Source organism: Pelecanus crispus, chromosome 4 (genome assembly GCF_030463565.1).
Source record: "Pelecanus crispus isolate bPelCri1 chromosome 4, bPelCri1.pri, whole genome shotgun sequence".
In the NCBI taxonomy this organism is placed as follows: Eukaryota; Metazoa; Chordata; class Aves; order Pelecaniformes; family Pelecanidae; genus Pelecanus; species Pelecanus crispus.
Window position 1 is genome coordinate 965,727 of NC_134646.1, and position 118,209 is coordinate 1,083,935.

General features: G+C 46.8%; 2 protein-coding genes and 1 long non-coding RNA gene across 8 annotated transcripts; 1 reads left to right on the forward strand and 2 right to left on the reverse strand.

Moving 5' to 3' along the window:
* Positions 1-32,589: 32,589 nt before the first annotated feature.
* On the reverse strand, positions 32,590-34,686 carry LOC142593455 (uncharacterized). The gene is made up of 3 exons (XR_012831022.1): positions 34,604-34,686; positions 33,113-33,389; positions 32,590-32,918 (listed from the first exon to the last, which is right to left on the reverse strand). It is a non-coding gene; the product is annotated as an uncharacterized LOC142593455 (long non-coding RNA).
* Positions 34,687-40,062: 5,376 nt separating this feature from the next.
* On the reverse strand, positions 40,063-70,837 carry G3BP2 (G3BP stress granule assembly factor 2). 2 transcript variants are annotated; one of them, XM_075708725.1, is made up of 12 exons: positions 70,795-70,837; positions 61,493-61,611; positions 56,079-56,160; positions 54,855-55,028; positions 53,862-53,952; positions 52,794-52,896; positions 51,138-51,318; positions 50,065-50,163; positions 45,476-45,578; positions 43,563-43,691; positions 43,254-43,372; positions 40,063-42,479 (listed from the first exon to the last, which is right to left on the reverse strand). In XM_075708725.1, the coding sequence occupies exons 2-12, from the start codon at positions 61,585-61,587 to the stop codon at positions 42,207-42,209; spliced, it is 1,449 nt and encodes a 482-aa protein (XP_075564840.1). In that variant the 5' UTR covers positions 61,588-61,611; positions 70,795-70,837; the 3' UTR covers positions 40,063-42,206. The 2 variants fall into 2 exon arrangements, with proteins under 2 accessions (XP_075564840.1, XP_075564841.1); XM_075708726.1 differs by lacking the exon at positions 50,065-50,163.
* A 2,681-nt stretch (positions 70,838-73,518) lies between these two features.
* On the forward strand, positions 73,519-110,568 carry USO1 (USO1 vesicle transport factor). 5 transcript variants are annotated; one of them, XM_075709844.1, is made up of 26 exons: positions 73,519-73,584; positions 73,927-74,013; positions 74,141-74,205; positions 80,263-80,342; positions 82,600-82,611; positions 86,105-86,205; positions 88,026-88,128; positions 88,285-88,340; positions 88,978-89,098; positions 90,851-91,029; positions 91,816-91,956; positions 92,789-92,877; positions 93,630-93,784; positions 94,037-94,248; positions 95,094-95,114; positions 99,190-99,300; positions 99,978-100,096; positions 100,479-100,660; positions 101,626-101,747; positions 102,772-102,910; positions 104,194-104,357; positions 104,896-104,985; positions 105,772-105,858; positions 107,492-107,590; positions 108,064-108,279; positions 110,123-110,568. In XM_075709844.1, the coding sequence occupies exons 1-26, from the start codon at positions 73,519-73,521 to the stop codon at positions 110,198-110,200; spliced, it is 2,895 nt and encodes a 964-aa protein (XP_075565959.1). In that variant the 3' UTR covers positions 110,201-110,568. The 5 variants fall into 5 exon arrangements, with proteins under 5 accessions (XP_075565959.1, XP_075565958.1, XP_075565961.1 ...); XM_075709843.1 differs by lacking the exon at positions 82,600-82,611 and having other exon boundaries at positions 94,043-94,248; XM_075709846.1 differs by lacking the exons at positions 82,600-82,611; positions 95,094-95,114.
* Positions 110,569-118,209: the final 7,641 nt, after the last annotated feature.

Below are 118,209 nucleotides of genomic sequence, written 5' to 3' on the forward strand. Positions count from 1 at the left end.
TAAAGCACAGCTGTGGTCCGAAATGCACCGAGCAACACACCTCTTCCTGTTGCCTACCATGGGGCTTGGGCCCTGTAATTGTAGCAAAAAAAAAAGTATTGGGAAAAATGCGAGGACATGGAACGCCACTAGAGACAATAATTTCTTTCTGTATGGGAGGTGGAGACTTAAGAGTGCAGGACTGGCAATTGGTTCCAGCTATCTGGGTCACCAAAGGCAGATCCGGGGCCCTAAGGGTTCAGACAGCCCATGCCACTACCAGAGCACAGCAACTCTAAAATCCATTTTCCAAGTAATCTTACTTATGTTATATAGCATTTTGAAACTGTTTTCCTTTTCAGTTTTTTCCCTTATGTAATTAAAAGCCAACGTTCTTTACCTAGTGCTGAAATGCCTCCAGATAGCCACAAACACACAGGGAAGTCTTTCAGAGCATAATTCAAAGCTGAACTTGTACCATCATCCAGAACCCTGACCTTCGACTCCTGACCAAACAGTAGGACTGGAAGCTAAGTGCACAGTTCATGTACATACAATTTGTGCTTATATATGTGGTTAAAGCAGTACGTTTTGAGGACTATAAAACATGTCACAAAATCCAAATATAACAAGGAGAACGTGAGCCCCAAAATTCTTCATTTATTAACCGCACCATCAGTATCCAAACTAAGTCTGAGACAGCAGTGTTAGCATTTCTACTGCATTGCATTTAACGCGCCGCTTTAAACTTTTTTGCGTGACAACCTCATGTGCGATAACTCGGAGCTGGGTGACCAGACATCAATTTCCCCTTTGATTGGGGGGGCGGAAATTGTTCTTGTGGGCAATGGTGAGGGAAGGCATGCCTCAGTTTTGTGAGGCTAGCTCATACCAGTAGATCTAATGACTGGTCCTCTTGCTTGTTCCTCCAATTACTAAGAATTCTATAGATAAACTTCACGTTATCTGAAGGGAGGAAGTTAACCGCCGGATGCCGAGAGTCAGGAAGGACAGCCGCCTGTTGCACAGAGCAATAGCTTTAGAGGAACAGTCATTTTCCTATACAGATGGGAAAGTAAGACTGTTAACCACTCGAGTGCCTTGCCACCAATTCAGCCTGTACTGGGATCACCGCTTCAGCAAGCTGGAATGGAAGGCCTTTTCCCTTACAATTGAAAGGGAGAAGAGTAAACTACTGAAGTTCTTTGACAGTCCGAGCTGACAGAAATTAGAAGCCTTAAAATCAGAGGCTCTCAGGCAGGGATTCTTTACCTTGCGCTGTAGCAGGTATCAAGCCTTTCTTTGTGCTCTCGACTCCCCGTATAGCCTTGGCTTTTTGGGCTTAGTGATTAGCCAAGAACACAATGCCCAGGAGAACTGATAGCTGACAGTCTGGTTCAGCTGTCAAAGGTCAAGGCAGCTAGAAAAAGCTCTGTATGCTCAAGAGTCGATCACACAATTGTTTCAAGAGTCACTTGGGCTATCTTTGGAGGGCGCTTGAAAAATTAAGCTGATCTGAAAGAACATAGATAACCAGGACATTCTCTTTGCAGAAGTGCTCTGCTCAGTCATCCTTTTTTGCTCAAGTAGGAGGTCTGAGGGCAAGTGATAGCACCTCCCACATCAGGCTGCCAAGCCCTGAATGGTATTTGTCAGAATTACACTTCTGACAGATGGCTACGCTTCTGTGGCAATAAAGCACACAATGCCCATCCCTATGCTCAGAGTCACCTGCTCAGAAGGTAGCTTCAGATATATGCCATATCTCTTCCTGGGAAATGTCTTAACCTAGATGAAGCATCTTTTTGTGGGCTTTTCCCTTTTTGAAGGAAAAAAGGACAACTTTACGTATTTCTCTATTTGAGAATTAGGCTTGAGCATGTAAGTTGAGTAAACTTAATTTCAATAATACATTACTTTTCCTTGATCATAAAGAAAAGATCCCACTACTATTCCTCCAGAAAATAATTTCAATAGAGAACTAGTAGGATATCTCCCCTTCCTTGGTTGACTGTCACTCCCAAAGTTTCTGTTGATACTATAGTACAAGTTTGACATTAGAATATTGATCACCTACAGATGACGAAACAACAGACCTGTGACAAGCATAATGAGACAACAGTCTCTGAAAAACCGTCATTTCCTTTCTGGTAGAAAGCAGTGCCTGCTGAGCTTAGCTACTGAAGATTCTGCTCACCCAGAGCCTATAGCAAGTAAAGTGAAAAGACAGATAAAAAATTGCTGCTGTAAAGAGATGCTAGCACAGAGCAGGGCGAGAGCCAGTGGTCCCTGTCACTTCCCACTACCCTTCGCACAGCATTTCCAGACTCTCTGGTCAGAGCATTAGTGCCAGACAGGCTGCTTGACCTCTGCAAACTGCTGCACAGAGGTTCAGCCTTGCAACAGACCTACTCTGCACGTGCCCGGGGCATCTAAGCAGACGCTAGGCATTGGTGCGCAGCATGCCTAGCGGCACTTGCGTATCAGAAGCACTGCAGAGGATTTAACAAGCCAAAGAATAGGAGACCTGTTTTCTCAGAGGAAATGTTCTCTTCCTGACATCGTGGCAAGAAACCGCGGCAATCTTAGGACACTTAAAGACGACCACTGTAAGACATGTCTACAAGTGATGCTGCTCCAAGGCCCGTTTTGTCTCCCAGAAAAAACAGCCATCCCCAGGGGTGGCACAGATATAGCCTGTACCATATTAAGGGTGGCAACATCACAAAGCCACAAAGGTAGACACAATCTCCTCGGTTCAGCTGCTAAACAGATAACATAGGAAAAAAAAAAAAAGGGAAGAAAAGAGTAAAAACCGTCAAGCCTTCCAGCTGTTATCCCCCCATTAACCACTTCTCCATTAACAGCTTCTCCTCCGGAGGGTTGAAACAAGCAAACAGATTCAAGGGCAAGTGTCTCACGAAGCCTAAAGACAAGCCTCCCTGTTGTGAAAATTAAAGCGTGGTTCGCTCTATTCCAGCATAGTATAATCCAGGCTTTTGGCTGGCAGGCAGCCACAGAGCTGGCTCTTCTGTAACAGCTGAAGCAAGTGGATCAGGATCTTGTTTGGCAAGAGCAGCCACCTGAGTTTGGAGGTGGTGACCTCGAACCTCAGAAGCTGGGAGGACCTGAAATATCCCCGAGGGTGCAAGATGCTGCATGTATCCCAGCCCAAGCCTTTCCCCATCTACTTACGCCTGCTGCTTTATGCAGGAGAGTTAGAGTTCATAGTTTGCAATGTCATTTTATTTTTTTTTAATGCTCTAGGATTAAAGTCCTCCAGGACTTGCCACCTTAAGGAACCAAGGCACATCGACTCGACTCAGTCTTTACACAACCAACAACTTGCCACTTGGCCAGCTTCTACAGAGGCCTTATATCTGCATGTCCTGATAAGATAAGGATACATCAAAGGTGTGACTAACTCCCTGCCTCTCTGAGCTCCTTTAGCTTTTTCCCTGCGGCAATGTTACTTTGAAGTACGCGTCACTTGCTCCCTACTTACTTAAGTCCTTCAGGGAAACCTCTACCTTGTGTTAAGTGCAGTCTAGCTGTCCCTCTGCCAGACATAAGTTAACAGCACAAGCCCTACCTGGAGTGCTGGAGGGAACAGCGTGCCATAATCGCTTATCAGCATTAACAGCCACCCTGCTCTGAGGCACAAGTCACCCCATGGCTTGGGTGTCAACCTCACTTATCTCTTGATGCAACCCTCCCCCCATAGAGTGACTGTCTAATTCAGGGCCGTAGTGAAGCCCAAGCCAATGTCTGTGTTAGTACACATGTTCTCTAGGGTTTTCTATTTATTAGTTTATTTTATTACCTCTGCTGAAGGCCACTTTCCTCATCCCTTCATGAAAAACAGAACACTGTACACAAACAACCTTCCCCTGCCAAGTCCAGCAGTTCCCAAGCACTTAGTACAGGTCAGTTAAGCAAAACCTCTCCAGTTCAGGGATAAACACGGATGCCTCCTGCAGGCTCTGCCGAAGGGATAGCTGGCACCAGCTACCAGCAGTAGTGCATTACCAGTGCATTACTGCATTACCAGCAGGAATGAAACCAGTAGCCCTAATTGGATTTGCCCCTGAAATGGACGCAGGATCCTTAGGATGATGGTACTGAGGCACTCTTGCTTACACAATTTAAGGTTTCAATGGAGCAATTTTCAGTTACAAATATAACCCAAATACAGGCCGGCGAACATACTGGTTCAGAACCAGCTGCAATAAGCATCAGCACAGAGGCATAGTCTGAAGGCATTGCACAAGCTTCCATCTATATACAACAAAAAATTACACAGATACCTTACAGGAGAAGAGAATAAAGGCATGAACAGGCATTATCTCCCATGAGCAGACTCACCACAAAGTAAAGAGCAAGAAAGCTGCTCACTTTCCTTTGCCCTTTACATTGTTCATGGGTCAGATCCAGGGTCCTGACTGATCCCTGCTCTGGAGGAAGACAGGCATTTAAAGAGGCACTCACGCAATTCTACTGGGAGTTGCAGTAATATTGACCGCTTGTTTAGCATGCCAGGTGAAAAGGAGCAGAAACCCTTACACATCCCATTTGGACGCTAAAACCAAATAGTGCTGTTACCATAACCTGTTCCTCACAGACTCCATCTCTGGTGAAAAGCATTTTTTAATAATTTAAAACAGATCTGAAGTGAATCACATCGCTGAGCCCCCCTAGTGCAGCATACCTATAGCTGGTAGTCCCAGCTTCTCTTGTTCCTGAAGCTCTTGGCTCTTAGCACAAAATCACTTTCTTTCATCCCTTCATATCAGCTTGTCGGATGTCCCATGTGCGATTTTGTAAGGGTTACAAAGTCTTTGGCAGGGTGCTTGGGCTCAAGCACAGGCAGCTGTAGGCAAAGTTAAGCGATTCCTCCCCAGAGTTGGGGCTCCATCCCGAAGGCAGCCACCACTCCTGAGCCATAGAGTCAATCAGAGCAGCGGAGTCACTTTGTGACTATGACATAATCTTCTCTTCTAAGGTCTTGATATGCTTTCTGGACAGGACATGGCTAAACAAAGTGACCTGCACAACCTCAGATGGCAGAGCTGGCGGCAGTCTCCTGGTCGCACAGGTTAGCATGTTGTGTGTCAGCTGGTAGTGTGTAAACTTTATTATTCTAAAAGCAAAGTTACCCAATTAAGAGCAATGCCTTAAGCAAGGGTGAAGGATGTTTCGTGCTTTCTGAACTCAAAGTCTCTCTTTAAACCTGTACCCAAGTGACACAAACTCCTGCTAGTCCCAGCGATTCCTCTTTATAACAATACGTTTCCCTTATCGAATGAAATGGAAAAAATGGCTAGGCAATGTGATAAAATTTACTGGAAGCTACAGAAAATTTTTATTTTTATTTTCATCCTTAGAAACCACCTTGATATTCAACCGTGCAGAGAATCCAGTGTTTGAGAGGGTTATTTTTTGGGTGACGGAGAGGGAGTTGGAATTCTCTTCACGCACTGAGCACATTGACACTAGAGGAGCAAAAAGCAAAAGCCATTCCAGGCACGGAAGGGAAAGGAGGGGGCAGTGCAAAGCATGGAGACAGACCGCGTAGGCAAAACAGGAAGCTCTGGCTGAAGAGGAAATGCTTCAGTGCTATCTTAGAAACATTTTTCTATGAAACTCCAGGCAGCTAAAGAGAGGTGAAAGAAAAACAGCTTTCTGCTGATTCAGTGACCTAAAGCTCATGTTCTGCAGCGTATGGACTGTTGTGCCTTTCCTCGAAGAGCGGGCCGCAGCTTACAGCAGCTTGTGCACCGCTGTACAAGCAGCTGGAGCGAGGAACCAGCCTCTTGACAACAAGCCCCGGCCACATACGCTTTCATTTCACGTGCACAGTCTGCATGTGTCATTTCAGGAGGTTTGTAGAAGTAGATGGGGCACGGTCATAATCCTTCAGTGGCATATGCTTTCCCGTGTATTTAGAAGCAGCTTGTCCAGCGATGAGATCGGCTACATCATGCAGCATCATTTCCAGTCTCTGGCTGTTAGGATCCTACGCAGGGGGATGCTGCACAGCAGCAGCCTCGAAAGCCTCAGCTGACACTTCACCAGCAGATTGGTTTCACCAGGACACTCAGAAAGAGTCTTCTGACTTAAAGGTGCTAAGATAAAATGGATTAATTGGATTACAATGAACCAGTGTGGACAATCCCATTTAGAACTGGAGTACCATTCATTTGTCTTACCTTATTTTAGTGCCCGTGTAAGTAGAGAGGAAGCAGACTCCTTTTTTAAGGGTTAGGAGACCAAAAGTGTGCGCAATAAGGAAAGGTTGGAAGTGGCAAGTGTTTAGAGATAAGAGCAATCCTTGTATATCAGGTTGTGATGTCAGATGAGATAAGTCACAGATATCACTAACGCCTTGGCATGGTCACAGCCACACAGCTCCTTCCTTCTGTGAATTAAAATCATTACAGACATTTAGCCTTTCAGACACAGCCTTTCTCCAAGCATTCATGGGTACTTCCCGTGAATGAATGACAGGATGAGAATCATAAGTACTGTTCTTCCTAACTCAGACATCTCAAGAAGTAATTGAAACTTCATGGACCTCATTTGCAACTGTCCATTTAGTTTGTTAAATGTCGGGAGATCTTTTGTGCAAAAGCAAGTCAGCTTCTTAAAGACCATTTAGATAATCCCATGATCCCTGGAACAACAAACAGGCAGAATTTCCAAGTACAAAGATGGCCCGTAGTCAACATCTCTGAAGTTGAAAGACTCTTTGTTTCATGCAATCAGCGTCATCTCCAAGTTTTCTCAGCAGCCAATGCATAGAGGACCTCACTCCAACCTCCATTTTATAGAGGGTAAACCTTTTTGCCTAACGTGCAGGGCTCCTCCAACACAGAGGGGGTAGTTGTTGTGAGACACATGCAAACCCAAACACACACACGTGCACATGTGCACACACATGCACGCATGCGTGATCTACCCAACCTGCTGTTGTTGCTGTGGGAGTTCAGCAAAGTCCGGTGTCCATTTTGCTGAGTATTTTCTTTTCCCTGCTAATGGTGAAAGGCAGTTTTCAGTTCACCATTAATGGTGATCTCAAACTGACAGGCCAGCGAAACATTGCATAAACTGCAAAAGAGTTTGCTTTCCTTGGCAGCACGCCCAATTCTGTCATATTAATGCTTTGCCAACAGCTATTGTCCTTGACAAGTGACTCTGCACCGGCAGAACAGGATCCACTGCAAAAAAATTCTTCCCATGTGCTACATTGCTAACATCTTCTGAGCCTTTAGGAAGGCTAAAATATCTGCCCATGCTGGAAAATTCACATCCTCTAGACAACAGAGCTAGTTTACAAAGCTCAGGGGCAGTGATTTGGCATTGGAAGAAAGAAACACCGTCCAGGAGAAATTAGCCACAAACCAGCACAAAACGCAAACAGAAGAGACCTAGGCAGACTCCACAGAGCCAAGCAAGACACAGTAAATTGGTGAACGAAACTGTATTGCATTTGTGCTCCCTGCGGTTTTCTGTTTGCTTGTTTCCCCGTAAAAATACATTTCGGAGAAGAGGAAGTGATACATACAGATCCAGGGACTTGTGTCCTCGTTTAAAGCAATTAAGCATGCAGCCAAGTGACTGCGTGCACGTCTTTAACTTTTGTCTATTGCTTGGAGGAGAGCACAGAGATAATGAGGAAATGGTATTCACCCTGTGCAAGGATAGGCAGTCAATTTAGCAGCCCAGTTAGCACACGACTGGCTTCTTTAGAGGCTGGCTTAGGGCACGAGGTAAAAAGCACTTTGGGGACCACTAAAACACCGTGTTCTGCTAACATGGAAATATCCTGTCCAGGTTCTATTTTGTTCTTAACCTCTCATTTGTGATGAAACAAAGCGCAGAAGTGTTCCCAAATATGAGATCGAAACATTTTTTCAGCGAAGAGCAAATTCTTCCTCACATCACAGAAACCCTCCAGCGGAAAATATTCATTCTATTTAGCTGCATTTCCCAATGAATAAAATGCTTTGTTGTGAAGTTGTCGGCCCGCCTGAGCGAAGCAGGACACTAGGAAACGGCTTAAATACTGACAGTAAGAATTTTCCTTTTAAAAAAAGGAAACGAAAGAACATTGTATGAGTCACAGAAAACTTCCCCCATGTAAAAACAGTGCTGAAGGGGGATTTCTGGGAGCCAGTGAGACCAGAAAGTACAGAACTGGCATGTTGATCCGTTCATTGGCGGCGGCACAGGGCACTTAACCTTTGGATAGCTATTAGCTTCTGTAGAGGGACTGCGGCTCAACGAGGCCTTGAGGAAGGCTGTAAGTAGTCATTTTCGCCAAGGAACAGAATTACCTGAGCCTGCCCAGCTTGTGTTTGAAAAGATGACTTTCCACAGCAAGAACAACCTTGGTTACAGCTGCTGCTTGTCAACACGCTATAAACTGCTGAACCAAAAAAAGAGGTGCCCCCAGCCGGCTCAGTGCCCCAGTGCAAAACACCCCGCTCCACCTCAGGGGGACCCTGTGGGCAGCTGCTTGAGCTCTCTGAAAGGTTTTCCCATGCTCAAGGAGACTTTCATGTTCCGTACTAATAAGTCAGAATGTGTTAAGCATGAGGTCATGATCTGTGTTAGAGGCAGAATAACCTAGGAGTAAAAAGGACACCCATCCATCCTATGCCAGCTGCTTCTCAGGGGAGAGATCTCACAGCGTGAAACGTCAAATAGTTCAAATCTCCATTCATTCACCTTTCGGCTAGACAAACTTTCTGGCAGTTTGTCTCATCTATAGAGGAATCTCGCCCCCCATCACGTTTGCTCTGCTTTTAAGACAGCAGAGGCAAGGACACCTGTTCCTTTCAAAGCACCTGTAAATCTTGGAACAGAACATCGTGTGTCTGTTTTATTTAATTGTTGATGTTATTATCCCATTCTTGCTTTGGCATATTAGGCAAACCTTCCTTTCTCTGATGAAAGAGCTAAAACACCCTCTGCACGTCTAAAGCAAGAAGATAAAAGAAGCTCCATAAATGATTTTGTTCTGTTGTTGTGACAAAATCTCTGCGCCAGAGGAGGATGTTTGTGAGCAAGATGTGAGTTTTGTGAAATGCGTTACACTTGTGGACATTAAACAGAAATCCGTAGTCGCGGTGCACTGACACTTGTAGCTTTTGCTAGTCTTTACATAGACCTTTTCTCTTTTCATACTTAACACAAGGTTGTGCTTCCTCTCCCACCCCAGGGGATTGCCTGTGAGTTTTGAATAGAGTCACTTCTTTTCCTAAATTGAGAAAGTGTTACCATTTCTGCAGCTGAGAGTCACCTATGCATGAACAAAGCTTTAAAGACACAATTTCAAACGTGGCTGGGGATTTGACTACTCAATTAAACCATGAGAAATTGAATGTCCCAATCCTCTGAGGTGCTTTGGAAAAATCTCTCGCTAAATGTAGCAGCTTAATGAAGATCTAAAGATACATAAAGACATCTTCATCTTTTTTTCTGATAAATCAAGGGTTACTTCCAGACAGTGGAAACTTAACAGGCATTAAAGAATTTCGCTAATTCCCACAGAGGCAAATCTTATTCCATTCTTCTGGACTACAGTCCAGTTAGTGGCCCTGTTGTTCCTTTCCTGACGTATGGCTATAGTATACAGCGAGGGCAGCGTATCTGCTGCATTCTGGGGCTGCCTTTCCACATGCAACATAGAGAATGGCACATCAGCAGTCTGCAACATACCGTTTAGATCACGGTGACTGCAGATACAGGAGGTATTCATACAGGTCAAGTGGCTTGGATCAAGCTCACACGTCTGTATTTCCATTCCTGTACATAAGAAGAATTTGCACTGGAGAACTGACATGAAAGCTGGCAGAGCGCTGGGGGCACCAGCTGGCCCTAGTTGCCCTGACCAGCTACAGCTGCTGCCTCCACCACACCCCGCCTGCCCGTTGGCCCAGCAGCCTTATTTAAGCTTGGGCTCAGGCAGGTGCCTCTTCTTTGGTGTGATGCTGTTCCTTTGTTTTGTTTTTTAGCCTGTGTCTTGCTGGCCTGCTGCTTTGAATATATTTCAGGGTTGTCTTATTGCTGTGGGGTGGTCTCTTAAAGTTTAGTTTGTGGGTTGCTGTAGTTGCCTTCATTAGACCTGTGGTGCCTGCTTTGTTTAAGTAGCGTGGGACTGTGCCCCATGGTGCTGAGGGCACAGCCCTGCCTGCTGACAGTTCACCAGAGATCCTGGCTTGCCTTCTTTCAGGTAGCATGCATTTGCTGCTTCCTAGTATAGGCGTGCTAGGCTTGACCCTATCACCCGTTGCTGGCAGTGGTAACAAAAAGAGGGCTTCAATAAAACACCTGAGAACCAGATCTCTGCTTGCTACAAAGTGTAAGGTATGACTGTACTTATAAAGATACTTTAAGCTTAAGTGCACCTGTAAGTGAGGATTTGATGGCTCTGTAAATACTCATCACATTCTGTTGGCTGGTATATCCAGCAGGAGGAGTCTATAATCACTTTACAGAGCTTTGCTATCCAATTACTGTTTAAATGTTGAAAGCTTTTTAATAGACAGTTTTGTTTGGTACAATAAAATATTTTTTCAGTTTGTCCCTTGGTTTATTTCATTTTAGAGCTGTATAAATGAGCTAAATGAGTCATCTGGTTGAGAAACATAGTGACAATCAGAGAAATGAGATATGTGCTGATGGGTTGTTCTCCTTACTGATAGGCTACATTTTCCTTAGCAGGAGGTATAAGCAACAGATGACTTGGTGAAAGTTAATTTGTGAAAGATTGTCTATATATATGTAAAGGTTGTCTGTGACATTTAGAAAAAAATATTTGCACAAATTCTGAAGCTCGCACAATAGTTGAGGATTGCAAAACATATCAGTCTGGTAACTCCTTGATGTTTTCCTAGGCAGAACCTGTGAAGTGGTTTGGCTTAAGGGATAACTCAGTCCAGATGTTGGCCTACAAAGAGGGAAAGCATTTACTAGGCAGAATAATCCCCTGGTTTTCTCAATGATAAATTCACCAGATCCCCATCTTGTGAGAAAGGAATGCACTACTCACAGCAGTAGCAACTTTGCAGGAAGCTCTACATCTTATCAAATGGCTCACTTAAACAAGTTGCTGACACCCACCCAATAATGACATCAAGCTTTGTTTTTGCCAAGTATTCATGGTGTGGGAAGGGGGGAATTGGGACTCATTTTACCTTACAGACTAAAGTTTCCTGCAATCTGGTGTGTTCGCTAGGCAGGATGCAAGTTGAGGTGACTTACTATGAAAGGTCATGCAGTCTGTTAGCACTCAATTGTGTAAAGGGTCTGGGGGGAGCTTAGGGATTTATTTACTTGGACAGTATCAAATCTAACTGTTAAGGAAAAGTCCTTTCTCCCAAAAGTTTGCTAGCTAGCATCATTTTGCACCTGTAAGTTCTGTACAGAAATCTGTTGTTGCTCTGGGTCATTCCCTGGGTGCACTCTGGTGATGTTTACAGAGTTGTCAAATGCTGTAAACACCTAATAAGTCAAATCTGGAATGAAACTGGGAGCTGTTGCCTTGATAATTCGGGTCACTGCTTCCTTGATATTGCTTTGCAACTGGTGGAAAGTGGAGTTTGCTGTAGAAAATACACAAGTATAGCTACCATGGTTGCTGTTGCTGAAAAACACTGCTAAACGTGTTAATGAACATGCGGGGGGATAGGAGATAAAGAAGCAGGAGTGGAAGATTTTTGAAGTTCTCTGAAACTTGCTGTAGAGTTTTTTTTTCAAGAGACCTCTTGTTTTCTGGGCAGCTTAGTGCAAAGCTCCCCTTCCTGGCTCTTTTCTGAACATAATTATCTTGTCTTTGGTTCTGCAAGCTGAAGTTAATTGACAAATCTGGTAGCCAAAGCTGTTGCCCCAATGTGGAGTGTGTGTAGGGAGAAATAGAAATCACACTCAAGTCATAGGCAGGATATTTCTGCTGAAGTACCACCCTTAAGTTGCAGCAGGTGAATGCAGGTGGAGTGTTAACCTATCTTCCCCACCTGCTGTCTAGAGACTTCAGCCAATTTCTAGCCAGTTGTTTCTTTTAATATATTTCCTGCCTGGAAGGATTTGTGTAAGGTGGAAGCCAGACCTGTGAAGAAAAACCTGTCACTGATTTTTCAAGTGGTTTATTTTATTAAATCTTGTACTGAATTAAATACAGCAGCCCTCGGTACAAGGGAAGGTAATTGTTTTACAAAGCTGGTCTGTAGGGAACTTAGTGGAGATGGCTCTTATTAAAAAGCACCTGTGACGATTCCATGATTTAATTCAAAGGCCACCACACTGAGCAAGACACATGCTAAAACAGGAGGGTGTGGGTTAAGCCCTGCTCCTTCAAGTATGGCCCTGAACATGTTGCCCCTCTAAGGCAATTTTCTGGCACCAAAGCAGTTAAGTAATTCAAAACGGGTACCTGCACCAGCAAGTCTTTCAGTTCTCCTGCTGAGAATATTTTCTTGAATGCTGTGAGGGGCTTCCAGGCCGGGTGCCTGCAGGCGGGCCTGCCCATGTAAGTGCTGCCTGGCACTCCAACATGTCCAAAACTAGATGAGACATATGGCTGGGTGGTGCCGTGCGGTAATCTCCTATGTTCAAGAGGTGCTTACGGGAGCTGGCACCGGTACCCTGTGGACACGTCAGGGGCGTGCTTTGCAGCAGGCTGCGCACGATGCCGGACCGAGTAATCCGCCTCTGCTGCCAAACCATGGGAACCAGGAAAAGCTGTACTGCTGAAGTGGAGCCGGGGAGATGCTTGGCTGCCCTCAGGGGGCCTGGCAGGCTGCTTCACCAGAGCTCTGCCGCTGGTATAGCTGCTGAGCGAGGGTACGGAAAAGCCTGGACTGACTTGCTGCACGTGGGCAGCTCAGCAGCATAGTCAGTGTTAGCAAAGCACGTTACTGGGTACAAACTTGTGCAATGTGATGCATTCTGCACGTCACCGTGGACTAGTTGGAGAGGTAGGAAATAATTCCCTGGCTTCCTGAGAAAGTTTCTTGGGGCAACAAGCTGTTCTTCCACATAAATGTTAAGGAAGTAGCAAAGGCAGAGGTGAGCTGGACTGCCGTGGTTTGGTTCCTCCTGTTACGGAAATAAGTTTCATAGTTGATTTGGTTCTCATTTTAAAATTAAGTATTAGTTGAGAAGACAGAAGTTCCTTAAGCAGTCTTTTGTCGAGATAATGGCAAGATAAGCTTCTCCTGCCATGGTTTCTAAGTAACTGCTTTGTTTTTATGACAGTTCAGGAGTCACAACAGTGCTGATCCCTTTACTTGCTGACGTGTGACATGCACGAGCTCTGGAACTGGCTTGCTAGGATCAAGGATGGGCACATGTGCTTGGTAGCAGCTCTCCTAGGAGAAAAATTGGAGCTTGGATCTAGGAGCATTGTGGAGCTTGCCAGATGGTTGTTTCACCCAGTTTGATGCATTGTGTTACATTCCATTTCCAGCATGTTTCTTCTAGGGAGGTGACACCACCTGCTGCCAGCCTGCAAAGCTGCCTCTTCCTCTCCCTGGCTGCTACAGCCACCTGCCAAAAGTCCGTGCTGATAGTGTGCTAAAGCGCAGGCAGGGAAATTCAGACAAGGCATCGTGGACTTAGTTTTCTCTTAAATGTGTTCCCACGTCTTGGTGGCGAGGTTGTACACAGGGTATAGATTCAAATAGATGTGCTGAATGCTTTCATGAAATCTCAGCCGGATTTGGCGATTGGGAGATGAAAGAGCAAGTACTAATCTTGTCTGCTCCTGCTCTAGTATTTTGTAGAAGGTCATAAGATCACCAGCAAATAGGAGATGTTCTGTCTCCAAACCCTCCTGCAGAGACTAAAATAATGTCAATCCAGGGAGAAAGCACAAAGGTGTGGAAGCTTTCATGACATTTTAGTGTAGCTGAGATAGTAATTAAAAACAAAAAAAACCCCGACCAGCATGACATTTCCCACCACAGTAACAGGTATTTCCCTTCTGCAATAGGCTGTTAGATTTAAGGGGCTTCTAGAACAGACTGTGGAAAACAGCTCCTTTACAGCCTACACCCTTAACTGCCCAAGATAATGATCAGATTAGCAGCAACTGAAATAACAGAGAGGCATAAGATCTGAAACAGACACTCATGCCAGAAAAACAAACAACAAAGAAGCTCCCAGAAAGCATTATTATTTCCGGAGAATTTCTGTGAGCAGTAATACCCAAGCCGAAGTGGAAGTGGCCATGCACAAATTGCAGCCTTAAGAAGACTGGTCTTGCAACTTGGCCTGCGTGTGAGAAAGAAAAAACACCTGCCTCGTCAGCTAACTGCTGAGAAGCTGCTCTGTGTTGCAGGGGCAGAATTGCAGTCCAATTTGTACTTAATCTCCATATTCTTTGATTTATGCTGGCCAGTGTAATACACTGCTGTGTGCTTGCCAGTTTGTTGGCACTTCTACCTTCAGTTTCAAAATGACAGCCAAAATCCGTTTGTAGGAATCGGCATCTCTTTTTGCTGTGATAATAGATATGGGGACAATCCTGAAGCTTGTCTTTAAATCTTCTAACTGCTTCCTCCAGGACTGGTGAAATCTGTGACTGGCACTTAGCAGCGTGAAGGGGGTATCGAACTCAGAACGTCATGCTCAAATTTTAGTGGATTTATTGGAAAAGAATCCAGGGTTTAGGCAGCCAGCTGACAAAACATGGCTAGAAGATGGGGATTGGAGGCAGTTTTACTGTTTCCCCTGCTCCAAAGTTACATCACATTTTCTGACTGCTGTACAGCTGCTGAAGGGCTGTGAGTACTTCCAAACACGCTTTTACCTTGCAGGCAGCCACGGTCTTTGTGTTTGGCAGAATCGGCCTCTGATAATTTTTAAGCACACTTTAGCCAGACCGCAGCATGTGGCAAGATAACTATCAGCAAGTGCCTGAAGAAGCATCTGTTTATTCTGATGCTTAATGAGAAAGCAGTTAGTGTGTTGTAATTTTACACTTACTTAAACATTTAAGAGCTTTGCGAAGTAAATGGCAGTAAACAGGAGAAATGTAATAGTATTGTGTTCCTTTAGGGTTTGTAACTGAAGGTTACATCCTCTACAGATTGTCAGCAGTGGGCCTATGTAGACCTCAGCAGCGTGAGACTGCCCGAGGGAAAAAACAAGCTGAACTGCAAGACAGTAACACGTGTGGGGAATTTGTCTGGTAGTGGAAAACCAGCTGTTTTTCTAAAAATCAGTCTCTGCTGTCATTAGCCTGTGTTCGCTTGCTGCTTGGATTTTTGACCTAAATGCTGATGTGCAGGGGTATAGATATTTGATTCTCCTTTAAATATCAACTGCTAAGTTCTTGGGTTTGGGGGGCAGGGGTTAGGTAGAAGATGGTTGTAAGTATTTCAATGGAATTCACAACTCAACAATGAAAAATGGTGCTCTAAAGAAATAAAACCGGTCAGACTCGCCTATTGGAAGTTTTCTTTTTTTTTTCTCCCCAATTTACTAAAGGACCATGTTTTTTAGAAAGCTTGCTAGAGTTAGTTGCTTGTTAGAAATGGAAGGTTGGTGGCCCCTGTTATGATTTGACTGGCAGTGGTTTAAACAGATCCTATCAAAATGAAGCGGTGCTTTAATTGTAGCTGTTGCTTTTAAGTTTAAATGAAGGCTTTGTTTCTTAAGTTCATTAAGATATCCAACTACAGTCTCTTTTCTAAGGAATTCAGGTCCAGGGATTTTAGATTTTTTTTTTTTTTTAGATTTTTTAATTTTAGATTACCTTAAAAAGATTCTTATTTAAACTACAGAAATGAAAACAAGTAGGAGCAGAAGGGTTTGCCCTAGGTCACCTGCATTTAGCTTCATTATTTTAGCAGAGCCAACTTCCTTAAGAAAATCTGAGGTTACGATGGAGAGTTCCACTGGAGAATACATATAGGTAACATAAAAGCTGTGTATAGGTATAGATAAATGTATATGTAGAATTTCCAAATAAATCCTGGGGTGACAGTACAGCAGATGGATTAAATGCAATGATGCCAAACTCTTGAGGGGGGAAGGGGACTTGGAAGATCCCAAAGGGTACTTTGTCAGTCGCTGAAGAGGGTCTGCGGCATCTGCGCATACTTGATGTTCCTCAAGAACTGAGTCGCTCTGTCACTGATTACACCAGGCAGTGAGCCAAGACTAGAAGCCTGTGCCATCCTGCACGGTTAACATCAAATGTGAACACAAAAGGGAGTGAGATGTAGGGCATGGCAAAGAATTGCCATGGGACGCCTGTCGAACGCTGTTTTGGAGTGGCGGACCGCGAGAGCTCCCTGATCTTGCTGTTTCTTGAAAGCTTCAAGTTAGCATCACTTGAGAGAACACAGGTAGTGAGTTAGCTGTAACCATGACAGCCAGCAATAGCACCTGAGTCCTTCTGAAGGGAAAAGTTTTATCCAGTGAAGGTTTTGCAATTACAGGCATCTTTTGGAGAGAGAGCGTGTTTTGAGCAGTATGTTCCATGAGCCGTGGTGGTGCCCAGCACAAATGCAGTCATCTAGCTAGAGTTTTGGCCGGTATCTGGACTGTATGCTGTAGCTGTGTTGACACTGTTGTGTTAGAACTGTGCCATGATCCAGGCTGTCTTTGAGAGAACAGGGAAAGCAGCAGGTGCTGCAGGATTTAAGACCAGGCATCCTGTCTTTTCCGAGCGAAGTTGGAGAAGAGACTTGCTCGGTTCTATGGGGGCATATTGATTCTGAATTCAGGAGTACTCAGCTAGGGCAAGCAGTGCTTTAGAGCAATTGTTTCAGTCTGCAGTCTGATTAAAGGCTTTCTTAAACGAATTGATACGGTGTGGTCCATCTTCATAAGTAATGTTAGAAATTTTAAGGACTTAATACTGAGGGGTTTGAAATCTTCAAAAGCTAAGACAGCGATGACAGAACAGTGTTACTGCCTTTATCAGCTCATCTCTAAATTCAACATGTCACAAGATGGTCTGCAGAAATAATCATCTCAATGAAAATCTCACAGACCTGTGTCAATCAAATTGCGTGCTTCATTTCACTTGAGCTTTGCTCCTAAAGTGCAGAACTGTGGTGAGTGTACTCTTACTTGTAACCCACTTGTCAGCATTGTAGAGAATCTTTCAAAGGGAAAAAAAGGAACAAGAACATTGTCACTGCATCATACCCTCTGTTGCCCCGCTCCAAAGTTAGATCTGGTCTACCACAAACCAGCCTCCAATTCTCTCTCTTCTGAAGGCTGGCAGAATAATCCCCTATACAGGGATTTCTATAGCTGTGCATTGTTGTTGCTTCTTTAGTAGTTGAATTTCAAGCTGTGCATTTTTTTCATTGTGCTGGTTTTGGCTGGGATAGAGTTAATTTTCTTGCCAGTAGCTAGTATGGGGCTGTGTTTTGGGTTTGTCCTGCAAACAGCCTTGATAACACAGGGCTGTTTTCTTTACGGCTGAGCAGCGCTCACACAGAGCCAAGGGCTTTGCTGCTGCTCACCCAGCCCAGCAGCGAGCAGGCTGGAGGGCACGAGAAGCTGGGGGGGACACGGCCGGGACAGCTGACCCCGACTGACCCCAGGGATATCCCACACCGTATGGCGTCAGGCTCAGCAATGTGAAGCTGGGGCCAGGAGGAGAAAGGGGGGGACATTTGGAGTGATGGCATTTGTGTTCCCAAGTCACCGTTACGCGTGATGGAGCCCTGCTTTCCTGGGGATGGCCGAGCACCTGCCTGCCCATGGGAGTCAGGGAATCAATTCCTGGTTTTGTTTTGCTTGCGTGCACGGCTTTTGCTTTACCTATTAAACTGTCTTTATTTCAACCCACGAGTTTTCTCATTTATACTCTTTGGATTCTCTCCCCCATCCCACTAGGGGAGAGTGAGTGAGTGGCTGTGTGGGGCATAGTTGCTGGCTGGGGTTAAACCACGACATTCATCCTGGTATGAGTCATTACAAAATGCAGAATTAATCTTCATTTAGGGGTTTGATGAGATCTAAACTATTATGAAGAACAAGATTAACGGATTTATACTTTCTGGTATCATGAGGAAAATTTTCCCCTTCCGTGACTATGAACTTAGTGTAAATATTGGTGTTATAAAAGATGCAATTTTACATTTGAGGCAAATATTTGAATTAATTCCACTAGAACAAATAGAAGCAGTGGTTTTGGTACTAGTACATCACTTGTTTAGGAAAGGGAATGGTTGCCAATGCCCCACCCCAGTCATTTCTGTGGGAAAGCCTTCAGGGTCCCTCTTATCTCCCTAGATACGGCCTTCAGAAAAGTCATCCTGCCAATAAAGCTAAGGGAAGCCGATTGCAGCATCTTGTGGGGACTGGCAACACTATTGAAGAAGTGGCCTCACAATTAGATATTGAGAAGGTGCTAAGATGCTTCACACTGATGATCCATGTTAGCTCAAAGTCCTCAAACCCAAACTTGAATTTTCATACGTGAATAGCATCACTGCAGTGTTTTGCTGAGGGAAGGTGCGGTATAATTACCTCGACTTTAGCAAAGCTTTTGACACCGTCTCGCATAATATCCTCCTCGGGAAGCTGGCAGCTCACGGCTTAGACAGGCATACTCTTCGCTGGGTAAAGAACTGGTTGGGTGGCCGAGCCCAGAGAGTAGTGATAAATGGTGTTAAGTCCAGTTGGCGGCCGGTCACGAGCGGTGTTCCCCAGGGCTCTGTTTTAGAGCCAGTCTTGTTCAATATCTTTATCAATGATCTGGATGAGGGGATCGAGTGCACCCTCAGTAAGTTTGCAGACGACACCAAATTGGGTGGGAGTGTCGATCTGCTCGAGGGTAGGATGGCCCTGCAGAGGGACCTGGACAGACTGGATCGATGGGCCGTGGCCAACTGTATGAGGTTCAGCAAGGCCAAGTGCCGGGTCCTGCACTTCGGTCACAACAACCCCATGCAACGCTACAGGCTTGGGGAGGAGTGGCTGGAAAGCTGCCTGGCCGAAAAGGACCTGGGGGTGTTAGTAGATAGCCGGCTGAACATGAGCCAGCAGTGTGCCCAGGTGGCCAAGAAGGCCAACAGCATCCTGGCTTGTATCAGGAATAGTGTGGCCAGCAGGAGCAGGGAGGTGATTGTCCCCCTGTACTCGGCGCTGGTGAGGCCGCACCTGGAATACTGTGTCCAGTTTTGGGCCCCTCACTACAAGAAAGACATTGAGGTGCTGGAGCGTGTTCAGAGGCGGGCAACGAAGCTGGTGAAGGGTCTGGAGCACAGGCCTTATGAGGAGCGGCTGAGGGAACTGGGGTTGTTTAGCCTGGAAAAGAGGAGGCTGAGGGGAGACCTTATCGCTCTCTACAACTACCTGAAAGGAGGTTGTAGTGAGGTGGGTGTTGGTCTCTTCTCCCAAGTAGCTAGCGATAGGACAAGAGGAAATGGGCTTAAGCTGCGCCAGGGGAGGTTTAGACTGGAAATTAGGAAAAATTTCTTTACGGAAAGGGTGGTCAGGCATTGGAACAGGCTGCCCAGAGAGGTGGTGGAGTCACCATCCCTGGAGGCGTTTAAAAAACGGGTAGATGTGGCACTTCGGGATATGGTTTAGTCTGGTCTACCCTTGATTAGTCTAGAGTGGGCTTGGTAGTGTAGGTTAATGGTTGGACTGGATGATCTTAAAGGTCTTTTCCAACCTAGATGATTCTATGATTCTATGATTCTATGATTCTATAATGACAGCTTTCCTCTCAGGCATTTAAAAATATTAATTTCCGCTACTGTCTTCAGACTTGCAAAAGTACTGTCCTGGTTTTGGCTGGGACAGAGTTAATTTTCTTCCTAGTAGCAGGCACAGTGCTGTTTTGGATTTACTATGAGAATAATGCTGATCACACGCTGATGGTTTAGTTGTTGCTCAGCACTGCTTATGCCAGGCAAGGACTTTTCAGCTTCCCATGCTCTGCCAGGGGCACAAGAAGCTGGGAGGGGGCACAGCCAGGAGAGTTGATCCCAACTGCCCCAAGGGCCATTCCATACCATACGGCATCATGGGCAGTATAGAAACTGGGGGGGTTGGCCGGGCAGCAGCGATCACTGCTCGGGAACTGGCTGGGCATCGGTCGGCAGGTGGTGAGCAATTGCATTTGGCATCACTTGCTTTGGATATTATTATTATTATTATTATTATTATTATTATTATTATTATTATGTTGTTGTTGTTGTTGTTGTTATTATCATTACTATTTTACTTTATTTCAATGATTAAACTGTTCTTATCTCACCCCAGGAGTGTTTCTCACTCTCACTCCTCCGATTCTCTCCCCCATCCCACTGGGGCAGGGGCAGTGAGCAATGGCTGCGTGGTGCTGAGCTGCTGGCCGGGGCTAAACCACGACAAGTACATGAGTCTTATAGGGAGTGGAACTCATGGAGTAAAAGTACTGCCACATTTATTTTGAGAAAGCAATAATGTGAGCTTATAGTCTCTTTTTTCTGACATTTATTTTACTATCTTCTAGCAATACGGAAAAAAAATCCTCTGGTTCTATACTCTTGCTCAGCTTCACGACAAAGCTGCTCAAATGTAAAATTTTATCACATAGGGCCTGTTTCCAAAGATAAGTCTTTGTATCTCACAACAAAAGTTCTTCCTGCTAAGGCACTGTTTCATTTAACTGTACTCGTGCGTCTTCCTTTGTGAGGTGTTCATATGCTTTTAGACTTTCATCTGTTCTGCCATGCAGTGTGGATAACAGAAGTGCTTAAAATGAGTAGAATGGCCTCTAAAAAACCAGGTGTTTTTTTTACAGGTGCAAGCAATACCTTTAGCAGCATTTCACACATACACACAAACACAAGATCAATGAGCGTGGAAAGCCGGGTACAAGCATATAAGGCTGGACGTCCCCAGTTCCCCGACTTCACATTTCTGCCTGGCTATAGGAGAGGCTTTTTTTATTTTTGTGGAAACTGAGGCAAGAATGAATTACCAAACCAACCTCAATCAACACAGCAAAGTTAATCATTTCCCAAACCACTTTACCCACCCTTGGGTCTTTCTGATTGAAGTATGATGACATAGGAGTTCTTATAATGAGCTTTTGTAAGAAAATATTTGTATTATCATATGCATCGGCAGTGGTGGTACCAAACTATCCCCTGGGGGCCAGGAGGTATTTGGTTTTTACAGGCTTTGGACTTTTTTAAAAAAATCCTCATCCTGTGCTAAATACGGGGAAGTGGCATTCACTTTTCTTTATTAAGGTTTGTCTTGGACTACTATGTTTTCTTTTAGACTGAAGGAAAACTATTGTGGTTTGGTCCTGACATAGAGGGAAAAGATCACTGTAGGAAGGTTGGTGCTGTGAAAACTGAAATAAACCTTCAGGTTTGTCCCTGGAACAGGCTGCCCAGGGAAGCGGTTGAGTCCCCATCCCTGGAGGTATTTAAAAGACGTGTAGACGTTGCACTTAGGGACATGGTTCAGTGGTGGACTTGGCGGTGCTAGGTTAGTGGTTGGACTCGATGACCTTAAAAGTCTTTTCCAACCTAAGTGATTCTATGATTCTTGGGTCTTATTTAGCCTCAATGAAGATTCAGTGCGTAGCTGGCATACAAAATTTCACAGGACTAAGAGATCAGTTGTCAGTAATGGAGAAAGGTTTCATCCTAGCTGTAACTTAACTGATCTCATAGGTCAGTGGTCTGGAGGGGAGGGTGAATGGGTATCTGAAAGCAAGCACAGTGGCATGCAGGGGGTAAAAAGGAAAAACAATTTGATATAGCAGTGGTTAGGGAACACAATTTGGGGTCGTGTGAATCTAATGCTGAATATCAAGGTTATAAGAAAAAAGTTTCTATGCTGTTGGGTCAAGTTCAAACACTTCTTATATAGAGAGGGAACTAGAGTGAGTTGCCTTGCTAGACAAAAATCATACGGGTGATTATTAATGGAAAGATTCGTGGCAAAAAGGATGTGAGCCGATACAGGTATCACCAGGATCAACTACAGAAACAAGTGTGGCATCTACTTGTGGCTGTATCCGCGTTTTGGGCAGCCTGCATAGGTTGTCGCAGGCTGGATGTTTTAAAGCCATTGTCAGCAGCTGTAAGTTCCAGACAGTGGGAACCGCAGCTGCTCTTAGCTCTCTGAGCAGCCAATCCTGCCAGTATCCATTTGTGCCTGACTGGGACCCCAGGGAGAAGGGCTGGCGGGGCGGTGGCATGAGCGGAAGGGTGCATCTGCTTGCCCTGCCCACGCTGCGAGTGCCCCCTGCAGCACCCCGGTCCCGGCAGGGCCACGGGGACGCTGGTGCCACGGGTCTGTCGGAGCGCGGGGCACCGAGCCCTTTGCTCTTCCCGAAAGGTCTGTCCTTCTGGCTGGTTTTTCTGGATGATCAAATGCCGCTGTCTGCTGGGCGTAGGTACAGATTTGAAGACAAGAAAAGTCAGCGTTAATTTGGAATCAAGATCCGAAGGTGCTCGAAAGCTAAAGCCGCAAGTTTCCATGCCGGTATTTGGCATGTCACGAGCACGGCTTGGCAGCCGGTCGTGCTGTAATATCACTGCATAAGCACCACTCTGCTCGCTCTCCACGGCGTGTTTAACAGAAGCTAACGTGCTCCTTTTAGGAACACGCTGATACCTGCTCACGAGGAAGTTGATACCTTTAAGTTACTGCCTGAGGTCAAAAATGCTATCCAGAGTAATTACCTCAACAAAAGGTATCAGTACGAAATACATACTTAGAAATAATAATTGCAATGCCAAGATTTCATTATTTTAAATATTCTCTGTCTTTTCCTCCAGCGTCCTCCTAGGTATGTAGGCCAAGCAAGACACTGCAGTGGTTGTGTTTAATAGTAGCATAAGGATAGCTGAAAGTCCCTGTTCCCTCCTACGTTATTCAGTATAGCAACATACCGAAATTGAGCTCGTAACATATATATTCACAGAATAATTTTTGTATCGCATTAACAAGCTTTGACACTAATGCTAATTCTTCATTAGAAGAAACATGACAAGTAGGCTGATTTAATGTGCATTTAGCACTGAAAGATTTCTAGCACATGCAGTGAGGCTTTTATTACTGTTTGACAGCTTTGGATGTCTAAATGCTCTGCGTAGTCACAGAGGAGGTGCAGCCAGCAGCACAGTTCCCCCTCCTTTGTCTAAACCGTGGTCCTGACGCAGAGACCATTTCATTGTGTAAAGGCACAGACTTTTAATCTTCATGCCTGTTTTATTTGAGGTCTGTCGCTGCAGCCATTGCAGAGGAGCGGGGTGGACAGGAGCGCAGAAATGGGAGAACGTGTATGTGCTGGGTTGTTAAACTGAGCAACCAAGTCAACAGTCCTGACAGACGTCGCAAAGGTTGCAAAGAATTTGGAGGGGAGGAGGTTGTTGCCATCTAATGAGTGACAGCCTGACCTTAATCAACAAAACTTAACATCGCAAAGATGAAGTGGCAACAAAACCTGCTTTAGTAACGGGAAAACCCAACCAAGAAAGGGCCAATTTGCACAGTTTGGGGAAAAGGGGATGAGAGCGCCCCAAAACCATTCCCTGCAGCACGAAGGGCCGGTTGGCCCGGCCTGTTGCTTCTCCCGAGGCCGAGCCCGTAACAGGAGCGGGGCAGGTTTTTGGGCGCTGTGCTTGCTCGGGAGACGACCAGCCGGGTTAGCTCAGTTGGTTAGAGCATGGTGCTAATAACACCCAGTTCACAGGTTCAATCCCTGCTCACTGCAGGGGGGTTGGGCTCAATGACCTCTCAAGGTCCCTTCCAACCCAAAGCATTCTATGATTCTGTGATCTCAGGAAGGCGCGGTCTCCGGTGCGGTTCGGAACTGGAAGGCAGTTTGGGCAGGTGGACGCTAGAGGGGGTGCCGAGTCTGTCTGTCTGTCTGTCCGGGAGCTGCAGCCTGAGCAACCAAGCCATCTGTCTGTCTGTCCGGGAGCTGCAGCCTGAGCAACCAAGCGGTCTGTCTGTCTGTCCGGGAGCTGCAGCCTGAGCAACCAAGCGGTCCCTCTGTCGCTCCTGCCCTGGGCCGCCCGTTTCTTCTGTTCCTGCAACAGCCCCTTCCCCGCACAACCCAGGTGTTTGCACAACGCAGCCGAGGAGTAACCCAGCATGGGAAGGCTGGAAGGGAGCAAGAAGCAAGCGCTGGCAAGGTGGCAGACCCGTGTCCTCCAGCGGCAAAGCAAGGCCTGCGGAAATGGCACCGCGCTCTTGCCCACACGCTTGCCAGTTTGGCTGGGGAGATGGGGGTGCTTGGGAGAGGGACTGCCTAGCTGCGGCGTGCGCAGCGCTTCGCATGACTGAGTCGCGCTGCCAGCCAGCAGCTGAGTCCTGCTCTACTACACGTACCGGAATAAAGACCTGGAACATGTCGGTCAAGGAGCTCTCAGTTACAGGCACCGTATTTTCAAAGCTTGGAGGAGCTGACGCAGATCTGGCTGACAAGTTACATCATGCCCTGACAGACAGATGACGCTGTTCAGCTCTTCAGCACGCTGGGCGGGAGGTAGACACGTATAGGGATTCATGGGCTAGAATGAGGATACTCAACACAATTCCGATGCTCATCAAAATAGCAGATATTTACCTGACAAGTCTCTCAGATGAACCTGTGGCAAGAAGTAGAAGGTGGATTGGGTACCTGAGTTACTTTTCATTCACTCACAATCATTGGTCTGCAAGAAAGAAGGGGTTTCCTTCCTCTTACCCATCTCTCTGTCCCATACACCGGGAAAGGACTGCAGTTCTCACCGGGCTTTGCTGTAAAGCAATGTTAGTGGACAATCAGGAGGAAACCCAGACACTTACTGACAGCTGTACTTGGGGGGGGAAAAGAGAGAAACCCATATGTATGGTCTTACCTCATTTTCTCCTGCTAGCATTCAGACAACGGAAACAGAAAACCAGAGAGATGCCCAGGGGTGGAGAAGCAAATCCCAGACAGGGCAGGAGCTCAGTCTGTCAGGAATGTTGCCTTAGATGCTCAATTTAACTATCCAGCAAATATGCGTTCGTCCATTTCTGTGCTCCTGTCCGCTCTGCTCCTCTTCACGGGTTTGGTGTGGGGGAACTGGAAGAAGCAATGACAGCCACTCCTGGAAAGCACATTCCCAGGAGTTTTTCCCACCGCCTCTGCCCTGCTGGGGCACTGTCCAGCCGTCGGCAGAGGACCTGCCTGTTTCTAGCTTTGGTGCACAGGCACTTCATTCAAACCACCCTTTGCCGGTCCCGCTGAAGTGCAGCAGGGGCAGGTAGAAAGCAGAGCCAATGGCAAGAACTTGAACTTGGCCTTCAGGCAAGCGTAACTTTGGCCCCAACGAGACCTCGGTCTGCACACCAAATGAGATCAGCATTGCTTCTTTTTCTTGTCCCCTCTGCTCTGCAGGGCAATGCAACGTGTCATGCAGAAGTACTTGAGATCGTTCTTGCTTTGGGCCCAAATGTTTCCCAAGGCTGTGAAGCTGAGATAGCAAGTTTTTTCAATACTCAAATGGCAAAGAGCAGTCTCAAGAAGATCAAAGCACATCTACCACAAACCCAGTTAGCCCGGGTCCACTAGTGCTGAACATGTGGCATTTGAGTTCCTTGAACCAGCCAGATATCCCTTCCCCAGCCTGCTGTTCCTCGTCTTGCCCCAGCACCTGCATTGGTGCAGCGTGTGGTGATGCCCCTGGGAAAACAGAGTCCGCACAGAGCTAGATTGGCAAAGGGGAACGAGCTGGGTCCTTTGTAAGACAAGTCAGCTCCCTAACCCAGTTCTCTGTCACGACGCACAAATGCTTTTGTTGCTTGTGCTGAGTAGGAACGAGCGAGGAGGCAGGGAGAAAGAGAAAGCGGGCTTGGCTGTGCTTTCTCTCAGCGGGAGCACTCAGCGAGTGCCGGCTTATGGCTTTTGCTGCACGGCAGAAGTTTCCTTGCTCCCACACCAGTACCAGTGTGTTCCCAGGCTCATGGTGGCGATCGAGGCACTCGGTGAGGCTGTGGGGAAAAGGCAATGAGAGAAAGGCAGCCCAGCTTGTGGTGCTTGGCCCTCCCATTCTTCAGCTGCTTTCCAGCTTGAAAGCGTGGTTGTGGGTACCTCAGAGGTACTCACAGCCGGTCAGCTGCGCCATTTACCGAAGCACGTGGCGGTGTGGGGGTGAGGGGGCAGCTCATAAAATCCAGGAGCCCACTAAGTGAGCTCCCGAGGCATCCGTACTGACCCCTGCTGCAGGGTGTCTTTGGGCTGCTCGTGAGTTACACGACAGCGAGTTGCTGCTCCTGCCAGCCGAGCCCTTGCAGCCGACCGCATACAAGGGGAAAGTGTTTTATCAGGAGGACGGTCTGTCACTGGAATGGGTTGCCTGGGGAGGTTGTGGCATTGCCATCCTTGGAGGTTTTCACAACCTGACTGGATGCATTCCTGAGCGGCCCAGTGTGATCCCATAGCTGGCCCTGGTCTGAGCAGGAGCTTGGACTAGGGACTTCCCACTGTCTCTTCCGACCAGAATTATCCTACAATCCTGTGGCAGTTCTGGCTTCTTATGGTACCTGAGACCTGTTTGTTACACGGTCTGCAGAAAATCTGTTTTGGGCAGCAGGCAGTCACTGAAAGACCATGTGTAAGCGTCAGAGATCCCCAAAGCTGCCATGTGCCCCCGATGTCCCTGATCCCCAGCGTTTGCCTTGGCACTGAAACGCTGCCGGGGCCTGGCCCTGCTGCGCAGCTCCCCGGGGCCACGAGGGACGGGCGTCAGGCACCGTGCACAGCCACCGGGCCCTGGCAGCTCCCTCCCAGCCTCTGGTTTCTGATGCTCAGGGAGCTTTCCTCAGCCTCCGAGACTGTGCTAGCTTTCTGCTAGCATTTTTTTCTTTCCCTGGTGTTTTCCTACAGACCCTTGTCTTGTGAACTTTCCACCGTGGAAGCTCATCCACTGAGATCCATGAGATAGAGGGGAAATTGAGTGAACAGTTTAGAGCTGTTCCTCTGCTTTATGCCATCACACAACATTGCGGATGAGTTAGATGGTGTCTTGTTGTAAATGGGAACAGGGAAAGCTTCAAGCTTGGCAGTAGCGAGGTCAGAGATTTTGGGGGCCTCCTGTCTCAGAGGATGGTCAGAGCAACACAGATTTCCTGTGGCTGGGTGCAACACACCACCTTGGTGTGACAATAAAATCCCCCTGCTTTCAGGTCACCGTGTCCAATTTCATATCCATGTTTTTTCACATCAACAGCAGCTTCTTGTCAACAAGCTCCTGATATCCCTAAGCACCACATCCATCAGTCCAAGCTTCTCTACAGCTGCAGCTGTCAGCAAAGGGGCAGATTTCAACTTTGTATTGCCAAGTGACGAGCGGTGAGGAGGCTGATGCGTCAGCGCATGCCAAGGCACAGCCCTCATTAACACTAATTGGGCCTGTGGCTGGGATGTGGCCGGTCCTTGCTACTGTGGCCCTGCTTGCAGTGGGGCCTGGGGCTGAGCCGGGGAGACACATCCAGATCTCTCAGGTACGCAGAATACCAAAAGCTCTATATGAACAGCTGGGCGTTGCACCTGACAGGACTAACTGGCTGCCCCACTAACCATGTGCCTGAGTTTCCTGTCTTTTTCGCAGAGCCAGAATTGTGATATGGTCTCTCCTGTTTCTGATTTCTCTCCAGACTGTGGAGGTGCAAATACATTCCCTCAGCAGAGACTATGCTGACTTCATTTCTGCTGTGCTGGATGGGATGCTCCGGCAGCTGGTGAGTGGCTGGTGACCTTCCTGGAGAAATGCAGGGAGGACAATTATTCACAGAGGTAAACCAGACAGTTTTTCCCTTTGGCTCTGAGCTTCCCACCTCAGCTGTTGCAGCGCACCGCGGGCAGTTGGTGTGGGCTAAAGAAGGACACGTGGTGTGGACAGCCAAGGGCTTTGTCCGATCCCAGTGCAGGCAGCCACATTCCGGACTTCTTCTCAGTCTGGTGACACTAACGCTCCCAGGCTGAACCCAGCTCGTTCCCGTCACCAAGGCAGCTACGGCTGAGATGCCCAAACTTCCCAGTTGCTCCCCATTTCCCAGGTGGGTGCTCAGCCCTCCTTGTGCCTGGGCCTTACAGGCGACAGCACCGTCTTCTGCAACAAGAAGGTGGGGGGGCTGTAGTGAGTTGTTGGCACCCTGAGTCATTCCCAAGGAGGAATATGATGTTGACACTGGGGGTTTCATCCTCCTCACTCCTGGCACTGCTGAGGGTTTTTTTTACACATTTTTCTAACACAGCCCCCTTATTTGCTCTTTCTTTGTTGGTCCCTAGTTCCATGAACTTCCTGAGTTTTACTCTGTATTTGCTGCACATTGTATACCTGCTCTTTGTTCTCCTTGGCTTCCCTGAGCCTGGCTGTTCTTAGTGATCCCATGTCTCCTGGGCTGCGTGGCCATCACCCACAGTGACAAGAGAGACCAGCCGGTGCCTGTGTCACTGTCTGGGGGCCAGCCACATCAGGAGAAGCTGTGCTGCCATGGGACAGTGATCCCCATCGTTTGGCTGTCCCGATCCCAGACAGGGTTTCCAGCTTCGAAGGCTCAGGGCAGCGTCCTCTGCTGTGGGGAAGGGGGTGGGCGTGGGGGAAAGGAGGAGGCTGGAGGGAAGAAAAGGGTCCCCAGAGAGCTGGGTTTGTCTGGAAGGGAGGGCAAGTACCTCGTGCGGGGGATCAGACTGATGCAGCTGGGTCGGTGGGAAAGGCGGGTGTGCTCTCTGTGTGCACAAGGGCTTCACTGCAAACTGCTGGGCTGACGTTTAGGGCTGCACCTTGAGAAGCTGTCAGGGGAACTGACTGCTCAGCAGCAGCACTGTCGTGTCTGGGCTCTGCGGAACGACGGGGAAAGGATGAACAGAACAGCTCTTTTTGTCTTGTTCAGCCAGGTGCCAGAAATCCTCAGCATTATTTACATCCAGACGCTGATCATGTAGCACGACACCCTCCGACACTTCTTTGTCGAGACAGTGGCTGTGCTCGTCCTCTCTCACCCTGTGGCCATCAGCAATAGCCTCCTGCGGACACGGCTGCCCCCGGACAGGTGCGTGTCCCGCCCCAGCCCCTGCGGGCAGCCAAGGACTGGCCACCTGATGGCTGAGGAGGCACTGGCAAAGCGCTGGCCTCCTCCCCTGGGGAGAGAACGCTGAGTGTGGCCGGATTCAGCGCCAGAGCCCAGCCCCCGAGAGCCCTTTTGGGCCAGGGAGAGCGCTTGGCTGTGTCGAGAGCATCGCAGGTACCAGAGCCCACGGGCTGACAGGTGAACTTCTGCTCCCTTGCAGTGACGTGATGGAGCTGTGGAGGATCCTGGGGAGTAAAATGCTTCATCCTAAAGGTTTTGATGGAAAACTTAAAGAACTCGGGCAAGGACACAGCTGGGACCAACTCTGCTGATCTGCGGCCACTCTGCAGCTATGTGGTGTGTTTCTAGCATATACATTTCTGCAGCTCCTTGCCTGCTTTTCTGACTACCTCTGCATCCTGAGGGCTTCATGGAAGCCCCCGGGGCGCTGTGTCAGCCCCGTGCAGTGCCAGCGGTGAGCAAGCCGAGGCAGTTTGCGGCTCCCAGCCTGTGGGGCTGTTGCAGAAGGCCGAAGGGCAGACAGCAAAAGCCCCACAGGCAGGCGTGGGCTGGGGGGAAGAGGCCTTGGTTTCACTGGCAGTTTCCATTGAATGGCTCTGCAGATCACCCATGCTACCCTGGAGCATGTGTCTGTGCAGCAGAGCCTGGAGGCTGTCAAGGATTGAGCAGGTCCCCGTCCTCCTGCAGCCCGTCAGTGCCAGCCTGGGAAGGGAGACGCCTTTTTACCCCCACCCCCAGGGCGGGACCAGCACCTGGGCTGGGCTTCACTGCCCGGGACCAGCTCACGTTTGCTCGTGGCACTGAGGCAGCACTTCAGCCTCCTCATCTCCTGGAGGGACACATTGCTCTGGTTGGTTTTACTTCCATTTGTTTTCACGGAGAAACGTCGATCCTCTGGGAGGAAGGTGTTGCCCAGCTTGTAATCGTTGCCTGCTGGGGCCTTGCCTCCCATTTCTCCTCGCTGCCAGGTGCCCTCCCTTCCCTCCCTCCTCGTCCCCGCTGCAGAAGCCCCTTGCAGGTGGCCCTGCCGCGCTGCCCTGGGCACAGAGGCAGCCGTGGGCTGCCTGTGGGGCTGGGATAACCGGTGCAGCCCGGGGCGCTTCCATGGGGCCAAAACCTGACTTGTTTGTTTGGTCTGTGCCTTCCCGGGAGGTTAGTTTTTTCCTCTAGCCTTTATTTATTTTGGTTTGGGTTTGTCTGTTTGGTTGTATTTCTTGTTTTGTTAGTGTTAGCTTGATGATTGCTTTGGTTTCTGTTGCAGTTTCCACACTGCGGGTCTCTAGGGCATCCCTGTTTCAGGACTTAAGGGGCCGAGGAGCATCCCTGTGTGTCCCAACCTGCCGTGGTCCAGCTCCCTCGCCCCGGGCAGCGACGGGGAGACTTTGCCCAGGTAATTCCTGGCCGCACAGGGGGTGTGTGCCAGTCTTGCTCGTGCGTGAGCCAGGTGCGCGACACCCGCAGTGGTGGTGTGAGCACGGTGTGGGGGTTCCTGCCCCAGCAGCCTATGTCCAGCTCGGGGGACACCTCCTTGCGTGGCTTTCTGCAAGGCTTGTGCCCTGCTGATGCGCCATTGCCCAGGCGGGGAAGAGGACGGACGATGCCTCTCACCGCGTGTACCACAGTGCTGCTGCGAAGAGCTGTAGCTCTGCAGCCTCTGAGCTGCCGGTGCTGAGGCTGGGCTTGCTGGTGTGCCCAGCGAGCGTGGGGCTTCCAAACGGGTGGGAAGAGTGGTTTTCCCCTCGCTCCGCGGGCACCAGGGCTGGGATGCATCATTTCAGAGGGACTTGGCTCCTCCCTGGGTGAGATTAAGCAGGAATGAGCCAACATCCCTGCAAGCAGCTGTGCTTTCTCAGCTTTACCCAAGACACATCTTCCTCTAATTAATTAATGGATTAATGACTTCTTGTGCTTTGTGGGGTTTTTTTTTTTTTTTTTTCCACCCCAGAATTTCCACGGAGGCATTGGAGGTGGTGCTGTGCCCACGCATGGTGGGCAGCGGCTGCCGAGGACACAGGAGCCGGGGCTGCCCCGGGACCCCCGGCACCTCCGGAGCAGGTCAGAGCCCTCGGGGGGCGGGCGGCTGCGCCCCGGGCAGGGCTGGCGGGACCCTTCCCCGGGCCGGGGGTCTCCGGAGGGGTCCGCAGTGACGGCCCAGCCGCACTCGGGGTCCCCGGGGCGGTGAGCGGCGGGAGCGCAGCCCCCAAACCCTTCCCGGGGGGCCGGGCTTCCCTTGCAGCGCCCCGGGCGCTGGGGCCACCGCAGCCCTGCCCGGGGGCTCCCGGGGGGCGGGTACCGGGGCGGGGGGGAGCGGGGCTCCCCGGTACCGGGGCGGGGGGGGGGAGCGGGGGGCTCCCCGGGGGGCGAGGGGGCCGGGGCCGGGGCGGGTACCGGGGCGGGGGGGGAGCGGGGGGCTCCCGGGGGGCGGGGGGCTGGGGCGGGCGGGAGCGGGGGGGTCCCCGGTACCGGGGCGGGGCGAGCACCGGGTCCGGGGCCGGCACCGGGGCGGGGCGGGGGGGGAGCGGGGGCTCCCCGGTACCGGGGCGGGGCGAGCACCGGGGCCGGTACCGGGGCGGGGCGGGGGCGCCTGCGCGGGGCCAGAAAAGCAGCGGCGGCGGCGGCGGCCGCTTTCCCGTTTTTCGGTGCTGCGCTGCGCTCCGTTCCATGCCGGGCCCGGCCGGGAGGCAGCGGGGTCCCCCCGGAGCAGGTGAGGGGCGGCGGGGCCGGGCGCGTTACCGGGCCGTGCTCCGCGCTCCCCGGCGGAGGGGCAGGAGCTGCCCCGGGGCAGGCGGGGAGGGCCGGGAGCGGGGGCAGCCCCATCCCACCCCGGCGGCCTCTGCCGCTCCCGGCGCGGCTCGGGCGGCGGCACCGGGGGGTCCCGCACGGGCGGGGAAGGGCCCGGCCGCGCTGTGCTCCCCGGGTGCGGCTCCCCGCGGGGGGCTGCAGCGGCTGTGCCCCGGGGGGGGGTGGGCAAGAAGCCAAGTCCTGTGGGTTTTGGGACTAAAAATGGAGACTAAGTCTTAATGTTTTCCTCTTTTGAAAACAGAGGCTAAGTGCTGCATTTTTGGGCCCTGAAAACAAGTTTGGGAGCTGGTTTTGTGTCTCAGAAGCAGAGGAGAAGCCCTGAAGAAAATCCAGACCCTGAAGTACTTTTTTTTTTTTTTTCAGGGCTTCCGAGCAGAGGGTGAGAGCTGGTTTCTGTAACTCAGAAAAAGACTAAGTCATGCGTTTTCAGTGCTTGAAAATGCAGGTTAAGTCCTGCGTTTCTGAGACTCAGAAAAAAACCTAAGTGCTGCGTTTTGGGGACTTGGACACAGAAGCTCAGTCAGCTGTTTTCAGCCCCCAAAACAGAGGCCTGGGGGGAACTTGGGGTGGGTGGGAGATGGGGGGCCAGTGGAGTCTGGGGGTGGGGTGGGCAGGGTGCATAGGCCCCCACCGGAGGTGGGGGCCTGGTCACGTTGGTCCCTGAAGTTAGGGACACTGGCATGCACCAGGCCGAATTAAACGTCTGAGTCTCTGGGGCAAAAGGCACTTTTTACCCTATTTTGGTGTGTCCAACTCTTTATTCAAGGTACATACAACCACTGGAATAGTTATTAGTCCATTTTTAGACCATGTACACTTATGACAGTTCATATTCATATACAAAGTATGACAGTGATTGATTTACGACCTTGCCAAAAGCCCACAATGCTTTAATTGGCTTGTAACATGAAGGAGCATTTATTAAGCCAGAGCTGGTAACAAGCAGCAGCATCGCATCCATCAGCCAGAGCTCGATGAAGCAGGAACATCTCGTAGCCAGTGCTGACACAAACTGGCACGTCTATCAGCCGGAGCCTCTCATAGCCAAAGCTGGAGCTTCAACAAGCTGGAACTGAAATTACCTGAAACCGAAACAAGCAGCAGAAATTGAAATAACCTGGGGCTTCAAATACCCTGAGCTGTAAGAAGCAGGAACATCCATTCACCAGAGCTGCCATACAGCAGAAGTGTCCATGAATTAGAGCTGTGCTCCTACCACTGTTGAACAGGAGAGCGTCCGTTCTCCATAGCCTCTATTAGAGAGGGCCGAGCTTACCTGCAGCTGTAACAGGAAGGAGCGTTTATGAGCAGGAACGTCTCGTGGCTGGAGCTGTAAGAAGCCGGGGTGTCCATCAGCTGGATCTGTACTCCGAGGCAGGGCTGTCCCCAGCAAGGAGCCTGGCGTCTTCCACTGGGGATTAAATCCACGCACAGCACCTCTCTCTGCATGGAGGGGCTCTCCCAGTCCTGTTCCTGAGGGCAGAAGCGAGGTGGGGGTCCCCCCAGATCTCCTGGCGTGGGTGGGCAAGGCAGCGTCGGTGTCTCCTCTGTACCTGTGAAAGGGGAGCAAAACAGGTCAGTCAGAGCTCCTGCGGTGCACAGCACGGCCCCACGTAACCCGCGGGAGAGGCCCGTGCCCCTCGCTTTCGGCAGAGGCTGACCCGCACCACACACAGGCAACAGGGAGGGGAGGGAGGATCATCAAATCATTTAAGTTGGAAAAGACCTTTAAGATCATCCAGTCCAACCATTAACCTAACACTGCCAAGTCCACCACTAAACCAATTAAGGGTAGAGTAATAAAAAAAACCAATTAAGAGTAATATCATGTTTCCTGGCTTGGTGGCTGGATTATTTTTTAATGAAAGTAAAAACTAGGAATCATTAAGGTTGGAAAGGACCTCTAACATCATCAGTCCACCTGTCAACCCAACACCCCCATGCCCACTAAACCATGTCCCAAGAAACGATAATGGGAGAGCTTGGGGCTCAGCCTGAAAAAACCCATTCCTCTCCCAAAGAGCACACAAGAACGCACACCTTGCTGAGACCCCTGTGCTCCGTGAGGAGCGTTTCAGGCACAAAACACCACCGAGCAATACTGGGGCCGACCATGGGCTGTTCCCGCACAGCGCTTGCCATCGCCCTGCCCCTGCGCAGGACCATCGGAGCTGCAGGCTGCGCTTTGCATCCTGCTCAACATCATTGCCCAGCCCGGTGCTGAACGTCAGCCAAAGCTGAACCAACCCGAGCACTAAACATCAGCTACAGCTGAGCCAAGCCCAATGCTAAACATCAGCTAAAGCTGAACCAAACCAGGGGGGGTTTCAGGAGGGGCCCAGAACAACCAGGAGCCCCACAGGGGAACAGGACAGGGCTGTCCCCAGCCCAGCCATGGCTGAGAGTCACACCAGGGGCAGCGCTGGCTGGGTGCAGGCTCTGGTACCGGAGCTTCCCTCAGGAACTGGTCTCAAAACCATGGGGCACAGCCCCGATCCCTGGCCTGGCCCCACTGCAGCCACAGGACACATAACACAACCAGAAGCGACAAGCAAAAGCATTTTCTTCCCAGGCACAGCCACAACCCTGACCAGAGCGGTGCCGGCCCCAAACCGCCCCGCAACAGGACCAGCGCTGGAAGCCACAAGCACAGCGTGTTTTCCTCCTCAGCCACAGCCAGGCAGGGCTTCTTCAGCTCACGTCTCTTTGCACTGTTCCCGCGTGCCCGACCCTGTCAGATGCCCCGGAGCACGTCACGGACACCCACCTGCTTCAGAGCACTCACTGACATTTCCTCCCACGTTGGTGTCCCCTGGTGCTGCCTGTGCCCGGGCTGTGCTCCTCGCTCAGGCTCATCCTCCTGCGTTGGGGCCATGCTCCTCGCCCAGGCTCATCCTCCCGCGTCGGGGCCATGCTCCTCACCCAGGCTCATCCTCCCGCGTTGGCGTCCCCTGGCACTGCCAGTGTTGGGGCCGTGCTCCTCGCCCAGGCTGAGCCTTTCTGCCGCTCGGCTGCTCCCCTGCGCTGTTCCCTGTACTGAAAAAACTCCTCGTGAGGAAGCGGCCACAGCACCGTAGCTGGGAGGACAAAACTCTTGCTCGAGCGAGAGTTCTCAGCCCACACTACAGGAAACCAAAAGGCGAGATTTGCCCTGGCTCCCGGGGGAGCCTGGTGCGAGTGCCCGTCCCCGGGACACCGTGGCTGCTGGAGGAGCCCGGCCGGGCCACCCCGACTCTGCTCCCCCGGCCATCCCCAACCTCGGCTGCACAGAGGCTGCGGGCAGCTGGGCCTCCCGTGCTCCCCCCACGTTAGCTCCCTGCGGGCAGCAAAGCCCACCGGTGAATGCAAACCCTGCTTTTCAGAGGTTTAAGGACCCCGTCGGTCACCGCTTGCCGCGTGCTCCCCTCCTTTTCTCTGCCCACGGCAGGGGCCAGCTCTGCCCTCCTGGGCACCCCAGCAACCAGGAGACCCCCGCGCCTCCTCGGGAGGCTGCTCCGGGGCAGCCGGGCCCATGGCGAGAGCAGAGGCTTTGCCCCCTGCCCCTGCCCTGCCCCGGCTGCAGGCCCCCGCCCGCTCCCTGCGGCCCCCGCAGCCCCTGCCCGGCGCTCGGCCGCCCTCCCGGTGCCCCCGCAGCGGCTCTGCCGCCGCCCTGCGCGCCCGGGCCGGGATCCCAGCTCTGCCCAGCCGGGCTGCCCAGGCGGGACACGGCGGTAGCGAGCCCCGCGCTGCCCGCAGGTGCTGCCCATGAGCAAGGCTCCCCCAGCTCTTCCCAATTTTGCGGGCGCAGCTGGGGGGGCTGCGACCGGGGAGCCCCGGCCCCGGCGCGGGGTTTCTCAGGGGCCGGGGCACCGCCTGGTCCCTCCCTCCCCCGGGCGACAGGCGTTTGCCCGCGTAGAGCCACCAGCCTCCAGTGGCCAGCGCGGCTGCGGCGGGACCCGCGGCTAGCAGCCCGCTTCCTCACCTCGCCCGCATGCCGAGAGCCCTGCGCGGGGCGCGCCCCTCCTCGCCGCAGGCCTCGGCCGGGCCCCGCAGGCGGCCTCTGCGCACGCGCGGTGCTGCCGCGCAGGAAGAAACGGCCCCGGCCCCGGCCCCGGCCCGCTCAGCGCCGCGGCTGCGCCCGCCCCGCCCCGCCCCGCCCCTGCCCGGCCCGGCCCGCGGGAAAGCGGCGCCCCCTGCCGGTTGATCTCTCGCTGAGCGCGGCACTGCAGGTAGCGGCCCCGTCCCCTCCCCGTGGCGGCGCCCCCTGGCGGTCACGGAGCCACGCTGCAGTGGCGGGGGAACACCGGCGGCCCCTGGCGGTCAGAGCGCGGCTCTGGATGGCGCGGCGCGCCCGCGCCGCTCTGGCGCCCCCTGCTGGCTGCGGGAGGCGCTGCAGCGTGCCGTGCCCGCCGCCGCGCCCCCCCGCCCCGTCCCCCGCCGGTGCCGCGCCCACGGCCCCCGGTACCGGCCGCGCGTGGGGCATCGCCCTGGGACAAGGCCGAACCCCGCCGGCACGGGGCGCCCGTGCCCCCCCCGTCCCGGGGCCGCGGCCACCGCGCGCACACGTCCCCCCCAGCGGCACCCGGGCTTGGTCCTGGTCCGGCCGGGGGACAAGTGCCCCCCCGGGGGGCCCGGCCGGGAGAGGGCGCGCCGAGCGCCGTGGCGGGCGAGCCCCCGGTGCTGCACGGAGCCCTCGCATTTAGCTTTAGCACGGAGGAACCTCAGCCCAGACACATTTTACATTCAGAACTCTCATTTATTTCTTCTGTCGCACGAGCAACTCGATGGATTCAGAGCACGGCCGCAGCATCGTGTGGCCGAGCCCACCGTGCACACCGCATCCCTCCTCCGCCCCGCTCCCCGCTGAGCTATTTTTCTTCCCGCAAGACAGAAGACTCTGTTCTTTATGCCACCTCTTGGGCCACGCTCTGGAGCCCAGACACCTTCACGTCAGGCAAAGGGAACGCACGGCTTCACCCGCCCCAGCACAGCGCTGCCTGCGTGCAGCCCCCCAGGAGCAGATCAGCAGAGGCCGACACGTCAAGGAAAAACCAATCCCTCCTCGCTTCTTGGGGAAACGCCAGCAGCTCCCGCTGCACCTGCCCGCAGGGAAAAGCCGCACGCGTCAGCCCAGTGCAGCAGTACCACTCCGGGAGAGGCTACGGCAGAGCCATCGCGCTCCCCGCAGGGGCTTCCCAGATTCTCGTTTCTTCTCTTTGCAGAGGAGGGGAGCCGAGCTGCACGGCGTCCCGGTCATCCAAATGATCACCTCATCCGTATCCCAAACGGACACCCAAATGCCCCTCACCTCCTCCCTCCTGCGCGCTGCCGGCAGGGCACACCCGCTCCCTACCTGCTGCGGGCAGGTCACAGCGGCCAGGAGCTGCCACAACAGCTCCTGCAAGCTTGTGTACTTGGTCCATCAGGACAGACACGGTGACAACACGTGGCCCAGAGCAGCATTTCGGTAGCTGCACCTGGGGACCCGCTCACTGCGAATGCTGCAGGGCCCAAGAGGGCTCGTAAGGTCTCAATGGGGGCACGAAACCCACCGGTACTTGATGCCTTGTTTTACCAACTCTGGGTTTAGTTCCCGTACCTTACCTCTCAGGGGACTCGGGGATTTCAAGGTTATGGAAAGCTCTGCAATTAAAATAAGGCAGCCTAGAAGAGCATCGTGTCAGCATCTGCGAAAGCTGTTCTCAACTAACTCATACACATGAAAAATACACACAGACAGACAGACAGACACAGTACTTCACGCTGTTCCCCCTTGTCAGCGGGAACAGCAAGTGCTGCAGACAGCGTCAGAAGCACCATCACCGAGATGGCACATTTCAGCTCAGGCCCAGGAGACACCAGTCAGAACACGAGCGAAAGGTACACTGACACCCCAAGCTGGTTTTCTTCCCCTTGCAGGAAGCCGAACTTAAACCACGGACACCGAGAGGAACTTTCCCAGAGATTACCAGGCAGCCTGCTGTCTTCTTCCATCACATTGAATATTTATCCGAATATTAATTCGAATTTATCCACTTTTCCAAGCTGTTATTTCTCCACTTGAAATGCAAAACCCCAGCAATCGCTGTGACTGCAAAAGCCTTTCTAAAATCACGTGCGCAAAAATGCGTAACGGTGCCTTAGCGCGGGCGCTGTCCGCACGCGGTCACCGCCGAGGGAACAGGTGAGGCCGCCGCAGCAGCGAACGTGTCCCTTCAGCTGCCCCCTGGCATTACCTCACTTTTTTGTCTCCACCAAAACCCCCCAGCTATCACTATTGTATGCCTATGACTGACTTTTACCTTGTTCCGTTTCAACCACATAAAAAGGAAAAAAAAAAATAGTACAGGCTGATGATTACACCCAGTCATTCACAAAGCCTGAACAGCAGCTCGGGTGCTGATAAAACGTGCTCTTGAAAACTCTGAATACGTTGAGACTTCAGGGCACAAGTAAAACCAGGTCGTGGCCGACCTTGTTTGGTTTGGGATACCATTATCTCCGCCACCTCCTCCCCAGCCCCCGATAAACGCGCGTTTGCAGGCCTCCACAATGTACCTCATGGAGCAGCATGAAGGTCTGAACGCTGCGGGCCCTCAGGAGACGGCACCGAGGGGATGACACTCCTGTGGGGACCGCTGGCGCCAGCAGATCTCGTAGCTGTTGGGGCTGCTCTTCAGAGGTTTTGGTGACTTGGGCTTTGGGGGTCCTCTACAGGGTCTCATTTTTTCATTCCAGCATTTCAACTCACACAACCGCGCAACTTCTCGGACACTTCCTAACTGCCATTTAGCAGAAACTATTACAGCCAAGACACGCGCTCGGCAGAGGACTTCAGGACACAGCAGACAGCAGCTACCGGGAACCTCACCCAGAGCAGACCAGCTCGGCATAGATTCCACGACTCAGACCCAACTTATCTCCAAGCAGTGTAAGAATAACCCTTTTACCAACCTCTTTGGGTAAACGCTGGCACTGGCAATGCCACCAAACGCTAGAAGGGAAAAAACAGGGATTATCTTGCAGCACGACAATCAGTTCCACAGCATCAAGATTAAGCGACGCTAAACTTGAGAGCAAGCAACTCCAGATTTGTTTAAGACAACGCAGCTCATGTTCCTCCCAGCACCATCGCAGCGTCCGCTCAAGCCGCAGCCCCGAAGCCGGACGCCGCAGCCCCCCCAGCCCGGCGGGGCGTGGAGGAATCCCAGCTGGGACGCGCCTGAGAGGAGCTCGCGTCCTCCCCGGACCGTGTGCGCCCCGAGGCGAGAGGAGCCGCCGGATCGAGGGGACCGCCCTGTGCCGAGGGCAACGCCGCGCCGGCCACCCGTGACGGGAACAAACGGTGTCCGACCTCCTCACCTGCCTTTCAGTTCTGGAGCCCCAGCGACCCAAGCCAGGACCCCTGACGAGCCAGGAGGGGACCGGGCACGGTTTCTCAGTGGCACTGGCAGGCTTGCCGACCCTTGTGTCTTCTTAAGCCAGCGTCCCAGGAAAGGGGTTTATACAGCCACGGCAAACCAGAGCTTACCGACTCGAGTCGGACGCTTCGACTGCAGTACGCGACACCGCGCTACTACGGCTTCCCACCGCCATCTGACAAGGCAGCAGCCATGTTCTTAAAAAAGCATTTTCTGTATAGCAAGGGGTGAAACGGTGCTCTACAGCGACCTGCATTCAAGAGAATTAGGGACATGGATAAATGCTGCAGACATCAGTAGTTTATTGGTATGTTTAGTCAAAACACATTCAGAATGGAAACTTAAAAGTAAAAATACTTTCCACCTGCAACAATTAAACTAGAATCTACTAGCATATAATGCCTGACACGTTACAGCAATAAAGATGGTAATCCACTGTCTTGTATACCTACTAAAGCCAAGATGGTCAGCCAAGTTTGTTGAAATAGAACCGTAATGACAAAATACTCCCACCATCCACAAATCAGCAACTAACAGTAATGGTCAGTGAATCCCTTCCTTTGCTCTAAGAGGTACATTTACTATCGAGAGGGTCGAGAACATGTAAGAGTCCACAGTACAGCAGGTGAGCTATCACCATGTAAACTTCTCTGGATGACGTTCCAATGGTTGTTCGTGTCACTTAAACAAGAAGCAAGCCAGAAAGCGGAATGGCTCAGTAGCTCTTTTTAATACTCCGTTTTTTTGTTGTTGAGATTATTCCCAGTGCCATTTGCCATACAAATGATTTAAGTGGCAGCAAAACACCACAGCACTACAAAGGGGGGTGGGGGGAAGAAAAAAAGGCTACACAAAACACACCGGTGGCAAACTGCTAACTGATGACAGCAATTTGTCCGAAGGCTTCAAACCTAAGTAGTGGTGTTGTGTGGCGGGCAGTTCAAGTACTACAGATTTCCAGGTAACAGCTGAAAATGCAAGACCTTCAATGAAAAACTAAAATCGGAAAATGAAAACTGGAAGAAATGTGCCCCGGAAAAAATTGCGTATGAAAATAGTGCAAGACTTACCATCGAACACAGAAGACCTCGAGCCTGGGAGAAAACAGACAGATGCCACTTCACTTTGCCTAACGTATCAGAAAAATATGTGCAAAATCTTCCAACTTACTCGAAAACAGCAAATGATTGCATATTCCAGAGACAGATTGCTATGATGCCCTATCTGCTTTTGCTCGAAATTGCCATTATTTTATCTGAGGTCTTCCACGCTTAGAAGCAGCTTTAAGTGGTCACACTTTCACACAGACGCACACACAAACACACTCCCCTCTTTTACTGACGCCTCGGAGCCGGGCGCTTGCTGCACGCCCCGGCATCCAGCCGGACGGTACTGTCTGCTGCAGCTGCAGTTTACGGGAATGTGCTCCAGAACGTCATCCGGAAACAGACCTCTCCACTGGGAAAACCCACCAGTCAGACTGCAGAAGAGGATGTCTCCTTTCTATCCTTCAGTCCAGAGCCACGTAAGCGTCAACTTCAGCTGAGAGTTATGTGCAAAATAAGTAAGAGTTTTTAAAAAAGCGCAACTGGAAAATGCAAATCCTTAAGAGCTGCTGTTTTGTTCTCTGAAAATTGCAGTATCCTCATTTGATAAGCTCACCCTCACAAAGGATGCTCAGTTCTACCGATTACGAGCTGGCCAAAAGCGTTCACCGTTCGTGACTGACTTCACGCCCAAGAGAGATTTCAACTCCGTTTTCTTTAACTTTGACATTGATTAAAGAGAAGAGACAACCTGGAGACTACTTGGATGCCTTCTTCCTCCCTTCCCCCCCTCTGCAAAAAAACAGGCGAACTTGTTAATTCAAGAGCGAGGTGGATGATAATTTTAGCAACATTTACTGATTGAAAGATACTGCAATTTTTTTTAATACAATTTTTCAATGATTTCCTTTAAATGCTTTGCAGCCGATTGGCTTTGCAGCACAGTAATTCATACACTATACTGTACAAAATCACCAGCAAGACTGGAGTGATGTATTCACAGAAGGCACCATCATGCTTGTTACATTACCGGAGAACTCAAATACAGTCAAGACAAATTTCACTGTACAATGCTTATCGAAGGGGAAAGGGGAAGGAGGAGTGTGTTGAGCAGCCATCCCTGTACTGAAGAGGGGCAGATAGAAAAATCTGACGTGAGCTATCAAATTCGTTGCGTACTCAAGAGCTACGACTTTGAAACTCTGGGTTCTGTTTAGTTTACAGCTAAATGGATTCCTTCTGGAATAAACTTGTAGTCTTATTAAGGTTTGTGTGTGTACATATGTTGGTCACAGCAAGCAGATCAGATGCCCGCATCGTTTCACAAGCTATTCTGTCTGAATAAGAGGATGAAGGTTTTTTTTTTCCTCCGATGCCTCCTGCAGATGTCAATATAAATGAGTTCAGAGTACCCATTAGTGCATTTTGATGAGTGCGTAAACACGAGTTTGTTTGGAGCCGAGTGTTCTAAGAAGGAAAAAAAAAAAAAAAAAGGCAAGCTTCTCCAATTGCACAAATTGCACTATTTGTGTTTCCAACAGTAATAGGCAGAAACAGTAACACTTACACAAAATGTGCAGCAGAGGGTTTTTGACTGAAAGGACCTGAATTCTACTGGGCATGTCCTTTAGTTCACTTTTGTTGCAGATAGTTAACCGGTCTTTTTTTTTTTTTTTTTTTTTTTTTTTCTTTTCAGTCCTCAATTCTCCAAGTCTACATTTATAAATTAACAGTGTGACTCCTGTTGTGAAACTGGGGAAAGAACGTCCACCTCAATTTAAACTGGAAACCAAAGGATGCTTTCACATCAAAGAAATGATCAGAAGGGCTGTGTCACATTCCAAAGCCAAAAAAAATTAACAAGAATGCAAACACGATGGAGACAATGTACCACTGCCAAGACTGTCTGCCCACAGTGGAGATGTCAGCGACGCTGTCCAGTGAAACGGCCTTCCATTTGCCCGGTTCCTCGTCCAGAGCCAAGCTTCTGCGCCATGCCACCTCTCGGAGGGGGTCCTCTTCCGTCACGGTCTCGCATCATGCCACCACCCACTATTCCACGGGGACCCCCAGGGCCTCTATCATTGCGACGAATATCCCTACGATCATCGCCTCCGCCTCGGGTCTCTCTTTCACGAGCAGCTCTTGTTTTTTTCTCTTCTACGTTCAAGCGCACCTCACCCCGGAACATAATAGGCTTACAGGGAAAAGCGTTCAAGGCACACGTTAGTCACCATTTCACAAAGTCCATTTATACAAGGCACATGAAAACACCGCATTCGCTGCATGCCTCAGCCTACCTTCGCTTACATGCAAAAGACAAAAAATAACCGTTAACAGTTCTCTGCAGCACACAACCTTAGCCCTAGAGGTCCACGGTAAATGGAACAGCATTTTAAAATTCATTTGGTATGCAAGGAATTAGTATGTCTTTCTCAAGTTAAAGCGGCATTGTCTTTAGCCTCTTCACTGCTGGCTTTAGCCTCTTCACTTCAGGGCTTAAGTTCCTGACGAACTGCTCTATCAGGCCTCACTATCACATGCTAGACATGAAAACTGCTGCTTTCTCCTCTCAAATTCCTCAAGTGACAACCGCAAGTAACCTTGCTCACTTCTCTCAGCCCCAGGACACAGCATTCAGAGATCCATGCGATGCCCTTCAGAAGGTTACGTACTCAACTTTCAGCTTAAAAGGATCTCTAAAAGTAAGCGTTGGGCTCCACGTGGCATCTACGTGCAGAGGTAAAAAAAACTGACTTTGGTACGATGCAGTTTGAGGAACGCTGGCACAGCTTTCATAAGCTACAGAACGCTCCTGAGAGAATGAGTGTGCCAAAACTATGTTTTTCTACAACTGTTGTTTACGAATGAATGCTAGAAACAACAGCAACGCAAACTGGGGTGGGCCACACTACCCGGGGCTTAGGGCATTCAATCCATCCTCTGAAGGCTACTCAATGCCAATACTTACTTTTGCAACTAAAATTCGCTGGACCGGTTCAGAATCGTCAAATACCACGAAACCAAAATTAGGCAGTTTTCCTCCCACTCCTTTAGTATTTATGCGAAGTTCTACCACGTTTCCGAAGCCTGGGAAAACACAAGGGAAAAGGCACGTTATCAAAAACCACAGTGCCAGCTCTACCACCCCTCCGCTTGTTCCAGACAACACCGGCAGCATTACATCATGTAAAAGTTCTCTTGTGTGGCCCTAAGTGAACGTTACGTGACTTGTCAACAGTTTTTCTTCTTAGTCTCCGCAGCTGAAATTGCTACTTACTCATGAAGAACTCCTTCAGTTCACTCTCATCGATATCATGCGGCAAGTTCCCAACAAAGAGCTGGTGGCTGTCTGGATAGCGAATTATTCGACGATTATCCGACTCATTCTGTTCCATGTCCCCTCTCCCTGTCATCAACAGAAAGAAGGCAGAGCTACTGAGGCTAGCAGATATGTGTAGATTCAGAAGAACACATCTACGAACAGCACCAAGCACGCTCACTCAAACAATTCTGTACCTTCAGCTCCTGAGTGGGTGACACAGCGAGGAGGATACTATCTTCCTCTTTACATGTTTGCCAGTCACCTCTTCTGGCTTTCATCTTCCACCATTTTGTCCCAAATACAAGCGAGAGCAACTCACGTTCGCTCCAGCTCAACCAAAGTATTAGATGCTTAGCAGCATGCAAGATAAAATCTTTCCTGATATCTCCCTACTAAACCATTACCTGCCTCGCAGTGTGACAGCAGCACACTGTCATCCCTTTTGTACCTGAAGTATTACAGTGCAGGTATGTACCCCCTCCTCTCCTCAGCTTCCCCTACGAGCCCATTTACAGCAAGCTTGCTAGCTCGTTTGAAAGGTTTCCTTAAGTAGATAAAACGTCTCGCTGACTTCCTTTGAAAATAAGACCTGGTAGGGCTGAAGCTCTACCATTTGGTCAACTGAGATTTCAGCTTTTTCTCCCCTGCCTCTGTTACCCCCACTCTAAGATCAGAATTAAAAGAGCTGGGCTCTGTTAGACGTCTTCTCTATGACTTGTATTTCATCCAAGAGTAGTAGAAATGCAGAGTTGCAACTTGATTTAGCCACAAGTTGCAGCTTTTGCTCCCTGCTGCAGATGACATGTTAAAAACCGAAGAAATGTTAACCTGTAACAGATGTCACGGTTCTTTCTCGGTGCCTTAAATCCTTTCAGTTCCAGTGTTGTCCCCGAGTGAAGAAATACTTGCATTTATCAAAGCCAAAAGCACTTTTAAGCCCAATCTGTACCAGGGTTTGGTACGCACTTACCGAAAACCTTCACTAGAACCAATTTTAGCTAGAGTTGGTGGAGACGCTTACAGTCGCTGAGACTTAACCACTTTTGCAGGCAGCGCTCTGCCAGCTTTACACTACCACTTCAGGATAATCGCCAATGCCACCCCCCGGCTCTTAGAACTCGTGACTCAGGGGAGACGATGAACCCATCAACATCCTGTAACTCTGGGCCTTTGACCAGATAGCTTTTGCCCAGCGCTGTGCAGAGTTTGCCAAGCAGCCAGGCTGGACTGATGAATGCAACTCGGAAGGCTTTCGCCTCTCCAGCACCACTTCTGACAACTGTCGAGTCACATGCACGACCATCCTACGGATTTGGATACTCTGTACGAGTAAGAAAATGCAGAGAGCTGCCGGCTCATAAACTAAGACAAACATGAGGCAGCCAAACCAAGAATGGTGTTTTCGACAATTACACAAGGTGGAAAAATATGTATAAAATTATTAACTGACTGAGGCTGACACGGTGGAAAGGTTTTCTTCCAAAACTAAGAGCAACAACAGGTATTTAAGAGCTCTCATTTCCAAGGCTCAGCACAATTCTAGGACACCGAAAAAAACCATCAGATTTCTGTACCAGCTTTTCAGAACTGCATCGAGCCACATGAAAAGTACTCAAGCATATAAGTGAGTGGCATGACTATTAAAAAACATTTCAACAAAACAGAAGCTTGGAAAGAATACCTGATCTTTGCAATAACTCATCACCAGCTTGGACTCCTCCAAATCATATTCCCCCATTTCTAGTCAAAGGCAGTAGGAACAGACAGTTCATTATCAGCCAAATACAATACCGGCACAGACAAGGCCCGTCAAGGAGACACCTCTCATTAACTAGTCCCAAGCAGACACACAGGTTGATCCGCGTTACCTGGTCGAGGTCCTCGGGGTGGAAAACCCGGTCGTTCCCTGGGACGCTGTTCACGTACACGAGGAGGTTGAGACTGAGCTTCAGGTTTACTTTCAACTCTTGGCTAAAACAGGAGGAGAACATACATTATTTAAACACCAGCTCAGTACAAAAAAAACCCCAAAACCCCAAAACTCACCAAAACAAAAAAAACTACCCCACAACGCAAGACATAGATAAGTGGCATGCACAAAAGGAACTCCAGAAGATATACATCCATGTCAATGTGTTTGGGAATACATTTTTTTCACCTCTATAAATTCCTCTGTACCAATCCAGGACTGCAGTGTTCAGTTATCTCTGCTAAAGGGTGCAAAGCAAGCATCTCTCAATCAGAGCGTCTCCCCAAAACATGCCTAAGGTGAATTTTCCATGTTTGACCAGGCATTGAGACCCCAACGCTCCGTTACTCAAGAATCCCTTGAGCTGACTAAAAACCCCAAAGAGATCAAAGAAAGCTTCGTCATGCCAAGCTCAGACATCATGGATTAGGAGGTAGTCGGAGATGAACACGAAGAGATGGGCAAATCACATGTTCTGTCTGAGTTGCTGAGGGATTCTTTTCCTCGAGTGCTGAACAACTACAAGAAAACTACCAAAAAGAAAGAAGAGAACCAAACAAAAGCCCTCAGAAGCATAATAAATACTTCTCATACAATAAAGCCACCTGAAATGACAATTTGTACAGACTACCTGCTGAGGATATTCTTCAACTTTCCTGATGTCAAGACCATGATGCTCAAAGTACACTATTCTCAGGAACTAGAACACCTAGTCCATTTTTTGCAAGCAAAAAATGCTTTTAAAGATAATTTGAGAAAAAGAGACAGAAAAATAAAAAAAATATTTCAATGCAGCCTGTCAGTTACTGAAGCAATTTCCAACATTTTTTAAATTCCGTTTTCTGTACAACAGTCCAGCAGCTGCTGCTGTGCTGGGTTCTTATCTTAGAAAAACAGAATTATCCTTAGCAGCATAAAAGAAGAACGCTAGCTTCTGAGGAATATTAAACGCAAGGACAATGGCTATAGGCCCAGACTGCTATAGAGAAGAAGTTTATGTTAAACACCTCCCCTACTTTCCTTTGAGGACTCAAGACAGCTGACGTTTCCAGCCAGAGAGTACCCCACAGAGGTTAAAAGGCTGCATTTTACATGAAACACGCAGCTATTCCGCACCAAATAAATGTTTCTGCCCTCCTATCGCTCGTGCTCTACCCAGCTAGATATTAGCTTGTCCTTCTAACACTCCTAGGATCATTTTTTAAATTCCAAGAATAAGCTAGGAAAATCAGCCTTCCTGTGAAATGTCTTTTCATTATACCTCCTCACAGATCACTGGAGGTCCCGGGCCATCTTTTACTCAAACACCTTTACTGCATTATAAATTATACCTCAAAAGCGAAACTCTATACGCTCAGACCCCCATTTCTTAGACACTTAGGGCTACCAGGCTTAAACACTCAGTCCTTCTGTCAACCACAGCAAAGGCTTGCTAAGTCACTGATGTCCTCCTATTAAACTCCAAATAACAGTTCACTTTTACCGGCTTGCTTTGCATTTCACTGAACTTCTCATCTATCACACAAATTCTGTCTACTCAAACAGCTAATCTCATTAGTTGCTTTCTCATCAGGACCATCCCTTTTTACAGAGGAAGACTGGCTCAGCGCTCTCTGGGCTGTCTGAAGAGGAAATCACTTGCGCAAAACCCTGCTCCCCCAAAACACTGTAATTATTAGCAGCATCGCAAGATGCCTATTAAGGGCTGCCATTTACAGCCCAAGCAGCAGCTACTTGCAACTCCCGTTTCACAGAGAGCACACAAAGTGGACTGAAAGGCACAGAATAAGGATTTCAACAGACAAGGACTAAAGGAGTGCTCAAGCCCAGGAGTCAAGTATGCCACAGACCTCAGCCTAAGGGAGCTTTGAGAACAATTAAGGAAAAGGTGACATTGTCTCTTCTCTTCAGGAGCTCACGTGGGGAGGGAAAGGGACCTCTTTCTGCGAGGGCAATGCTACCGGCAATGACAGCAAAACCAGCCACAAGTCAGCCCTTACTCACCAACTTTGGAACTGAATACCCCCCTGAAACAGAGGAGGATGGGACAGAAAGAGCAAGGGAAGAGGAGGTTCCAAAAGGCTCGTACAATTCTGCTTTTGAAATCTTATGAGGCTTAGAAGTTTCTCTAGAGTGAGATGCCTGCCACCATCAAAACGCATGCATGCAAAGAACCGAGCAGCCAAGCAAACAGACAAGAAACCACACTTCACGTGAAACAAAAGAAAAAAAACCCCACATCATCTCACCTGAATTCCAGTAGCTAGGTTAGATGCATACCTCAGATAGCTACCACACTGTCTCGGAGGTAAATGCGGACCACAGAACTTACTAACGGCACTCATCGGTCACTTCCACAAAGGCGCTATAGATTACAGAAGAGCCTACCCAGGGTCCGAACAGATTTAAGGCGTTGAGAGAATGCAGCCTCCGTAAGTGGCTCTTTCCCTGAACTCAGCACTTCCAAGCCAGAAGCCGAGAGTCAGGGAGCACCCTGCCTGCCTCTGCCCCTCTGGCACCCCTAGGAGAGCTGATGTGTTAATGCAAACAGGAAGTCAGAATATCTGAAAATGCTATGAAGAGAAGGCCCTGTTTATCAGGCAGGCTGTATGTAGGCAGGCTGACGTCTAATCGCCCACAAGAAGAAAAAGAGCAAGAAATGCTGACCTGGTCAACTCCACAGCTGTAAATAAACAGGAACTGAATTGGTTTATATCCAAAACAGTACGTGTGCAGCCCTTTGCGGGGTTCTGAGTTCATACTACAGAGGCTGTATTTTTATCTTGATGAAAGATGGGGGAAAAACTGGCACGATGCAGGGAAAGGAATGGGAAGGACAGTTAACAGCTGCTTTGTAACATCATCGATGCTGGCTAGAACAGCATCCCAAAGGAGCCACCCACCCACTAATGCATTCTACTGTCCTCGTTTACACACAGGATCTAGCATTAATGGATCCAGGAGAACAGGAGAAAACTGCTACTGATCTCTAACCACTTGCAGAAAACTGTTCAGGTGCCTCTTCTACCAGCTTTCTGTATACTATGTCTGAAAAGCGTGCAAAAAAAGGAGCTAAGAACTGACTCATTTTGTCTCCAGGAGAGTTGAGAGTTGAAATTTTTGCCACTTCGGTATTGTTCCGAAACTTCCACACAGAATTACTTAAAACATGAAGTCACAGCAAAAGTAATCTAAAAGGCAGAAAGCACGACAAGCTGCAGAGGCAACACAGAAGAGTTTGAGGGGACATCTATAAGCTATATTCTGCTCTCTTGTACGGATAATCTTAAATGATTTTTGCAGTCGTATTACAAAAATCCACCCTCTCTACTGCAAATAAAACCAATTTTGGTTTTGCGCAAGGAAAATCTATTCTGTACTAGAAAATGCACAGTTTTTACAGCTCAAATACCACCTAAGTGCTCAAAGCCCTGCTGAAGTTGACGAAGACAGACAGGCTTCCCAACTCATTACATAGCCATTATCCAATTTCCATGACAGCCCTGTCAGACCAGAAGCAACACCATACAAGGTGTTGGTTTTTTTGTTGGGTTTTTTTTTCCCCCGTTTTCTTCTTTAACATGCATTTGGCTGAAGGGCAATCCTAGACAGGTTCCTCTCTGCCAGTAAAAACAGAGAAGAAACCAGTGCAAAAACAACAGCTGCAATAACCCAGGCACTCTACTGAAAATTGCAGTCTTTTAAAAAGGTTGGACATAAGCTACCATGACATACAGAGCTTTGGTACACGGCGTCAGCAGAAGAGGTTAAAACACGCATTTTCTATTTTGAGGGTTTTTACACACATGGAGGCAGCCGAATTGAGCGTCTCGGACCGTCTCACACCAGCTTGGCACATGCAGGACGTGAGCTATCGCCCGGTCAAACTTTCTTTCCTCTTTCCCCTCCTCACCCAGTCAACCTAGGAATGGGAAGATAGCATTGTCCTGGCAAGGAAATGTGAATCCTTCCATTCCTCCCACAGTCATAAGTTGGTACAGGGTTCTGCGACAAGTTAATTATAAACGGGTAATGAAATCCAGCGTACTTCTGTAGACGTTAGCCTTACAAGGCAGTCTTGCACCTTTTCAGAAACGGTGCTATCCCTTTTTACTGCTGGGGCACTTGCGCCAATGAAATACCCCTTTCAAACACACTTTAGAAAACTACCATTTTGTGGGGAGTTGGTTTTTTGTTTTGTTTTGGTTTTTTCCCTTGTAAAGCAAACCATATCCCATTAAGATAGGTCAAAAAAATTGCAATAGTGACTTCCTGTTTCCACATGAACAGATTTTAACATCACCATCACCCAAAGTTACACCTGTTACGTGTACGTGCCTTCGCTTGCGACAAGAAGGTGAGCGCGTTAACATTTAAGACACGATTAATTTGTGCAATTTAAGTCAAACAAATCGATCTGTTAATTTAAAAAACTGAAGCAGTTTGCAGAAGTAATGAGACAATCCAAGGCGTTCACAGATGGGTTACCTGTGAGACTGGTGCTTTAACATGGGGTGGAATTCCAGAGGAAGAAACAGTACCACTAGGAGGCAGGTTTTTACTGGTCACTGAAGCCCAAGAGAAAGCCTGCAGGAAATGCAACAAACCTAGGCTACTAATCATGGCAAACCACTGACATTCCTACAGGGAAACTCGTCTGCTGAAAATACACTTCCGGTTCACATCTGGCTATTAAATAATTGTTGTGCAAGCATTACAACGAAGATACAGAAGGATTTGCAGTTCTAGCCGTCTGTGGACTCTGACGGCGTGGAGCGAGCGTGTACCGTGCCCGCTATCACTACTTGAGCGAGCCCAGTTCCCTCAGCATCCCCACAGATCACTGCTTTCCACGATGTAACCAAACCTAGGACTCAAAAGCCCATAGTGTTAAGTGTCTTCTGCACAAAGAAAGAAAGTGGATGCCAGAAGTTAGAAGTAAAAACGGAAAAGAGAAAAAGGATTGAAAAAAAAAATATACGGGAGACATGCTGGAGCTAGAAAATAACCTCTCTCCAGCTTTCACCGGTTCCTCCCATCTCTTTCAAACTACCTATGTGTAACCATACCAGATGACGCACGGTGTGCACGGTAGTGTTTAAGACTAGGCATCCTGCCTCTAAGGGAGACAGTCAGTGCCCCTATATTGATTCTGAAACTGTACTGCCAGCATTTTTGCAAGTGTCAATGCATTATGTTTTTTCTCAAGGAAGAGCAGTGGTTCGCATTGTATGAGATTTTTGTTGGTGGTAGCTTGAGGTGTTTTCTTAACCTATGTTAACTCCACATTTAAAAAGGTTTACACATGCATAAAACCACACACACACACTTTACAAGCAGAACATTAAATTTACGATAGGTGACTTGAGCAGCACTTAAAAATAGCATTCTTCTTTAGTGAAACTTTGCATCTTTACAAGTTCAAGGGTCAAGTCTAGCTGTTCATAGAGCACGACACTGGAAAGAGGTAGCAGTTTGGCTACTCAAAAAGGCTAGGTTCAAAACCAAATCGTCTGGTTTACCATCTGCACGTAGAAGCACAAATATGACTTTTAACTGACCTTTGGTGGTTCTTGTGGTAGTGAAACAGGTTCTACAGGAGGTGGAGATGGAGACTTCTCTTCTAGCTCCTCAAGGGTCTTTTCTTCTACTTCAGCTTTCAGCTCCTCGGTTTTTGTTTCCGATTCCAATTCCGGCTCAGGTTCATGAGACGATTCTTCTAGCGCCTCCTCTATCCCATTGCTACAATAATCAAACGCATTTTATGCAGCTTATCGATTGCTTTGTATTTTATGACTTTTTATAAGCTATGCTATGCTATGGTAATGGCTGCTATCAAAAAAATCATTCTGTTTCCAGTTGCTACCATATGGTACCTACATATACAATACTGTGAGAAGTTAACCTGTACCCTGCAGTTCCATACAAAGCCAGATTTTACTCCTGCTGAAGCAAAGACACGTTTTACAATTCTCTGCAGAGAATCTGACAATCACACAGACATATAAACCCTTTCAGAAATAGGCGCTAAACTCAAGAGCTGCTGCTCCTAAAAGAACAGAAGCACAGCGAGACACCAACGGAAGATTACACATAAATGTATGGCTATACACATAAAGGAAGCCAATTTTGGAACAAACCCCACAGCTTATTTACAAAAATGCCATACAAGTTCCTTACCAAAGGAGTTGTGAGTCTTGTTTACTGAAAATCGCACGCAACTTCTTCTCTACTCTGTGTGTTCGAAATGTAAGGGATCTGAAGTTCTTCCCTTCTCTCTTTGGCCGCCCCAAAAGCTTATCAAATTCCAACTACTTCTGCCTAAGCAGCTAGCCACAGGTTAGCATATGCCTAAGTGACTATATCTGACAAATGTTGCCTTTACAACGTCTTTCCAATTGGCACGGTAACCCAAAACCAAGACCTGACTTAATGCTTTTAGGCATCAAAAACTTGCTGTGTTATCTTGAGCAAGGCACTGCCAGAATTCCAGCAAACTCCCCTCTTCCATAAGATTTCTCATGAAAAGCACTATGTAATCAGCATTTAGCATTATCACTAATGCACTTAACAGACATCATCTAGCGATGTCATAAATGTTTTTTTAATGAGGAAACCAGGAAGTCTGTTCTGGCCCTTTAAAAGGCATTCCTAAGTTTAAAAAAAAGCACAGGGTTTTTTGTTTGTTTCATTGTGTTTGTGGGATTTGTTTGTTTGTTTTTAAATAAAATGTATTTTTCTTACAAAAACATAAAGAAGCTTTTTTAAAAATCTTGTTTAGATTTTAAGACACTCAGGACAGAGACCTATTCTTCCAATACAGCTGTACGGCAACTTCTGAAAAAGCAGACCTTCCTTTCAGTTTCAACATCCCTTTGCTGACCCATCTGTTCACATAAATTACATTGTATCCACTCACTGTTACAAGTTTATAGAACAAAGACTCCATTAATCGTGTATATAAACATGGTTGCTACCTTTTCACCTCACATTTGAAACCAGGAGTGAAAATAACTAACAAACATAAGAACATCCCCCGCTTCCTCTTTCCATTCAAGAAGCAATGTTTCAAAATAATATAACATTAACATAACACAGATCAGTATCAAGTGTAGTTTCCAAAACTACTTGCTAAATCAGATTCAGAATCCAAAGCCAAAGCAAGTCTGTTGATTTTATTAAAAAAGTAACTTCATATAATAAAATGGACTTCTTACGTTACAGGATGGTTTTCGTAGTAAGTACTGCTTGCGTTCTCTTGCACAGGTTCAGGCGATGGCTGTCTTTCCTCCTGCTCCTCTTCCACTTCTTCCTCAGACTCTGACACAAAAAGAAAAACTTCCTTAAACATCTCTGCAAGTGTACACAAGCCGCACTTAAAATAAAACCCTATAAAACTAGTAGTAATCAAAATAAAGCTTCATCAACAAAATAAGGCAAAATGAGCTGCAAGAAAAGATACAAGACCCTTCCCCTCGTTCAAGAGGCTTTGTTTCTTACTATTTTCACAAAAAGGAGAAACTAGAGACATATTGCTGCTAGGAAGTTCTGGGAGGAGGTTCGAGGGTCTTTTAAAGCAGCAGATGCTTTCATATGGTGGCAGTAAAAGAGAAAGATTGCACTATTAGCTCCTAAATCTCAGTACCTAAAACTAAGAAGATTAACCTCAAATACAAGGATGATTGCCTAAGATGCTTTGTTCCACAGAACCGAGATGAAAAAATGCCAGAAATTATCCAGTGAACACGTGTACATACATTCTGGCTGTACTCTGATTTGCTTTGCCTCAGTGAACAGAGGGGAAAAAAAACACTCAGGTCATATTTCCTGAATAGAAATCAATTACTGAGTGTGATGATGACGACACAGAAGTGAATTACATGTCATATTTGAAAAGCCAATTACATTTTTTTCTTCAAATTGCTTTACCTAAAAATTTGACTGATCAGAGAAATCAAGTCTACCTGACAAAATTAGTGGCAGCAAAAGTACTATTGCTCATTATTTCCATTCTCTGCCAAGCCTCGCCCACCCTGAGCCAGTTCAGCCCTTCAAGGAATAAGGCACTACTATATGACCATCACTTTACAGAATGTTTTGGACCAGCAGACAGTTCCAGCAACATAACCTAGACTCCCCGCCTCAGCCCTCTCCCAGATTACTATGCCCCGTGAGAATGCAATACGGTTTGCATCTTCCCATGTCCTCTAGACACTTCTGAAAGCTGTGCATACATGCTGGAGGAACAAGAACAAGACATAGTCTACATGTACAGTTCTTCTCACCTTCATCAAGTTCTCCTTCTGAATCCCCAAATACTTCATCTTCATATCTGAAGATATCATTGTGGACATAGAACTTGTTTGGAACAGAACCCTGTAAAAGAGCAACGTGCATTTTTTTGCATATACAGTACATTAGCAGTCAACAAGAAGGCTGGATTAGAGATATAAGCTTTGGGGTACATACCAACATTTTGGAATAGGACTATTTCACTACAGCCATTTTCCAAGTGGTACCTCTTTAAGCAATCAACTGAACGGGAACTTCCACCCAATGGAAAAAGGAAGTTTCAAGCAGAAAAAACCCAATTTTGCTAAGTCACGGCAATCATAGGTTCTAATTGAACATAAAGTCCCTCAGTTTCATCAAGGAATTTGAATTTTCCCTATTACAAAAACTTTACAATAAAAAATCAGAATGAACTTTCACGGACGGGGTGAATCTATGCTTACAGCATTGCATAGGGAAACAACGGAGAAGTGCAACAAGACTGTAAAACATTAATCATCAACCACATGATAGTTTGTGATGAAGTGGGGGGAAAGAATTAGAGAGAACAGAAGACACCCTTTACCCTTACACAGCTCTGCTCTCGCCAAGACCTACATTTGAGCAGTAACTCGTGCAGCAGCATCAACCTATACTCACATTTGCCAGCAGACTTGAAGAAAGTACAGAACTACACTAGAGACTTGATCTGCAGAGCTGAACATTTTTTTTTATTTATTTGTGCCAATGGCAGCTCCCATACGCAAGCTCCAACTTGCTTTGTATTACTGCTCCGATACTTCAAGTCTAAGAAAATAAAATGGCTCAGGACGGGTCCAATACGCTCGTTCCTCTGCACTCACATACTGTGACACATTTAATGATAGCCGCCGGGCCAAGCTCTAAAAGCCAGATGATATTTTTTGCCCCGATAGGACAAACTGTAGCAACAGGTCAGGTTTCCATCATCATTTTTTGAAGTTAAACACGATCTTACATATACTTACCTCTGGAGCAAGCACAAAAGTCTGCATGAACTTCCTCATCGGCTGCCCGTTGTTTGACAGTTCTCCCATTACTTGCACAACCACCCCATCGCTCAGAGTAGCATGAGCATCTACATGACGAATCTTGGTGTGGCATTCGCTGAACTGTAATGACATCACTTTCTTGTGTATCTCCTAGAAATAGAGAGTTACATTTTAGCTACATGAGTTTGGTACAGAGCTTTACACCTTTTAAATACCTGAGTCTAAACCAACACAAAAAAGCACCCCACTGAAGCTCAAAAGGTAAATACAGGAACGAAGAAGTGTCTTTCTCTGAGAACAGTCCGCCTGAGCTCATCTAACTTTTATTCTGAAGTTTTCCACCAGGATTCAAGTACTTCTCAGAGCAGTCAAATAGCGTACAACTTGCTATCCAATTTTTCCAGGTGTACCACAACATATGACCTAGTTTAAGGCTTTCATTTTTCAATGGGCCTGTGAGAGGGAAAGGATTTACCTTGTGTTAAAAAAAAGCCCACAAACCCACCACTCCCCAAACAAAAAAACCCAACCCTCTATGCATCCGCAGAGTACCCAAACGTCACAGGAATGGGTGACACCTGCACTGCCAAGATTTTTGTGCTGCCAAACCAGGTTCTGCTGGTGAAAAGAGAGGAAACCAAACCTGCCCTGGGCTAAAAGCCACATTGCTCAAAGATGTGGCTACCACATGAACGGGTGTCCCTAGGTGACAGACATCATTCTGATAAAAGAGCTACAACCAAAGCGAAAATTTGTGTTTCCTGGACTTATTTCACTTCTTCAGAAGTTGTCTTCCATTTTAAGAAAACTCCACTCACAGAAGATTTTGGTAACATGCAGAATTCCATGTAACTCACAAAGATCGAAGTCCCCTTCCCAAGGAACCACTTCTAACTGAAATAAGATACATCAATAGCACAGGTCTAACAAGTCCTCTTGATTTTGTTTCCCATCCTAAATAAATTTTCTGCAGTCCAGATGCAATGCTGATGAATTAAACACAACGCACAGTAAAAGCAGCAACAATCAAACAAAAACGTTCAAGCCAACAAATTCCTATCTGCCTCTGAACAGGAGGCAGTATCACAACACGTTATTTACCAGATAAGAAAGTCAAAGTAATTGGTAAAGAAAAAGACTGATTTATACAAGTAAGTTCTGATCATTAATGAGGACTACAGGACTGATTTTGATACGCACAGCTTGACCATACACTGCTTCTTGCGGTTTTCCACTGGCATCCAGTCCTCCATGGACGTAGGAAGAATTCCTGCCATAAAACCTGCAAGCGAAGAGATGTAAAGGTCATAGCAGTGAAAACGTAAAACCAAATCCAACAAGTATTTTAGCCAAAAACTGTAGAGCTCAGTGCATCAGGAATTTCAGCACAAACAGCAATTCAAGATATATTTTCCGTTTCCGAGGCTCCAAGAATACAGGAACAAGCAAGCTTAACATTCAGTATTCCAGTTTGCCCAGATACGTAGCAAGCTCCAAAACCAACCTCAGCCTTTCACTTGCTTCCTTTAAGCAAGGTGACCATTTTGGCTTGCAGGTTCCCTGACATCAAAACTACCTGCCTGTGCTAAAGCCGCGCTACCCAGCCAAGGCGTTAGCCTGGGGAGGAACAACCCGCCTGCCTCTCCTCTGAACCCCCGTTCTCTTCAAAGCTTCGGGCAGCAGTGACGGAATCTGCCTTGGATTTGGACTGTACAGACAGCTTGTCTGACCAGCCAACCCACCTCTGCACCTATCCTATCTCTCTGCTTTATGCGGCCGTTATTTCGCGCTTCAGCTTTCTCCGAAGCAACGGCCGAAGAGCTCATTACAAACCTCCAAAGTGTAAGAAAAGGCCAGATGCCTCTCAGGCGCCACAGCTGAACACAAAGCCCCCAGAAGAAATGCTGTCTGAAAACAAGTGTAAAAACCCAGCAAATGCAAGAAGGCCAAACCAAACTACGCCTTACGGCTGCCACACCAAGGGATGAATTCAGTACTACATGTAGCCCAAAAGCAGCGTTCTCTCTCTGTTTCTTACAGTTAGGCAGTGAACAGTACTTCATTTGCGTTAATTGCATCCTTGCGTCCAACGACTGAATCACCACTTATAGCAGCCTCCACTGTGTAACTTTTGACACAAAACTAATATTCCATATTTACGCTACCTAACAAGTAGCAGTTGTGGTTTTGGTCTTGTAAATAGCACAAAGCTCCGGACCACTCCAAGAAAAACAAATCCTATGACCTTTTCTTGATGCAGCTTCTGGATTGGATTGCAAAAGCTTGTATTTTTTACATGTAATACATGTACACTTGCTTCCAATATTTTTCTTACGTTTCAGAGATCTTTTTTCACTTCCATTGTAGTTCCAAATTCTGAGCCTAAAACAGTCTAAGTTTTGTTTTGGATTTTTAGTGCCAGCTTATAAATCATGTGACAAATACTTAATATTTTCTGCACATTTAAATGAATAGATCAGATGAAACCATCATTATCACACCTTTTTTTATTTAGAAGCATGCTTTGCCTTGGGAGTGATTGCCATGAGGTCTGAATGCTACCACTTGCCCTACTTCTCCAAGATACCAGTATTATCCACGCTTGTACCCTATACATGAAATAAAATTTTCATTAAGACCTTCTATAAACTCACTGTCACACAGATTAGCAAGGATACAGAACATTTCTCTCCAGTTAAACAAGCCAATGCAGAGGGTCAGTGTTAAGATACAGTATTAAATGCTAGAACTTCCACATTTGCCATTGCCTGGTTTATCCTCCTAAACCTAGAAACTCTTTCCAGTTCTACTTTCCCCAAAATACCAACCCAAGATTTTAACTCCTGTGACTACATCCAAAAAAAAAGCCTGTGAAATATTAGATTATTTTCTTTGGTACCAACTGCATAACCATGTTTTTGAGCATGGTCCAGTGCTTCTTAACAGCGAGGAAAAACAGACGTTCAGCTGAAGCAGTGCACAAGCAGATAGGAAAACGTCTTTTCACTCTCTAAATTCCAAAGTAAGCCCTCTGACAGTCAGTATATTTTACTAAGTGCTTTCACAGGGGGCCCAAGGGTTTTAACTTGCTTTTAAGGGACTGTTCAGACTCGTTGGTAGGCAAAAAACCTAACAAGTGGGAACTGCAGATCAGGAAAGGAGTAAACATTAAGTCCCCAGTTATATGGAACTATAGATTTTCAGTTAAGGGGCCGGTAAAGCTATATAAATTCACCTCAAGCGCAAATGGCGCGCAGTCTACACTCATTAACACCCATTTAGGGGGCAAACTGATCTCTGCTTACCCGTAACCCCTGGATAAGCTTTGGGTAATGACTAGTGACAGGATACTCGGTGCTCTTCTCAAGCTTTTAGTAGGATAAACCAGTAACTTTAACAGTTGCTGTCCAAACTCCCTTACCGCCGCAAGGAGCACATCGAGCATCAGGAAGCCATGAAACCCAAAATCTTCCTGTGGCAGCGAGCAAGTTGTTGTTCAGACTAGCAGCAAGAGAAAGAGGGAAGATAAGACGCCCTCCCAGAAGAGCATCGCTCATAAACAAGGCGGGGCCAAAGAACAGAAAGGCAAATGTCCTCCATAGCTGAGCCTGACTAGAAAAAAGTAGCCACCTCCGCAGCCCAAAAGAAGGGAGAGCAGTGGCAGAGAGTAAAACTGGCTAGAAGACATTTCACACAAGCAGCTCAAGAACCAGTTACGATTCAACCCAACCAGATCAAAACCTCTAGGACATGTCTGTGCAGAGGTATTTAAGAAAAATTTCACAGATGCTATTGTTAGCGACACTTGTGCCACCTTTCAAGTGGACAGAGAATATTCGTGAGCGCAGAATATCACTGGCACCAGGGGAGCTTGCCTTGTGAGCGTCTATCCAGCTCCCCCGAGCTCAGCAGGGCCACAGTTAACAGACCAGTCACCAACAGGCCCTCCGCTTTATAAAAGAAGAAAAATACTGTAATGTTTTTGGACTAGAGCCCTTGATGAAAACACAATTCCTGCAAGAAGGTAAACTCTACGGACAATTCCCCACTCCCATTCAACGTACCATGCATACAGTGTAATTTGGAAAGCTGCATTTCAGAGTTGCTCGAGTACGGTTTGACATCTAGAGGGGTGGGAGTAATACCTAGTACCTCCTATAAAGCACCAAAGTTGTGCTAAATGTCTCTGCATTTTTCCTCACACGTACACCTCTGCCAATTTCCTATCACCCCAATCCGGAAACATCAGTCTACATCCCAAATGTACCAGGAACACTAGCTCCATAATGCTCCTGTAGCACGTGTTAATATTGATGCAACGGAAGTAATGTTGCATACTAAGGAAAAGCAGGAGGGAAGGCAAACTTGGGACAGCTGGCTGCTCTTCTTTGACTGAAGCAGTTAAAGAGGAAAAACATACCGACAGTATTCTCCTTCTTAAATCAAAATGCACACCCTCCCTCCAAATCCTGCCAAGGTTACAGCCGCTATCATTACAGGTAAACGCTCTTAGGAGCAAAATCAAAGACTATTTTCAACACCAAGTTTGAGGAATGGGTGGTTTACCCCAATATTCAGTTTAACGGCCATTGAAAATAAATGTTACAAAAGGAAAAGGCAATCTCACTGTAGAACCGATATAATTCTCCCTCTGCCTTTAGTATTAAGCTGTGAAGCGCGGCCTGATCATCCCTTGTAAACTCTTCTCTGTCTCTTTGTTTAAACAAACGATTTCTGGGTTTCAGAGCAAAATGACAGCACACTTCAGGAGAAACTTGTCTTACTAACTTGGCCTTTTCTATCATTCAGAAATGACCCTGCTGTTCTGACATCAGGATTTCCATTGCATCATTTGCTCACAACATAATTGTTATCTTGCAAAACTGGTATTGTCACACCCTTTCTAAAGTCTCTTACAAGAATTTCAACGGCCTGGCCTTTACAGGCAGTGGCTAGCTATGGATCTTGACAAGACGCTAACTGCTGACAGACCTGCTTACGAGGTGCTTCCGAAGCTAACTCCAAGGCAAGAGGTCGTTTCCCAGGCCACCTGGGGAAAACAGCCAGGCACGATACGTACCTAAGGAACGCAGTTCTTGGGCTAGAGAGAGCTGCCAGTTTGTCTCTCAGGTATCCATGTGTTACGTGGATATACCTGTCCTGTTCTTGATCTGATCTGCCCCCTTCGTCGAAGTTTTGGGGGCGAGGAAAAATTCTGCAATTGCTAAAAATGCTGGTTTTAACTTCTGTTAGATTACTAAACACAGATTAGGAAAGTCTGGAATACACTGCTCGGACCCCTTAAAAATAGATTTAAACACAGAAAACAACACGGTTCCACAGCAGTTCAGCGATTTAAGTCAAAATGATACCATTCGTTCTCCCTACCTCAAAGCTACAGATGAAAAGAGGCATTATTCTAACGACTGAAATCTTAAGTAAGCCATCTGAGAGCTCTAATGCATGCTCAATCAGAGTGTCCAATTTTTCAGAATCAACCTTATGTCAAGTTCTGAGACAAGACCAACCCAAGCAGTGACTGCTTTTTTTCTTTTCGTACAATGGCAAAGCTACTTTCACCTTTATTTATTACAAGTCCATGCTGCTCTAAGTCCAAATGTGGAAATGCAAAATCTTAAGTGACAAGCTGTGTGTAGCCAATCAAAACCAGAAAAAGAAGAAAGAAAAAAAAAAAGGGGGGGGGGGGGGGGAGAAGAAACACGTTCAGAGTACCACTTAAATAGTGGGCACTATTACTAATAGGTAAAAAAAACCCCTACTGTATTTTCTACCTACCTTGTCCAGGCCATGATGTTTTGTGTTGGTTTTGGCTGGGACAGAGTTACTTTTCTTCACAGTAGGTAGTAAGGGGCTATGTTTTGGATTTGTGCTGAAAACAGCATTGATAACACAGGGATGTTGTCGTTACGGCTGAGCAGCGCTTACGCAGAGTCAAGGCCTTTTCTGCTGCTCACCCAGCCCAGCAGCGAGCAGGCTGGGGGGGCACAAGAAGCTGGGAGCTGGGACAGCTGACCCCAACTGACCAAAGGGATTAAACTGTCTTTTTCTCAACCCATGAATTTTCTCACTTTTACCCTTCTGATTCTCTCCCCGTCCCACTGCGGGACAGTGAGCGAGCGGCTGGGTGGGGCTTAGTTGCCAGCTGGGGTTAAACTACGACACATTCATACTTAAATCTCCAATCCTAATCTGGATAAAAACTTCTCAGAGGCAATGCAAAATACGGTATCCTGTAATAATTAGCATGCTTGTCTTAGGTACTAAATGCAAGTGCCTTCTCTGCCATTTTCTTTCCTTTTCTGTCTTTATAGAAAAGTATTTCTAGAATACGTCCACATTACCATTTTATCAGCTGAGAAGCAGCTCACTTTTCCACCCAGAAAATACCCTGATAACATGCTATACATCCATATGATCAGATTTGGTTCTAGAGCCTAAGGATTTTTCAGTAAAATGAAGTAGTTTTCCAGGAGCCCAAAAGTTAGCCAGGTCCATTTCCTCCCACACTCAGAAATTAATGTTTATATGATTTATAATAAACCGTACACACTTTCGTTCAAAAACATTAGTCCCTTTGTGTGTGAAAGTGTTACCTGTGCAAGAAGTCAGGAGCTTTATTTAGCAGAGTGTAGTACTGTCTCACGAACTCCCGCCCTACGAGCAGGGGACTTGGCTTCTCCATCACCATTTCTTTGGTACACAGTGTCAAATGCTGCAATTAAAAATATTTGTGTTAGTTTGAAGACAGTCCTCCATATCACAACTTCCCCATAAAAGGATGAGCATAATGATGTTAGAATTGAAACAATTATGTGAACAGGACCTTAATTCACACAGAACTGCTCCCCCAGTTCAGGACACCCTCCCCCACCTCCTTAGAGTAAATAAAAAGGTTTCAGTTCATTTATGTGTTACTTTGTCAAAGAGGGAACAGTGGAAACAAAAGTCCCTGACAGAATAGGTGCTTTAAAAAAAAAACAAACAAAACCCCCCAAAACAAACAAACAACCCCCCCTTAAAAATGTCTAGCACCATCTATTTAACCCTTTGGCAATAAACTGATGAACAATTAAAACTCCAAGTCCAACAGCACTGCAAAACAAAGAGGAATCCACTTTCTTAAGTCAGCAGTAACATTCCTTTGTCTCAAAGCACATCTGCCTCAAAAGGCTACTGTCACATCTGTAACACGAAGATGGTAGCACTGATATTCTGAAGTAATTCTGTGGGCTGGATTCACATTCCCTGAAGACTGGGAAGGGGAACCTTTATGCCACAGAAATGACCAAAGCCTTAGGTACTACTCGTCCACGCTAACTGCATTTCACATTTGTCACAGAATAATTTAGGTTGGAAGGGACTTCTGGGGGTCACCTGGTTCAAGCCCGGGCACAAAGCATGACCACCTTCTACCATGTTGCTCATTAAAACAAGTTCTGAATAAGGTTATTTGCTAACACGTAAACAGAACTTCGATTTGCAATTTGTGCCTGTCAGCTGTCATTGTAAGATGGCGCACCTTGGACAAGTGTGGATCCACACCGTCCCACCAGGTAGTTGAAGGTAGCAGTAACAGATCACCCCCCACCCCGGTCCTCTGTTCTTCGGGTTGAACAAGCCCAGCCCTCTCAAAGTCTCCTCTCTCCGGGTGCTCCAAACCTCTAACAATCCTAGTGATCCAAACCAGACCCATTCCAGCATGTTGGTTTCTTTCCTGTACTGAGGAGTTAAAATGGGGAAGCGATACTTTTGGTCTGCGTGCCCCAAGAGCGCAAATGGAAAGGAAGAATCACTTCTGCACGCTACGCTCCTGCTTACGCAGCCCAGAACGCCACTGCCATTCATCACTGCAGAGGTACGCTGCCGGCTCACGTTCAACTTTTCTGCCAGGACACCGAGGTCCATTTGTGCAAAGCCGCTTCGTATCCAGTCGTTTCCCAGCCTTTACTTTTGCATGTAGTTTTTTCACGCACACACAAAACTTGGTAATTTGCCTTTGTCAAACTTTGTGATGTTCCTGTCAGCCCGTTTCTCCAGCCTATCCCTCCGGAAACTTGCTGCGGATCGCTTTAGCCCATCATGCAGGTCACGAGGAAGGTGTTAAACAGCATCAAACAGCATCAGCCCCACTATTGCCCCAGAGAAACTTTGCAAGTGGCCAGCTACCAGCTGGACTTTGTATCGCTCACCACAACCTTTTGATGCTGGCTGTCCAGACAGTTTCCCACCCACCTCATAGACTATCTGTCTAATGTGGCTCCAAGGACAGTACAGAAAACCAGTGTCTTACTGAAATCAAAGGAAACCACATCTGCTGCGCTTCCTTTATCCACTGAGCCATTCGTGTCATCGCAGAAGGCAAGCTAGTTGGTCAGTTTTAACTTGCCCTTGGTAAACGCACGCTGGCTGTTCCAAACACCTTCTTGTCCTTCCTGGATCTGAACGCAAGTCCCAGGAGGATTTGCTTTACAAGCCTTCCCAGGGATCAAGGAGAAGCCGGACAACCTATAATCCCCCCAATTCTCCCTGCCCGAAGGGTTCTCGATTTTACTTGCTATGCTCCTACCCATCCACACTGTCTTGCAGATCATCCATGTCATAAAATGATCTTCAGCACTCTGGAAGTCTTTTTGATGGCTTGCTAGCACCTGGCGTGTTGCTTTTTCCAGCTCATGTCAGGAAAGCCCAACTCACTCATGAATACCAGCATCTGCAATCATGAGATTCCCTCCAGTTCTCTAAAGAAAGCTTAATCTACTTTCTCTCTCAAAAAACAAATGTGTAGGCAAGGCAGCAGGCAAAGACCAAGTCAAAACCCCAAGCTTCCAACTTGGGAGAAAATCCTAGAATAAGATTATTGGTGTCTTACCAAAATAACCTCGACCTGTCAATCCAAGCCAAGGGCCAACGCAAAGAACTGTTCACAACGACAGCTGGGCAGGATATAAAGCACATGAGGTGAAACTGAGAGATCACCTCAGCTCAAGAAGGGCCTGTAATAAAGGTAAAGGTACACAGCAATGGTGCCACAAACGTGTCAGATCCTGCATCAAAAAAGAACTCTGAAGAAAAAAGCCCAAGTACTTAGCTCAAATAGTTTACGCTTAATGGACTATCAAAATAATGTCAACCCGGCAATCCAAACCACAAGACAATACCAAGAACTGTTCCCAAATACAGTTAGCCAGGAACCACATTGGAAGCAGTGGTCTCAAAAACTTGTAGGCAAAGCAGCAGGCAAAGTCCAAAATACAAGTTTTGAACTTGGACATAAGAAATCATAAAACTTGTTTTAGGATTATCCAAAATTTTTTTTGTAACCTTCCAATACTCTGAAGCACAGTATTAGTTGTGACTCATGGGAAACCCCAGAGGAAGTCATTTTGATAATCAGACCCAAACCCAAACATCAAGAATACTAAGAGACATCAAAGGCCTGAGCCCTGTGCGCGTTCAAAGTGGGAACCTCCAAAAAACCAAAATGTGAGCAATTTGGGGATCTTCCTAACACGACTCATACTACAGCAATGCCACACACGTGGGAATTTTACTTAGAAAACAACCTTAAGAGAACTAGGACCTCAGTTTCTACAGGCGAGACCATTCTTGTTTTTGCTCCCCTGCCCCACAAGCAGATGATGAACACAAAACTGGTGATACAATTTTCACCACAAGCACTTATGAGAATACACAAGGACGCAGCTTCATCACAATTTTTTTTCTTTTTGTAAAGAACTTATTAAAAAGCAGCTCATAGCCGGCATACATTCTTATGAATATAGCAATAAGCAAAGTACGTATGTTAACAAATTGCTGGCATACCACAAGGAACACCGAAAACGCCTCTGGGTACGAAACATAATAATCTGTGACGAGTCATTACACTACATCAGATCTGTATCGCACTAGATCTTTTCTTCATTGGAAGCCGTGCTATTTCAGGAAAGGCCGCCGAAACCTTTCAGAAAATCTGAGAAAGGCAAGTACGCGATGATCGCGCACAGGCAATTCTTCCCTAACGACTTGAAACAGAAGTTGGTTTACATGCTCAAAGAGATGAGGTACTGTCCACTTCTGTCCGTATTTCAAGTGACAGCACTATTGATTTACATCACAGATTCACAGTATTTTACAGGATGTCTTGGTACAATTCTTCACCTGTCTCAGTATTATTTCCTTTCATTATCTTTTCAGAGATCTCAGTAGGGGTAGCAGAGGCTTAATGATCTGTTCAGGTCTCCAAGTCATTAAAAGGCAGTAAAATAAAAATGCAGGTACTCCTTGCTAGCAACATGGGTGCCGTGAAACCAGGTTTTAAAAAGATTAAAATCTCCACGTGTCCCAGTTAGTATAGCACCTCCTTAAAGTCAAGGACCCGAGTCTTAGCAGGCCCGAGGGGTTTGCGGTAAAGGCACCAGTGAAATTTAAGCCAAAACCCAAGGCACTGGCATCGACAATTTAAATACTACAAACTTACAAAGAATGGTATCTCCATGTTTTACCAGGCCCTACTGGAAGCCACATAGAAACACATACCCTATAAAAGCTATTTTTCCAGTTTTCATTGGTACATACTCAAGAGTCAAGGAGTAACAGCTGAGGAAGAAGGATCTGAGCGCTCTTATCACTTGAATAAAATGAGCCACATTCTTAGATCAGCCTGAGCGGCCGTTGGGAAAGTGTCTTAATGAGAACGTATCGCTCAAAGCACTTGCGTGCATATTAGCCAGAAACAAAATACTGAAACTGAGATGGCAAACACCAGAAATCAAATAAATTTATCAGCTAGTTTCTTCACAGTACAACTGTATTGTTCAAGAACCCCCCTCCATCATGCACGCTGACCAAAACCATAAGCGACAGAGACAGGGTAACACGAACACCCATGCAATTGCTACTCATCCACAGGTAATCCTGCCAACATCGAGCTGATATAACAATTAATCGACAAGATTTAATTTCCACCCTGTTCGGTACTTCAACTCCTGTGCTACCAGGAAGGCACACTGGATTTGGAGTCCATTCTTGAACCAAGGAGAACCAGCAGCCACGCGATACATTTCCTAACAGACTCGCAAGCTGGAGGACTAAACCAAGCGTGGAATCTCTCTCTTCTCCAGACAAGGCTCAGAAGTAAGGGACCCAGAGGCACCCACCCGAGGGACCGGACTCCAAAACTGAAGGAACGTGCACACGCACCGGTGCAATACTTCTTGCAACTTCAATTGGCGTGACTCGAGTTCAGAACAACTTGACGACAACTTCAGCCTACAGGCGGCCCTGGCTAAGCTCGTCAGCGTTACCTCAACCAACCAAGTTCCTACCTTGAATTATTTCCATGGTCACTTCTTTCAAGAAAACAAAAACAATGGGAGAGTTAGCACAGAAAGGAATTATTTGTTATTTGCATGCATAGATAAGGAAATGCACAAAAGCAGAAAGGATATTTTCCTCCAAAGAGCAACACCAAGTGCAACTGCAGGGCAGTGCTGAAATCAATACTAACATCCATTTACGTTTGTGACAACGTCCCAGCTATATTCTGTTAGATTATGGTACAAGATTATTACAGGCTTTCCTCAGCTCTGCAAAAAGTATTTTTCGATGGCCCAGGATAACAAATTCTAGGCATGATAAATAAAGCAAGAAGTTAGCCTTTGCAATGAGATGAAACTGTTAAGGGCTAAAAGGATGAGATACAGCTCACGTTAGGACAACTGCGCTCAAGTACTTGGGAACCAACTGCTGCATTAATTTCTCAAGTCCACGCTGAATTAATAGCGTGCAAATTCATAAAACTTTATTTATTAAACTGTGTTTGTCACTTCTTCAAGCAAATAATAATTAAAAAAAAGCGCCCCAAACTATCAGCCATCGGTTTGCATAGCAGGGCAGCAGCAGCTTGTTTCTGAAGTACTACTGAAGGCCACTACGCGTTGAGGAGTCAAAATGTTCACTGGCATGCATCTTGCTCGATAAGCAGCTCTCACATTAGAGAAGCCTTTTCTTCCTAAAATATACGTAAGCTTTCTCATTATTATTTCCCTTATCTGGTAGAAAAAAGAAGCGCGACTAGTCATCTGTGGCAAGGCATTAAGTTACCTGAGGCGATGCCTGAGCTACAGAATGGTGGCACACATGCTTGTATTTCGGTATCCAGAGCATAAACTTTGGCACAAAGTCTTTGGTTGTGACAAAAGAAGTAGTTCAAAGCCATCTCCATCCTGTATCAAGACAGAGCAACATCAGTGATGCTGGCTGGATGCTTCACCAATTCTGCTTCAAAAAAAAAAAAAAGCTGAACTGAGTTCTGACAGGAGCTCAAGAAAGTGTCATCTGAACTTGACGGCAACCTCCATCAAAACAAACCTTTAAGCTTTGGGAGGGAGATGCAGGCCTCATCATTTGTTTTACTAAAAAACTATGAGCAAGTAAAATATTTTGGTTTATTGACAAGCAAATTTCATCATCTGTACAATTCTTCCACAGAACAATTCGTCCATGTCTAAAGGCACACAGTCATCGAGCTCTAGTTTTACATAAATCTGCAACAGCGTGGCTTGTTCTTAAATCCACAAGTCTGCAACTCATGTCCAAGTCGCTGATAAGATTGGAATATACCACTTAAACTGCAAATAAAATTGGGCAAAATCAGAAAGATGCTTCCCACACAGCGAGCACACAAAGCAAAGCCACGAGGGACACCGTGTCGCTTCCCACACCACAGGAGCCGAGGGAAAACGGAAGGGAAGGGGAGAGCAGCTTTCACAATCTCGCAGGGGTTTCTCCTAAATCCAGATTATCACTTTCAAACTGCGTTTCCTACTGTAGACAAGCAAATAATGTCTTAAAGAGTGTGCCTGCCACCGCGATCCATAAGCGTGACTCTGAGATCCCGCTACTGCAACACACTGTGTGAGCCGCCACACCTTGAATAAAGCTAAAAAACCGAACGGCAACCGACAGTCCGGCTGGCACAAGCCAGGGCATGTGTAATACAGCCCCACAAAGGGTGGCGGGTACTCCATGGTAAAGTAAAATAAGCATTGGCTGAACTGAAAAAATACTGAAATGAAAAAATCGAAAGTCCCAGACAAGCCAGTTCAGTACCGAAACCACCTCCTCTCTTTCGTGCTCTGCGTGGTAAGCGCTCAGATCATCCTCCATCTGCAGTGAGGGCCAGCAAACCTGTATAATCTACCAGAATCCCTTTACTTTATGATCTCCTTTACCTAAGCCGCTACAATCTGAATTGGCCGAGCCCCAAGGCACAGCATGCAGTTCTTTCAAATCAAGCTGTCCTGCAGGGTTGGTTTTTGTTTTTTTTTTGTTTTGTTTTGTTTGGGTGTTTTTTTTGAGAGAGAAGCTTAATAGCATCCCATATTTAAGGTGCAGGACTACTACAGGGGATCCCCTATAGCTGAACCGTTAAGCTGCACCATCCAAAAGAGCTAACACCCACCCGAACAGCAGCAACAATAGCGACTGTAGCCAACGGCACCACCCGTGCAGGGGAAGCCACGGCATCTCTCTGTCACCATCCAATGCCAGGTTCAGTGCCTTTCTTCTGGTGTCTCAACCAAAGTACCTATTAGTCTGACACATTAATCTTTTCACATGTTCCTTGAGTTGCAACGCAGTTCTTCATTTGTCAAATACTCTCAAAAGAAATGACATCCAGTGTCACAACTGCTACAGTAAGAAGGAAGACTCAAATTCAATGCTGTGCATTAAGATGCTGTGTTTCCTCAGCATATTTTCAGCACTGTAAAATTTTCTTTAAGTCTGATAGCAGATGTATAATTTGAAACCTCAGTTCCATGGAGGAAAACATTTTATTCCTAAGGACACTGGCAGATAAGTAGACTGCATGGTCCGATCATCCTGGTTTTGGTTTAAGCTAGCTATCACAGAAAAGATTTCATTCCGCTAATGAAAAAAATCATACGATACAGATCATAATCCTACATGGTGAGCCCGCATCTGCCAATTAGAACATTACAAGAACATTTCAAAAGGTGAACCGAGATTATGTCTCTTGCACCCAACCTTCCAGACTCCACATCAAGAAGGAATCCTTCAAAATGAAGAGGCTTTCCTAGGGTAGGTACGGCCCCCGCAGGCGTACTGCCAATCACAGTGGACGCAGAACGCCTCGTTAATAATAAATGAACTCCAGAAGCTAAAGCCATACAGGTTTGTCAGCCACAATACCTTCTCGGCTTAGAACGCAAGTTGACCAGCCCTATGCCCACTTGCAGTGCTGTGATAATACAGCCATACTACCTTGAGGAACTTGGGGATACATAGCAGCACTTGCTCCATATTACTTCACATGAAGTCTGCCACGCAGCGCCGAGCAGGACGGCGTGGCCTACGCTGCAGAGTAACCATTACTTGCAAGTTGGTTACTGATCTTCATTCTGCTACTATTCCCTAATTAAAAGTGTCCATAAGAGAAAAGAAAAAAAAAACCCCAAACCAAAAACCAAACCCCTGAGATACCTGAGACAGCAGAGAGTCCTTTATACAAAAAAAAAGTGGTTACTAAGAGAGGCTATCTTTCCCCTCATACTCCTCCATCCCATCACAGACCAAAGAACACTGTGCTGGCTTTAAACATACAAGGTTGCGTATAAGCAGTCTACCTGCACAAGAAGTGAGCGAGGAAGGAAATAACTTAGCCTATTTCTCAAGGGTTCAAAAACACCTCAAGTATCTTTACGCGTCTTTCTGTAGCAAAGCAGAACACTTGCACGCTGAACTTGAAACGCCTAGAACATATAGAGGGTTTGGGAATTGCCAAGCCCACATGGAAGGCCACAATAACAAAACCTACATGACAGGCTAATTCTTTCTGGTTGAAAACAAACAATAACCTCATACCCTCTCATTCTCCACCGCATTAGTTCTGTCATGTAGCGGTGCTCGGCACGAAGCTCGAGATCCAGGGTCACCCAGCTACCCAAGGGATTTAAAAGCTTTGTCGTGGGGACGCTCCTGCGCACCCACACTGGAACTGCAATGACCTCTACTTCAGCCCTCCGTGGTTAAGGGGAGCAAAAGCCTGAGCACGCACCGAGCTCGGCTCAGAAGACAAATAAGGGAAGCTCAGAGAAGATCTACTCAAGGCCTCCAGATCTGCAGAATAAAAGGTGCTCGCAACAACTTCAGCCATGTTACGTGCGAAAACAGAGAAGCTCAGGTTGTGATTGGGGAAAGAGGAAGCGGAGAAAGGCGAGGTCCGCAGAGCTGGGAGAGAGCTTGCAGCCCGCGATGCCACCGCAGCACCCATTCGTAGGAGGAAAGGGGGGCTCGCCGAGCCGAGGAGGGGCCGCGAAGGCTGCTTCTGCAGCACCATCGCGGCTGGGGACGCGGCACCCTGCGCACGCCGAGGTCCCGACACCTCCCGAGGCCCCCGGCAGGCGCTGCCTGAGGCGAGGCGGGGGAGCGGCGAGCGCAGGGCCGGCCGCCGCAGCAAGCCCCAAGTAACGCAGGGCTCGGGGCGCTCCGCCTGCCAGAGGCGGCCGAGCAGGCGCTGCTCCCCCGGCCTCCCCCCGCCGCCCGGGCCGAGGCGGAAGAGCGATGGCCGGCGGGCGACCCGCCGCCAAGGTGACGGCGAACAAAAGCCCCCCCCCCCCCCCCCCTCCGCTCCCGCCCCAGCCCCAGCCCTCCGCCGCCGCCCCCGCGCCGCACCGGGCGCGGAGCCGGGCCGGGAGCCAGCAGCCGGTCCCGGCCGCGCCGAGGCGGGGCGGGCGGCGAAGGGCAAAGCCGGGCCCCGGGGCGCTGCCGCCCGGCGCGCGCCGCTCCCCTCAGCGCCGCGACCGTTAAACGCCCCCCACCCCCGCCCCCCCCAGCCCCGCGACGGGGCCTACCCCCGGCCCGCATCGCTCACCTAGGGCAAAACTCGGGGTGCGCGGGGCCGGGGCACGTCCCCCCCGGGGCCTGCTGGGCGTGGGGCGCGGCGAGCCTGTCCCTCGGCGTGTCCCGCAGCGGCGGCAGGAGGGGGCGGCCGGGGCGCGGCGGCGGCGGCGGCGGCGGTGTCAGGGCCGGGCGGGGGAGGGGCGGCCGGGGCGCCCCTGCGCGCGTGCCTGCGCCTGCCTGCCTGCGCGCCTGCGCGGGGGGGCCAGGCCGCGGGCGGGGCCGCGCGGGGCGGGGCGGGGCGGGGCTGGCTCCGCCAATCCCCGGCGCCCTGCCGCGGTGACGTCTGCCGCAGCGCGCGCGCGCGCGGGCCGGCCGGCGCTGGCGGGGCGGGGCGAGCGGCCGTTAACGGGCGGCGGGGCGGCCGTTAACGGCTTCAGGCGGGGCCGGTGGCGGCGGCCCCGGCCCCGCGGGGCCCTGAGGCAGCGCGGCCGCGGAAGGGAGCGCAGCGGCCCCGCTGCGGGCGGGGGCTGCCGGTGCCCGGGGCTCCGCGCTGCCGCTCCTTGCGCGGCCCCGCAGCGCCAGCGCTGAGGCGGGGGTTGCTCGGCGCTCCCCGGCTCGCCCGTCCCGCCCGCCGCCGCCGCAGGTATGTCGGTGCGGCCGGTCCTTACCGCGCTGTCGGCCGTGCGGGGGGAGGCGCGGGTGTCCGTCGTGGCGGCGCGGTGCCCGGGCCGGCTGCAGGGAGTCAGCCGGGCCCCCCCGGGGAGCTGTGCCCCTCGCACCTCTCCAGCTCGGCTCCTCTGACCCGGAGCCGCCTTTCGCCTCGGATGGGGGTCTCCAGCCACCTACAAAGTCAGGGGTGGAATCAGCGTTGGTTTCAAAGGGGTAGCGCCGCGCAGAGCTTCCCCCATTCACAACTCAGCTAAAAGTTCAGAGCTCACCAAAACAGACATTGTTTGAGTTATGCTGGTATCTGAAATAATGCCTGTGGGTCAAACATCCAATAACTCTTTCCCCATGCGGCAAAAGCTGTACCTTGGAGCGTGTTATGTCTCCAGGCTCCGTGTTTGAGAGGACTCTGCCTTGTCCTGCTGAGTTCTAAAAGCAATTGGACTGCTGAGGTGTGCATGCCTTGAGCAGTCGGGGCACACCAAACATCCTTCTTGGAAGGAAATCAGTTTCTTACCCTGAGGCTGTATATATAAGGATGGAAAACTTTGAAATAAAGAACTGTGTGCTTTGCAGGAGAACCTGGTTTGTTGTTTGGTTTTTTTTTTTTTTTTCTTGGTGAGGGTTAGTATCTCCTTATCCCCAGCTGGAGCATTTCGGATGAGTTCTGGTGTGTGTCTGCCACTGGCCTGGGAAAGGTAAGTACCTGCAACCATCCCCGTGGGGAAGGAGGGGATCCTTTCTCAATCTTTATGGCATCCAGAACCCTTCTACTTAGGAGAAGGACTGTTTTTAAGTGTTACCCTCAAAGAAGGAGAATGTGGGGCAGGTGAGAGATGGCTTGCAGGTGGGCGTGTGTGAAATGTTGCAGGGATGAGATGTGATTGCTCTGCATCTTCTTTTGGTTAGGTTGAGGAGTTTGCTGCATCCAAAACCCTACGTCGCTGCTTATGGACTGGAGGTGCTCGGGGCTTCGCTTCTGATGTTAACAAGAAATGAAGTTAGGAATGAACAAGCCTGCCTGTTTTGTAATGACTGCTGCGATATCTTTTCAAAGTCCTGCATTTTTGGTGTCTGTCTTTAGATGGGGAGGAAGCTGTTGGTCTTAAAATATGTCAAGAGTAAACATTTAGTTTCAATTACATGTTGTAATTTGCAAAGTCGATTTCATTCTTTAGTTGATGGGAAAATAAAATCCCCAAAGCTCTTTAATGTGAAACACCATGGGAGAGGGGGTTTTTCCCTGGGATGACAGGAACTAGTTTTAGCCCCAACTAAGACCATCAGTTCCTAACTGTGTTAACTGGCTATCGTTGCTATAAAATTGGCTGTGATGTGATATGCAGAAACCCCCCAAATGCTATCAAACCAACAGCCAGGAGGGCTGCGTCGGGCTGGCCGCTGAGGTGCGGACGCGGTGCCTGGAGCGCTGGCGCTTGGCTGTTCCGCAGCGGGAATAGGGCGAGCGCTGCAGCGAGGGGAAATTCCGCATCCGAGAGGAAGGTAGCTGGTGCTCCTCTGCGGCTGAGCTGCTGGCGCCTGTGAGGAGCTGTTCCTTAGCGTTGATTCTGTTCTGGAAATGTCACATGGAGGCTTGCTGCTTCTGCTTGGGAGTTGGTATCGCGTTTTCCTTCTGTTCCAAGCGCTCGCAACTTCCGAATCCCGAGCCTTGGGGTTTGTCCTGGGGCTGTTCTGGACGCGCAGCCCCGGGTGACGGCGGGGTTTTGGGGGTGCGCGGGGCTGAGCTGTGGGGCGGGCCGCTGCCGCGCATCCCCGACGTTCCGAGGGAACGGGAAGGCTCCTCCTGAGCCGCTGCTCGCTTGGCGGGGCACGCCGCCGGTGAGGCAGGCCGGCAGCCGTGCGGCGCCCGGGCGGGCCGTGCCGGCCCCGGCTGCGGGCGGGCTCTGGGCCCGGGCCCCCTCCGCGGCGGGGCCGGGCTCGCGGGGCGGCCACGTCGCTGCCACGTGGCGGCGCAGGCGCGGCGGCCGCTTCCGTGGCGGGGCGGGGGGGGGGGGGCGGCGGCGGCTGCGGGAGCGGCGGCGGCGGGCGCGGGGCCGAGCTCGGCGGGCCGGGCCGGGGCCGAGCCGCCATGAACTTCTTGCGGGGCGTCATGGGCGGCCCCAGCGCCGGGCCGCAGCCCTCCGGCGCCGAGACGGTGAGCGGGGCGGGCGGCGGGGGTGCCCGCTGCGGGCAGGCCGCGGCGGGGAGCGCTGCCGGGCCGCTCCCGGCGGGGCGGGGCGGGGGGGGCGTCCCGCCCGGCCTCTGCGCCGCGGCAGCGGGCTGGGGGCTCGGCCCGGTGCGGGGCGGGCCCGGGGAGCCTTCCCGCGGGCCCGGGCTGCTCGGCGGCCCGCAGGCACCGTGCCGCCGCCTGGGTGCGGGGGACGAGCGGCTGTCCCGGGCAGCTGCCGGAATCCGGCCGTGCTTTGCGGGGCCTCTTGCAGCCGGGCACTGGCCGTGGCACCTCGTCTGCTATCGCGCCTGCCTTCTGCCTTTCCAGATTCAGAAGCTGTGCGACCGAGTGGCCTCTTCCACTTTGCTGGACGACCGGAGGGATGCTGTCCGTGCTCTCAAGTCATTATCCAAGGTACGCACCCACCGGCCTGAACACCCGCGTGGCTTCTTAATAGTTGTGTGATCTATTGCTTAAAAACATTTGTTTGGATTTTGGGCTAGGCCATTAACTGCTCCATTTCTTTTTTTTCTCCAAATAGAAATACCGATTGGAGGTAGGCATACAGGCTATGGAACATCTTATCCATGTTCTGCAGACAGACCGGTAAGCGTGTTGCTGACTTCGGGCAGCTGCTTCCCGCTGATAACCTGACCGACCCTTCTCTGCTGCTGAAAGCAGCAAATACAGACTTGGTTCTCTGTGCCAGTAAAGCTCGGAGGGGAACTGGGTTTCTAACAACTCTCCTGTCCCGGTGGCTTTTTATGATGACCGACTTAATCGGAGCGTATTCAGAGGTGAAAAGAACAGAATTCCAGGGACTTGGATGAGAGGGACAGAAAGATGGGTTCTAGAGTACGGGTGGTACCGAAGTGTATGTTAATGCTTCTCAGTTCAGTTTCCACTGCTGTGGGAAGGTAAACCCAAAATTACCATGTTAATCAAATACAGTGTTTGAAATAAGTCAACCTGTTATTGGGCAAAAGGTGAACTAGACAGAATTAAGAGGCAGCGAATGAAGTCAGCAAATGTGTGTTTTCTCAGGTGTGTGTCATCAAATGAACCAGTAGAATAATTCTGTCATGGGGAGTAATGCAGGCAGTTATATTGAGGGGTTCAAGTCAATAGGAGAGCTGGGCTCCGTGGTGGCTGTTAAGACTGATGACGCTAGTCTAAATACTTTATGTGGACTAGAATGTAATATTTATGCAATCCAGCATTTCAACTGTCTATGCAATCCAGCATTTCAACTGTCTTTGCTATCCATGTCTTTCTGCAATGGACTGCATTGCTGTACTTGATAGTACCCAGAAATGGTAACTTGGAACCTGTTTGCAGTACTCAGATTTGAGCTTGAAATACTGTTCTTGGTGCTTAGGTGGGCAAGTCTGTTGTGATAGTCTTTCAGTCTGGATGGGAACTTAAACCCTGTATGTATATTAAAAAAGTCACAAGGGCATATGTGGAATACTTACATGTGCGTACATGGGGAGCAGGAGCGTGTCTTCTAATGTCAAGAGAAAGGCAGATTAGGAAGGTAGCAGTCCAGTGTCTAGAAGGAGGCATCTTGCTGTGCTTACGTATATGGGACAAAAACCCTTCAGTGCTCAAGCGAAGGCTGCGGGTGGCCTTCCTTGCCTGGCCAGTTGTGCTGGCGGGGAAGAAGGTATGGGGCCGGTGTCTAGATGAGTCCGTGTTATTTCCATTCTGTTGGCTGTGTAGTTAAAAGCGAATGTCTGGCTTGCATGCAACTTGTGTGATGCAAACAGTAAAAGGGAAGGTCATAGGAGTAACTGTCATGGATGTGAAGGGGAAGCCCTTCAAAAAATGAGGTCAAGGAGCCTGCTTTCATCCACTTAGCTGCTCTTGAGGCCAGATTTGAACTTGGAGAAGGGAGGCGGGGCTCTACTGATTGCCTTTCCTTTGAGATGTTAACTGGAACCCTTCAGGGCAGGAACTTGAGAGCTTTTCTGTGCTTTCTGGGCTCCAGTTGTCCCTTTGGAATTTGTGTATGCTGGGGCTCTGTGGAGATGTCTTCTGTGACTCAGGCTGCAGTTCAAAAAAAACAGTAGATACATCTTTCTGGTTTTTGGGTTTTCAGCTGAAAAAATGCTGTCTTCCACAAAATGCTGATAGGTGGATTTCCTATTGCATGTTTTCTGATGGCCCAGCGCATCAGCTGGCCCAAATGTCGTATGCTGCGGTTCATTTGGGAGAGGTCTAGTGGTAGCCCCTGTGTCTGACAAGTTGGGGTGTGTGTTACAGGTGGTGTGAGTGCACCATTTGGTTTCGGTGACTGCAGAAGCGAGGCTTTGGGGACTCTTGTCAGTTTTAGGAATACAAATCAAAGCCAGCTCATCTGAATAACTGGTTGATAAATGAATCGCGGGCTCAGCTGTCCCAGATGCACAGTGTGCTTGGCATATTGAGCTGAGAGGACGGTGGCCTGGCAGAGGACAGTGCTGTAGTGCCGTCACTGCTGTTTCAGCGTGTGCTTGTAGGTGTGATCTTTGGACCTTTCCAATGTCCATCTGAGGCGCCCTGAAGCTTTCTGCAGAAGGGGAGAATGCTCGTTTCCTCCTCCAGTCCTCCTCTCTTGGGTGCATCAGAAGGTGTACATGATCCATGGGATACCCCTCTTAGTTCCCAGCTGAGTAGAAGCAGGGCTTGGTTGGGCTGTATTAGGTGAGGCTTAATCTGCTCTCCGGGCTTTTTTTCAGGGATGAGGTGTTTAGTTGGAAAGAATGATGGCGGAGGAGCCCAGCAGCAGGCATGGGGCTCCGAACTCGGAGCCTGAGTGCACGTGTGGAATGGATAGCTGGTGTGGAGAGTACTGTAACGTGAGAACAGTGACAAGTGCAAACATGCTTTCCTATTATGTATTTACCAAAAATGAATGGAACAGTTCAAGATGCACAGCTGTTTGATCTACAGCAGCATTTGTCTTGCTGGAATATGTAATAGCAATATGAAAAATGGCAGCAACTTTGATGCTAAGAGATGATTGTTTCCTACTGCAAATAAGCTCATTGTGAGATCAGTATCTAATCGAAAAGTCATTTGGTTTTAAGGCTTTCTCAGCCAAGTATGATAGCACAGCTCTTTTCTTAGAATTATGTTAAGTATTATTCGTGGAGCCCTTGAGGAAAAAAGTAGCTGTCTTTCATCTCTGGTGTATCTCCTGATTTTGGTGAATCAGTTGTTCCTTCTCTTAGAATTTGAAGTGATAAGCACCAGTACGGTATCAGCCCTGTAATAGCAGTTTTTTCCTTCCTTCGGTTTGCAGCCTCGTTGCTGTGCTAATCATCTACTTCCCTTGTAGTGAACTGCACTTTGCTTTAGCTCTTTGTGTTATAAGGCGTGCTGGTATTCTCTTAGTTCTGAAGTTGTTAGTATGAGGTTAGAGGCATTTATAGCTTCATCTCCTAACTTCAGTAGGGAAAAGGCCTGGTTTGCATGGCTGTGCTGAAATGGTGAGAGCTTCTTGTGTCCTGTTCTCCTCTCTGGCCTCAGATCTTAAACTGGTGCTTCCAATTATTTACAGCCTTTATCCTGGAAGAGAAATACACCACTTAGGTCTCTTAAATTTAATACATTTTTTAAAAAGGTAATAAATTGAAAAAAAAGAACATGTCATTGTACTTGTTATACGGTTTCGTATAGATAGAGCTTAGGTTGCCTTAAGCTCTATCTCCTGCTCTATCTCCTACTTAAAACTTGTTCTATAGAAAGCTGACTTCTCTCACTAGTTTTTCAGCTATGCGCATCAGCCATCCTGGAGCCCGATAACACTCCTGAGTCAGCCTTTAAGTGTTCCAGACTCTTATACGCACCGGTGTTCTTACGCCATATGTTTATTTTGTAATCTGAAGTAGGAACTGTGATCTACTAGAGGAGTTTGCCTGACCTGCTGTCTAGATGTTGCCACATCACACCAGGGATTATCTTGAAAAAAAATTTGGCATTGACTGTAGAACAGGCCAGTGCTACTTAACTGTTGGGGTGGGAGAAGGCATCAGAGGGAGAAGTCAACTTGATCTTGAACTGCTTTGGTTCTACTAATATAACAAGGTTTCTAAATTTCAGTGTGACGATTCTAATAGTTTGCAACCTAAGAGAAAGAATTTTTTTTTTCTTAAGGCACAAACCTCAGTTACTTGTGTGCTATTAGCTCCAAAACTTGAAATTGTAATATACTTCTCATTAAAACTTCTGTAAGAGGTAATATGTGATTACCCCTTCGATAGCTTATCTGTGACTTGAGTCTTCAGGGGCAACAAAATGCCCTCCTTTCTTGGCATTCTGTGATTGATGACATGACAGAAACACTCTGCTTGTCTGTGCTTTTCCTGACACTACAGATGATGCTTGTCGCTATTTTGACAGTGAAATGCCATCATTTTAGAAGAATAGGTAAAAGCATTTTTGAGGCACCCTACCTGGACAGGACAGTACATGGGTGCCTTTGCTTCCATGTGGTTCTCCTCTGCTATTGTTTGTGAACTCATGGAGCACTGCACTGACATCTTGGCCGAGTGCCACATAAAAGCACAACTAGCAGAGGGAAGATGCCTGAGGTGGCTTTCGCTGGATTGTTGCATTGCATAAAGGCCGCATCTCTTATGGATGCACGAGAGACTGCAAGTCTATCTCCTGAGTGATTTTCACTACAGACCAAAAGCTGCACAGCTTCAGTCTGAACACAATAATCAATAAAATGTTCTACGTGGCGAACAGCAGATAGTAGCAAGGCAGCAAACAGCAAAGATAGAATGCTGCTGTCCTCATCTTGTGATTTGTTCCTCTTTCAACAAGAGAAATGATGGCTGCTTTTACCACATCTACATAAAATTTGCCTACTCTTTTATAGCTGCTGTGAATTCCCTAACAAGGAAAAGCAAGGCTGCAGTGTCGTGTGGGGTTTTTTTCTCCACCACCCCCACCCCACCACCCCCCCCCAGTCTCCAGGAAATAATTTCTATGTGTTTTTTCAGATGTGGAATTGTTTCAGTTACATGAAAAGGAAACAATAGGCTTTGTAGTGTTGTGTTGAAGAACTAAAATTACAATAAAGGGAAAACATATGCAGGCTGGAAATCTGAGCGTACCTGCTGGATGAGACTACTGACATGAACTAAAAGCTTCCTTTACTTGCTTTGACTAGCAGTTTGGCAGAGGAAGAGATAAGTTTTTTTTCCCCCTTTTGTTTCCATTACAGTCCAGCTTAAAAGCTGACGGTATGAGTTGAGTGACACTGAGGAAAAACGCTTGTGTCCTGGGAGGACATCAGCAGGACAAGGATGCAATTCAAAACCCAGTGTGAAAGAACAGACTACACTGACACCTGATTATTTCCAGCTTTTCATTTAGTGTGAGAGTTGTAGAAAGGGAGGCGAGGTGTCACTTTGACAGCTCGCTCAAGCCCTTGCTGTAGTGATACAAGAAACATAGGTACAGCTTGCTGCATTTTGTCTTCTCAAAGCTGGAGGATTACCTTGAGGCATCTCTAGTTTTCTTGGTTGCAACAACTGCTGTAGGTCTGTCATCTTTAATTAGTGGTCTAGCAGAGGTAGCTGGTCTCAGTTAAGGCTTGGCTTTTAAGATTGCTGGTTAGGGTGTTTTTTAGGCCTCTGCTCTGAACTGGCCTAGGAGCTTCTTAAAATCCTAATTTATCTTTGGTGTGAAGGCCTTACTCTGTATACCTTAGACCAGTGAAAGCAAATAGTAAAAAGTTTGAATGAGAGGTTTTGTTTTGACGGCGTGCTCTTCTGATGCTTGGGCAAGACATGAAAATAGCTGTGAGGTGTGTCCTGCACTCTGAGGTGCCTTCCTTTCTGATGTTAGGTTTTATTTTCCTTTTTTTTTGACCAGCTGTGCTTTCATACTTTTGTGGTTTATGAGCAACAAAGCAAGTAGCAAAAATGGTTACCCCCCCCGAACTCTTGCACTGTGTCTTTGTTGAAGCATAGGGTTTACAGATTGTTCGGTCTTTGTAATGCTGGAGAAACAGGTCTCTAAAAGCAGGGCTTATTAAGAGACAAGTCTTGGTGTAAGCAGGTGAACTAATGCTTTGGGGTTAGTGTGGCTGCCCAGCTGCTTCCTGGGGATGCTTGGAGTTCAAAAGCCCTTAATAACAGGGTGTAGTCTGAGTTGGTGACAGGGAGGCTGGCCTGTTTGGGAGAGTCGGCAGCTGTTGTTACTGCATTCATGTGGAGAGCAAGCTTTTGGCCCCTGGTTCTTGCTGACGGGGTAGTGCGAGGGTCTTTCTTGGGATGGTGCTGAAGCTTGTTGCAGCTTCCTTGGGTGACTTTCTGGGAAGGGGTCCGAATTGCTCGCAGAGGTTTCTCCTGGTATACTCGAGGAGCAGGGTGGAAGGAGTGACTCAAGAAATGGAAGATAGGCTTACAGTGAAGCTTCCTGTGGTCATCTTGTGTCACCAGACTTTCTGGATGTGGCCACCTGAGGGAATGGGATTGGGAAAAGGAGTTTGACTCCATTCAGGGACCGGACAGCTCATGGTTACATGGTATTACAAAATGTCTGTCAACATCAGCTGTTGTCACTTGATCTAATGCTGCAAAGGGAACTGCCTGTGCAGAAAAACAATGTTGTAAGAGTAGTTGGAAGTAAGTCATTAAAGAAAAGTGATTCTTTCATTTGCAGTTCAGACTCTGAAATAATTGGCTATGCCTTGGACACTCTCTACAATGTAATATCGAATGACCTAGAAGAGGAGGAGCAAGGTAAGTGCTTGCTAGAAATAGTTGTGTTAACGGTGGGGGTGCTTTCCTTGGTCTTTTTGTTCAAATTATAAACTGTAATACTCTGTGATTTACTAATGCTGAGACTTGCTTTGTTATTGTGTAGCTGTTACGACAATGCTAAAAATCTTGTTGTACGCAGCTTGTGTTAAAGCAACACTGGATCTCTTGCTTATTCATTTTAAGAACTATGTTCTGTGAACAGCAGTCAGGTTGGAATGGGGTAATTCATTATTTTTTTCGAGTTTGTAAATAATCGAGTCATTCTGTGCTATTGGGAAAGGACAGTTCTGGCGGTTACTGTCAAACGGGACACTGCTATCTGATGACTTAACAAGGATATTGAGAGATAAAATCTCAGGTACCTATGATAAGGGGGCTGTATGTAAGTGTGAAAACCTTCTTTTCCATCTCTGCTGTGGCGTTTCAGGAAGAGACTCTGCCTGTCTTTCCCAAGATAGTTAGATGTAAAAGTAGATGCTATACAGCTAAGCTGTGAAATTCCCTGTCCTTCCTGCCTTTATTTTAGAAGGCCTTTCTTGACAGGCCATCAGAACTGACCTCCAAGGCCAATGAAATGGTTGCAGCTCTTAAAAATAACCCCGTATTTCACAGGAACATTAGTATGCTGAAGAAAATGACAGCAGTAACCCAAATTAGGCTTGGGCAAGAAGAATGTTCTTAAAACTTAATACATGAATAGGAGCTGCGAGTGCCCAGATGCAAGAGGAGCCAGAGGCTTCTGACAAGTAAAACAGCTGTGGGTTAATAACCATTTCAGGCTCTTGAAGGGTGAATGGTGCAGAGGGCAGGACAGTCCAAGTTTCCCTGTTTCTAGCAACGAGGGTATGTCTAGAGCACAGGGATGGGATCCGGCTGAGGGTCATGCAAGCGCTAGCCTGGGAGGAGGCCTCAGTCAGAGCACGATGTCTGTCAGATGCAGAGCCTGCGTGCACTTGCCCTCATCACCCTCGCTGGGGAGAACGGAGACCAGGTAGTGGTTACAGTCACGCAGGCAGCTGCCAAGTAGGTGCCTCTGCCAGAAAGGTCGCTAGCTGTTAAATGGAAGCAAGCTGTGTAGTGGAGCCAGCTGCAGGACTCACTTGGCCTTCCTGACATTCTCTTGGTGCCTTGTTGCAGGTGGTGTTTAGAAAACCACTTCTGTTTGTATTTACATATCGAGTCTTGGCTTGATCGCTGTTTAAACCAGTTACCTAAGCCAAATGGCCGTAGACTTGCTTTCCAAGGTTTTAAGAGGAAAAAAATCAGCAGCAAATGAAAAGGCTTGTAGGATACCCTTTGTCCTTTAGGGTGAATGATCATGAAAATCCACCATACCAGCTTGTCCAAAAAAAAAAAAAAAAAATCAGACTTCTTGGGCAAGCATGATACAGTGTGAGCAGAAGGCTACATTTAAGATGACTGAATATCTGTGGGTTCATAATGTCCTGCATTTGCCATGGACGTCAAGAGTCTTTCTAGTCCCTGACAGCACTTCTAGCTCTTTTTTTCAGTTTCCATTACGTGTAGTGGAGGGGGAATGCTCCTGTGAATGGGCAAAATGTGAGGTGATACTGCTGTTAGAGTTCAAGTCTCTTGTCTGCAGTATTTACACCAAGATACTTCTTCAGAGGCTCCCTAAGTCATAATTAACCTTACGGAAAGTCGGTGAGGGTTCTCCAGTATGAATAAATTTCTGCCAGCGTGTTGGCGTTAAGTTATGCAGGATGCCCTTTCACGGTGCCTTCTGCAATGAACTGTCTTGTCTTACGTAGCTGCAAGAGACTTGCAAGCTGAAGTCCTCCTGTGATGTGTTATTCTTAACCATCTCTCAAATTGTCGCTTTGCTTACTTGCTCTTTTCCTTGTTCATCCATCTGCCTGACCTTGATGAGAGAGGTTTTGAACAAGATAAGAGTTTTACAGTGCTGGTGATCTCACGTTCATGGTAGTGGCCTTGATTACGGGCTTGGCAAGAATGTTATTAGCAGTCTGTTATGAAGAGCAAAGAATTGACAAACGTGAGTCATGTATGTGTGATCACCAGTGTTGTAAGAGTATGGGGTTGTTTGGTTCAGCCACTTGCACAAGAACTACCTGAAGGAATAATTGCTGCCGTAGAAAGCTAGGACGGCTGCTTTGAAAATCTGAGCTTATGCTGCTGTTGGTTGTGCTGTTTGGAAAGCTATTCAACTTGTAAACCTTTCTCTTGTTTCTTTTTCTTTTACCTGCCTTGACAGATGATTCTGAAGGTAAACAAACCTTTACTTATATAAATATAGCACTTTGTTTTAGGCCTAGTTGCTACTCACACCCCTAACACGCGCTGCCGTTTAAAAAGGACACTGTAAAGACTTGCATTGGAGCTTAGTGAAAGCTTTTTGCGTTCTGCTCTGTACATGTTCTTTGGAGCTGAAGTGCCTTCCCAATTTTATTTCTCATGTGATTTGGGCATGTTGAATGCCAGCAGATCTCCAGAGACTGTAATAATGATAAATTCTTGTTTAGAATGTCATGAGATTGTGCAGCTTCAGAACTGGTAGGATTTTAACGGGGCAAAAGTTTGTGAACAGTTTCTGTTTTTGAGAAACCCTCAAGTTCGCCACAAATGCATGTGCTGCACGGAGCCATCCTTCACAGTGTCTCTTTTAAGCAATGCATGTTAAAATAGCGTTCACTTCTACCATAAGTTACCACTAACACTTTGTGGTGTTCTCCTTTTTTAAACCGGTTTTATCAAAATGTACTTTTATCTGTTTATTTTAAGATGAAATTCTAGTTTGCAGTACTGCTTGTTAGTGAATCACTAAGAGCTAATCTTCACAGATGGAAGTTGTTCTCTTTGAGCCCTTCAAATGTGTAGATTTCAAGAGCGATTATGGGTAGAAGTCTGGTTGCAAGATCTTTGGTGTGTCCGCATAAGTAGAAGATGCGGTTTTACTTAGTGCGTTTCTGTCTGGCTCCTCTGTGGTTTTTTTTTTTTTTTTTTTTTAAATGTAGTGGAAGAAATACTGATGGGAAAAAGCAACACTTGAGAGGAAAAAAAAAAAGACAGCTTTAATTTGGCCCTTGTATGAAAGAATCCTAAACATGTTGAAGTAGAGTCAAGCTTTTGGAATAAATAAAAACTACAGCAAACTTGCAAGAGGCTGTCTAAGTTGTGTACACTGCTCAGGTTTTGCCTTAGCACCCAGAACTTGTGCAAGGGCAAGAGTTGGGATTAGGAGGAATCTGTAGTTCAAACACTAGCTGTTTGTAGCTGAGTTTAGGTAAAGGACAAGATGCTGGGTCAGAGCTCATGGAAAATTCAAGTGAAATAATTATACTTAAGTGTCTAAAAGAAAAAAAATATTAGGTCTATGGGTTTTCCTTGGTTTGCAGCAAGCTACAGTGCCTGCAATCCATGTATGATTCTCAGGTGAGAATAGGTGCCTCTAATTATACAGCAGCAAGTGCAGCATCTGAACTTATGTGGAGTTGGCTTACCTGTATTTTTTGTTTTGTTTGTGTAAATCAGGAGTGACCCAGACTTGATAAGCCCCTCAGCTTCAGAGAGGTCACTATAGGACTCGTATTCTGCTAGATGCTACATGCCTGGGCTGGAGTTATTTTTGCACACAGTCTGTCCTCCCTTTTGTTAGTATGTCATAGTTTCTGCAGCTAAATATTTACAGCACACTGGTGGTGTTTGTCTCTCCCTCTTGTAAGCTACCTACTGATAAGCCTGCTTCAAGGGAGAAATACAGCTATAGGACATCAGAGAAATGATCAGCTACTCTCTGATGTCTGAAAGGCCAAAGAAAATCCTCTTCTAAATCTTCTAAACTGGTACCTTGCAGCGAATCACCATGGCAAACAGTTTGAATTGCATCGGTTGAATTAAAACTGTTTTCTTGGCACCAGAGTTTTATGGGAGAGTCCTCTGATTTCATGTTTTGCCGTACCCCTAACAAGGGAAAGAGTTTGAAGATTATGCGTGGTCTTTGACCCTTTTTATAGCTGCTCAGTTGTTAATGGTTTGTTAGTGACTCCTCGATAGGGCTGTAAATGCTGCGGTTTAAGCAGGAGGAAAAATCCTTGTTTTGCCTTCACTTACCCAAATCACACCTTCGGATTTGGTCAGAAATTCAGTGGCTGTACCATGCATTTTCTGTGCTTTATGCTTCAAGCTGTTCCTGTGCCAGCGGTTTCATCAGCTAGCGTGGGATGGTGTCGCAGAGCTGAACGTACATCTGTGAGTTGTAGGGCAGCCTGATGGGGCAGATGAGCAGCAATGAAGCGTTGGGCTGTCTGAACTGCCTAAAAACAGCGAATGGAGCTGGGGCAGGCGGCAGCATGCTCTGGGACAGGAGGGGCTTGGGGGTTATGGAGAGAGAAGGCAGCAAAGCACCACAAGCTGTTCAGGGGATGTGTGGGGAGAAGGGTGCTTGGCTGGAGCTGGAAATGAGTGGCCATGTCCTGTGTAATGCTCCCTAGCAGTTAACTTGTATTCACTGGCTTTGTGTGCTCTTGTGAGGAGCCTTGAGTAAACACAACCGAGCAAAGAACCAACATATTTTTTAAACTCCGTGAGAGACTCGTTTCATATGGGCTGGCCACTGGTCTCATGTACAACTGAATTCCTACCCCTGTTGAGTGGGGCTGGATTTGAACTACTGCTAAGCAGTTGAAAAGCTGAGGTCTCAGAAACTGCACTGAACTTGAATGAAATGCCTTCTATTCCTGTCCAAAATACAAGTATAATAGAAAACTCCCTTTGAATTAGAATTGCTCTTCCTCAATTTTTCAACTGAAATTCCTTAACTATGCCAACCAGTAGTACCTACATGTGATGGTTTTGTGAAATAGTTTTGTAAATTGTCGCTCAGCCTAGAAAAACACAGCGGTGCAGAGGTGCTGCTTGCATGTTTCCTGTTGCTTTGTGGGATACTTTTGCATTTGTGTTTTGTTTCTGCAACAATGATGCATGAAATAACTGTGTAAGATGAAATTCATGCACTACCCTGATTCTACACAACTGAAGAGTAGAGAACAGAATGGCACTTCATTTCCGTTGTGAAATTAATTCAGATTCCAAGACTGAGAGGTTTTGATGCTCATCTGCTTCAAACTTTCCTGATGTTTAGGTCTTTTCTATTGCTAAACTAAAATAAATAAATGAGGTGTTTGAGCCATTTAGCTTTAGATGGTTTATATTCTCCACTGCTCACTTCAGGTCTCTTGGTATGAAACGTACTTTGCTTTTGCCCGTTAGTGAATGGTCCTTACGAGGAACTTGTCTGCTGGATCAGTTCAGCTGCATGCCAGTGTAGCCACTTTGAGGCTTTCTGCTCTCCTCTGCTGTGAGGGTTCCCTTTTTCTCTAGGAATTCTCTGCTCACTTAAGAGTGTGCTTGGTTATTTTTGTAACAGGCACCTGTGGGGTGAGAACTGTGAATCTGGTTGGATATGATCAATGGAAATAATATGTTTTCTTTGAATGCTGAAATTAGTTGGTTTAGTAGATTTTAGTTCCCTCCTGTTTTTAAAACAAAATACCTCTCAATAACAGTTATGTTTAGAATAATGTAGGCTTTCTCATTTGTGCAAAGCTTGTGTCAGTGTTTTGAAAATAATTCAATTAACGTTACTGTAGTGACTCTAAACCTTTTGTCACCTATGGCCCTATTGTACCAAGAACAAAAATCACAACTACTTGAGGTTTTTCCAATCATGTGTTGTAATACATTGTGTTTTACTGTTACAGAAGAAAATTTACCAAAACAAGTTGATGATTTGGGAAGTCAGTTCACAGAGATTTTCATTAAACAGCAAGAAAATGTCACACTCTTGTTGACTCTTGTGGAGGTGAGTAACAGTATCATACTTGGAATACTGAGAGCTATGTTGTGCTGTACAGGGAGGTTATCTGAATGGATACAGCTATGTTTTTGTCTTTCTAGTGAAGCCAATGTCAAATGTGGGGTTTTGTTAGACATAGTGAGTGTGCGGTTGGAGGTGAGTGAAGACCATGACCTGGTTGAATGCCACTAGCGCACCTTTTAAAGCAGGGTAACATTGAAAGGGGTTTCAATATTTGATTACAAACAGTAAAAGCTATTGCTCCACAAAGAGCAACTCTTGTCATTCATGCCAGGATAATTTTTCAGATGATCATTAATGTTCTACTTTTCCCATATGGAACTTTGGTCAAGCTTTCAGCAGTATTAAACATTTGTCAGTATATCTGAGGCTTAATCGCTGAGCAGCGAATTTAGGCCTCTGTAGATGGAAGTGCAAATCAGGAGCACAGTTTTGTAGACTATGGTTAGTGAGTTAGTAAAATGATCTTTCTGAAACTTGTGTTTGTGGATGACAATCCTATAAAACTACTTAGTGGGTGTGAAAGGTTGGCTAATAAATATACTCATATTTATTACTCATTACTCATTACTCATACTAATAAATATACTAATAAATATTGCACAAATGCAATACGTATTTTAGGAAAATCCAGGATATACTACATTGATTCTATCTGTTACAAGTTAGACTAGGGCCTTACTCTGCAGCAGGGTTCTGTTGATTTTATTGATCCGAATCTGAGATCTGCAAGTTCAAAACAGCAAGGGTCTGTCCTAAAGACAGGTGAAACCTATATGTGGAGCTGCGTGACTGGTGAGGCTAGCTTGGTGTGCAATTGCACACAGAAGTGTCATGTGATAAACATGTACGTGGCATTGTGCAGAGCTGGAAGTTTGCAATGTGTTTTCTATGTTATCCGTTCTTTTTCTCTGCAGATGCCTAGTTCACATACTCGTTGCTAGCAATATCATGCATTCAGGGTTTGTCCTGTACAAGAGTCAGTTTTAGAAAAAGCTTTATAAACCATGTAGCCTGTTTGGTGAGATAGTTAGAAAATTGATTAGCTACCACCTCTCTTTTGCAGCGAGTAGAGCGGAGGTGTTTATCTCGGCCAGTGGCTGAGGTAGGTAGGGTGCCGAGGAAAGGATGACACACCGTGGTTTTCATTCGTAACTAGGAACAGGGTTAAAGTAAGAGTGTTTGTCCAAATCGGTCATCTACTGGCTTAGTTCAAGCTGATGCTTTCAAACCAGCAGATTTGGAAGTACAGAAAGCTCTGCGAGGTAACTCAGTTGAGATGTGGGTCCAGTCACCAGCTGTTGAATGAGTTGGAGCTGACCTGGGGACCCCAAAGGTTTGCTGTGGTTGGTCAGGTCTGTCCATGGACTAGTTAGCTCTTCAGCTTTCTCTTGTGGACGAGACCCAATTTTAACAGAGAAGCTGCTGTTACTGTTTGGGAGTAGAATGAAGATAAAAAAGGCTTGCTGTTCTTTACCTCTTGGATTTCTGGGTAATATGGGCCGATCCCTGGAGGAGCAGACTGTTTTTTAGAAAGAAGTAGTAGCTAGGACAGCTACCCCAGAGGAGAGGGAGGAAATGAAACTGCTGGGAGGTCACGTTGCTGATAATAAAGCAGAAGGAACCTTGGAAGAGGATAGTGTTTTGGCTTGCTGGCTATGTGCTGTAATAGGATAGATGAAAAAAGAAATGGACAGGAGATGAAATTCCTTATCTGTTTGGTGTCTGTTCATAGCTGCTTTCTAGAAGAGAAAGTTGAATACTGAGGAATTTGTTACTTAATGTACGCCTCTCCATCTTTGCAGGAATTTGATTTCCATGTTCGTTGGCCTGGAGTGAAACTGCTTACATCTCTCTTAAAGCAGCAAGGCCCTCAAGTACAGCAGATAATTCTTGTCAGCCCTATGGGTAAGTGGTTGAGTTTATTGCTCGTGAACTTGAACCTGGAAGCTCAAGAAACATCATGTAAGAGGGCTTGAGGAGTCTTGAGCAAGGTGTTTTAAAGACCTACAGCATGAAAAAGCTGCACCATGTTTATGCTTTCATTTAATGCATTTCTTGCAGGTGTTTCCAGACTCATGGATTTACTAGCAGACTCTAGGGAGGTTATACGAAATGATGTAAGTACAGAACAAAAGCAGTTTATCATCTTAATAAACAGTAACTGTCAAATGTAATGCTTAGTACTTGTGCAGAATTTGGATTAAGCTAAACGAATGCACGTGAAGTCATCATTGTGGTTGCTAATTGGAAATATTTCATTCCTCAGTCGACTTGGGTGGCTTTTGGGTGTCTCGCCACAATTCAAGTAACAAAGGCAAACTGTTACTGTGTATTTAATGCAAACTTTGACCCTCATGTAGGGTTTTCCTAGTATGTTAGCTGATCTTTCTCTTGGCCTTCTGCCAGGTTCACTTTGTCTTTGCCTCTTAACTCATCAGATGCCAAAATGCTCTAATTAATACAGAACTTGCTTTACAAGTTCCCTCTTTGTTCTGTATAGCCACATAGCATCCTTTTTAACAGTGCTGTGCTTCTACTTTCAAGTGCAGAGAGGCACGAGGGAACTATTGGCGTGGTGTCCATGGTGGGTTTTGTTAGATGTGCCGAGTTGCAGGGCGTGCAGTTCTGTCCTGTAATTCTGGCCAAGGATTACGCTGATGATTTAGCATCCTTTGAAAAGCTGGGACTTGTGAAAAGCTATGTAGTTCTAGTAGTAAAACTAAGTTTAATTTCTGTTCTCCCCGACCTGTCAAGGGAGTCTTGTTGTTACAGCAATTGACAAAAAGTAATGCAGCCATACAGAAGATTGTTGCATTTGAAAATGCCTTTGAGAGACTTCTGGATATCATAACAGAAGAAGGAAACAGCGATGGAGGTACAGAAAAGTCTAAGACTTATTCGTAGTCTTGTGCTTCTGTGCAAACTATTAGGTGACAATGTTTACAGGCTAATGTTAGTATGTAACTGGAGCTAGGTTAGTGGGTAGAAGGATCAAAACGTACAGCCTGCTAGTAACAGAACAAGCAAAACCAGACTGAGCAAGTAGGCAGCATCTTTTGAAAACTAGTCTGGAGATAGTTAAAGCATCAGTTAATTTCTCTGAGCATGTGTTGCATGAGTTTGTGTGCTGCTGTTTCGCTTAGGTCTGTGAATGTATATGCTTTGTATGGCAGTGTCAGATATGTGTATGCTGCATTCGTCACTTACAGACTTAAGCACCTGCATTCCTCCTGCAAGATCCTTGGATGCTTGGAGTGGCTGGAAGTAGCAGCTTGTTGAGTTTCTTCAGCATCACTAATAACTTCAGTTTTCTGGTCAGCTCCTTCCCAAATGACCTGTTGCAGCGGGGAGAAAGGATAAAAAAAAATGACCAAAAATGATGCAGCACTTGGGTGCTCTTTTTCTTATTAGCAACACATCATGAGTTTACCACCAATTGTAGTTTGCTACGGGGTCTATTTCAGTAACAAGACAGGTTGCTGTTCCATGACCTTTCTGTGGGCTGCAGGAGCAATTAATGCTTCTCTCCCAGCTGAATTATTCCAGGTATGTTGGCATGGAAGGATTAAGCAAACCTTGGATTCAAAGCTGCTATTTTTAGGCAGCTAATAATTTTAGGAGACTTGGTATGTAAATTCCTAAGCGGTAAGAGTTCTCTGCTTCCCCCCTCCTACGTGTCCACTCCTCCTGTCTGCAGCCCTGCCGAGGCTGTGTCGCCAGCTGTGGCTCTGCAGCAGGAGTGGGAAGGGGGGAATGTGACAGCTGGGCTCTCGTTGTTCTCCCACTCCCAAGCCTGGCACTGCCTGTGTGTTTGCACAAGTGCAAGGCGTAAGTCTCTACCCTTTCTGTTGAGTCCAGATTTGGAGGCATCCCAGCAGTACCAGAAGCAGGCTGCTTTCATTCGTGTTGTCTTCTGGACAGAGCTGTCTGAGGATTTTCTCCTCACAGAGTACGCGGTTGATGAGCATCTATAGTGCTTTTGTAGTATAGATAAAACCTGAGGGTAAAAAAAAAAAGCTGTTGCAACTCCAAGGAGTTGAGTTAGAATTGGCTCATTGTAAGGGCTATTTTTAAGAATTGCTTCTCCACCAAAATAAGCCCAAAAGTAGCTTTGAAATGACTTGAAGATGTAGGCAGTGATTGAAGAGAATGAATGTGTAATCTAGTAAGAACTGCCGCATTTGAATCATGATGCGGTTCAACAGGAACTTCACTTCAGTCCTTGCAATACAAAGAGACAGCAGCGGGGCCTGACTCTGAAGTAGGTGTACTTGAAGACACAAAGTGGTTGTGAGGATTGGAAGTTCTTCCCTTTCCTACCCCGTTAACTCATACAAACTGTATATTCTTTGAAAGTAATGTTTTTGCTTCAGACTTCTCGAAGAAACATAATTATGGTTTCCTTTGAAATACACTGAATCAACATTGATGTATTTTGGAGTGACCTTTTGATTTTTTTTTCATGCATGAGTTTAACAGTTCTTGATCCAAATATAATGTTGGTTAAGAATGAAGAATTCAGAATTGTGTGCTCTGTTCCATCTAGAACATACTTAGTGCATGAGGAAGCTAGTTAGTTTTCCATGTATCATCTTTTCATTAATCTTTTGGTGTTTTGTCTCACCAGGAATAGTAGTGGAAGATTGTCTCCTCCTATTACAAAACTTGTTGAAGAATAATAATTCCAATCAGAATTTCTTCAAAGAAGGTTCATACATTCAGCGTATGAAGCCGTGGTTTGAAGTTGGAGATGACAACTGTGGGTGGTCTGCGCAGAAAGTAACTAATCTTCACCTAATGCTGCAGGTAAAACACTTCATCTAACTCCTAAGTATCTATGTCAACACCTTTTCAGCTCTCTTGCAATGAAGAATAAGCGTAATGTAACAGTTAACTGTGAAATCAGTGTGTTGTCTTTAGCTCCGAATTAGCTCCCAACATTCCTGCGAGGTACTGCTTTCAGCACAAATACTGTTATCAAATTGTGAATTTGTAACGGCTGGCATACTGCATAGCTTCATTTCATGTAACTTAAGATGTAAGAGTGATTTGAGTTAAAATACATAATTAGGGGTGTGCTATATAAAGAACCCTGCTATATGAATTAATGTATGGCTATGGTGCATTAACCAAGTTCCAGTAGCTGCTTTCACTGTGGGTTTGTAACAACTGATTGTTGGGCATCTTCCCTTCTGCTCACCCCTCTAAAAAAATGAAATAAACTTTTCCTCTTCTGTGGCACTTTGTGCAAGTGGAACATTAGTAACGAACGTAGCTTCTCACTTTCTGAAATGTAATTCTGACAAATGGCGAGCCAAGTAATAGAATATTACAGCTTGATTTCTCATCGCTTAGTTGCAACATTTGCAATGGACTGAGGTATTTGAAGATTTTAGAGGGTTTCACCGAGCTCAAAATCAAATGGCCGTACATAGTAACGAGACAAATGTGCTGTTTATTTGTTGTCTTTTATCTCCATTTTTAGGAGCAATTATATTTCCTGGCTAAACTTCAAATGGGTAAATTTGTTTTGTTTTGCATTTCAGAAGGTCTCGGGCTCTCTTCACGTAGAATTGTTTCTTTTTTTTCTAGCTTGTGCGGGTCCTCGTGTCTCCCACAAACCCACCTGGTGCTACCAGCAGTTGTCAGAAGGCAATGTTTCACTGTGGGTTGCTACAGCAGCTCTGCACGATCCTGATGGCAACCGGAGTTCCTGCTGATATCCTGACGGAAGTAAGAGGGAGCAAACAGATGCAGGGATGGGGGCAACTAAATGGATGAAAGCAGGAGTCTACAGGGATAACCAGTTGCTACAGAGACAAACTGAAATTACAGTATTTGCTAAGAAAGTATTTCAGATGCCAGAGATGTCAGCTTCCTGTGTGGGCAACAGAACTGTAAGATAGCCTTTTAAGTTATGTTCTGCAACCAGAAGGCTTTCGGATGTGCTTATTTTTTCCTGTTGGATTTCAGTGTATCTCAGACTGGCTGAATTGGTTCATGTTTTTCCCTGGTTTGGGGGTGGTTTTTTGGTGGTGGTTGTGATCTTTTGAGAGAGTCTAGAAGTATTCTGACTCGGTAGGTTTCCAATGATGAGGGATTTGTAGCTTCTAGAAAGCCATGGTAGCGGTGCAGGATGAAGTGTTTTTTCCCTCGATAAAATGATGTGCTTAGATTGAGTATAGACTGGTTCCTCTGGCGTGGCCTCCATTGCAATTCTTTTCTCTCTTAAAATGTTTCACCTTTCGACTTCTTTAAAATGTCTGGTTCAGCTGGCTGTCATAGCAAAACTGATCTGACATGGAAAATGAGGTTGGAGGTAACTCGGTATGATAGAGCTGTGTGAGATTTCTGTCCCTTAACCTTTGCTCAGCACCCTTCACAGCTGTTACTACTTTGGATTTAATTTGAAATGGTTTTATTGAATAAATCTCTATGCTGACACTCAGTATGTGCTTTTTGATACCAAGTTGTCAGGGTAATCTTGAATAATTTTGAGTGACCTAGGTAGTATATTATGGCTTGCATCTAACAATGTCATTTTTTTTCTGTGCCCTTCCTGTAGACCATTAATACTGTATCAGAGGTGATTCGAGGATGCCAGATGAATCAAGACTACTTTGCCTCTGTAAATGCACCTTCTAATCCACCAAGGTAGAGGAAGAAAAGTGTTTAACTGTGTTAGGTAATGATGTATTGGTATGGGCAATGGCAGTCTAATCCAAAGGATTGTTTAAACTCGGAGTTTGGAATTACAATGCCGAGCAACAGCTTCAAGGTCACGTTGGGTGTATTAGAGCGTGAAGGTGTGAGGTGTGTTTCCACAGAGATGAGGCCTAGAACTGATCTTATTTGTCATGTGGTAGATGAAAAGCCAATAAGCAATAGTTGAGAAATTCCTAGATTGGGACAAGCTACCCCTGTCAGCTAGAGGCCAGTCTACAAAAGGATTTAGAGGCTAGGAAAATAGGCAGGTAGTAGATATTTGCTCAGACTGGGGAACAGCAAGTGTTAGCTTAATGAGATATTAATGTCAACATCTGAATATGAGGGTGGGGGAAGAAAAAGCCTTCTGTAATAGAAGTTGCTAGTGGCCTTATGAAGCATCTTCTACGGTTATTATTGAAGCTAGCAGGGAGCAGCAGGGGACTCAATGGGAAATGAAAATACTGCGGAGGAACACGAGCTCATGGCAGTCGTGTAATGTATCTCCTGTTTGGTGTTCTAACGAACTGAAAAACTTGGGTATTAAAATGAAAGGTTTCACTGAAATGTGTGAAACGGTAACAGATGGAGCAGGCAAAAGTCTTGTTCCTTACCTGGAGAATACACTCCAAATTGTGTGTCTGGGGTTGTGTTCATTCACGACTTTGTCCTAATGTTTTTTCTATTTCCTTTCCAAACAGGCCTGCAATTGTAGTACTTCTGATGTCTATGGTGAACGAAAGGCAGCCTTTTGTGCTACGTTGTGCTGTTCTCTATTGTTTCCAGTGCTTTTTATACAAAAACCAAAAAGGACAAGGAGAAATCGTTTCAACGCTTCTGCCATCTACTATTGACGGTACGCAAAGCTCACGTCTCTGCAGTGAGTTGTGACCTAGCACAAATGTTTAATGCATCAACTGGTCTCTTTTGCAAAATGATTTACCTGCCATTAAGTGTCTGGTGCAAGCAAGATGATTTGGCTTATGATTTCTCTAAAACTTTGCTAGTTACGTTTTTCTGGGTTTTAACTGTATGTTCATGTCTTAAATATTTTGCCGGTTTTGTGGCTAGTTTTAATCTCACTTGTACCTGTTGGCCATCCTGGTAGCTACAGGTAACTCGGTCTCAGCCGGTCAGCTCCTCTGTGGGGGCCTCTTTTCCACGGACTCTCTCTCAAACTGGTGTGCCGCTGTGGCGCTGGCCCACGCGTTACAGGAAAACGCCACTCTGAAAGAACAGCTCCTGAGAGTTCAGCTAGCGACGAGCATCGGCAACCCGCCGGTGTCGCTGCTGCAGCAGTGCACCAACATCCTCTCGCAGGTACGGCACCGACTGCCCCCCGCTTTCGGTTAAAACTCCGGGTATCCAGGAAGAATACTGCTCTTGTGCAGGTGTATCACGGGAAGATACGAGCGCTAGCTTAATGAGGAGGATTCTCTCTCTTTCGCAGAAGGCTTTTAAGCTTTGCTTAAAGCACTCTGTGCTTCAGGGGGAGGAGGAAAGCAGCAAATCTTGCTTTTTCATCAACAATTGCCATTCTACTGTCAGTAGGCAGAGGGTCCTAAAGTTCTAGGGCTTAAACTTTGCGTAAAAGACAAGGCAAATGGGCGGGATCCCCAGTCACGTTTTGTTGCTGAACTGCCTGGTTAGTATTTAACCTGTAACTGCTAACTTGAACCATCTTGAAGATACCAGGCTATCATGTATTGATTGCTGTTGGTTTTGCTATTAAAAGCGAAAAGCTTTTCTGAACTTGTTCACCGTGTTAACACCTGGCTTTGCAAATGACAAGCCAGTGGACTTCACCTCCTAGCCCACGGTTCCCCGTGACATTCCCTTCTGTTACGCATACTTTTTCCCTGAATGGTTGTAGTAATAAGGAGCTAGTTAAGTGGCAGCAATTAGGCTTTTCCTGTGGAGGAGCACAATGGCAGAAAGCTGGAATTTTGAGTTTGTTCATGTGATGTGTTTTATCTGCTTTAGCTGAAAATAGGCAGTACTCCTTTTTATCCTTTTCCTGGCATTTTTGTCTAAGGTAAATTTGAGTCAATAAAACTGCCTGTGGCTCTTCAGCCTTAAATGATACAAGGGACTCAAACTTTGGGGGATGTTTCTGAAATGTGTTCCACTTCAAGGTTCTCAAGTAATATGTATGTAACTTGCAGGGTGATAAGATCGACAGACGGGTATGTATTTCTTGGCACAGCTTCGGCATTTTCTTGCCAAAAGCAGGCCTTTTCCTCTTGTCTTGGGTTTTGCTGGGGAGGTTTTCTTTAACTGCTTTTTGACGTGTTTCCACTTACAGCTTTGTGTTGCAGTTGGGTTTGGGTTTTTACCTAGAATAATAAGCTCTTTCTGTGTCTCCAGGGGATTTTCTGGGGGTGCTCCACAAAACTATGGGATAAAGATCTTGGGTAGCACGGGTGCTTTCTTTCCAGTGGGTCGGGCTCATTCGCCATCTGTTCACCTAACAGATGCGCTTTCTTGTAAGAAAAATTAAAACTGCTAGAAATGCTGTTTTCTCGGAATGGCCTGTAGCAAACAGCTGGTACAATCTGAAGTGGGAACATGCTGCTGATTTCCTGACTGCTAAAAGAAAAAAGCCCTGTGTTTAACCTGCCTTCCGGCCACTTTTGTAAGTTCTACTTAACAGCAGAAGTTTTAACCTTGGAGGTACTAGGTGTGAATAGCAGGGATCTCGTGACTAGCAAATGACCCCAGAAGCGAGTTGTTTGACTTGAAGTAACACAGCCTGAAAGCACTGCTCAGTTGGTTAGCAGCGGCAGAAAAAAACAATTCTGAAACATCGCTGCTGTGGACTTGTCTGCTTTTATTGACCACATAGATGGCAGTTGTCCTGAGGGGTGGGGTTGTATTGTTACCAGCCCTGATTTTTAGAACAGCAGCCATGGAGAGCTGTCATCTATCACAGCAGGTGTTACCACGTATGGCTAGAAAATGGCTGTGTGTTTTATTTTTGCGAGGGTGTTTTGGACTGTGTGGAAATCCTGAGGCAGAACATGTTAATTTGACCTCAGAATAGCATGCAGTGCTTCAGAATAAATGTGGTTTGCGACTGCTTCCAGCAGATAACGTGTGCTGTGACTGTGGGCTCTCACAAGGAAAACTAACTTGGTTTCTGACAAGATAAGCGACACTTCTGCCAGTGTTCTCTTAAGAAGCACGAGGTAGGACAACGCGCTGTAGGGCAGGAATGCTGGTTACAGGGGTTATTCCCAGCACATATGAACTGGCTAATAGCGTTGGGACAATAAGAGCCTGTATTTGCAAACGTAAGTGAGGGGCAAGGGGTTTCTAGCATTGCTTGGTTGTTCTGTTTGAAGCAGGCATTTCTTTTTGTTCAGTTAGGGGAGAAGTGAGTCCATCTTCTGACAAATAGTAAGTTTGTGTGACTGATGTCTTTGTGTGGATAACGGGTGTCGTAGCCATTTTTCTAGTAATTATTCAGTCTGAACTTTCACATTCCTTGGACTGATTCTGGTTGCTCCAAGTAACTTTTGTCTAACCCAGAAGGGTGAAAGCAGTGCTGCATGGGTGGTTACTGGGGGATTAAATGCAGACTGTCTGCAATTAAGTGTAGCAGAGTTTGGCATCTGTGGAAATAGGAGCTTCGTGGAGTCGGTAGAGCCAAGTGGTCTGTTTTTAGGTTTGCTAGAGACTTTACGGATGAACATTGGGAGTGGCACAGCTCCACCTCGAGAGCGGAAGGACTGGGGAAGAGGTATTCCCAGCAGTTTTGAAGCAGTCTGCGTGAGGAGCAATGAGTGAGGACAAAAGGGCCGTTTCCCCTTCTGTAATGGTACTTGCAGGTGGGGGCACGCTGCAAGTGCGGAGGGTGGAGTCTGTCCATCGAGTGGATGCAAGGACACTCTGTCCTTCAGCGCTGCTGCGTTAGGGTCCTGTTTCCCCAAAGGGGTTTCTGGGACAGGTTAAGTTACGCGTTAAGTTCGCAGTGTCTTGAGGCTCTTGCTGCACCTAATCTGGAAGTCATTTGGGCAGAACCGGCGCTTTTACAGTGCGCTCGTGCGAAAGCAGTGTAAAGCCTATGTGATTTGCAGGGTCCCTTTGAACCTAAGTGACCCTGTAGTTCTGAGAGATGGCAATCAGGAAGCAAATGGCCTGTCGAGAGGCTTCAGTATAGCAAGGAGGACCTGTGCTGTCAGCAGGTTCTTCAGCTAAGCTGCTTGACAAGACAGTACTCTTGTAGTTCACTACACCAATGCGGTGTGGCAGATGATTTTCTGGATGAGTTTGGAAGAGCTATGATTTGTCACCTAGTGTCTTAATTCATGCTTCACCTGAAGACTACAGTGTGAACACAGTTCTTAGCCTTACCTAGTGGGTAATAAAAAGTGGTGAGACAGCTCTTTGGGCATCCTGTCTTGCCTTTGTGGGTAAACCTGCTATATGCTAGTGAGTATCTTAAACATGTGGTGTCATTAGACTGTCTTGGAAATAAATGTCACCTCATAAGCAGAGGTGTGAAAGTGTTGTGCTGTCTGCAAGTCATTAACTAATTACCAAGTGCAAGGCAGGTAGGGGAAATGCACAATGGTGAAGGGGAAAGCTAAATGAGCTGGGCAAGAGGAGAACAGAGTTTGGTGGGGACTAGGTAGCTTGCAGTGAGGTCTAGGTCAGTGGAAACCAATTGGGGCATTCAGCTAGAAGGGTAGCAGCAAGGAAGATAGTCTGTGTATTAATACAACAGTATGACAGGGTCACAACAAGCTGCAGACAAACCTATACCAAAGACTAGACAATGATTATTAGTAGGGCACATAGTACTCACCATGAAACATGACAGGCAGGTGCTGGGCACTTGGTGGTGACGGCTGTATTCTCTGCTGTTCCAACATGGTTCACTTCGGTCTCTGGAAGTCCTGATGATGACAGGGATGTGAAAGGGCCATATGCTCCCTTTCCTCTCCGTGCAGCATTAGGGACGGCTGCTACAGTCTCGACATAGGTAACCTGTGGTGTTCTCCTTTAAGGAGATGGCTTCATCTTAGTGATGGTGATACACCGTAGCTCAGAAGGAAGTCCTTGAAGGCTGTCTCTTCAGAGCTTGGTGTTTTCTTCCAGAACTGCTAGACTCAATTCCTGTCTGTCTTGTGGTCCACAGTGGCGGTTGGGTAGCTGGGAGCCTGCTACCAAAGAGCTTCTTGCTGCTCACTGGCTGTTTCGAGAGACCTTGGGTGGGGTTGTTTTGGTATGGTTTTTTTTTTTAATCCTAGCTGAAGTTAAAAACAACACTGCCTTCAGCTCTGAAGTGTACGGGTTATCAGAGGCAAGGCTGGAAACTGAGTGTCTCAAGTGCAGATAACTCCCAAGCACAGATTCTTTCTTTGTTGTTAATACTTCTCTCTTCTGCCACTGTCTTGATCCATGTGACCACTCATTCCAGGGTATTTTCTTGCCCCCTTTTGAAGATAAACCCGGCAGTTCTATGTGCCTCATCTTGCCTTGGAGACTTGACTTGAGCTTCCAGTGACTTTACCCAATTTGAGGTGCTTGTTTGAAGTTTAGTTTTCCACACAGGGAGCATTCTTCTTGGTCTGGATGTTGACTGTTGGAAGAGATGTATGCCTGTCCTAACACTGCTGTGCCCACAGTATCTGCAGCAAAGACAAGGGGGACACAATGGAGAAGACAGTCAATTTGCACAAGAAAACTAATTTTACTTAGTTAACAAAAATACTGCAGTTAGCATTCCTCTTGCTGGCTTAATGCACGTATGTTCTGAACCAAAAGCCACTCCACTATTACCTTTTGTTACTTAGAGAATGATATTAAGTACATATGGCAATTTTTAGTCAGCAGGGGAGGTCTCAGTGATGCATTTCTGGTAAAGAATCCCTACCTCCCTTAATTTACCCCTTGTTCCTTTTTTACAGGGGCTGTGTGTATGTTCCTTCATGTTACCCTAGTATTAATTATAAATGCATAACTAATTTGTTATGATTTTTATATTGCTGCTAATGTGCATTGAGTCATATTTCACATCTGTGTTGCTTGTTGGTTTGTTCTGAAAGCAGTTACATATGAATGGTTTAATACTTGTTTCATCAAAGCACTAAAGCTGTGTTCAGTAGAACTAACAAGTGGGTATTTTGAAAGACATGACTTGTCGTTTTTAAAATGATGAGTTGAAAGCGGGTGAGTTCTGAACCAGTACAGCTTTTTTTGGTGTTTTAGTCCTCCGTTGTGGAAAGATAATGATGGGGGTTTTATTCTTTTCAGGGCAGCAAAGTGCAGACCAGGGTTGGACTACTGATGTTGCTTTGCACCTGGCTAAGCAACTGCTCGATCGCTGTCACCCACTTCCTTCACAATCCAGCCAATATACCTTTTGTATCCTTGACCTGCTTGCAGAGTAGAACTGCTTGCCTGGAAATTACCCGGATTATTCATGTTGAAGTTACATGTTTATCTAGATCCGTTTGCAGGGATATTGTGTGACATAAAATGCACTGAGGCAAGAGATATAACCAGCCTTTTGTTGACAGCGCTCTGTGTATGCTGACCTGTCCATAAGATGTGCAAGTAAGTTAAAGTACAGCGGAAAGCTATGTCATTCTGCCAGCAAAGTGTTGTTTTTTTTTTTTTATTGCGACAAGCCTGTTGATGTTTTTAGTGTGACTTAAACTTATACCCGAGAGGTAGGAAGGACGCTTTCTGCTTCTGTTGAAACTTATTTCTATGCTTGCTTTTCAGGAGAAAATCTGACTAAAGTACATAAGGCTAAACTGTCACCTTATCTAAACTGAAAGTCTGTTTTGGAACAATTAAATCTCTTTGGTTAAGCAGACAGTTACTAAGAGAAGAAATTTCAGGGAAACCACTGATTACCCAAGTCCTTCAAATTAGGAGATAGCTGTGTGAGTGTTTCATCAGCTATGCTGCCTACTTAATAATCAAGCTTGGTTTTAGATGTGAAAATAATTTTAACTGGGAATTTATACAGGGAGAACTATGTTACATGTATTGTGCTTACAAAATATCTCAACTATCCTTAACAAGAGCTCTAGCTCACAGGGCAGATAGCTGAAAACCTTGGAGAAGAGGAGCAGCTCGTCCAAGGCCTGTGTGCACTTTTGCTTGGCATTTCCATCTACTACAATGACAATTCCCTTGAAAATTATAGGAAGTAAGTATGATGTAGAAACCGGAGGATTGTAGGGGGAAAGGTTATGTGAATGGCAGATGGCTTTTAACTGAAGCGTTGCATTTGAGTATTTGGTTGAATGTTTTCTATGCGTGTTCCTTGCGTGATGCAAACTAACTGACCCGCCTCTACCTGGGCAAAGCGGGGAGTTGTTTTGCATTGGTCCTCCTAACCTGTGTGTTCCTGGGCTGAGAACAGATGTCAGTGGCAAGTGAAAAGTTTCATCTTGAATGCAAAGCATCTAGGGCAGTGTAGAGTTGAGACAGCTAATCAAGAGTTTTAACTGCAAAAACCACCTTGAGGGAGGGAAGGGTTCATTTCTTTTCAGGTCTTGCACTGTGGTGGATTTGTCTCTTGCTTTTAGAGAGAAGCTGAAACAACTGATTGAGAAGAGGATTGGCAGGGAGAACTTCATTGAGAAGCTTGGCTTCATTAGCAAACACGAGCTTTATTCTAGAGCTGCTCAGAAACCGCAGCCTAGTTTTTCTAGCCCAGACCACATGATGTTTGATCACGAATTTACCAAGCTTGTAAAGGAGTTAGAAGGTGAGATGTTTTGCTCATTTCTGTACTTTTGGTAGTTCAGTCATCAGTTCATCGCAAAAAAGTGTTGATTATAGCTCTCTTAAAAGTAGGGTGATGATACCTAAATGGAGTATTCTGAAAAACGTTAGACTAATAGCTAAAATTAATCATATACCCAAGCTCACAGTCAAGTATTTAGTAAAAATACTCCCAATACAAGCCCATAATTAGAGCTTGTACTAACTGGATAACTTTATATTCTTAGGTGAAATGATTCCTAATTAGATGCTGTGAGTTACCTCCCACACTGTGGCCAAGAGGTGTATTTACCTGTGCTCATATAGAGACTAAAGTATTGAGCATATGTGATAGTCATAGAAGCTTGATTCTGTCTAGATAATTTGCTGTTTTTTCCCAATCATTAAGAAAAATTACAAATACTGAATTTCCTGGCTTATTAGAAAACGATAGGGACTTTTCTTTAGTGTTTTCTGTCATTTCCAAAAAAGACAGGTTGTCATCATCCTTAACATCTAATGAATGTCCTGTTTATTAATATTGCCCAACTTAAATCAGTCTAGAGAAGGAAAAAACCTTGAAGCGGCAACAGTAAAGATGGTTTTGCCCAATCACATTTCATCTGCACGTCGCCCTTGTAGTCCTAAGTCTTTCACTTATTTGCACAAGCGCTCGGGCAATAGTTGCAGTGGAGGCATAATGCAAGCAAGACACCTTTTCTGCTAGGAAGGTCTCAAAACACCCATTGCTTTTCAGAAACGGTGTAAAGCAGTAAGGGTGCAAACCTTGCTGTAAAAAAATTGCTGTTTCCTATTCTCTTGAACCTGTTTGACAATTGCTTTTTTTAAAGCGCAGGTGAAGTTTCTAACGCCATGAACTCGGTTAAACTGGGTGAGGCTGTGAGACTGTTCTGAGGACAAAAAAGCTGTGTGAACTGAGCTTTAGTTGACAGAAACTGTTTTTGACAGGTGTCATAAGTAAAGCTATTTACAAGTCCAGTGAGGAAGATAAAAAGGAGGAGGAGGTCAAGAAGACACTGGAACAGCATGACAACATTGTGACTCACTACAAAAAAGTCATTAGAGAGCAGGTAAGTGGGAGTGACACTGTGCATGTGGCTCCAGCAGCTGTTTGTTTCGCCTTTCGGAGGCACTGCAGCATGGCTCGATACCTGATGTTCCAAAACAAGTAACAAGGAATCTAGCAATGCAGAAACAGTTCTAAAAACACTTAAGCCAAGTTCTGGTTCAACTCAAATGTCAGTGTTTAGAATACTGGTTAAGTTTAATTGTTTTCTTGGGGTATGTCTGGTCTTTCCTGTGTTGAAGTGTTTCTTTTCAAATGGGTAACTGGAGAACTTGCAACCCTTTGCTAAGTGCTGTGATTCTTAATTCTGTGCTCTCACCTTTGAAAAGATGACAGACAAAATGTGGCTGAATGAAGAAATGAAGTGAAGTTTGGGTATACCTGCTGTGCTTGGACTCTGAAAAATTTTCTTTTCTGACAGTAGTTTACTTGTTGCCACAGCTTAGACTGAGAAGTAGAGGAGCAAAGCTAATTAACTTAAAGAGCTAATGGGGAACTGAAGCAGGTGGTTTTAGTTCACCGATCTGGAGTGGACAGAAAATATAGGGGTACATGAGGAATTAAGGGGCACTTCTGAACCGCCAGTGAGGCTTTATTGAATGTGCGATGACTGCAATTACCACGACTTCTTTAAAGACTCTTGAAGTGGACCAAATCTCTGCAGGCTTCAGTTGATAGAGAAAAATGAAAATGATTACCATTCTCTTTTTTTTTTTTTTTTTTTTTTTTTTTTCTTCCTTCCCCCTGCTGTGCCTGGTGTGGGGATGCTGGAGGTCTCCTCCAAAAGTTTCAGCAGGCATTGGTCTGGTGCGACAGGCTGCTTCTGTCTTGTCCAGGCTTTTTTCCTAGGAATACCTGTCTAGGTTTGCGTGAGGCTTTCCTGCTCATCTGTCACGGTAGCACTGACAGTGTCACTAACTAGTAGCGTATAATGGTGGAGTAAAGGTTTTTCTGTTTTAATTTATTTTCCTGAGAGTATTGCATTCAAACGTGTTATTACTCTAAGTGCCATTTTTTGCCTTTCACAGGACCAGGAGCTGGAAGAATTAAAACAACGAATTAACACTTTAACATCTCAAAATGAACAGCTCCAAGCAACAGTTACACAGCAAGTGTCGCAGATCCAACAGCATAAGGACCAATATAATCTCCTTAAAGTACAGCTAGGTAGGCTTCAGAAAGAATAATAGAAAATTATCTTGCCAGTGCAAAGATCTTGTGTGATTTATGGCAAGCTACAGAACAGCTCCGGCGGACAACCTTCTGTCGCTTCGGGCATGCTGTTGTATCTTCTGCAGCATATGAAAACTTTCCATAGAGATAAAATATATTTTTTTTTTAAGTTTATGTTGAGCATCGCCAACAATTTTGTTTAAGCAGGAGATTCGCTCTATTACCTAAAAATAATATTTTTTTCTTTGAGTGCCTTTAAAGCAACAGTGAGAATTGAAAGGACAGCTTGCAAATGTGAAAGAGGTCATGCTTTGTGCTTAAGTCCTGGGTCTCTGGAAATCATAGTACCATTTTCTGTGAGATTCGTTTGAGCGCTAGGGCTACGGCCTATCTGCTGCGTAGGCCTGCTCACGGGGAAAACAAGCACCTGAATACAACTGCTGTAGAGCAGACAGTTCATGTAGATGCACACATGGGAAAACTGGGATTAGCAATAGCTTCTGAGCTGATCCCGGTATCGCTTCAGATGCCCACAATGAAAAGCGAAGCCCTTCCTGGCCACCCTAGCTGCTTCCCTGCAGGTGTGCCTGGTGAGGGTTAAGAGCCGAATCTTGCTGTAGGAACTGTTGGCTACCAGGGAGCTGCCGGTAGAGGCTTTCTACACCTTTGCTCCTTAAGTGAGACCAAAACCCTTGTTGCCTGTTCTGACTTAGAACGTGAAAACATGGGCCATGGTGTGTGCTGAAGGTTGGGCCTGTGAATGCAAGCATGAATTAGGGAAGAACTGTGGTATGTCAGATGTGCAAGATGAGGCCTATTACTGTCACGAGAGAGATTGCTAACTCAATGCTTAAATCAGGACAGTATGTTAAAGTTATTCCAAGGTCAAGATCCCTGATAAGCTGGGTATGACATGGTTTAAAAAAGTAGTTCTGCCTTCACGATTATTTACGATGAAAAATATGTAAGGAAACAATTGTTGTTCCTCGATAGAATGATTTGTCTCTGAACTTACTTCGGATGAACTCTGAAGGACTGAAGCTGCGTGCAGGTGCAGCCACAAATACATACTAGAAGGAATGGTAAATTAGAGCTCTTTATTCAGCTTTTGGTAGAGAATTCTTACATACTCTGATTTGGTTCTTGAGTTAGAATGGCTTGTGTTGCCCTGCGGGGCGGGAGGAGGACGGGCAATAAATGCTTCCGTTGGTGTGTCTGGAGCTAACTTCAAAATGACGTTTGAGTTGGTGACCTTTGTTATAAACTCTGTCCTTTAGGAAAGGACACTCAGCATCACAATTCCCACAGTGATACATTTCAGATGAATGGCGTTCAGATGGAAGAAGTGAGCAAATTGAAAGAGGAGTTGGAAGAATGGAAAAACAAGCATGAACAACTGCAAGGGCAGTTAAGGGAAAGGGATTCTGTGACTGAAAAATTGGTAAGTGCTAACTGTCTCAGCAGAAATTGATGCAGCTTCCCATTCCTGTTTTCAAATGCAATTTGCCTTAACCTGTGTAAGTCCTCATTATGATGGCAGTCAAACAATCATAACTGATTGCACGCTGATAACAGAAAATATGGTGGGAGATGGCTTGATGAGTGCGTTTTCCGCTTTGCGCTGTTCCCAAAATGCTAGGCGTCTCCTAGGAGCTTAGTGGGGGTAATGCCTCAGACATGTTTACGGTGGCCTGTGTTTGGTGGCATGCGTGTCAAAATGCAGGATGACACGTGCTTTTTCTATTTTGTGCATGTCTTTTGCATTTGAATTGTTGAAAGGTGCTTTTGTATCTACCCTAGGAGACCACCCAGCTGCTCTCGTTTAATCGGTGAGCTTTATGAAGTGTGTTTCTTAGCCTGTTTGCACCTTCTTTGCTGGGAACTTTGATAGTGCAAGCGTGCAGTTTTGCTTTCTGTTCTGACAACATGACTCTTTAGTCTATCTAGGCCTATGGCTAATTTTCCTGTTGCTATTACAGAAGTCTTCACAGTTGGAAATGGGAACGACAGAGCAGTCTTCACAGACCAGCAAATCCGGAGGCCTGGAGCACAATCATGAACTACAGAAGGTGAAGCTGTGGTATTTCAGCAAAGCTGCAGTGGACAGGGGTACCTCGGGATGGGAAGGGAGCTTTGTCAAACTTCAGGGAGGAGCATCGCTTCTGGAGCGTGTTGATGGTTTTCAATGGTGTACCTTTATGTGATGATGGTACTAATCTTGGAGCATCAAGATTATGCATCCAAAAATGAATCACTTGTTTTTGCTAAGCAGGTTTAAGCCAGCACAGGATGCTTCAACTGACTCTTCAGACTTGCAAAATCTATCTGTTTATCCATTGCAAAATGTATCTTTAAATGTTGATATGAAAGCTTCCGGGTATTAGACATACAGCATAGAGTAAGTGTTTAAATATCTGCAGATTCATGAATTTAAGGTAGCTGTTGCTCAAAAAGTACCTAGCAGATTAGAGAACTAGTAATGCCTAGATTGACAAGTCTTAATGGGTTTCTACACCAAGAATGGTAACGCGTGGAGGATGCTAACGGGATCGCTAGCAGTGTGAAACCCCTTTATAAACATGACTGAGGCTCGGACAGGTGCCTCGGTTGGGCGTTCCACAGAAAAGAGTTCCGAAGAGCAGGGTGGGAAGCGGTGCACGTTGCTGACTAGTTATGTCTTCTAGAGAAAAGGTTGCTGTGTTCTCACCGAGAGAGATGCAGCTCTCCTCACATGTATGTTAGTATGAAGCACTTAGTCTGGTAGTGTTTAACTTCAGAAAAATTTAATGTGCATAACTTAAGACCTTGCTTTATCAAATGAACTTAAAAGTATGTTTTGCCTTTGTTTCCCATAGGAATTAGAAATGCTCAGAAGTCAGATACAACTACAGTCTGCAGAAATCTCTAAGCTTCAGATGGAGAATCAAAAGCTACAAGTAATGGTACCAGTGAACAAGTTCCTTATTTTCTCTTTGGGGACAAATTCTCGAGGACTTTGCTTTCCTGCTTATGCTGTCTGTAGCTATTGTCCTAAACCAAGCTTGTTTTAAGAATACACATCAGCAAGCGATTCCAACAGTGTTTTAAAAGTAGTAACGTGTTGCCTAGACAAACCCTTCATGAGCAAAGAGGGGACTTGCTCATCTGGGAGCTAGTGCTCCATGAGGCCATTGGTCCTTGGTTTTTTTTAAACAAAGGAATACCAGCTATTCAGTGTTTTAAGCTTAAACCCTAGTCAAAGGAAGTAGTCACTTGTGAGACTTAAATGCATAGTATCATGTACATCAGAGGGATCGTTATTCTTACTAACAGTTGAGGATACTAATTTGAAGGTTGACATACAGCAGAATGGCAAATGGTAGGTACACCTGTCTCTGTAGACCTCCAAATGCTTCAGAGCTTTTTTTAGCTGTGTACTGAAAAGATGAGGCAATAAATCCTTACAGAATAGTTAAATAAATGCGACTGTGTTCTCAAACCTAGCTAATGGCATTAGAAAGTGAATGTTGAACTAGAGACCTTAAACCAAGAGTTGCATGAAAATGTTATAGATGTTTCCACAGCAGAGCTAACAGATAAAGCTGCTGGAGCATGGGCTACACGAACAATTGAAATGATGAAGATACGTGATGTTTGGTGCTCGAGCAGAACAACGGTAGCTCCTGTGTGCTCTGTTTGACAACTCTGCTATAATGGAAGGAGGGCAGCTGGTCTGTGGTAGCTGGACTCGCTTAAACTCTTGCTTCTGGCTCGTTTGTTCTGACTTGTGCACCAAATGCTATTTTCGGTATTGCAAGAAAGAGGACTTCTGCGGGGAAAAATATCAATGTTTAATTGAATGTACAGATTATCTGAGAGAGGAAGGCTTTTAAGACTTTGGCTGTCAAGAGTCTCAGCTGCTCTGATCTAAGATGCCATTGCACATGTGTTGGCCACATGTGCTGGTGAGGCAGAGGCATGTTCAAGTGCTCCGTGCTGCCACCAGTTGTCAGACCACCTCGCTGCCATCCTACAGACTGCCTGCCTTTCCTAGAGCTCTGGCTTAAAATTGCTATCACTGGAGAAGCAATTATTTTGAATTCATGCCCTGTTGCAGTTTTAGCTTAGACAGCTGCCACATTTTGGAAATAGTAACTTTGGATAGGGCTGGCTGAGACTAAACTATTGCTGTTTTTAACAGTCGTGTACAGGGATTCAGATAGTTAGCAGAATTAAAAAAAAAAAAGCTTTGGCACTTCAGAAGCATCTGAGTGAAGGCTGGTGGCCTGTAATAGACAGGGTCTGCCTAGAAAAAAACCTCGTGGTCTCTTTAGAATGCAACTTCTGTGAAATAAGGGTTGCACCTTGTGTTCCCCTTCTTGTGTGCACGTGCATATGTGTTTTATTGAGATCCCAGGAAGCACAGATCTGTTTCCTGATGCCTTGCAGAGCACAGTGTATACAACTACCACACCTTGGCTATGCTGTAAAAAGAAAATGTGCTTTTAAATTCTACAGCTGACTGTGTAATGTCTTGGCTTGCTGTCTTTTTATGTGAGGCATTCAGTGCTCTGATACTGAATTTCTTGTCCACAGAATGCAACAGCAGATCCTGTGTTAGGAGACAGCGGTGCAACAGCAGCAAACAACTCTGAACTGGAGGGACGACTTCAGCAAGAAATAAAAGAATTGAAGGTTAGTAGTGGGTGAACATGGAACCAAGTCACTGAACACTCAGCCTTCAGTTTGGATGACTCCTACAATAGCTTGTAGGCTTTGGGTGGAAGTGGTTTGTTTCCTCAGCATCTTAAGTGTTTCAGGCTACGTAGGGGAAGGTAGATGCATCTCCTCCTCGCGTTTTCACTTGGCAATGTAGGCCTTGTCTGCCTTCAGAGCCTTCTAAGGACAGTCTAGGAAATAGCTTTACTGTGACATGGACAATCCAGTTTGGCTGGGAAGAAGGTAGCCATGGTAAGACTTCTATCCACCTTACTTCTGGTTGGTAATAAGGGGGGTTTGGGTAAGGAAGTGTGTGGGAGCAAGGCCACAGGGCCCTTGGTGGGCTTGGACCTGTTACAGGTACCGTATGGAATGTGTTGTAGGAAATGAGGCTTCAGCTGTTCCTATGCTTACGGTGTAACTTGGTGTGGGATTTTTCCTATTGCCAGAGTGAAGTGAAAGCCCTTTCCGAGGAAAAAGAATCACTAAAACGGCACCTGGATTCATCCAGTAGTACAGTTGCTATCTTGCAAGATGAGAAAAGTAAACTTCAGCAAGAAGTCGCAGAATCAAAGAAAGAACAGGATGATCTTCTGGTGCTTTTGGCTGACCAGGATCAGAAACTATCCGCGCTGAAGGTCAAATTGAAGGATCTTGGTGTACCGGTAAGCAAAACAATGGGTTAAGTGAGTTCTCCGGTCCCAGGCAGGTCTGAGCAGTCTGGGTATGGCAATACGTGATCCCGCAGGCCTGGTGAGGCATCTTTTTCTATAAATAGAGGGCTGTTGAATCTACCAGAGTTGCTTTCTGAACTTATATTGGCAGCCACCAATAAAAGATGACGACTGCCTCTTGACAGTAGTGTTCAGCTTAGGGACATGGAGAGGCACCTGCCAAGCTTATGTGAGGACAACTACTTGTCACGTATCTGTCTGGAATGATACCTGACCGTGTGCCTGGCTGAGCTGCAGCCTAGCCTGGCTGCCAACTAGAAAGCAAATGATGGCCGTGTTACGATTCTATTACCAGTGGAATGATCCCTTGTAAGTGATAACTAGAAAGCTGTAGGCTGCATCATTAGCAGCACTGCAAACAGTCAGGGCAGCTTCTGGAAGGCTCGTCTTCTGGGCAGTTTTTTTCAAGAATCCTTGTGACTTGCAGCTGGACGTGTGGCTGTAAGGTGGACAGAACTAGCTGTTGTGCTGCAGTTCTTGTGGCTGAACACCAGGCCAGGGCCTGGGTTTCCTAGCGGGACGCAAGCATTCTGTTGTTCATACAGTCCTCCTTAAAGGAAGGATTATGTTTTGGTAGTTAAGTCATCTGGTTTAGCTTCAGCTGCAGGAACAGGGTTTTAAAGAGTCTGCGGTGGACAGAGGCATTATTTTGGTAGGCATCCTGGCTTGTATCAGGAATGGTGTGGCCAGCAGGAGCAGGGAGGTGATTGTGCCCCTGTACTCGGCGCTGGTGAGGTCGCACCTGGAATGCTGTGTCCAGTTTTGGGCCCCTCAGCACAAGAAGGACATTGGGGTGCTGGAGCGTGTCCAGAGAAGGGCAACAAGGCTGGGGAAGGGTCTGGAGCACAGGGCTGGTGGGGAGCGGCTGAGGGAGCTGGGGGTGTTCAGCCTGGAGAAGAGGAGGCTGAGAGGAGACCTGATTGCTCTCTACAACTGCCTGACAGGAGGGGGCAGGGAGGGGGGTGTTGGTCTCTTCTCCCAAGTAGTTAGCGATAGGACGAGAGGAAATGGGCTCAAGCTGCGCCAGGGGAGGTTTAGGTTGGATATTAGGAAAAATTTCTTCATGGAAAGGGTGGTCAAGCATTGGAACAGGCTGCCCAGAGAGGTGGGGGAGTCCCCATCCCTGGAAGTGTTCAGAAAACGGGTAGATGTGGTAGTCTGCGACATGGTTCAGTCTGGTCTACCCTTGATTGGTTTAGTGTGGACTTGGTAGTGTAGGTTAATGGTTGGGCTGGATGATCTTAAAGGGCTTTTCCAACCTAAACGATTCTATGATTCTATGATTTGTATTGAAAAGTATTTGTAGCCAGTGAAGATGCTCTAAGTGTAGCCAAGGAATCTTTGAGTCTGACTTTCAAATGACTTAAATAGGGAGAAGGTACCCCGGAAGACATTGGTAGCTTGACTCGTGCCATTGCAAAGCACTGCACAGACATGTTTTCCTCCTCAGCCTACCTGGTGGAGAGCGTGGGGTTTAGTTCACGCATCTGTAAGGGGAACTGAATCGCATCTGCAATTGCGGACTCAAATGGACGGGGCAGAACTGATGGTGCTGAACGCAGGCTGTTGCTCCCAGCACTCAGCCATCCTTAGCAGAGAAGTTAAAAACTGTGTGATGTTACAAGATGACAGCTGCCTTGATTAAGTGCTCATTGATACAGCATGATAATTTTAGCTTAGCTTTAAGCTTATTTTAAGTCCCTCAGCATTTATCTTGCGGGTTGGATCAGAGTAAGGAATGTTACTGCTCACAACAGGTCTTTCTTAATTTCAGGTTGAAGATGAAGATGATATCGAATCTGGAGATCAAGGTGATGAAGATGAGGACGGGGATGAAGAGGAGCAAGACTAGAATGCTTTTGTGTGTTACCATTGAAACTAGATTGCATTGTTATTGGGGGAAAAAACATTATTATTGGTATACAAAGCAAAGCACCTGCTTGGAGAAGCAGGTGGGAAAATGGCAAGCGTGGGACTAGTTATAAGTTGCTGAAGTGTTTGAAAACCCTTCGTACTAGGTAAAGCAAACAAAAATCACTGTTTAAGTTCTACATGAGTACCCAAATTGTAATTGTTTAGAAGTTGCTTCAGACACTGTTTAAAGCATGGAGATGACAATGTTGCTGCCTCAGTTCATTGTCATTGACAGAAGTTCTGTGCATTTGTCCATGGTTTTAACCTTCTGGAACTCTTAATTAAATACAGAAGTATTTGGTTTAACATCTGTGAGATGGAATCATTGCCCCTGCCTGCAGCATGGAGCTTCAGCGTAATTCATGGCTTCCCTTAAAGAGCAGCGGTGAGGTGGAAGGGGTGGGGTGGCTGCGGCGTGTGGCGGCCGCTCTGCCGGCGTGGTGGGCTGGTTCTCTAGGTGCAGATGGACCTGCACGGCGTCGAGTGCCTTGACACCTGATATGGCTGCAGTTGGAACCTCCCGGGGGAGCCGCAATGCTATGCTAGTAACGTGGGAGAGGTTGCACGGAAACCTACGCAAGAAAGGGAGTGTTTTTTAGAAGAATCTCTATGGAAAAACAAAGACCAATACACTCTTTCTAAAAATCTAATGTGCTACTGAGTCAGCATAAAAATAAGTAAAAATCTTGTTGACTGCTTCGGTAAGGAAATGGAAACTACTATGATTTATATAACTTATTGGCTCCTGACGAGTGAATAAAAGATTAAAATTTTAAAAGAAAAAACTGAAAACAGTAAATGCATCCATTTCATTTTTTGGTAATAAAAATAGGTTTGTCCACTTAGTACTCATTCATTTAATTATCTTGTCCTGTTTTAATAAAAGATATTTGAATACACATGTAAAATTGTCTAAAACCAGTCTAGGGTGGCAAATGAAAGGAATAATATACTGCATACTGGGGCTTTCATTGCATGAGTATAAAAGGCTGCTTGTTCAGTTTTTGCATTTTTCAAAAACATAGACTTCAGTAGCTGCTTAACTTCCTTAGATCTTTTTTAAAATAAAAAATCATTCCTTAATAAAATGATAATTTGAGGAAGACCAGGAAAGAAGGACTTTTTCCATGCCAACTCATACACTCACTGTGTGTTAAAAACAAAATTGTTGAAAGGAGTAGTTTATTTCAACTCCACTCTTGCACTTATCGTGGGGCAGATGTGTTTGGAATTGGGGGAGAAAACAGCAAGGATGAAAAGCAATGCTAGAACAGGAGCAGAAATACTGTGTAACAGGGGGCAGCGCTTGCTTCCTTACAACAAGGCCTGGTTCTTCAGTGTGACTTGCTTTCTGCTGACCATTGCACAGCAGCAAGGAGCAAGCGGCTCCCAGGTGTTGTCTGTCCACCTTATTTTTCTATGCAAAATGTAAGAAGGAGGACAAAAGCATGCAGGCCCCAGAAAGCTATCCTAGATGGCTTCGTCATGCCTACTTATGCAGTAAGAGTTGCAGACAGATTTATTGATAAGAGGACTCTGATTCTGAGATAGCATGTTCTCTTTTTTTCTTTTAAAAAGGCAGTTGATGCACTAACTACAACAAATAAAAAAGCCACCAGAGAAGGCCTGAAGTGCTCTTGCTGCTGCTTTAGTGATGTGAATAAGTTCTAAAACGAAAATCAGCTTTGCCGATTGCAAATCCTCAAGGCAAACACATTGCATGAATTGAGCCCAGCTAGACAAGTCTGTCTTCCTAGTATGACTGTACTCTCTTGACATGACACAGAAGGAAGACACTTCGTTGCTACTCTTTAATTGGAAGATGGTACAGTAGTGGTGTTAACAGCTAACAGGTCTTGATCCCCCCACCACCCAGTGCAAGGGGGGTAAGAAAAGGGTATTTGCTTTGCCAAGGGTATTTTGGAGCTCTGCTGTCAAACTGGATGGAGTGATGGAGAGATGGCTTTCCAAGTTAGGAGGGAGAATAATAAAAAGTAGTGTTATGTAATGCTCAAGCTTTCTGTGTTGGGACTTAGTACAAAGCAGGTGAAAGGGTATGCTACCATCCTTGCTCACAGACACTGCAGCTGCAAGAGGGGATTATTACAAATAGCTGAGAATTTAAGTACCCAGCTCCCCCTGTGTGCATGGCTATAGGCTGGTATTTCTTAGCCCTTGAAAATTCTCTTTGTAACTAGGGTCCTCCTTCAGGCACAATGCAATGGGAGGCTTTTAAGCATGGTGCATGTAATCTGTTAAAGAAAAAAAGGAATTTAAATCTGTACTTTATTGTATGGGTTTTACATAATTATCTAAATCATTTTAGTTGTCAGGTCTTCTAGTGCTCATGTTAGGATAGGCTTGCCTAAATTGACTTTTGTCATCAGGATGTCTTTTGTAAGCTTTAAACTAAACTACTTCCAAATGTCGGAAGCCGTGTGTGCCTTTCAGTTTCTCCTTTCCATGTATTTAAGCATTAGATATTTCTGGTCTCGTTTACTGCTGTAGTCGCTTGCTACCAGATGCTGACTCTCATGACCTGATGCAAGCCCTACTCACTGTTTGCACTGGACTTTATTCCAGTGTGGTTGGAACATACATTTAGATTAGCTGGGAATCAGAGTGGCGATGGAGCTGTCCTGCTAGTTTCACTGTCTCTTACATAAATGGTGCTGATAAGAATGGGAGTGAGATTTTTGCTCCAACCCAGAGCCTAACTTGGGGGTTCTTAGGGCTCCAGTTGGGCTTGCTAGGCAACTAAGTGTACCCATGTGCCATTATGAATGGCACTTTAATAGAGAAGTGGAAAGGAAGGGCATGCTTACCTTTTTTTAAGGAGTTTAAATTTGCACTGAGTGATTCAGTCACCAGTGTTATCCCCTGAAAAAATGGGAACTCCTTTGTGCATGTCTTGAGAAATCAATTTTGCAAAAGCCTTTTTTTATGAACCCTGGTAGAGGTGACAGCTTCAGTACCCCAGTGTCCTGTGAGCGCTGGCATTGCCGTTTGCTGCTGTCAGCAGTACCACCCCCAGGGAGCTGGTGACAGCCCTACCCTACTTAGACAAGGCAGACCTACTTATTTATATCTGCTTGAACTTCCTCCCTCATCACCGTCAGCTGTGCTGCGAAGCAGTGCTTGTCTTTAGAAGTGTTGGATCCTTCAGTAGAGAGCGAAGGTGGCAAGGGAGAAGGAGCAGTGTCAGAAAGCCTCGTGGCTTTGTCACGCGTGGAAAGCCAGGGAATCCGATGCAGTCTGTAGAGCTGGACCAGCACAGAAATCTGCTCTTCCCTCTCCATGTCCCACTAGGTGATCTCTGACCCTGCAAGCTCTTTGTCTATTCTACGCACCTTTTACGTTGCCCCAGATGTTTTTACTTTACTGTCTTCTGGGTGCTGTGCTGCGAGGTCTCTGAAAATGCTGTGGGCAGAAAGAAATGGATATTTCTGTAAGTTGTTCCTCAATATGCGATCATGTCCTAGGAGGCGAGCGTGCCTCTCGAGGAGAGGGAAGGGGAATAGAGAAAGGAAGGTAGGAAAAAATAAACAAACCTTTTCCGTATGCTGATGAGACGGAATCACCTGAAAAATAAGCATGAACACAGACTCAGTATGTGAAAGCACAAGGCACGTGATTGATGGTCTGGCCTGATCTTGCTCAGGAGCTCTTAATCTGGCAACCTTACCTGGACATCAGTGCCGCTCCTGAAAGATGGTATGCTGCAACATTTTTTTGTTGCCATTCTCTGCAGTGTTATGCTTGGGAAGTTCTCCCTTTTGGATGCAACTTCAAAATGTTTGAAATTGCAAAAAATGAAGGAAGAGATAAGTAGGTGGGGTAGGAAGTTCAGGTAACAGACAAACTGGTTACAAACAGGTTTTAAAGAAGTCTGTTCAAAGCGCTTTTCCCAGGTAGAAAACCTGTTTTGTTAATTATTTTATTGCACCATCCTAGTGGTGTATCTTCCTGCTGGTAGCAGACGTGTCTGGATTATAACTGTACTATTGTCAGATAGGTTGCCTTTGCCCAGGAGGTATTCACTTGACTGTGCATTCTTGGCTGTGTCATGAAAATTAGATTTATTCTTAATTCTTTGGAATCTTTTCTTGTCCCATCGTGATTGGGACATCGTGAATGCGCGGTGTTTTTCCTTACTCTGCACAGCGTTTGGATCCTTTCCACATAGTCTCTTTGTCAAAGCAAGCAACTGATGATAGCGAGGAGGTGAATAGATCACAGATCTCTAGCTTGCTGGTTGCACATACCGACATTGATACAGATACAGGGGCCAAGAGGGGCTAGGCTGCAGAGAGCACCAGGAGTGAAGGGCAAAAGGAAGTAATTCTGATTATTGTATGCTAACAGTAGAACGCCATAACGCACCTGGAGTCCAGAGCTGGTGCTTACGCGCCACGTCCAGACCAGGCAGTGTGTGTCCCTTCATATACACCCTTTCAGCACAAAGGAGTTCAGGAAAGGTCCAGAGCTGCCTGGTCTGAACATGGGAAGTCTTTGTAATTTCTCTGACATGGCTGCTACACCATTTTCTGCATCAGTTGTTTGCCAAGTACGGACTTCAGGGAAGCAAAAGCAGCCTTACCTGTGTTACGCAGCCTCTGCCTGCAGCTGGGCTTCTGCGAGCTCAGGTTGCCAAAGCCTCTTCGTTTGTATGAAGTTCTTCCTAGAAAATAAAATTAAAACAAAGTGTTCAGCAGTGCATACAGGCTTAAGAGATCTTTTTTTTTGTAAATACTGTATTAGAAAGACCGTCTCCCTTTCTTTAAACTATAGGAATAAGGGAAAGTTTGCATGGGAAGAGATCGGAGACTGATTGAGGGGGGAAATCGGTTGCCGAGCAATGAAATCCCCGGCCTGCATGGTGCTCAGGTTTTGGGTGTCCGTGAAACACGGCTGCTCACTAAAGCCCTTGGGCCAGCTCCCGGTGCGGTCAGCCTTTGGCAGCGTGAGCAGGACTTAATGCTGCCAAACGCGACAGCTCTAGGGATGGCTGGGGTGCCCCCGTACCACCTGCAGCGTCGCCCTCCCTTCCATCAAGAGGATTTTTAACCATTCTGCACTCCCTCAGCCACCTTGCTCGCTGAACCCATCCGTCCCACGAGAAAGGTTTGCCATTGTCCCACGGGGTGTTCCTCCCTCAGCCCCCAAGGGACGCTGGAGGAGACCCAGGACCTTTTCTCCTGTTCCTCCTGAGTGCCCAAGTCTTCGCTGAACAGCATCTCTGCTTTAAATAAAGAGCTGACTGGGTTACCCCAGCCTCGTGCATTCATGAGCAAAAGGACAGCAGCTGCGAAACGACAACTGGCATCAAACAAGAGCAAAGTCCCTGTGGTTGGCCGAGTTGTGCGCTTTTCTTCTGTAGCACAACTCCGTTGTGAAAGAAACACATTTTTTATTTGCTCACTATCCCTCTCAGTTGCAATTTAAGGTGGGACGCTGTCATACTACTTATTTCTCTCTGTTACACCATTTGGCACGTTTCTACATCACCCCTCCTACCCGCATGGTACCGCTGTGTGCGTGCACGTGCGGTCTGTATGGAACAGCCTCGTCGGTGACCCTTCGCAGAAATGGGCGTTGGGAAGTGGCATCTACAGCTCGAGACCCCACCAGGAGAGATGTTGTAGCTCACCTGGCGTGCTGAGCCAACTAAATGGATTTTTGAGAAACCGCAGGCCCTCTCTGCAGAGGGAAGTGGTGAATCTATGTCACTAGATAGGTAGTTGCAGCACTTACAAACTGCTCTCTGCTAATTTTACGGCCCTGGTGTGAAGACCGTAGGTTTTTCCATACATATCCAACTCCTTTGCTCCATGAAGCAAGTGCTGAACATGACATTTATTTGAAATGACTTTTGAGACACAAGAAATGGGTCTGGACAAGCGTGTGATCACTTCCTACCACTACTTATATAAGAAACCAATAACCTTATGACACTGTTCTTGATAAAGGACATCCTACTGGGAGCAAACTGTGATGCAACGGACTCGGATCCTGAGGCTAATATGAAGGTCAGGCCAAGGCTGAAAAATACCATTGGTGCATAGTGTTGCGCCTTGAAGCTGAAAATTTCACTGCTGGGCAAAGAGGGGACAGTCAGCGGTCATTAAGGGTTGCTCGCAGGTAGCATGTGTTTCACAAGAAGCAGAATAATAAATCACAAGGCAGACAGCCTGCTTGATTGGAGGGAGATACTAGTGCCGGTCAAGAAGAGCCACTGCTCTGCAGGCTGGTGCCTTTACGCACAGGCAGATCCTTGAGAAAGCACGTGCTCTGGGGTTAGCGTTACAGAGGGGCCTCAGACTGACCCCCGTGAGAGCAAGCGACAGATGAGCTCAGCACCAAGAAAAATGAATTAGCCCCCATCGTCGGTGAGACCTGAGGCGCAGGACAGCTGGGACTCCCCCCCACCATGTCAGCAGATGCAGCCGTTGCAGCCAGATCACTATCATCTCCTTCCTGACCCGGGGTGTTGAGGCTACGTGACAGACTGGGTGAGAGAGGTGCTTCCCAGCTCACGGGGCTGACACCGAGCACACAGGTCGCAAAATCAGGCCGCGCTACAGGAATGACCAATTTCTGTTGCTGCGTCTCCATTTAGGCAAGGGAAGACTGCTCTAGCTTTTCTGCAAGTGCCTGGCTGTGCCTGGAAGCATCACCAAGAAAACCAGTGGGCAGTATGGAGATGTGCCGGGCTCTGCAGTCTCTTCCCTCATCTAAGACGGTCAGCACGGGAGGACCACGCCCCACGCCCAGAGCGAGAAGGCTCTCACCTAAGTTTCACCACCAGCGAGGGGTTCCTAGAGCTTCCCTGATGGATGCGGAGTTGTCTGGTGCAGCCAGGGCTTTTGGCAGGGCAGGGATTTCTAAACACCCTGTCTTACACCAAGGAGCCACGTGGTGAGCCCAAGGAAGGCAAAAGTTCTGCATCCACAACGGGAAACCAGCTTGCCCTTTGGCTTCTTGGCTCTCCGTTTGGGCCATGCTGGGGCCAAAGACAGAGCTGGTGCGTACGCGCTTCTCAGTCGTGCTGGCCCCAGATTTCCAGCAGAGCAGGAGCCAACTTGCGAACGCACACAAGTCTAAGGAGAAGTTTGCTGGCACTTGCATGACTCTAAATTTACTTTTCGAACTCCCAATCACCTGCTCCTCCCCTGCAGACAGATTTGCTGCCTGTGTCTGAACGTATTTCCAGGGATGTTACCTGAAAGACCTTTCTTATTCATCCTGTACCTGACTTACCCAAGTTTTAGCCTGTCCTGTCTATTCATACCTCCTTTTTCAGAACAAAGTGCTGAGTGGAGCAACGGGTCTGCGCAGCTGCTATTTGCAGCTTCAGACACGAAATAGGTGCTGTAGGTAGGATCGCTGCTGCCTCGGTGGAGGAAGGGCCAAGCTGCTGCATGCTCACATCGCTAATTCTACAGGCTCCCTCTGTGCTGTGTACTTACACCAGTCACTCCATGATGGATTTGGACATTTCACTGGGTAAAGAGCTTAGCTCCCAGATACACATATGGTCCAAAAACAAAGGAGAAATGGGGCTTCCCCACTAATTAGGGGATTCCTGAGACATGTACTGGTTTAAGCTATCAGTAGAAGCCTTCCCGCACCTTCTTTGGCAACAGATTCTCACTGCTGAACACTCACAACGAGATTCGGTCTAAACTGAGACCAAAGTCCAGCCAAATGTTGTCTTCCTGTCATCTCCCACGACATAAGCAAGTTGGGTGCAGCACAAAGTCGCAAGCTGTGTCTCCACCTGCCCTCCTGGGGGACCCCAGACTCTGATCTGCATGCTTTCGACCCCCAAAATGATGATGCAAGGGACAGTGGGTTTGCTGCAGGCTGCGTTCTTCTCCCGGTGGCTCGGGAGGGCGTGCGTGTGGCTGGGAGGGAGAAAGCTGCTGAGGTAATTAGTTAGACCTT

Bases quoted from the DNA above. Each gene is read 5' to 3' on its own strand.
- G3BP2 (XM_075708725.1), bottom strand. From the start codon at position 61,587: ATGGTGATGGAGAAGCCAAGTCCCCTGCTCGTAGGGCGGGAGTTCGTG. The intron at 56,161-61,492 runs GTAACACTTTCA...CTTCGCTTGCAG, and splicing joins GCTCCTGACTTCTTGCACAG to GTTTTATGGCAGGAATTCTT. The intron at 42,480-43,253 runs GTAAGTATTGGC...TTTCCCTGTAAG, and splicing joins AGCGAATTTTAGTTGCAAAA to CCTATTATGTTCCGGGGTGA.
- USO1 (XM_075709844.1), top strand. From the start codon at position 73,519: ATGAACTTCTTGCGGGGCGTCATGGGCGGCCCCAGCGCCGGGCCGCAG. The intron at 88,341-88,977 runs GTAAGTACAGAA...CGACCTGTCAAG, and splicing joins GGGAGGTTATACGAAATGAT to GGAGTCTTGTTGTTACAGCA. The intron at 105,859-107,491 runs GTACCAGTGAAC...TCTTGTCCACAG, and splicing joins ATCAAAAGCTACAAGTAATG to AATGCAACAGCAGATCCTGT.